Source organism: Vigna unguiculata, chromosome 9, assembly GCF_037176805.1.
Source record: "Vigna unguiculata cultivar grain cowpea cultivar isolate G323 ecotype 2 chromosome 9, ASM3717680v1, whole genome shotgun sequence".
NCBI lineage: Eukaryota > Viridiplantae > Streptophyta > Magnoliopsida > Fabales > Fabaceae > Vigna > Vigna unguiculata.
Window position 1 is genome coordinate 42,169,437 of NC_140800.1, and position 121,910 is coordinate 42,291,346.

Here is a 121,910-nt window from a genome sequence, read left to right on the forward strand (position 1 = left end):
GAATATATGATATATTCGATAAATCAAATACCAAATTTGATTAAATAACAACAAACCTTATTAATTGATAATATTAGTTGATAAAATAGACAAGTTTACTAATAACTTTAATAATAATTAAGGCTTCCATTTGATTCCAAACTACTGAAAAACTATAATTTTCAATAAAGAAGAAAATGTATACAGCAAAAAAGAATGTTAAAAATTATGTAAAAAAAAGACTTCTCTTAAGAACAAATAGAGTTAAATTTTTTTGTTATTATTAATTGATCAGAAAATATTTAAAGCATGATTTTTAAAAGGGTAATTAAAAAAATAATAAATGTAATAATAATAATAATAATAATTTATAATTAAATAATAATATAAAAAGCTGTATGATGTGAGTGCATACAGAGCAGGAAGTTGTGCACGCAGGGGATCCATTAGGGCCATGAAAACACATACACTGTCCACAGTGCCAAAGGTTGTAGACGTTTAATCCAATCTCAATCAAAGAAGAGGCGGTTCGTTCTGCAAAATTGGTGCCAACTGTCTAGTGCGGTGCTTACCTTACACCACACGTGGCAGTTTTCCTCAGCTTTCAGATTTGCGAGAAAGTCACACCGCTGCTACTCATCGATTCAAACCATGACTAATTGGTCGCACCTATGCATTTTCTCAAACACTTGGTGTTCAGCGTTTTCCCATGCTTTCCACTGAACTTCTTTCCCCTACATACCAATGACGAGGAATGCCTTCGCTGCTCTATACCGACACCGCGTTCCTATTCTTAAATCCGCTCGTACATTTCCTTTGATCACTACTCTCTGCAAACCATCCGATTTCTATTCGCTGTTTTATATTCAATTATTGTTAGAATTTAGTGGCCATTAGGTTATTGTTGCTATTATGGTACTGAGAGTTCTTTTTCTTGCAGATTTATATCACGACAGTTTCACTGAAATTATCTTGCGCAAATGCGTGCCGTTGGATTGCCGTTCCTCGTCATGCTTACTGCACCGAAATTCGTGAGTGTGTTTTTGTTTCCCGTGCTCAACCGATTACCTAAAATCGAGTTTTGTCCATTTCATGTTTTGTGACATTCGAATTTTTTGTTCGTCGTGGATGCTGCTGCAGATATTCAACTGGTTTCACCAGCGTGCATGGCGAAACGCCCTCTGCTGATTATGCGAGGATGCGGAGGGAATCGCTTGAAAGTAAATTTGGGCATGCTCTTGGAACTTATAGTTCTAAGAGTTTCAATGCTATCTACCGGTTTGGCCCCTTTTTGGCTTTGTACAGGGCAGCAATTATTTCATTTCATGTGTTAAGACTAGCGATGTGGCAATTATTCGTTCAAGACATGAAAAAACGTGCTGTTAAGGTAAACATGAACTTTTCTCAATGTTTTTCATATTGTTTTGCAGATACACTAGGGAATGAGCACACATTACGTTTGGGTTGCGGTAAAAGGTTTGGTCCGCTCGGTTTATTATGTATTTGAACCATTATCAATCTCTTAAGAAAAAAATTCAGTAAATTGCCTGATACTGGAGAGTATTACAACCAGTTAACTGGTTGAACAAAAATTCAAGGAAGCTTCTTTATTAGAAATCTCTTAGAAGTTGGGGGAACAAAAAGACAGTAAAATGGAGCCTTAAGAACAAAATAGACATAGAGACAAACAATACTGCTGCCACTTCTTTTGTCATTCAACTCCACTTACTTTACTACGAAGTTCTTCTGGCTACGCTTATCAATTACTTATTGTTAATGTCCCAACCATAAAGGTATTTTATCATTGAGCACTGTGTAATCCTTTATTGTGAGGTAAATGTTCTTTTGGATGATATCGTTCTACACCAAGAGAGAAAAGAGTAAATAAATAGGGAGTGATAGACGTGGAGATGAATTTTGGAATCTTAATTTTTATTAAGTAGAATTCAATTGAAGCTTATGGAAGGAATCATTGGAATGTAAGTTTAGCTGGAGGCAAGTTGATCATATCTTAGAGGTGAAACTCGGAGACTTGCCACAAGTTATACAAGTTAAAAGCTTAGAGGGGAACCTTGGACACAACACCTTACCACAAGTTGTACAAATTAAAATCAAACAGGTTCATCATACTAAATGGTGAAATACGTAATGATGTTGATCGCCAGATTTCAAGTGGGGTAGACAAGAAGAAATGCATTAATATTATATTTGGCAAAAATTTATCAAACTATGATAAGACTTCTGATGAAGTGTGGAGTTGAGTGTTTGTCAAGAAAAAGGATAACAAGAGAATGAACATAGCGTATAAGAAAATGAGAATGCCTTGTTGCACGAGTAGACATACTAGACAAAATATGATCAGGCAGAATGAGAAAGAGGTCTGGATATTTGTGGAGAAAATATGTACAGGCCCCAGTAAAGGGATTATATTAGATGGAGGGTAGCCGTGTATGTTTAAGATTGATGAAAACCAAGAAAAACTGTTGGAGAAACCATGAAGAAGGGTTTAGAGGTAAAATGTGAACAGTATATATATTTAATAATAAGCATTATAAGAAATTCAAAACCACTGATATTTCTTCAACTAACAATTCTTCCAGCAGTGGAGAATGTGAATTCATTATTTTTAATACTTATGGAGAACTGGCTTAAATGAACATTGATAATAAACATTTTTTTTTTGGCAGTTTCGTGAAACTCTAATACGCTTGGGTCCTTTCTATATCAAGGCAAGTTTTTCTAACAGGTTACTTTGTTTGGTTTCTGCTTTCATGAGCTGTTCATTCTTGCGTTACTCTTTCTATACTATACATGACCTATGCTGAGGTTAATTTAAGATATAGTATCATTTTCTCTCTCACTCAAATTTCTGCTCTTACTCTTAAATAAACTTGTATCCTGTTTCTCGTATGAAATAAATTGATCGTTTCAAGGCTTTATGATCCTGGATCAGAATCTCTATTTTTCCCATTATTTGTTTAAATTTGAGATCTTTAATTTTCTTTTTCCAATTTTTCTTTACCACAGAAATGCAATAGTCATGTGTCCAATTCTTATGATTTTACTCTAGATAACTAGTATCTTACGTTATTATATTTTTCTTTTACGTTGTAAAAACATTTGAATATATATAAGCTTTTCTTTTTGTTTTCCTTCTTTCCCGCATTGTCATATGACATATATATATTGAATGGAGCAAGAATTAATATGTAACATGTATTAAATATATCACATGTTCAGTTCTTATGTTTGACAATATCCATTTATGATTCCAGCTTGGGCAGGCATTGGGCACTCGGCCTGACATATTACCAACAATATATTGCCAAGAACTTGCCGAGTTACAGGTACAATGACATCTTCCATTGTACTTCAAGCATGTAATCAAATACTGCAGGTGCATCTATTGACTATGGCTAAGCTCTTGTCTTTTGTAACTTGTATTTTTATAAAGCCTTATAATTTTGTTATTGATACTACAGGATCAAATACCTCCGTTTCCAACTGATGTTGCAATCAAATCTATTGAGAGAGAGTTTGGTGTTCCTATTGATAAAATTTTTAATGACATCACCCCGTCACCTATTGCTGCAGCATCCTTGGGGCAAGTATATAAAGGTTAGTTAACAACAAAAGTTAGCTTAGAATTTATTCTGATTTTGAATATTTCATATTTGCTCATGTTCTGTTCTTAAAATTGATATTTTAGAATTATATTTATATGTTTGAGGAAGATTGAAGTGTTTACTTTTGTCACTTCAAGTGTTGCAGCTCACCTGCATTCCGGAGAGCTGGTTGCTGTAAAGGTACAGAGGCCTGGTATGTCTCTTTCATTGACTCTTGATGCTTTGCTATTCCATATGATTGGGGGCCAATTAAAACGGTTTGCCAAGGCTCGGAGAGATCTTTTTGTGGCAGTAAATGAAATGGTGAGTTCCTTTATAACAGAGCATTCTCATTTGCTTTGTATGACGTATTCTTTAACCTGGCATTTAAGAAATATAATATTTTCCTTCTGTGTATGATAACCACTATAGCAGCTGACTGTTATGGAGTGTTATTTTTAGTTTACATTGCAATTGCTTTATGTGTTAGTCATTGTAGATTAATGCAACAGGTCAGGCACATGTTTGATGAAATTGATTATGTCCTAGAGGGAAAAAATGCTGAGCGCTTTGCTACTCTCTACTGTTGGTCTTCTAGTAAGTTAAACATCTTCACCAAAAATACTATTTTCTTTGATATAGTTTTGGCATGTCCCTAAATCTACAATGTTTTTAAATCTCAAATTCTAATTTTATATAGTGCTAAATACTTTAATGTGTGATGATGTCAAAGGAGAGAAAGTGAGAGAAATATGTTACTATGTATAACGGCTAGGATAATTACACATTATAATCTGTTGTTACTCTACTGTTCCTCAAATGAGAGGGCAGTGTGCAATATATATTAGGTTATGAACATTTCTGCTCTTATGTTGATTAAATAATATTTAGCATGCAGTTTAGATCGTTAGTTGTTCTTAGAATCAGTTTTGGACTCAATTCAATCTCAAAACACAGGCTTATGAGGTGAGAATAGTCTCCCATTTATGTACTCTTTGTAGGCTCTTTTTTAATATGATTAGTGACTTCTAAATTGATTTAGAATAGAATTTGATATCATCATACTCAACTTAACAAAATCAGCTTCTACATCTTAAGCTAACAACAAACATCACCTTCTTTTAAGGATACCCTTTTCTTGAAGATATCCCTCATCATACAAGCTGATTTTCTGGAGTCGAATTAGTGTTGTCTGTCGTATTATTGATAGTGTAAAAAACCTGAGTCCCATATTGACTGAAGTAGAGACAGAGCCTAAAAAGAGTATACAAGTGGGGGGCAACCTTCACTTAACAAGCAAGTGTCGTGGGGTTGAATTAGGTCCATAGCCAAATTATAAGCTTTTATTTTCAAGAGGAGGTAATGAGCAGAGCAGCAAATTTGCAGATGGGATTAAACACAAGAAAACAAATGCTGTCAAAGCTCCAAAAATATATTGGGACTACACATGCTCCACTGTGCTGACTATGGAGTGGATAGATGGAATTAAGCTTACAGATGAAACAGGCTTGACTGAAGCTTCTTTGAACAGAAGGGAGCTCATTGACCAGGTATGAAGTACACAAGTTTTATTAGTCACATGTATGTGATGCATTTCTTATGCCATTGTGTCTGTCTATTTGCATTTCTTTTTGCTTACTATGATTGCAGGTTTTTGTATTAGTATTGAATGCTTGGTTTTAATATCTTTTGGCTTCATATTAATTGCATGATTACTCAAGATGGTAAGTACTGTCAATTGATACCCCCTTGCCTCGTCTTTATGTCTTTGTAGGGATTATACTGCTCTTTGAGGCAAATGCTTGAGGTTGGTTATTTCCATGCCGATCCTCATCCAGGAAACCTTGTTGCGATAAATGATGGATCACTTGCATATTTCGACTTTGGAATGATGGGGGATATTCCTAGGCATTATCGAATTGGACTTATTCAAATGGTGAGAAATGTCCACGTGTTAATCATTGTAATGGATGTAACTTTGACTAGTTATAGTCTCCACTACATTTTTGTGACATTTTTATTCCAAAAATATGTTTGAGAAGTTCAGATTAACCTAAATATGTTAAACTGATAGAAACTAAATTCTGGATAATATTCAGCAAAAGGATTGAGGCACGACTCATTACACCAAAGAGAAGATACTCTGATAAATTAGAAATATGACAGCCAAACAGAGAAAACTAGAAAAGGCTGGTAAAAAAAGATGAACGCTACATGATAGTGCTCACTCTTTCCCTGTCCAAGACTACCTTCACTACCTCAATTCTCACATACCCCCTCATGTTCCTGATCCTCCCGAGAATGATTTTCCTCATCACTACAGTTATTATTCTCCAATTATCACAGCTCCACTTGGAAGCTGTGCAGTCCGTTGGGCATTTCTCTCTCCCCATTGGCTCCTTCACTTCCTTTTATCAAATTTCCAATCCTGTGCCTTTCTATTTTCCTCGTGTCTTGCACCACCCAGATTTTTGCTTCTGTGGGCCCCTTTTTCTGCCGTTCCCTTTATCTCCTTTTATATCTATTAATGACATAATTGGCATTTAAATTATATTATTTTTTTTCTCTTTATAAGATTTATTACACTTATATTCTTGGGTGTACATCGAATAGCATGCTTAATGTGAGCTTGTTAGGTTTTAATTGCTTTTATTTGCAAATCATTTTGTTCATGTCTCTCATAAGATCCGACTTAACTCCAGAGTTTTGCTTTTCTTAATCTAAGGTATTCAAATAGTTATTGCATAGTTTTCAAGAAAAAGTATTGCATATTTCTGGGAACTTCTTTTATGATGCTAATATACATATTATCCTAACGTGTAAGGTATCCTTTTTTGTCTTTATCGGATCCATTCATCTTATATATCTCTCTTGGATGAAGTGTTCCTAGACATGAATTGCCTGTATACTTTTTTCCTTTTGAAGTTTCTCCTCTCCATTGTACTACACTTTTTGAGGATTGGAGATACATAATTTCCTTTGTTGTTGTGTCTAGTACTAAGCCTTTCTCTCTTTCAGATTGTGCACTTTGTTAATCGTGACTCTCTAAGCTTGGCAAATGACTTCCTTTCTTTGGGATTTATTCCTGAAGGGGTTGATGTACTTTCAGTTTCTGATGCCCTGAAAGCGTCATTCGCTGATCAGACTGGTGAATCTCAAGATTTTCAGGTTTGTTTTCATTCTATACTCCTTCAAAGGAACAATTTTTGCTCTGTAATAGCTGTAAGTGCTGCTCATATATATTTTGGTCATCAGACAGAAGTTTGAGCATTTTAAAATATGATGATTAGGGGGAGGGGGTGTGCCTACAGGAAATGCTGGCAGTATATAATTTACGCACCATTTTGGTGCTTATTTTCAGATAGGAATGCCTGAATGGTTTAAGGATAAATCTTTGCTGCAACCTCTCCTTTAGGATTAAGTGTCTCTTATGCCCTTTTCATCCCTTTCCTGGCTTGTTTCATACTTTCTGTTTTGGTTCTGGGTTTCAAAGTTCTAGTTATTTTCAAAGTAAATATTTCATAAATATGTTTCTGTTAATGTCTTCCACAACTAGGTCTAAGGCTTTTTATACCTGTCTGAAGCACAATTACCCGGTATAAACACTTTCTCTTGGATTTCAGGGAATTATGAACCAACTATATAACGTCATGTATGAATTTAATTTCTCCCTCCCGCCAGATTATGCTCTTGTGATAAGAGCATTGGGATCGCTAGAAGGCACAGCCAAAGTTCTGGATCCTGATTTTAAAGTCATTGAGAGTGCATATCCTTTTGTCATTGGGAGACTTATAGCAGACCCAAACCCTGATATGAGAAGAATTTTGAGGGAACTTCTCATTCGTAACAATGGATCCATAAGGTGGAACCGGCTAGAACGCTTGGTATGATCTGTTTTTATTTTCTACTCAGTCATACAATATATTTGTAATGTGAACATGTTCATCCCTGTATTCCTTAAAATAAATCAAAAAGTTATTCACAAGGTTATCCAACCTGTATCATTTGGAACATAACCTGTTATGAGTCCTACATGAGGGAGTCTCAACTAATAAATGAGGCTTATAAGTCTTACGGGATTTTTCCACCTGATTGACTAATCTTTTTGAGATGGACTCACCCTTTAGACTCATTCTCACATTATAACTTCTCCAAATAAACATAACATAATTGCTGCGTAACATTGACATAAATTTGTAGCCTACTTTATTTGTGTACTTACTCGTGAAAGTTGGAACCCTATATGGCACATATACATTATTTGTTTGAGAAATACTGGCAACACTCTAGTTTCAATACCCTTCAAAGGGTGAAATGCTAGTGGATCCCATTAAAAAGGGAATGGAAACTACTCAACAGGGAATGAGACTTAATGTAATTAATGTCATTTGTTTTTATCCAATAATAAAAATATCCTAAAACAGAATTAGGTATGTCACTAGCATTTTTCTAGTAAATTTTGAGTGGAATTATGTTGCTTTTCCATATAAGTAAATATGTTTTATTAGTTCAAACGTCTAACCCTTTTGATTAAATATTTTGGAATTGCAAAAGCAGATCCTTTTCATTTCTTCCCTCAAATTTGAATACTCGTGGATAAAATTATTCTAGAACTTTGGACTGTATGTAATATGGATGTCATTTTTGTTCAGGTAGCAGCCATATCTGAACAAGCTTCTGAGATAACTGGAGACCCTAGTTCTGAAAAGTTTTCAAGTTCTTCTATTTGGAAATTATTTGACATGCACGCTGTTGTTGATTCCACTGAAGATCTTTTATTATTCATATTATCAGACAAGGGTCTTAGAGTGCGCCTTTTCCTTCTTCGGGATATAATAGAAGCAGCTGATGTGTTTCTGCAAAACGAAGTGATTGATTGCGCATTAGATGAGAATCCTCAAGGGCAGAGGACATTACTATTTGAGGTATTTTCTTATGTTAAATATATTCAATCTGTCCTCTCATGGGCTAGCAGACAGCCCACATGGCCCACCTTGTATTGTCAGTCATCTTTATTTTTTCTCGAATTACATACTAAATATGTTGTTCGTTCCTTTTTGCCAATAGATTTTTAGTTGTTCCTTCTGCCAAATAAATGGGCTACATGTATGAGTTATTTCTATGTTGCAGGAGCGTGATATCCTGGGTAGGATTGGAAAAGGGTTTGAATACCTTTGTGAAGTAGTGAAGTTGGCGCCAGCGGAGTGGACAGCAATGCTTATTCGGATGTCCGTTAGACCCGAGGTTCACAAATTTGCTTTAGATATTATTTCAGCTATAGCTTTGCATTCTAGCCACAAATTACAGGTAGCTTCTTGGCTCTATTTGTCGAGACTTCTTCACAAAATGACAATTTGAGGTACCAATATCGTCGTTGACACTCATTAATTAGAAATAGGTGTGTTTTCCTCTCTGCATATTCTTAGCACAATAAACATTCCATTCTTTACATCTATACTCTTCATTCATACACACTTCCCAAATTTTACTTCTTTCATATTTTTCAGCAGTCGTTAAGAAGTTTTTGGATGTAATTTTTAAGTTGACGTTTCTTTCGCTACTCATTTTAACCGAGACTAAATCTCGTAAAATCGTAAGGTAAAGTGTGCACTTCCTTGTACTGTACTACCTGAAAAAATGACGTATTGATAAATTGCTTAGAGTTTTAATACAAAAGTAAGATTAATTTTTTTTCTTTTGAGAAAAAAAGAATTATTTTGTCTCAGGATCATGTCCGGTTGCTGCACAAGATCATATTTCTAAAATTCTGTTAAAGCAGTGAAGAAAGTCATTTATGGAATCTAGGAGATAAATTGTGACCAGCCTCATAATAATTTAATTGTTTTACTGTGAATAACTTTGTAAAGAACAATACAAAATAAAAAAATCTGGATAAAATTATGAAGTAACATGAAGAAAGTACATTACACATTTTATATGATAAACCATTATAGTAATAGTGGAATTCATCGTTGATAAAATGACAATTGAATATTTATGGAAAATATAATTTAATATTAATAAATGTAGTTTCAGAAAGAATGTAATGCAAATTTCTTATTAATACGAACTATAAAGATTTTGAAACAGAAGTAGTATGTTTTAACCGAAATATTCATTAAATTTTAGGATATGTGTTTATTGAAATTTCATGCAAAAATAAAAGGAAATATAATTACTTGAATAATTTGTTAAGGTTAACTAGATTGATTACTTGAACAATTCGTGCGGTTATGGTTTGGTGGAGCTACGATATACTTAAAAAAGTTTCCCTTTTACCGTGGGTTAAAATAGATTAGTGAGGTCAGTTTTCTGCAGCTTAAGACGGGGTGCTTCTTTCTGCATCTTCCTGTTCGTTTTTACTGATTTTAAGATGAAAAAAGAAAAATGAATGAAAAAAGAGAACATCCATTACGCATGTTTTTTACTGATTTTAAGAAAATTTATTCCTAAATTAATATAAATAATATATTAATATATGAATATAATTTTAAAATATTTATATATATATATATATAAATAATATAATTTAAAATATATATATATATATATATATATATATATATATATATATATATATATATATACACGTACCTGAGCATAGGCTAGAGAGAAGGGAGGTACGCAGGAAAAAAATAAGGTGCAGCAAGTAGGAGCCCTTAAAATGATGTAACATTTATAGAAAGAATAAAAAATGTTGTGGAAGAAATAATTTTTTTATATACATGCAGCAGGAATGGAAAGCCTTTTTGTTTTCAACAAATGAAAGCCCAATTAGACTACGTCACATAAGAGGGTGTTTCTTGCCGAAATTTTTGATCCAGAATAGAGGTAGGGTGGGACAGTTTAATATTTTCCGGAAAGTAAAATCCGGTGGATGAAATTTGATGGGTGCAGGAAAAAACAGCCCCACATAAGAATGGAATGACGGGTGGTAATGGATCTGTAGGCCCATTTGTCTATTCGCTATCTCTATTTGACTGCGGAGTTAAGGATATAAATCGAACTATGGAAAAGTAAGTTACAAAATTGTAGAAACTAGAAAATACATACTATGAATGAAAACGGTAAAAAACAGCCATATATAGAGGTGATGGCTCCTTAAGAATGGGTGAATTTACAAGAAATACAACATTTAACTAATTCGCACAACATTTAAGAAACATGGGTCAAATTCACTATTTAATCCAAAATTTGATGATAATAAATTTATTTTTATATTATTATATTTTTATATTATTATATTTTTATATTATTTTATTTTGTTCTAGGAAACATAAGAAAAAATGAAAGATTTATATAAAAACAAAGAATGCTTCAATGTTTCTTGTAAAACGTTTAAAAGTAAAAATTAAATTAAAAATAAACTTAACCTAAACAAGGATCAACGAGACATGGATTAACATGTGAGACACGTGTGAAGCTTTGCACGACAAAAAAAAAACATTGTTATATTTGGCATTGACTTGGTCCATCTCTAAGCTTAATCTATCGTTCAGTCAGGCACATGGCAACTTTAGTAAGCACTAATTTTAGCAGAGACTATGAATCATTAGAATGGATGACAAAGAAAATTTCATGAATCACCAAACAACCTTTGAACTTTGAAGGAATCGTCATCGTCAAAAATAAAAAGAAAATAATAGTAAACACTCTTCTATCTCCTTTTCTTCTTCTTCTAATAACCTTTTCATTCTCTCATTAATTCTCATCGACCATTTTTTCAAAGTAATTTGTCTAACTATTTTTCAACAAGATTATGATACCAAGGGTGCACATTTCTTTTCTCTTCTCTTTCTCAGGTACCCTTTCTCTCCTCTTTCTCTCTTGTAATACAATTCTTCCTATAATCCAGTAGTTTCCACCTCGGATTCACCATCTTTATGCCTTTAGCTGTATCAAAAGCAATATCTATCAACATTTAAACCATTTTTCTTGCGGTGTTCTATGTGCAGGTTAAAACTTGGAACTTGGTGACTGCAAAATGACCCAACTAATGTTATGATCACTTGGAATCATTGGCAAGAAAGAGGACACATATTGGTGTTGTTTGTTCATATATTGGTGAAAGAAATAATATCTGGGTAGTAAGAGTACATTGCAGTAGTAATATGAGCTTTCTCAATTCAATTTTATCTGCTCCAACCCAGGTTCAAAATTCCCAGGATGCAATTGTGAGCGGTGGGGGTCTAAGGTTAAATTCTTTCTCGCATTTTCTTTCAATTTAATCAACACCATTATTTGGTTTGATGGTCGTACTGTTATTTTAGATATTCATAATTTTGTTATGTCTATTTTTATGATGTTTTTTTTTTTCTGTTGTTGTTGTTACGATATGTTTTTGTAGTCATAATGGAAAATTCAGCTATGGGTATGCTAGCTCTCCCGGCAAGAGATCTTCAATGGAAGATTTCTACGACACAAGAATTGATGGTGTTAATGGTGAAATCGTTGGCCTTTTCGGAGTTTTTGATGGTATATTTATATCTCCATCTCATCTTCATCACCTAGTTTTACACTAACAGAAAAGTATGTTAATACATTGCAGATAGAACTTATGCTATGGGTTACTCCTATTAATATTCTCTTTTTTAATCAACATGCTTCTTTTATATATTTTCCATTTCTTAAAATATTGACAAACTAAGCTTTTACATTTAACTCCATATTTTAATATGAAGATGTTTGTGTACTTCTGCATTTGTATTATTCAACAGAGTACTAGTTTTGTACTTTGGCCCCTCATATTAATCTCTCTAATTTTTTAGCTCCTATTTTCTCAAATATGAACAAATACATAAGCAGAAATTGTTAGGTTTGTTTACAGTTGGAGTTTCATTTTACATTTTAAATGTCAATGTAAATGTGTGGACTATTTGATTAATCTATATGGTTGTAATGTTGTTTTCAACACACCATGATTTTCAACCTCTTTAACCCAAAATTCTCTTTATAGTAGTCTCATTTGACTTTAGAACCTTTATCTATTCCTCTTCATGAACAGTGATAAGCTAATAGTGTGTCTTTTGTTGGAGGATACATGTTTTTCCCTTTAAATTTTGTTCTCATTCCGTTGGTTAAATCTGTGCTTGATAAGTAGAAGTAGCTCCAACTTTTTATAATTATAATTCTTTCCAGGTCATGGTGGTGCTCGTGCTGCTGAGTACGTCAAGAAAAACTTGTTCAGTAATTTGATCAGTCACCCAAAATTCATTTCTGACACCAAATCAGCAATATGTATGTTATCTATCTATCTATCACTACTAGATGTTTGATATTCTCCAATTTGCCAAATCCATAGATTGACCTTTTTCCAAGCAATTTTTTCCCACAGCTGATGCATATAATCATACCGATTCTGAGTTTCTGAAGTCAGAAAATAACCAAAATAAAGATGCTGGTTCAACTGCTTCCACTGCGATTTTAGTTGGTGATCGCTTGCTTGTTGCAAATGTTGGGGATTCCAGAGCTGTCATATGCAGGGGTGGTAATGGTAAGGGAGTGATAGCTTTGGAGATACAACTTTGTATTGTTATTTAATTTGATTATTGACGTAGTATTACTGTTACATGATTTACAATTCACTTAACTGTGACTTCTATGATTCTACACATACTTATACAATCATAGTTTATAATATGATATTTTTTTTGTTAACTTTTCATACCATTATGGAGAATTTCGTCCATACATCTGAGTCTTTGGTGGTGACTGTCTTGACATCATTTATAATATGTAATGTTACTATGTTAGTATAAAAATGGCATGGGTTTATGCATAACATGTTCTTGTGCATCTACAATGACAGAGTCGTTTTAACTTCATATGTTAAATATTTATAAATATTATTCTTCGAATCGTGGTTTTTTTCTAGCTATTGCTGTTTCTCGAGATCACAAACCAGACCAAACTGATGAGAGGCAGAGGATTGAAGAGGCAGGAGGATTTGTTATGTGGGCTGGTAATGTAAACATGTAATCTCAGTTTTCTGTTAAATTTAAAAAATATATATTGTTTATCATTTTTGGTGATATCACATAAACAGGAACTTGGAGAGTTGGAGGTGTTCTTGCTGTTTCTCGAGCGTTTGGTGATAGACTCTTAAAGCAATATGTTGTTGCTGATCCAGAAATTCAGGTTGCTGACAATTCATTCTTAAACAAATATATAGTTTTCGATTCATCTCAACCTGTGCTTCTGTAGGACACATGAAGAAGTTTATGAGCAGTATAACAAAATTTAGAAGAGATGTTCCTTCTCCTGATATATCTTTATTCTTATTGTTGTAACCTTAAGTCTTATTTGTCTAGTCTCTTTCTTTGGTATATTTAAGCTACATGTTTGTCAATTTGTAGGAAGAAAAAGTTGATAAGTCCCTTGAGTTTCTTATCCTAGCTAGTGATGGACTATGGGATGTTGTCTCAAATGAGGTTTGCACTGATTTCTATTTCTTCTCATTGAGAACTAAAATCCATCTTCATCGATAAAACCAAATCCAAAACTCATGATAAATGCTCAGGTCACAAAACATGAAGTCAAATACTAAGACATCTCATTTTCCTACTCAGCTAAGATTTAAGTGTTTTCAGGAAGCAGTTACTATGATTAAACCAATTGAGGATGCTGAAGAATCAGCAAAGAGGTTGATGCAAGAAGCATATGGGAGAGGTAGTGCTGACAATATCACATGCGTTGTGGTTCGTTTCTTGACTCACCATGGCACTTCTACTCATAGTAGTTCTGGAGGTAACAATGGCACTGCTCATGGTACTTCTGGAGGTAACCATGGCCCTTCTCATGGTAATTCTGGAGGTAGCCATGGCCCTTCTCATGGTACTTCTGGAGGTAACCATGGCCCTTCTCATGGTACTTCTGGGGGTAACCATGGCACTTCTCATGGTAGTTCTGGAGGTAACCTTGGCCCTTCTCATGGTAGTTCTGGAGTTAGCCATGGCACTTCTCATGGTAGTTCTGGAGGAAACCTTGGACCTTCTCATGGTAGTTCTGGAGTTAGCCATGGCACTTCTCATGGTAATTCTGGAGGTATCCATGGCCCTTCTCATGGTAGTTCTGGAGGTAACCATGTCACTTCTTCTCATGGTAGTTCTGGAGGTAACCATGGCCCTTCTTCTCATGGTAGTTCTGGAGGTGGTAATAAGAACCTTCCGAATGCTGGTTATAAGTAATGGATCCAAAAATGAGAAGACTTGGTCAAAATTGGCTTATAGCTGGTTGTGGTTAGTAATATATAGCAGCTATGGTGTTTCAACAAAAATTAGAAATAAATTTCAAGTCATTATGGTCCTGTTGCATAACCAAATCATTATCTCACTTCCATGATTTAGCCTATATATATTTTGTATCTAGGAAATGTGTGTAAAGAGTGTGGTCAGAGTTGTGATGCACCTTCTGCATGTAAACACGATTCTTTTAGTCTGTCTATATTTCGTTCATGGTTAGTTATTTATGTTATATGCAGCAGTCCTTTACTACATTCGTTGTAGCTTGTATAATATATACATAAGAAAACATTGATTTCCCTCTGCTTGCAGTTATGTTTGTTGTTATGATTTACAATTTGAATCGTATTATGATTCTTGTTAATGATGTCTCCTTGTAAAATATAGTGTTTGTTAATACTACCACAAGTGCTCAAGATCATAATGATGAATGAGGGTAGAATCCTGAAATTGTTTAACTAATATATTTTTAAAGTTCTTCTGGCAAAACGTATTGTAGATTCAATGTGGTGCATTGACTATTCTGTCTTTCCCCTATTACACTATAATAATAACCATTGTAAGTTTTTTTTTTTTTTGGCAATTAAAGAGTAAGTTAATTAGACATTTATGAATAAGAATAAGACTCATTAATCATTAATAAAAATAGGGAGAGAGAGAAAACATAAAGCTACTAAAACATTGGTACAAGGATGTTCAAACTTAAACTACAATGTTCATTACTAATTTACAATTTTACATCACAAACCCCTCTTTTATTACTTGCTTTTTTGTGTATTTATTCATAAATCATGAATTAACTAATGTAGGTTCTCCATTGTTTTTCTTTAAACATGGTAATCACAAAAAGCTTAGAACCTGTCCAAGGATCAAATCCATTCTAAGCTCACTAGATTTTCACCAACAATTTTTTGTCCAACAAAGGTTTCGTTTATCCATAGAATAAGACAATCATTACTATCTGAATTTCTCTAAAAACTATTTTCATCTATAGACTAAAATATTCGCTCAATGAGTCTGTATAATTTTTAGATACAAATATGATATATTAGGTCACCAAGGAGGCTATCTGGACACACATGTTAAAATACTTACCTTTCTATTTAAAAACAACTCAAATGAAACCACTTCATGAAATTGATAGATCAAACCCATAATTTACCGGTTTACAAACAAATATGTACATAACTTACTTCAAAAGCAATACTTGAAATTCAACATTTCTAACATCCACAATATACCAATCTAATGATCAAAGCCATTATATTCTCATTCACACAATATAACCTCAACACATAATTCCACAATTTAAGTACTATTATAATTTAACAGCTTTCCTTACCTTAGATTCCTGTCATTGCAAGTGCTCCACACCGTGCAACTCTCACAAGTAGTTCTAAATACAAAGAAAACTCTTGAACACACAATCGTGACCACAAAAGAATATAGATTCACTTTAAGTTACCTAGAGTCACATGCAAGCAAATAGAGGTTACATGCAACTAGACCAAAGATTGACTTGAAAAAAGGCAAAAGAAGAACTTTCTTTGATTAAACTTTTGATGGGATGGTTGTGCTGTCCTTTACGTCAAGAGTCTTAAAGTGAGTTTAGATGAATGAACTCAAAAATTTATAAAGAGTACAGATAAAGAATATAGAATAAACGATTTAGAGAGTTGACCGATTTTATAAAAGGAAACTAGATTAATAGAAAATTTTATTTATAGTTTGACTTTTTAAAAATAAAACAATTGAGTATCATATATAAAATCATTACTACTCTTAAACTATTTTCTATATTTCCACATGAATAATAGTTGCATGTGAAACTGGATATGTATAACTTTAGCATTCAAGTGTAAAAATAATGTAAATAAATAAGCACAATAGATGAACTAACAACAAAAAAATAAATGAGAAATATGAATAAATATAATTAAATTTCACAACATAGTTGATTAATCACATCTAGCCTAATAATTTAATCACTTTTAATATTGATTAGACTAACTTTGTTGAAAATTTCACATTGACATAAGACCAATATATATATATTATCATATAATGATAAAAATTAAATAGAAAACAAAAAAAAATATTAACAAATATTTTAAAAAGAATTAAAACAATGAATATCATGCATAATAAATTCAGCAATAAAAACACTTATTTATTCTAAAAGCACTTCTCAATTGGTTAAAGGCAAAAATATATATAAAAAATTATTTAATTTTTAAAATAAATACTTATAAATTCCAAGAAAAAGTTCCAAAGGCACATGCATCACTTACACAGTCATCATCAAATAAGGTAAAGTACAAAATTATAATAGATGTATCATAGTAATATGCTTAAATTCAAATAAAGTGAGTGGAGATCAATTATGGACTCAGAAAACATTTATTCAACAAAGCAGCTTTTGCTCTTATGTACGAGAGAGAACCAAATAGTTATCTTCATTGTCCACATCTTCATAATTAATACACACAAGAAAACTAATGAAACAAAAGCAAAATGCACAAACTAGAAATAAAGAAAAATATATATAAATAACAATCTTTGGGTTCAAAGAAACATAATGGAAAAGAAAAGTGTGATGGATAAAGTTGATAGAATAGTAATTGCTAATACAGAGAAATAAAGGGTGAATGGAAAAATGAAAAACAAGTCAAATCTTTATATAGAGTTTTTTTTTTATTAATTTAGTACACTTAACTGTGATATGAATTTTAATTGGCATGTCAACTTGCATAAATACTATAAAATGTATCTTATATTCATTCTTGCTTAACAAGTGATGTACTAGCCAAGTTAGAGAATATTATATTAAGTTATGATTTTTCAAATTTCTGCGTAGTCTGAAAAACATTATAATATTTAAGTCAATTGAATGACCTAGGAAGCAATCATAAATTATGAACATTATCATTATTTATATCTCTGACTTTTCTATTAATACTATATACAAGCCAAGTATTACAAACCAACTTCAATTATTCTTTTGTGAAAATAAAAAAAGTTGAAAACACGCACATTTTAAAAAGCATAACAATTGTATAAAATATTTCTTTTAGCGTTTTGAATACTTAACTACTTATTAAACTATCTATCACGCATAAACCGTACTTTCTAAGTATTTTTAATTTTTGTTTTGCATTAACATTCAATAAATATCTCAGATGAAGAAAAACCCTCAAACCTGTATATTTTACTAGCTAGTTCTTAAAGCACAAGTGTAGCAGACGACAAAAAATAAATCAAAGGTAACTTTGAGTGTAATTAGCTAAAATAATGGTTAAAATCGATTAAAGTTTTGTCTCAATTTCTGTTGCAATGACATTTGTACTACCACAAATATTTATATATTAATTATGAATTAAAGTCACTTAACCTTATCGGTAGCAATTTATTATATGCTAATATTTTTTTTTCTATTTTATCTCTAATATAATATGAATTTGTAACATATTAAAAAAAATACAATGTAATAATAGTTAAATGTAAAACTTCATAATGAAAAAAAAAACAAAAACATCATATGCTACATATAATAAAGAATTAAATATGTTTTTTTTGTCTTTTATTTTAAAAAATTGTATATTATCTTAAAATTAAATTATATAATTTATTTCTTATATCTTATAAAAAATATGCAAAACTTCCTTTTATACTTGTTTCCTTTCTTACAAGGATTTAAAAATTAGATATAACATATATTCATACTCATTCAATTAATAGTGAATCCCGGGAGGTCTGCAGGACAGGCTATTAGCTCAGTGATAGAGTGCGTCCCTAATAATTGTCTCGTTGTTCCTGAATTGTGAGGACGCTTAGCCACATGGATAGTTTAATGTGCTCATGGCGCCTAACCCTGAGATGTGGATCATCCAAGGCTTATTAGCATGGTGTATTTCTCCTGTCTGAACTGGAATTTGAAACCAAATTTATCTGCAGGAGGATAGATGGGACGATTCAGGTGAGATCCAATGTAAATCCAACTTTCTCTTCACTTGTGGAATTCCGACGATTTGGAGGGGCTACTATGATTTCTCTCTTCTCAAGAATTCATACATCATGAAATTATATATCAAAATTTAAACGACTTCGTATAATATATGTCATTCATAAGTCAAAATGACATGAGAATGTGCTTCAACACTATGTTTGACATTTTATATATTTATATTTAGTAATTTATCATACTTTTATTTGAAAAATATATCAATAAATTAAAGAAGAACAATATTTATAAACTATTATAAGTTCAGTTTTTCAGTAATTTATGTATTGGAGCATGATATATTTTTTTTCACGAAGTGATACATATACTTTAAAATAACTATCAAAGTTAATGCACAGTTAAAATTTTAAAGTATATTACTTAAAAAAATCGTGTTGCTAACACATTTTACAATGTATAGCCACTTTCCTAAACTAGAATCTACCAACCAAACCAAATGTTGACCAGAAGAAACATAGACGTCACAGATTATTTTTGGCATTGGCATTATATATATTTGAGAGAATATTCATATAATTAAGTGTGGAACTCAGTAAGAGGATTAATTTAGAGAGATTAGAAACAAGAAATATGTTTGATTTATGATTAAGGAAAACCATTAAATGTTTCAATCAAAATGCCTAATGGCATTAGCATTCTAGATTTTAACATGTTAATTTGATGTCATAGGTTATTCCGTTTGACTATAGTAAAGAGACTAAAAACCATTCAGTCCGAATTAGATTTTACTCTTTATAATATACAATTTTTAATTAGTTTTTAGTATCAACAAATTACCATTTTTTTTTCATTTTAATATTGTGTGTCTGTTTCAGTTTCTACAAGATTATTATAAATTTTATATATAAGTTTCTTTTCTATTGAAAGATAGTTTATTTCACCATGACAGATAAAACACTACACATTAAGCAAAGAATTCTAGAATTAGGAGATTTCATAATTCTTTGGAAATAAGAAAAAATCCAATGAAGAAAGGATTTTAGTTTGAAAATGAAAAAGAGACATAATTGGGGAGTTAAATACAGCCAATATTTAATTTCAAGTTTGTAGTTCCGTGCGTAGTTAAACTTCAAATACAGATAACTTTTATGTGGTTGTTATTGTTAGGCAAACAAATGCTACTACTACACACAATTAAGAAATTTAATTAATGTAGTAAAATATTCAGTATTTTGTATTTTAAGCTATTGATATTTATTTTCTAATTTTTTAATTTGATTAATACATTTTTATACTTCAGAAAGTAATTTAGGGGGAAGCGTAAACTATGTGAGATATAATTTAGACAAAAGAAAACATATTAAAACCATAAGACATACAAATTTTATTAGATTCCTTTAAAATAGACCGTAAGAAATACTAGTAACTTTCAAAAACACTTTAGAAAATTCTTTGGTATATATTCCTGAAACAGGTTGAATGTAAAGTAAAAATTTATTGTTTTTTGGTTAAACTTTAGTTTAATGGTTAATTAAAGAAAAAAAAAAAGCCCATGCTAAACTAAGTAGTCATTTTTAATGGACAGAAAAGAAGAATAATCAATGTTCGTATAGATAGATTCATATTTAAAAATGTAGTTAGTGTTATCGTTAAAAGTGATTCTAGAAGCATCAAGGTTGTGCCAATTCAAACTAGTATTAATGTTCTTTAAACAAAAATGTTGGACAAATTTCTTCCTAATAATCCTTAGAAAATAAAATAAAGTAATTTAATGCATAAATTATTATTATTTAAATCATATCAGAAGTTTTTTATAAACTAACTTGTACATAATTAAATTTATTTGATTATTTATTAACAATTTTGATTGTAGAAGAATTTAACGGCATTCAAAGTCAAAATGAACACATTATTTTAAAATATTAGATTGATCAAAACTTGACCTACTTACCTATTTGGGGATAATGATTAAACCGATTTTGAATTTATGAATGGCCTTAGAAAGGTAAACCCATCCCGTGTTCAAACCTAGGGACCAGATTAAAAAGAATCCCAATATCTCGGAACGTGTGCTAAACATCTTACTTTAGTATTTATTATGTAAAAATAGTTAAAAGAATTCTTTACGTCATCACAGCATAAAGCACTACTCACGAATTAAAATAAAATAATCACCCACATGAAACACCTAGAGACTTCCAAGTGTTTTCTTTTTATTCATCAAAAGAAAGATATCACTAGCGTATTAAAATAGTATAAACTGATATGATGATAAAATATTACTCAAAAAAATCTTATCATGACGATTCAATCAAATATTAAAATCCAAAAATCTATTTATTCATTGATTCCAAACGTAGTTGGTGGGTACTATTAATGTAGTAAAGTTATTTTCTTAAACTAGATTGGTGCCAGTTGTTCTTTCTCTTTGAGGAGAAGGAATAAAATAAACTTAAAAGATACGATTAAATATAATTTGTGATTAAAGAAACCTCTTAATCACATGTTCATCACCAATGGTTTTCCAGAATTTGATTTGAGAAACTCTGCACAGCAGCTACAGCCGAAAAGGAAGTGCAATTGCCATCATCGTTTCTTTTTTCACCTTCTCACATAAGCAAAAGGTCCCAAAAAACAACCAACAAACTACAAAATCGATCCACAGTTTGCAACTTTACATTGCTTAATTCAAACAAAAAAGATCGTAGTATATACACAGCAAAACAAACATAAGAAGACAAAAAGTAAGTAGCAGTAGCATCATACATAATATATATTATAAAGCGAAATCAGCACGACGGAACGACGCCGTATCCAGACAGAGGGTCGGCATCAGAACGTTTAGCGAACCTGCCTTTGATCCTTGGTCTCGTTTCTGCATACGCTTTTCTCGAAGCGTAACGAATTGTCTTCTCGAACTTTCGGTTCTTCCTTTTCTCCCGGTACCTCAACACTCTCGCCTCTCTATCCGCCGCCGAAAACTGAGCCGTTACTGTCACCGCGGCCACCTTGCTGTAGCTGCAGTTCGATATCTCCGACATCGTGTTTCCGTCCGGCACAACTCCAACCTCCATCGACGACGACGATACCTGAAGAAATCAACAACCACAAGAACAAACAAACAAAATTAATCTCCAAGTTATCATATTCCACAAATCGAATTCGAAACAACTAAACATCACCGCGAGATAGTGCTTAGACTTACACTTTGGCTCATCTGAGATTGTGACTGCGAGAGAGTGGTGGAATTGTATTTGTAACCGTACGCGAACGGCTCGTAGTTGCTCTGCACCGGAACCACACCGTCGGCGGTAGCGGAGCCTTTCGGATCCGCTTTCGGATCCGCGACGGCATAGTCCAGATCTATGTAGGGAACGGGTTCGGATTCGGAGAACAAGTACTGAGAGGAATTTAGATCTGTTTTAGGAGTAGGTAACAACCAGGACGCGGCCTCGGCCTCCTCGGTGCTGACATCAGCGTCGGCGTCGGAGAAGAAGCGGTGGTCGTCGAGAAAGTTGATCGGCGAGGAGGCCTTGACGGAGTGTACGGACTCGTAGAAGGGCGCGACAGGGAGGCGCTCGTGGCGGCTTGCGAGGGGGTTGGCGGAGTGGATGTCGCGGTCGCAGGCGAGGCAGAGCGCGGCGGCGTCGGCCTTGCAGGTGACGTGCGCGGGCGCCTGCTCGCATACCTCGCAGAGCGCTACGCGTGGGTGGCGCGAGGCGAGCTTGTTGGCGGCGTGGACCTTGGAATCGCAGGCGCCGCATAGGAAGGCGGCGTCGGGGCGGCAGTACAAGGTGGCGGTGGCGGACTTGCATGAGTCGCAGAGCTTGGAAGCCATGACTGGTGGCTCCCTCTACGTCTCTCTCTCTGTGATCTGTGTTTTGTGTTTGTTTTGTTTGGGAATGGGGTGTGGTGTGGAAGTGAGGAAGCGTGATTATGTGAAAGTAGTCGAGTGAGTGTGTCCAAGTCTATCTGGTGGGCCCAGGGAGATCTGAAGAGGAACCAATGGAATAGTGCCACGTGTAGAAGCTTAGCCGAATACAGACCCTACAAAAAATTTAGGGGTGGGGAAGCACTGAATTGCAACTTCAATAGCGTCTGTAGGAGAAAGAGGGTTTTGGGTTCGGACCCTGTGGTGCCATATTCCAACTCTTCCTTTTCAACCTCCACCCCACTTTCTGTCCTCCAAAGCTTTTTGGCATCTTTATAAAATTATTATTGTTACCATTATTCTCTCGTACCTTTTATTCTATCAACACTCTCTCACATTATTATTTTTTTTTTTCGACCTAACGAAAATGAAATTCTATTATTTATTATTTATTCATTTATTTATTTTGACATTAATACGGGGTGGGAGTAGTGTCCCGCGTCTATTATTACGACTCTACCAAAATTAAAGTGTTTTTGTATTATGCGTCGTTTATGCCTTGATGTTGTTGTCATCTTTTAGGGCATGTTTAGAAAACATCTACCTTTTCCTGCCTATAAAATCAACATTAATCCTGCACATGTTTTGTGCTAAAATGTCTGTTAATTTTAAGCTAAATTCATTTTATATCAAAATTATGATTTTATAGTGAGAGAAGAAAAGAGTAATATAAATATTATAGATTAGGTAATGAGCATTTAATGTTTGAGACATATTTTTAATCGTGCTTCAATGTTCTTGTGTTCTCTCTCTCTACACATGGTTGAGAAAACCTTAAGGTTACGCTGTACTTATTTGATTTAATGTTTCGAATCACACACGTATTGACTTTATAGATTAAAAGAAATGAAAATTGTTATTTTAAGTAATTATTATATATAATATATTTTAAATAATTTTATTTTCTGTTATATAGACTTTTTTTTTTACTTGAGATTCATGTTCAACTGGAAGAAGCATCATATACTTACCCTTTTATCAAATAAGTTATTACTTTAGTGTTAAAAATAATTAGATATACTAATTAAATTCTTTTCAATAATTTAGTCAAATTTTATTAAATTATCTTTGCATATTACCATTGACAGTCAATTTTTATAATAGTCCATTAACAAAGATATAAAATTTGAATTCGTTCTTTCAAACTTTGATACATTTTATTTTTAAAATTTTAAAAATAAATAAATATAGTCATTTTAACCAAATAATGTTAAACAAATTTTATGTATTAAACAACTTTTATATTTGAGTTAAAATGTAACAAATGGTGTAAAAAACTTAAATTCCAACTTAAAACATTGTGTGACGCGTCAAAAATTTGAACATAATTTAGTTGTGATAACTATTTTTACTTTTTTATGTTTGAGAACCATATGTATAAAAGTTAGAGACAAAAACAAATTCAAATTTAACATAACTTTAAAAACTTAAAATATATTTAACTCTCTATAATATTATCTCCCTCTTGTAATATCACAAATATAATACATATAAAAAATAATATTTATAAACAAATCAAACCTATTAAAAGTTAATTTCAAAATATAAAAGATAGTCAATTTTAAGATAAAAATAAATGCATAACCTCTCACTCGAATATGATATATAAAATGATTAGAACAAAATATTAGGATCTTAAAAATATTTATGATTTAATTTAATTTTACAAAACCGATTTATAAATTAAAATTTATATTCATATATAAAAATTTTGTAAATCCATTTTATCCGAAGTCGAGATAGATCTAAAACAAATTTTGAACAATTTGAATAGTAAAGTGTTTGAATACTTCACGTCACCTTTATAAGTAGACAATGTCCAGAAGATAAGAGAAAAGAAATTACATGTTTGACGTTGTTTTTTTGTGTGGATAAGTAATGAAGTAGTTGAACTTCTAACTAGACTCCAAGTTTGGACTAAAGATGATGGTGACTCAATGCCATAGGGGCCTCTTTTTGTTTGATCCAGTTTCTCTCAACTTCGCAATCCATATGCATTCATAGTTTGTTTCACTTCCGTATGCAAAGTAAAATAAGAAAGTGAAAAGTTGTGGATATGGCTTCAATTCAATGATGTTACCCCAAGCGTACACTGTCAATAAAAGCTGGAGGGATGCAAATTTTGTGATTGATGTGTTATATTATTCACCCAATCCTATAAAAAGGGAAAATGGAAAGTGAGTTTTTTTTCTCCAAAAGGCTAAAATATCTTTTCACCATAACATATGAATAATGCAGATAATGGTCACTTTCATGGGTAAAAGGAAGAATGAAAGAACAAACAAACACATAAGGGAAATATATCCTATAGTTCAGAAAAGGGGCACTTGATGGAAAAAAAATGTAACAAATGTTCAAACGATAGAGGAATTAAATAATGTTAAAGCACAAAAAGTAGCATCATTAACAATGTTTTTTTTTTATAATTATTTTACAACTTCTTCAAATCAATGTTTGTGAATTCTACGATAACAAGAACAGGAAAAACATATCCAAATCTAAGAAAGTGCAAAATGTTGCTTTGTGATTTTTTATGTTTGGTTGATGTCACTATTAAATGAAGAAACAACAGTATGGGTCTCTTTGTGTGGTGTCTGTGTTTGGCCTGTAGCGGTGGTATAGGTTTCATATCTTACTCTTGTTATTATTGTGTTTTTCTGTAGTTTCTATTGAAAATTTACACGACTCATAAACTTGTTTCATTAATTTCTTAACATTGTGTAACTCCAAAAGGACCTGTATATATATATATATTATGTTTGGGATATTTGATGAATCAGATATTAGATAAAAACGAATTTTAGTTATAGTTTGAGAATTTGATTGCATGGATAAGGATGAAGAAGAGAGAGTATAGAGATAAGTAAAAATAAAAAATATCTGAAAAGATTTTGATGATTTGGTTTATAATAAATGGAGAATGGACCCACAAGTGACATGGTGATGTTGAAGAGGATTTTGTAAAGAAGCAGCATGGTGACATAATTGGTCTGGTGTGGGATCTGCAAACTTCATGTATTAAAGTTTCATGGAGGTGATGATGTGTTGCTTTGAATTTGATGTGCATAAAAGAAACCTGAATATCTTCTATCATCCAAATAGTATTTCAAGTCATGCTTATGATTTCCAAATTAGATACAGCCTCATGTTTGTTGCTATTTGCTTCTTCTTCATGACGATGTGTAATCGAATCCAAATTTTGTATTAGTTTTTTTTGTTGTTATTTTCTGTTAGGTATTAAAAATATATTATATTGGTATTTTAATTTTTTTTAATATATTTTAAAATATTTAAATTAATGATAATCAGTATACTGTGAAAACACAATAAAGAAACAACACAAAAAAATTAGAATGAAAAAACGATTTTCGAAAAAAAAAAAAACTTTCCATTTATTTATTAGGAGGCAGTTTCTTCAATACATGAAGAAATGCATGGTGATGCACCAAGGATATATGCCGTAATGACAAAATGGCCTGTATCATCTAATTGGCCCATTCGTCAAACTGTTTTTCTAATTAAAATTAAAATATTTTTATCTATATTATATTACTTAATATATATTTATATATATATATATATATATATATATATATATTATAATTTAAATTATTAATACTTATAAATTAATTTTTTTATTATTTATTATAATAAAGTAACTTATTATATAAAAATAATATATATTTAGTTTATTCAATTATATATGTTATTAATTAATTAAAAATATTTACCTAATTAAATTTATTTTTAATATATATAGAAAAAAAAAATTAAAATATAAGATTAGAAAACAATTAAAAAAAATTCCCACAAACTTGTCCAGTTCCATAAAACGAGCGAGTTAAAAATTTTAACTTATTTTACTAATACACATCGATCTGTCTGATCTGATCCCATTTTCAATAGATTAATTTATTTCATAACCCTATACCAATAAACAGTGTTTTATTCACCCAAGTACACTCTAATATACAAGATTAAACTATAGATGCCATTTAGAGAGAAAGTATATACATGTAAAGCATTTCTATAGAAATGGGCCAAGCCCATATGAATAGTATATCTAGGCACTTTTTTCTTGCACCTCTCCATAAATTCAACTTAAAATTTTATAAATTTTTATTTTATGAATTGTATAATACATAATTTTTTTTCAAATGATATGTTTTGAAATAAAAAATAAAAAATAAAAAATAAATTTTAGAATATATAAATTAAAATATAAATGTAATCTAAAATATAATTCTTATATTTTGGATAACATATTTTAAAATATAAAATAAAATATACATAATTCAAAATACAAAATAGAAAAAAAATTAACCATATATCTAAGAAGTGCTAACAAGAATGTAATGGAGATGTGACCTAATATTAATACGAAAAAATTAAGGAAAAAGAAAGTATAAAGTATTTAAATAAAATTCAAGGAAAGACTAAACACATGATAGAAGTACCGGAAAAAAGGGGCATACTGCATTGTACGAATCAAATTTATAGAGGGGGTGAGAAAATCTAAATTTGAAGATATTATTTAAATTTAAATATGTAATATTTGTTTTGGAAATCCAATTTTTTATTAGAAGGCTAAGATGCAAATTAAACAGAGTTTTGATGAGTCAAATCCTAAAGGGAGAAATGAGGGTTATGAAGTTTCATTAGAAAAATTGTAATGTATGAAGATGCTTCATGGATAACAAAAATGTTATGTGAAATGGATTTTCATTTGATTTTTTTAAAACATTTCCTCCCTTTAAAAACATTACATCATTTTAGATTAAAGTAAAAACAACTTTAACATTTTATGGTAATTATAAAGAATCTGTTGAAAAAAAAATGTACATGTGGCGAGAATTTTAAACCTTACATTGATAGTAGGTAGAGAATCTTTATTTTTTTAACAATGGTTATATAAAGAAGTGTAACTGTATGTTCCCAATAATTTCTCTATTTTCTTGTACTAGTTTGAATCCCAATTAGTTAGTTGCACATTAGTTTAGATATAGGCTTAGGAATTATTAGTGGTATTTGTTAATTATATTATTTATTGGTATTTTCACACTACACTTTTTTTACAATCATTTAATATTATATTTCATTACTATTCCCTCTTTCTTTCTTTTAAAAATATAAAAATTAATTTTTGTTAAAACTATTTTAACCTTCTAAAAATTATCAAATGGTGGCAAAGAATTTTTTTCAAAAAGGAAATATAAAAAATATAAATTAATTATATTCATTCAGGAGTTCTCTCATTTTCATGGTTTTGGTTCCCATTTCTCATGTTTCTAACTTTATGTGACCCTTTCCCATTTTCATGGTTCCCATTTCTCTGGTTTTCATGCTCGAATAGAGAAAAGCGTGAGAAAATATTATAATTTTTTAAGAGAATAGTGATTTTCTATAAAAGTAAATTTTAATTTGGTTTGAAAGGTGGATCAAAACATATTTTTCTCATAGTTTTGCATTTGGGGATTTGAATTTTGACCAAAGCCAGTAAAAATTTGCTATATATTTAAAGGTAAAAATCTGCATAAATAAACGTAGTAGCAGTGACATGCAAGGCTCTGCAAAATCTGGTTACCCCTGGATTTATATACAATCCCCTCAACTCTAATTCACCTCGCTTAATTAGATTTACAGTTTCCGAACAAAAATAGAATACAAGAAGATCGAGAAACAAGAAAAAGGAAAAAAAAGAAAAGAAGAAAAAAGAGAGTGAATGACGAGAAACATAGTATGATGTTCCAATGATATGTTATTACGGTGTCTGGGTCTGTTGTTGTTGTTGTAGCGTTTGTTGAGGTTGTTGAAGATGGGTTTCCACTTCTTTCTGTGATTTCTGAGAAGTGACGTGGTGTTGGAGGCTTTGCTCAAAATGGTTGGGGAGTGGACGAGAAACAGAGGAGGCTTTGGGGGTGGCCAAGAATGTGGGTTTCTCATCTCCAGCCATAATGACCAGAATCTTCTCCTCGTACACCGTAACAGATTCCTTGTTCTCAGAATCACCCTGTTTCTCCACGTTCCTTTCACCGTTTTCTTCGTTCTGCAACGCGCCAGAAATCTTCCAGTAGGAGCAAGCCAAGATCAAGAGAGCGAAGGCTATGAGACCAAGCATGGCGGCGAGTCCTCCGAACAAGTAGGGAACGGGAGAGTGCCACGTGGGATGCGGAGGAGACGCGGCGCCTGTCGGTGCGGTTGAAGTTGAGGTTGTCGTGCTGGGTATGCTCCTCATTTTGGTTAAACTTAGTTAAAGTTTGTTGTGTGTTGCGTAGAGATAAAGAAGGTTAGAAGGTTAGGTTGTAAGAGAAGATTGGGGTGTGAGTGGTATTTATAAAGAGAAAGTAAAGTGGTTCTGCTTTGGGTCACGGACTTCACCCTGTTTTGTTGGTGCAAGATAGATATAATAACTTGCAGGGCAAGGGTGGTACTGTTTTAGGGTACCCTTAAGACTTGCACCACCATTTTTTTAGTGTTATTTAACTCTTTATACCATTTTTTAGTCATTATTACTGATTATTATCTCTGCACAGAGGAAGAGCATGATGCATTACAAGAGATGTTTAGTTTGTGCTTGATGGTGATAGATACGATGCATGATGTCATATGGAGAGAACAATTTGGATTTTAAAAAGAAATAATTAGATATATTGCTTTTGAAGATTCTTAGTTAGTATTTTATTTAATATCCTCCTCCACTAGAACACAAATGATTATGTAACATTTTGAAGTTTTAGGAAAGATATTAGAATGAAAAAGAAAAGTGTTATCCAATGTAATTAAGGCAACAGTGAAAGCGCACTATGCGGTGTATGATTAGACCTTAGTACAATGAAAGTAGCCAGCATGATGAAGGAGGGATAAAAGAGAATAAACAATGTGGGCAAAGTGGAAACAAAGCTGCTGCGGTTTTCCTTTAGTATCATCATTTGCATTTTTGATTTGATATTTTGTGCGAAGAAATTAGGGTTTTTGTCACTGTTGATTATTCACTCTTGTTTCGGTGTAACTATGAAATTTAGGACTATAGGTGCAAGTGGTTGTCGTTTCCTTGCAGATTTCAATTGAGACAGATGCACCAGAATATATCAATGGCACAGTTGAAAATGATGTGTTTTATATGCACCTTACATAGTTTCTTCTGGCTACTTATAAAGAAATAAAGATAAATATTTTTTTTTCACTTTTTTTTTTTTTTTAAGGAATATGCTCCCCTTGTTCTGATTTTAAACGAAGTCAAACATGGGTGATTCGTTGCATTCAAATATTTGAAGTAGGTCAAAAGGTTTCCTTTGGAGGGTTCTCAGTCTTCACTCGTGATATTCAGTTGGTGATTAGTTGTTGAAGTTACCCACAATATCTTCCCATGCTCTCCATGAAAGGAGCGACGAGTTTGAAGTAATTAAATAAAATCAAATAATTTTAGTTTTAATTTTTTTTTTCTCTTAAACCCACTCATTTTCATTCTCTCTTATCTATTCTCTAATCTAAACACAAGATTACATCCATAAAAAAGGAAAAAGGTAAAATACTTTTCAACACTATTAGATCCTACGTCATTCTCAATCCAACAAAGTCTTCCCTTGTTTTGGATTTCTTAAATGGATTCCATCATTGGATATCACCCAATCTACATTTTATAGTTTGCATAAGTGACACATATCCAATTTTAAAATTTTATTAAACTGCTCTCACGAAAAACTTCAAATCTAGCACACTATAATATTTTTATTAATATAATGTCTTATGAGGATATGTGATAGATATTATGAAGATGACCACGGATATTTAACTTTTTGGGCTTCTAACAACTATTGTATAAGAAAAGTGCAATGAATAATATTAGTGGGAATATTTTCGGGTGCTGCATTCGTAATTGCAATCATGGGATAGAGATAACACGGTAGTGCTGCCATGCACCCAGATTTCATATTTTTCAGTATCTCTTGTCTGTCTCTGCATTTTTTTTACTAGCCATGATCGATAAAAACATCACCGGACAAAAACATCGAATAATTGAGGTTGTTTCTTTAGATCATGTGGGGACAAAAACTACTATACAATCACTAAAGTAGTTGCTATTTAGTAAATCTGTTGTCGGCTTATAAGCTCATAGTAAATTAAAAGTGTTTAATATTAAGCCTGCTCAATAGTTTTGATTTGTATAAAAGTGCAAAACTTTCACCTTCTTTTGACTCATGATTTTGGACATATGTAATTAGTAAGGGTTTTGAAATTAGCATATTCTTATTGTGGTGCGCCACTATTGGCACCAAAACTTGTTTGTGTTTGGCTCTACTTGAGCCCCTGGGAGTGATATTATGCAATTCTTATTATTATTGGTATGGAAGGTTTAGTGAAGATGTTGTTGTGAGTGAGGAAGTGGAAGTTGGTGATGTGAAATGGTTGGCTGGGATATCCCTGTCAACAAGCTAATTGCCCATGTATACGACTTCAACACTTTCATCACCCTCCAACAACGAATGTACGGATTCAAAGGACCATCGCATCACTTCCTTGTCCTTATTTGCTTCCAACACAACTTCATAGGTATTACGGTCAAGCACACTGAGGTATCATAAATTTTAGAACATCGATTCCGTAATAGTTTTATTTTGGTTAAATATTTTTTTTTTCTTTAATCGAAAATTGAAATTAGTTTTTTTTTTCGAAATTTTCGTTTAATTTAGTTCTTAAATTTTTAGTTACAGTAGATTTAGTCCTTTTAATTCAATTTTATTAAGTTTATTTGAAGTTTCATATGTATTTAATGATAGTATTTTATTTAATATTAAAGTGAAAATGTGTCAAACGATATAAATAACTCAAATATTATAATGAAATGTGTTTGAAACGTCAACTAAATTTAACAAAATTTGGTTAAAAGTATTAGATCCACATATTTTTAAAGATGATGGACTAAATTGGTCTAAAATTTTGAAGAGAGACTAATTCTAATTTTCAGTGAAAGTTAAAGAACCAAAAACATATTTTATCCTTTTATTTTTAAAATGTATTTTGATAGGTGAAAAAAAAAATATTAAAACCGTCTTGCATCTCATCTTAGATCTCAACTTCTAAATAATTAGATACTCATGGATATCTGGTCATAACAATTCCCAAACCATATAAAATGAATTAACACTAGTTTCAATAAAACATATTAAAACAATAAATATATTAGTCTTTTATTTTTATATAGTATTTAAATTTTTTATTTTAATCGACGTAAAACTTATACTCATATTTCCAAACACAGTTATTTCTTAAAATTATCTTATTTTCATTTGAAAAAAAAAACAGCTCAGAAAGCATTTTCAATATTACACAACCCTTTTTCGAAATACACGAGACAGAAGAAACACATAAGTGTGACAAAAAGAGGAATGGTGAGACAACTAATGACAAGTAAAGATGCTAGCGGATCCAAACATGTCCTACACTTACATTTTATTTTATACAAGAATCTAGGTAGATGCGAAGTAGAAAGGAAGTTTCAATTAGCACAAATTATTCGGTTCTTCCCTAAGGATGTGTTCCTTTGTAATGATGGATATGGGAGAGAGTGTGAAGATGGATTTGTGTAGATTTGTGTGGATGAATATTTGTGTTTTTTTGAGTGAATTTAGAGGGTTAAGTGAGTGGATTTGGAGATAATTTTTATGAAAGTTAGTGAAATATTTAATTGATGTGATAAATTAAAAAAAATAATAAATAAAATTTGAAATTTACTAAAATACCCTTCATAATAAAAAATTAATAAAATTACAATTGAATAAATTAAAAAAATTAAAATTTAAAAATATTTTAATTATATTTTTATATATTAATTATATATATATATAAATTAATAATAATAACTACATATATTATTAATTTTTAACAATATTACAAATATTATTAATTATTGTATACTTTTATTAATTAATAATAATCATTATATATATATATATATATATTATTAATTATTATATATTAATATATTAAATATTATATTTTAAATAATGTTTTATTTATTAATAATTATTATATATTATTAATTAAATATATATATATATATATACAAATATATATTATTTATTATTATAATTTATTATATATATAAAATAAATTATAATAATAAATAATATATATATATATATATATATATATTTATAACAATTAATAAAATAATAATAATAAATAAATAATTGAAATTATTAATAATTACTAATATATATAATAAAATATTAATTGTAAATAAATTATAGTAATAGTATAATGTAATTAATAATTATATTAATAGATTTTTTTGTATAAAATTTAAAGAGGGTATATTGGTAAAATGACTTTTCATCTTTTTAAATCTTTGCAAAAATAAAGGAATGAATTTTTAGAGATTAACCGCAAATCGTTACTCGCTTATCCTTTCAAATCATACAATGAGAACATGAGATTTTTCGAAATCCGTCTTCACAAATCCTTATCTACGGTATCATCTATGCAAACGAACAAGGCCTAAGTGATTATTGTTAATCAGTTTCCCATTAACAGAAGAAAAAAAAAAAAAAACATCTTTTCAGAAGACTTGAAGCATATGTGCTACACACAACTTGCTTTTATTTTATTTTTACATTAATGTACTTAATTAGCTTATATATTTCTCTATATTCCTTTTCGGGTAGAATATCCTAAAAAACAATTCTCTCTTTAATTTATAAAACAAATCCCATTGTGAGTGCTTTTGCTTTTCATATATTTATTTTCCTCTTCTCTATTTCATAGAATTCCTTACAATTTACTAACAATTCCAAACTTGCTGATTTTATATGTCACTTTCATAAAATTCTTTCCGGGATGAATAATTTTCTACTTCTTATTTCTAAAGAACAATTTGTTTGTAGTTTTCTCTCAACTCTTGATAAATTAGTTTTGACTTAGGAAAAATCAAGTTGATTTAAGTTCAGATCAGGTCGAGTTGATTTGAGAAAAATCAATTTGAATCGGTTCAAACCTAAATTCAGTCAAATTAACTTAGATCTAAGTCAAGTTAATTTTGCATGAACCTATGTCAATTCGAAATGATCTAGATTAAGGTTAAAATATGATTATTTGAGTTGAAGTTGATTTAAATATCCTTACAAATTAACATTCATTAAATTTGAATCGCCTTATCCAAATAAATCATTTAAAAAAATATTTTTAATTTAAATCAACTCAAATTTTAATGTTTTGAAAATCATGATTTTTTTTATGCAAATCCAAAATAAAAAATGTAACATAAGTAGTTCTTCCGATTCTACTGGAATTTACGAAGAACAACGATATAAAAAAATAGTAACAATTATTATAAAAGAAACATATTTTTAATGTGAAAAAGTTTTCTTAATACACCTCACCCAATCAAACTTTACTAAAATCATATATAGATGTAATAAAGAAGAAGATAAAATGCAAACAAAACCTACTTAACTATAACTCTTCAAATTTAAATAATAAAAAAGATAAATCTAAAATAGACCTTGTGGAACTAATTTCTTCATACCGCATACTTTTGATAAAATATTCCAACAATTAAAATAATGAACAATATAATATGAACCCAATATCAATTTTTCAGTCCGATCTATTGGTTTATCGGTAAAAGAAACACGAATCATAATTTGACTCAAACTATATAGTAACTATGTGAACCAATTTTTTTTTCTTTCTCTCTTATTTTTCTCTCCAAAAATCTGTCAGAACTAACACACTTGTACTTGTTTAAAAAGAAAATATTTCAATACTCAAATATAATCACAAACCCACAACTTTAATATTCTTTATGCTAATAAAACAGACTTTATTGTTTTTTATTTGATAATTGATTTCATATATTCTATTTACCTTGGCTGGTTGGTGCCATTTATATTGCAAGCAGAACATTTTTTTTGTTGGTATCATGCAATGTCTACTTTAAAGCGTATATTTTTATTTTTATTACATCAAATTATATTCTTACACATTCCCTAAAAGCTTCACCACTGAGTTGAAATTCTCTCTAACTTTGAATTTTTTAATTTCTGAGGATAACTTTAATTGTAGTGATTCATCAATATGCGGATAAGGATAAACCATCAAATGTGTTATATGTATTTTAAACATGTACTCAATCATTGTTATGCTCTTAATCAAACATTAACAACAAGTCCAATTAATTAGAAAAAGGTCATTATCACTGTGGCCGTTGTAAAAGAAATTCTCCACATTAACCACACAAAAGAAGAAAGGGAAAATTCACAGATGAAATTGGCATCTAGTTCTACAATCACTCTATCAATACCTAACCCAATTGAAAGTGGGAAGTTGATAAAAAATTATAAATATTTTCAAATATTCTACGGATAGTTTAACTTTGTAGGCATACACAATAACGAGAAAAAAAATAGTAAAAAGGTTCACAAATATTTAAAATTTCATATATATATATATATATATTTATGTTATTAATCTATAAAAATACACTTTGATGTCACGGCAGGTATTTTTAACGAAATATTTTAAAAAAATGTATTTTCCTTTGAATTGTGGTTGAGTTTTAGACGGTAAATGGGGGTGGTAATAGCAAGGCCCTGGGTCCTGTGTCCTGGGCCGAGGACCAAGTGCTGAATTTAAGTCACGTGTGGGTCGTAGAAAAAAAAAGTAAGCCGTGTGAGGAAGTTGAGGTGGGAATAGAGCCACACAGGGCGAAGAGGTGTCAGCAGGAAGAGGCGCCACGTGTATGCTGTTGCTTCTCGCCCTCAGCACTTTCCAGTTAGTTTAGTAGAGACTTGTCTCTCATGAACCTTCTCTCGCCGTTCCTAATTCTCCTACAAGCTTCCTTTCCTAAAGAACATTCGAAACCGAAAACTCAATTCAATTCAAGTATCATCAAATGAGGACATTGCTTTCGCGCTTGATCCATTCCACGCCTTCCATTTCCAGGCTCAAGTATGCTTTCTATTCTTTCCAATCGTTATGTTCAGTAGTCGTGTCGTTTTTTTTTGTATACTGAATTCGATTATCTGATTCTTCTTGATATTTTCTATTCTATATTCGTATAATTTTTAAGTTTCTGTAATTGCCTGATTGAAATGAAATTGAGCTCTACGAAATTAGCAATGCTGTTATGCCGTGGAGGATAGCCGCTACAATTTAAGTGCGTCATGAGTTTAATTTTTCTGTATGGAATTCACTGTGTTAGGTTTCGGTACAAATGTGATTTGAATTTTATGTTGATTGTCTTCGTCATTTGTAAATTACTGATTAAGCCATTTCACCGTGTTTTCCTTTTCTTCTTACATTGCAGTACAACGGCAGTGTCGGTCAGCGGAAGAAATCTCTGCACAGATTCTAATAAAGTTGATGAGCCATTCAAAGTTGAAGAAGCAGAGACTGTAAATGTGCCCCCACCCCCAACAGAAAAGGTATTCTGCCACGATAACTGTATGTGAAACATTTATTTTTCTACCATTATCTGGCTTCCTAACTTAAAACTTGCGTTCGGTTTTATTGAAGTTGCTTGTGTTGGGAGGCAATGGATTTGTCGGATCACACATTTGTAGAGAAGCCTTAGATCGTGGCTTATCTGTTGCTAGTCTTAGCAGGTTTGATGCTTTTTCTCATTGGACGAAACTTGGATGTAGTTATGTAGGTGTTTTAGGTACTGTTCTTCAATCAGAATTGAAATTTCATCTCGTTAATCTATTATAATGTTTGCATTAGAGGAATGAATTATTGAGGTGCAACATAAATTTTGATTGCAGAACAACGGCAAAAACATTTATAGAACCACATCTATGTTTTCTATTTTTTTTTCATATTTGTATTATTACCAATCTGTCATTCTTTCTGTATTGTCACTCTTAATTGTCATCTGCTTGTCATATTTATTATTAATTCCGCATTACCAATAACTCCATGTCTTACTTTCCAGGTCTGGTAGGTCATCCCTACATGATTCCTGGGCTGGCAATGTTACTTGGTATAAAGGTCTGGTTTTTTGTTTTTTTTTTTCCTTTTTGTTTTTAGCATTTCCTTGTAAACAAAATCTTAGTGGGACACTATAATAGTCTAACGTGTCTATATTGTCTTCTAATGATTAGGGAATATCCTTTCAACTGATTCATTGAAAGACGCTCTAAATGGGGTCACTGCTGTTGTAAGTTCCCCTTGTTTTGTTATAATGCATATTAAAAATTTAGTTGCGAGTCCTTTCCCCTTTAGTTTATTATAATTCCTGGTAAAAATATTTTTCAACTTAGAGGAAGCCCAAAAGCCTAGTTTGTTTTATTTATTTATTTTTTTGTTTCTTGTGCTATTACAAGATGTTGCATTACATTTTGAACAATTTGTATACTGACATGTTTTGATCAGTTTGTTGTGACTAAATATCTCACTTTTATGTCCCTTCTTGGGATAAGCTAGGTAAAGTGGTTGGTGCGTAGGCTCTATCAATTTTAGATAATTTTGATGGTAATGATTGTACAATTTGGTTGCAAATTGTGGTTCTAACAGATTGTTAGAAAAAAACAGAAGTGAGTGTTTGTGATTGATTACAAGATAATTTGGGTCGAGAGAATTATAGTAACCATCCTGCATGCATGGCACTAACTGGCCTAATGTGTCTAAATTTTGTTGGTTAGGATACAGAATTATTTTTGTTGGTTAGGATACAGAATTATGCGTGAATATATGTTCCTCTTTGATGATTGGCCTATTGTGCTAACTTGTGTTTCTTTTGTAAGATTTCGTGTGTTGGTGGTTTTGGCTCCAACTCATACATGTACAAAATTAATGGGACTGCTAACATCAATGCAATTAGAGCAGCTTCAGATCAAGGTAATTGAGGAATTCAAACATCTATTCTTAATAATTGCTTGTTCAATTCTTACCATCTCTTATGAAATGACAATCTACCTCAAGTGTTTGGTCGTCTCCTTAAAGACAGATTAGATGCAAAGTGTAATGTTACTTGATTGTCACATACAAGCCATAAGGAATTTTCTTCAAATTTAAACTCTTTGATAGTTGCTTCAGTGATATGAGTTCACAAATAACCAATGTCATTGTCCTGCATTCTATTTCTGCTCATGATCTTGGCTCAACAATTTGTTTCATAATTTTACATGATATTAAGTTACATCCAACATGAACATAGTTTCTTGAAGTGGAGGGTCTATCGCTTGGTGACCCTACCCAAAACGTTAGAATGTCTAATAATTTGAGTATTTCCCTAATCTTCACAATTTCCAGGAGAATTCTTAACATACTTTAGGAGTTGTATGACTGCATCCTGATGTTCTTAACAAAGGGAGTTTAAAAATTGACTTACCACTCTCACTACCAATGCCATGTCTGAATGAGTCATTATGAGGTAATTTAACTCACCAACTAACTATTTGTATATCACTGGGTCAAAATATGGCTCTCTTTGGTCGGGTATAAGTTTGACACTAGAACCCATTGGTGTTTATTAACATTTAACATCCCTGTTTATTCTAGAATGTCCATGGCATATTTTCTCTAACACATGACTAAATCATGTTGGGATCGTACAACTTTTATACCCAGAAATTACCTCAAAGTGTGCAAAATCTTTTGTCAGAAACCGTTAAGCAAGATATTGTTTTCATTGGACAATACCCACTTATCACCAGCTATGATAACAATGTTGTACACATAAACAACCAGATAGATAGATACATAGTTAGGGAGAATGATGATAAGTGATTTCTCGAGGCCATACAGGGACCTTCAAAGATGAAATACCATATCAAATGACTCCTCCTATGCAACAATTCCAGGAAGTTGTTCCATCTGTACTTCTTCATCAAAATCAGTGTAGAAAGACATTCTTGATGTCAAATTGAAATAGGGTCCAGTGATGGTGGTCACAATGGAGAAGAGAACTTGGATAAATATCATTTTGGCAATATGAGAAAGTGATTATAATATTATCATAGATTTGTGTGTATTCTTTGGCAACCATACAAATTTTATAGTGACCAATTTTACCATTAGGTCCTATTTCAAGAGTATTCGACATTGAAACAACACCCAATAATTGATTAGTTAGTTGGAAGAGGAACCACTTCCATGTACCACTACTTTGAAGGATACACATCTCATCAATCATTGCACAATCATTGCTTTGGCCACTCTAGATGAGATAAAACTTCACCTAGAGACTAAGGAACTCTAACTAAATACAGCAAGGACAAATAAGTATAAAAATGTATGGTGGAAAGTCGATGATAAAGTTAGTATAGTGAGGAGAATGGTAATTTGTTGCATTGAAGTCAATGTCAATTACCCATGTGTGACATCAAGGCAATGTTAATAGTTGACTAATGAGGCTAATCAGATGGTAATGTAGGAGCAACAGGTGACTTGACAATAGATGTCTAGACAATATTAGGTGAACAAGGGGGGTTTCTAGTGTAGCTTCCAACACGTATTAATGGTATGTCCAATGTGGTGACAACGTTCACATTTTAGACGAAGTTTAAAATTACTTGTGCATAAACATCCAAAACTGCTACTCTATGATACAAAACTAGTACTCTTTTGCCAACTATGTCATATTAATTAAAATTGATTTTAAATGTTAAAGCTAGTTTTTAAAGCCAAAACCAATTATTAGCTTAAGATGTATAACCATTTTTTAGTTATAACTGGTCATGTAACCAGTTTTTTCAGTTCTATAAAACCAAAATCAATTATGGAAACAAGTTATGGGTTGGTTATAATATTCACTTCTCATGTATGGTAAATATTTTTAACCAACTGATTATATATCTGATTTTAGTTATTCACTTCTCATTTTTAGGATATATATCTGATTATATAATCAGTTTTAGTTACAACTGGTTATATAATCAGTTTTGCACAAATTAAAACTACTTCTACCAAACCAAAATCAGTCATGGAAAATCATTTATGGTTTTGTTATAATAATATTCGCTTGTCGTGTATTGTTAATTTTTAAGATTTTAACCAACAGGTTATTATAAAACTGTTTAATCGGGGTTAAAGTGAGTTCTTTTAAACCAATTATTATGATAGCCCCTACACAGAAATAGGATATGTTAGACACTGTTGTTCCATTTGGATAGCATATGTTTGATGCATAACAATTATAAGCTCTTAGTGAAGAGTCTAGCCTTTGTTGTCATGTGTTTGAGCTTTCTGTTATAATTTATGTCTATCTTGCAAAAAAGTAGGGCATATGGACAAACTTTTCTTCTACTATTTATAGGAGAGAAAAAACAAAATGAGTTTGTCCATAAGCTAAAATTAGCTTATACATAAATTAATTTGTAGATATTCTTGTATAGCTTCTCTAATTATTATTTTTAACTTGAACATAAATTAGTTTTAACTTACCAAAAAACTCATTCGGTTATTTTGTCTCTGTACACATTTTCTTTGACAATTTGTTTATACATTTGTTTGTTGTGAAACATGGAATGAGCCAAATGATAGAAATTGGTTGGTATTTAGTTTAATTAATTCAAACCTCATTTAAATTATTAGGTGATATTTAGCAACATTCATTAGAAACTCTTTGCTATTTTCAAGTTTACTAGATTTAGAATAAAAAAGAAAACTGAAATTGGTTTTGTATTTTTGTTGTTTGACGAAGTATTGGTTATATTTCCTTTTGTGTAGTTATCTACCCGTTACTGGTTGATGATTTGTTCTTGGTCCTACAGGTGTTAAAAGATTTGTCTATATCTCTGCTGCTGACTTTGGTGTAGTAAATTACTTACTGCAGGGGTATTATCAAGGAAAGGTAATATGTCCTACTCTTTATCGTGAGGATGTTTTCAGGAAAGAATTATTAGTTGATGAATATTTCTAGGAAACATGTGATGGAGAAATATGCAAATATTTACATTCCATGGGTGCATTAACACTTGCTTCACAGTTTTGAGTTGTTAGTTTTTTGAAATTTACAGTTTAGGACAATCACCTAGAACATGATTTAGTAGATTTAATATTGTGATTCAAAAGTTTGGTATAATTTGGAGCAAAGCTGAGTGCTTTGTTTTCTATCATCGCTCACCTACTGATTGCATTTATCTAGTTCTTTGTGCTAATGACATTGCCATTATAGTAATGATCAACCAGGTAGCATGAAGGTGAAGCAAAATCTTTTCAAGCGTTTTTAAACAAAAGATCTTGGTAAACTAAAATATTTCGTGGGTGACTGGGTGGGCTCTCACTCTCCCATTGATAGAAGGTCCACCTCCAGTTTATGTATATTTGTTAGATATAACTAGAGGCAAAATGTTATAGTCAGTTCCAACGCAAAGGCAAAGTATCGAGCTATGGTTGTTGTCAGTCTGGAGCTTGCATTAATCAAACAGTTCCTTCAGGATTGAAAGTTTGAGGAGGTTGCATAGTTATCACTCATGTGATAATCATACCACTATGCATATTGCCTCAAATCCAGTATTCCATGAAAATGATGAAATATATTGATGTTGATTGTCACTTTTTAGAGAACAAATGTCGGGGAACTATATGCCAGTTTTGTCAATTCCCATAATCATCTAGCTTGGTGCATATGATCTATATCCTTTAATCTAAGGGGAGTGTTAAAATCTTCTACATATATTAGAATCTTATATTTATAGTGATTAATGATATAGGACCAATTAGATTGATTCTATATTTATGTTATTAACTTAAAATATGGTAACTGAGTATTATTTAATTTTGTTCTATTATCTTTAAATTGAATAGCTCCAACGTGGTTTAAACACAGAATTCAGCACGTGCCTTCTTAGTTTCTTTATTCTAAACATATATAATTCTTGCCACCATAAATGTACTATCTAAAAACTACCTTACCTTCCTAAATATGATTCCCCCTTTTTGCTCCCCTCTAATAGACTTATTATGTCCTTTGTGCATCCTCCTAATTCTGGAAGATTCACCTCCTGATGGTTTTACTGATTAATCTCCTGCAATACCCTTCTCTTTTTTTTTTCTTCAAGTGAGCAAGCCACTGACGTTGTCTTTCCTCAATCTGAGTGAGCTTGGATCTTCAGTGTTGGTCCAAGTCATCGTATGTAATAGATCATGTGAAGAGATACGTAATGATTTAAATAGTTGGCTAGTTCTAGTCGTCTATTTGTGATATTCTGAATTCTATTTGTGCTGCCATCTTTATCATGTATACAGTAAAGAAAAAAATGGTAAATTTGATGCTGAAACGTTTTCGAATTTTAATATAGTGTCTCTTAACTTATGCAGAAAGCTGCTGAAACAGAGCTCCTGAGCAAATTTCCATATGGAGGTATATATTTTCTTAAGATAGTATTAAAGACATTTATAGTTTATTCTAGTTTGTTGGACCTCATACACCTGCTATTGTTCATTCTCGCAGTTTTGTATTCTTTTTTAACAAATTATTGCAGATATTTCAAAGAAAGTATAAATCGTTACTCATGATGAGTCATGACTCTTGTTATTAGGGAGTATTATGCTCGTACATGATTGCCCTATTACATGCTTTTTTCAGGAGTAATTCTAAGGCCAGGATTTATTTACGGTACTCGAAGTGTTGGGAGTATGAAGTTACCCCTTGGTGTAATTGGATCTCCATTGGAGACGGTAAGTGCACGTGCTTCTCTAATACGGCAGATATTACTTCGCTCCTTCGATGATGATTTGACATTAATTTTAGAGTAAATTATAATAATCACTTTTTAAGGTTTGTGAAATTGTACAAACAATTCTCTACTTTTTCTATCCCTACATTTACCTTATTTAGTTGGTTAACCCCCTTTTTACATTACACTGATTCTTTTAAGTGTTTGGAATAACATTAGATCACGTACACTACTTTTAAGGGAGGTTGTCGTAAGTGTTAAAAATGTGGGGGCTTTTTGTGTATATGTATGTCTGCAGTGTACATTCATGGCGTAACACTTTTTCCTTTTTTCGGTTTTGATTGAATGTCTAGTCTAATTCCTAAAAACGATTAGTTTCTCCTGAATATTAGCTTAATAAATTTGTTCATATGTATTTTTACTTTAATTTTATAGGTTCTCCAAGTTGCTAAACCATTGAACCAGATCCCACTTATTGGGCCTCTATTGACACCTCCTGTCAATGTTACTGCGGTGGCAAAAGTTGCTGTTAAAGCTGCTACTGATCCTGTTTTCCCACCGGGGATCATAGATGTCTACGGAATACAACGTTACAGTCAGCATAAATCAAACTAAAAATTCTCTTTATCTTGTTCCCTGGGTCAATCTAATATGGAGCGATTTGCTTCTGAATATCTGTTTTCTGAACTGAGAATATTTCTCCATACCATTTCCATGGCAGAATAAAGTCTGAAAGTGCGTGGATGTAGCCGTATATCTATATTTTTAAAATTTTCAACACGCCATAAATCTTTGGTTTATTATAATTAAGCCACTTAGGCAGGTAGGTGGTCCGAATGTTTGATAAGTAGTTGATTAGTTTTGAAGACGACCGAGATGAACTGTGAAAAAAGGCTCCGTCAAATCACGTAATTTTCATAGGAAATAAAATAGTAGATTCTACTTTACGGTAGTCTTAGATGGAAAGAATGAAATTGTAGTCGTAATCATTTGGTCAGATTTTTTTTATTCTGTCACTTGACTAGAAGAAATATATTTGGAACTAGTCCAATCTATTTTTTATTTGTTTTGGGATCAAGCACTTCCTTCCAGTCAAATTTTATGAACAAGGAAACGCGGATCCACTTTTCCAACCAATTTAAAGGAAAGTAAGCCTTTTGGAAGACCGGAATTATGAGCCCTCAATACATATATGGCTGGAGCAAAATTAAGACTTTGGAGAAAATAAAATGAAATCATTGATGATTTATAAGAAAATTAAAGAATAGAACAGTCTTCACCAGACACAAAGAAAATTTAGATGAAAATGAAATAGGGACAGAGTGGTAAAAGAAAAATTCAACACCAATATTTTTTCAAACAATCATCAAATAGTTTGTTTTAATAATAAAATATTATATTAAGATGATAACAACACATATAATAAAATTTTAAAATTAAATAACGATATTCAATTATAAAAATATAAGAGTGCAAATTATGCCTTGTGTGCAATGGTTTGACAGCTGTTGAAGTCTAAAAATATTCATGTATATTTCAATTAAAAGTAATACTCTTAATTTCAATTTTTATATATTACTAAGTTTAGTATTTTTGACATAGTATTAATCGGACAAATAAAAACATTGAAAGATAGACCAAGAAGAAAGAATATTATGTTAATCTTGAAAATATTTCAAATTCTATTAATATTATAATATTGAAGATTTTGATTTTGCCTCTACAAAACATTTAGATTAAAAAAGAGTGTTTATACGATTATATAGAGCTTAAATATTTGAAACTATATATTTCTTTTCAACTTAAACATTGGAAAAAATTATCATCTACAATAAACTTAAATATAAACAAATCCAAATAACTTCACCTTATCTACTAACACCATTCTAAAATCAGTTTTCATTTAACACAGATAATTTCAAAGCACTCGTTTCTTATTTATAATATTAAATTGTAATAAATAGTCGTTATAAAATAGTTAGAAACAGTACCAACTAACTTTTCAACTAAAATAAAATCGGTCGCTATTACATGATTTAGAATGAGAAAAAGTGCACTTACAATAATAATCTCGAAAGAACAATGAACTTGAGAAACACGGTGAGAAGAAGTGATTTATTTATTTATGAAAAAGCAAGAAGCAACTTGATATGTGTTGACCGTATGGTCCACGGGATCACGGTGGCCACAAAATGCTATATAACAGCACCATTTAAACCCTTTAAACCCTGATTTTTCATTGTATGAACCCTGTTTTCCCTCATATATATATATCATCATGAACAACTTTCTGGTTGCAGCTGCACAAGATGGGGACGTAGACTTGCTCTACAAGCTGATTCAGATGCAACCCTATGTGCTGGAACACACCGACTTCATGCCATTTGTTGACACTCCTCTGCATGTTGCAGCTGCTGCAGGCCATGCCAGTTTTTGCACTGAGCTCATCAGACTCAAACCCTCCTTTTCATGGAAGCTCAACCAGTGTGGGCTCAGCCCCATGCATCTTGCGTTGCAGAAGAAGCATCACAGATTGGTGTGTCGCTTTGTGGAGATCAACAAGGACCTCGTGAGGATCAAAGGGAGAGAGGGTCTCACTCCTTTGCATCTTGCAACTCAAACTGGGACCATTGATCTTCTGCCCAAGTTCTTATCGGCTTGTCCTGATTCCATCGAAGATGTAACTGTTCGAAGTGAAACCTCGCTGCATATTGCTGTCAAATATAACCAGTTTCAGGCTTTGGAGGTCTTGGTTGGATGGCTTCAGAGAAACTGCCAGAGACACGCTCAGAACCGCGAGCGCAGGATTCTCAACTGGCGGGATGAAGCAGGCAACACCGTTCTCCACCTTTCCGTTCTCAAAGTCTTCCCTCAGGCATGCGTTCAATTCTTTCCTTTAAATACTTTTTTCGTCCTCATTTTCGTAGTGTTTGTTGTGGATGATCTTCATTTTGACAGAATGTTTTAAAATGGTCTTTATTTTTACAGAATGTTTAAAATGTTCTTCATTCTCACAGTTCGTATTTTATGTGGTCATTTTCTATCAAAATGAGGATCATCCGCATCGTTACTAATTTAAACGGCGTCACAACAAATGATCAAATAAAACACGAAAAATGATGACCATGTTAAACATTCTATAAAAATATGACCATTTTAAACATTTTGTCAAAATGAGGATCATCCACAACAAACCCTACGAAGATTGAGAACGAAAAAGTTATTTAAACATTTAAAAATCACATTCAGAACGGACAATAAGAGATGATCGGATAAGTTTTTAATGAGTGCATTTTGAATTCTTTGTGCAGGCAGTTAAGTTGTTGTTAGAAAGCAACATAGACATAAATGCAAAGAACTTCGAGGACTTAACAGCGTTGGACATAGTTGAGATTAACCAAACCGAGGCTCACAGTGCAGAGATCAGAGACATGTTAGTGAGGCGTGGAGCTTTACGTGGCTTTTCGATTGCTACCACAACACTGGTGGAAGAGCTACGAGCAAAAATCACATTCAACGAGAGAATAGCGATCTCGGTGACTCGTCTGAGAAAGAGAATATCAAACGACACACGCAACGCATTGTTGGTGGTGGCTATTCTTTTCGCGACAAACACTTACGAAGCAGTGCGTAGCCCTCCCGGTGGAGTTTACCAAGCAGAGGGTAGTTCTAATAACAAGATCAGCACATCGTTCCAGCACAGTGAGTATGCAGCAATGCAAGAAATTGCTGGGAAAGTGGTGATGAAAATGCAGATCTTCAACTGGTTCTGGTCCTTCAACACATTCTCCTGTTATCTTTCCATTTTGATGATATGTTTTCTGATGCCACGAGGGCGAATCAGTGTTTTCGTGACCTTTCCGCTTTCTATATTTTCTGGATGCTACGTCTTCTCCATGTTAGTGATATCACCCAGTTTCAGGTTAAACACTGCCACTGTGGTTCTGCCATGCGTGTTCACGCTGTTCTACGGTTGGGGGAGTTACGTATACATTAGATTAGCCAAAAAACTTAAAATGTACGCACATAAACAGAAAGACACGTTCAAGTTTGTGGGAGGAAATAGATGGTAATGATTTATGTTCTCATAAACAACACAAACTATTGATTAAAAGAAAGTAATTGCAGATTATGGGAACATGTTTTGGAATACAGAAACTTTTCTACCTTTCATTTTTTAAATGGTTAGAATCTGTTGGAAAATTATGTTGATTACTAAATTTTTTGACAAGTTTCTCTTTTGAGATATAGTTTTTTATTTTTTTATTTTTTCATTTTTAATATTCCAAAATTACTTAAAAAATAACATTTCATATTATAAAAAAAATTATTAAAATTTAATAATTAAAATATCATTGTCCAAATTTATTATGAAAAATGATTGTTCTATGTCATATACATAAAATAAGATATTAATTATATAACTTTCATTATAAGATGTTATTAATTATATAATTTTCATCGTTAATTACTAGTGACATTTATGATGATTAAATAGTGATTTCAAGTTTAGTTTTAGTTGTTGACCAAGGCTTCTCTGTGCTTGAATAGAAATGATTGTTGTTAGTGTGGTAATAGGAGAAATTATATATGGGAGGTTAGGGATGGTATTAATAAGATAGTAGTATTTAAGGCTAATCGAATTTTATTAAACTGTTTGAGAAAGGTGAAGTTTAGTTGTGTAGAATCTAGGTATAACTGATGTGAGATAGGATATAGAACGGATAATAACACTGTAATAATTAAATTTTAATATTTTTTTCTTACAATTTTGACTAAGTTTAGAATATAAGAAATGAGAAAATAAAAAAAATGATAAACTATTTAAAAAATGCTAACTTAAATTATAAATTTTTCATATAGAATGGAGAATTAGGAATAATTTGTGAAGTTCAAATAATTTTGATTGGAAGCACGTCACTATGAGGGTATGTGTATACAGGTAGATATAAGTGTCATTTCTCTTTCCAAAAAGTAATATTTATTTATTTATGAATTAATGTAAATATTTATTTATTTATGAATTTTAAGACCAGTATATATGAAGTTTGAAATATATATCAAATTCCATTTTTAATAGATTAAAAATATATATTTATCTTTTTTATAATTTTAAAATTTCTCATGTAAATTTCAACTCCAATTAATCAACTTCTGTTCAGTCAAGGAAAACCTAACTCTAGAAAAGTTAACCTGCATTGTTTTTGGTTGGACTCCAACCAAATTTATGAAATCCTACCTCCTTTTACTATTACTAACGGTTCTTCACTCGTGCACCTCAAATAAAATATTATTCCCAGTATTTATTTAAATATTATCGTGCTTTCGAATTTTAATATTTTTACAATGAAATCATTATTCATGTTACAAAATTTTAAATTCGAATTAAAACTTAAATTTTAAATTTTTGTTATCAAATATTTTTGTAATCAATAAAGAACTTACAATGTTATGAAATTTATATACCTACATCAATTAGTTATTACAAACAAGTTATTGCAATAAATTTAATTTTATAAATATGAATATATTAATTCCATACTATATAATTAAATTAATAAACATATTTAATTATAAATGCACTCAAATAATTAATTTAAATCAACATTTAAACTTGTAATTTTTATTATCAAATAATTTAATATTTTTGAACATATTAATATTAACTACATCTAATATATAATTTAGTTAAACTTAGTAGTCTTTTTATATATTATACAAGTTAAAAAAAATGAATAATGATTTCATAATATTATATTGGTTATGAAAATAAAAGTATTAATATATGTTGTAAATTTCATTTTTGAAGTTCGTTTGTAGTGCCAATATACCATTTCTGGAAATACTTATGGTTTCATTGCTACAACTAATCCTAGGCACGTAGTTAATACTAACTTATTATTCATGCATTTCCTTCAGAACACGATGCATTGATTACAAAACTTTCCTATGCTTTTATACATACATTCTTTTATACACTACCTGAAATTTACAAGGATTTCAGTGTATCACCTCAGGTACTGTTCAATACACTCTTTCAGTTTCTGGAAAGTTACAGGTTTTGACACAAACGAGTCCATTCCATTTGCATAACACTCTTCAGCACTCTCTGACAAAGCATTTGCTGTCATCTGCATCATTATGATGAATATTAACACAATGATCATTTACTTCTCAAAAATTACTACACTGGAAACTGTTCCAATATCAAATTAAAATCATCCTTAAGATTGTTTAGCATCACAGTCACACTAAAGGAACACAGAGAGTGATTGATTACTCACAGCAACAATAGGAATTCGCTTTCTAGAAGGTTCAGAACATTCATAATATGAATCTGAAAGACTTAGCTCGATTCCAGCATTTCTTGCAGCATCCCAATTGCCTGTTTCCTCAAAAGATCGAATCAGTTTTGTTGCTTGAAGACCATTCATAACTGGCATGCAGACATCCTATGAAATGCAAGTGCCAAAAGATTAGTAGAACTCATATCAAGTAAAGTTAATATTAAAAAATGAACAGAAAATTTTTTATGGTGAAATTGTCACAAGATTCCATTACAGATCCCAGAAATTACCATCAGAATCAAGTCAAAAGAGCAGCGCTGAACTGCACGTACAGCTTCCACGCCATTATTCACAACATGTATGCTATGGCCTAATTGCTTCATCATGGACTGTGTCACCATGATATTAATCTTGTTATCTTCAACAAGAAGGATCTTAGGCCTTGATGAGGATTTGGTTACTCCTGGTGTACAGTTACTTGATTGGATAGTTGTGCTTGTCTTTCCCTGACCCTGACATGTTTGTTGGGATTCACATGACTTTGTTGCTGCAGCCGTTTCTCCACTTGCTACAGTTGCTTCAGAGGAATCTGCATAACCATTCAAGGACCAGGTATGAGCCTTATCTTGCTGCAGTTTATCTCTGCTAACTAAACTTCTGTTCTTTGCTTCTGAGCTGTGACCAGATGAACTGGCCGATTCAGACATTTCTGGACCATCAACAACTGAAGATGAATCGTCAACTGAGCATGTCTCTTTTGACATGATATCATTAGAGAGGATTGCATATAAACTGTCAGAAAATCCACCAAGTTTATGGGAGCTTGTGTAGCCAATTTTGTTTGGTAATAACATCTGTGTCCTGCTACATCCATTAGAAGAGAACAGAGAGCCCAAAGTGCGTGGCTGGAATTGGAAGAAACTTTCTATTGTATCATCAGATGCAGCATCATTGTTCTCTACATCAGACAGCTCATCCTGGTCATCAGAATTATCACAAGCATTTGAAACCTTGTATGGGAGTATGAAAGTGAAGGTAGAACCGTAATGTTCTTTGCTAGACACGGTTAAACGACCCCCCATCAACTCAACCTATTACAAGTGCAAAGAAACATTTAGCAATTGAGTAAAGAGAGAAAACAAATGAAATATCACCTTTTTTGTTACGAAAACGAAACATCATTTTCAGTTTACCAGCTGTTTGCATATTGCTAATCCTAGCCCGGTGCCACCGTACTTTCGAGAATGATCTGCACTGACTTGCATGTACCTTTTAAACAAGGTTGGAATAGCATCTTCTGTCGCATTACAACATGGAAAAAATATTCATCTGATGAGTACTTTTTTTCTGTAAGAAAATTCAAACTAGTGAATACAAAGTAAAACTCTAAAACAAACAGAAGAAAAGAAATCAGGGTTGTGACTTGTGATGAATAAAAAGGTAATGCTCACTGCGTACCTGGTATTCCAATGCCTGTGTCATATACATCACAACGTATCCACACTGTTGTTCCAGCTGAATAAGGTTGCTCCTCAGTGTCTCCATTCATTGAGCATTCGCTTTTGACCGGTGATCTACATTCATCATTGAATGCATGGTTTTGGCTGGGACAATCATCACCAAGAGGTTTTCTGTTGCTGCCACTTTGAGGCGTTGATAGATATTTATCTTCTTTCAAACCATTCACTGAAATAGTTGAATGCTCTGAAGTCATCTTTTGCATGCATTCTGCCTTTGCAAAAGAAGGTTCTGGCACGACGTAAAGGTTTATTCCAATTTTGCCTTCATGGGTGAACTTGACGGCATTGCTGCAAAATAGTAGCAACAGTGAATATAAAGCAACCGACCACTCCCTCAAAACAACAAATGAAAATGAAAAATTGGATCATTTACGTGACAAACTAATTGAAACAAGACTACTAATGGCATGAAGCTTAGTACCTGATTAAATTTGTGAGAATTTGCCGCATCCTTAAAACATCACCAACGACCTGAAATTATTAGTGAACCATATGAACTGCAAACAGTTAGCACTAACAGACCTTATAGGAAAAATATGCTAAATATGCGACAATATTTATATTGAAGAAATCAAGCATTTAAGGACAATAGAAATGCAAAATATGTGAGAGCTAACGTTGTATTGTAACTATTACTAACTCCTCACCTCAATAGGTACATCATCAGTTACATGTCCTTCCAAGGTTAGTACTTTTTGCAACGAAACTGCAGCAGTCTGGAGTACATGTTTGACTACCTCTCTTGGCCGGAATTTAGTAGCTTCCAATTTCATGACTCCTACATAGAGCAGGGATTTTGAAGCATGATCAAATTTTAAAATATCAGTGCCTAAAGTAAAAACTCCAAAGCACTACTTGTCTTAACCATAAGCAAATTCCAAGTTGCTATCTGAATGATTAAAATCTATTTTACATAAATCAGATTTCTTTTAGTAAGAAATGGAACAAGGATAGATTTATAACCTGACTCAACCTTGGAAAGATCAAGGATGTCATTTATAAGTTGAAGAACCAAATCTCCAGAAGATAGCATGACATCCAAGAGTTGTCTTTGCTCCCAATCGAGTTTTGTGTTAGAAAGAACTTCAGCCATGCTAACAACCCCAGACAAAGGAGATCTTATCTCGTGAGACATTGTCGCCAGCATTTGTTTTGCTCGCATTGTTTCCTCTATTAAAAGGAGGAGGGGAACATAATAAACTTTCTTGCTGCAAGAACAAATTGAAGAAAATTTGATAAATGAGATTTGACTGAGTGATTGAACCTGTAATGTGAATGGTTTTATTTAGTTCTGTTTCCTTGGCTTTCTGAACAGCAATCTCTTCCCGAATCTTTGCCATCCTTTCCCTTTTTCTCACCTGAATTTTTTTAAGAAACATAATACTCTCTTTACAAGAACAAGAATACAAGTACGACAATAACAACAAAGTTTTATCCCACTGATTGAGATTTCGCTATATGGATCACACACCATTTGACTTGGTTAAAAAGAAAAAATGTAAGTAAAACTGAAGAAGACAACACCTACCTGATCTGTTATATCCATTCCCATGTAATTTATTCCAATTGTCTCCCCTGCTTTGCTAAACACGGGCTCTACGTATATCAAAAATGTCTTTGACCCAAACAGTTCTGTCTCAAAAGTGATTTCCCTTTTTGCAGGCAATCCTTTTTCCAAAACTTCTCTCTTAAACTCTTGAGATTCCTTAACACCAGCTCCCGTGAATATTTCAACATCCGTTTTTCCTATGATGTCCTGAAAAGGATGAGTAATGTAAAGAGCTAAGATATTTAAGCATACCTAAAAGTCCTTTGCAAAGAACTAAAAGAGAGGAAAATAAGCTTCTTCTCAGTTTTCAGCAGCTTTTCATAGAAAACAACTAGAACAAAGCAAACTCAAGCAACATTGATCATGACTAGAGTTTCAACAGGAATCATTACCTCTTCTTGTAAACTTGGAAAATGATTGTATATAAAGCAATAGCGCAAATCTTTGTCCTGGAACAAAAATATCAAGCAGATTAAAAGAGCCATCATCAAGCAGTGCCTACTGGCTTGTTAGTACTTAAAGAGTACTCAAAATCTCATAATCAATTTCAAGTCATAATATCCTATGATTATTCTACAAGTTATTCCAAATGAAGAAAAAAAAAAACTCAACACACTGATTTACCTGGTGGCCAATAACAACAGGTGCATTTTGCAGTATAAAATGCAAGAAATTGTCTGCTCTTTTCAGGATCTGGGACAGTTCTTCCACAGGTGAGGATTGCCTTTCAATGTTTGCTATACTTTCTTGCAGCTTTTCTTCAAGAATCTGTTCCCTTTGGATACTTGCCTCCAGCTGCTTCTCTAATTGCAAGGCTCGCTGTTTCCAGTACATGACGGTGTCATACTCAGCATCAATCTCGTTCTTCTTGTTTTGAACCACAGCATCACTTTTCCTGCAAGGTATATCATGCCATATACCATCATAAACGTCATCCAAAATAGAAACTGGGCGTTTATCACCCCCATATCTTTCTTCCTCAAATCGATGCTCTTCCAATATCTCTAATTTCCTGAGCTCAACATCCTGCCTTTGCTTGCTAAGGTTGTCGAGTTCTTCTCTGAGAAGACGCACAACATTGGCCTGTTTGTACTCCCAGTGTTTCATTAGGTACGCCAACTGAGAAGACCCTTTTTCTGTAAAATTTGTAAGCTCCATGAGTCGCTTGAAATCAACTATAGTTGGCTCCTCCATGATAGTAACCTCCTCTAACATGTCTTGGTCCCTTCCAGGCTTTTCTATAAACTGCTTTCCAACATCAGTTCCAATATCTTCAGGCCACATTGAAGGAAGGGCCTCAATGTCCATGTCCTCTATGCAATCATTCTCCATCTCGCAGACCATGAAAATTGTGCTAATCCAAGTTTAACTCTTTGGCCTTTTGCATTATAAGAGGCAGCGAACAGCACTCTCAGATAGAAGCCAAAGCAGTGGACCCTGCTCCAATAGTTAGGAGAAGATCAGTCCCGTCAAAGTTTGGAACTAAAATCTTGTTTGAATAAATTCCCCAGTAAGTTCTTATAATAGGCAAAAATAAGAAGAAAATAAATTGAATTTCCTCCACAAGCTGAAATCAACTTCTGCATTTAGCTTTATAAAAGTTATGTCATTTTACTTCTTCGAAAAAACTGAAATGCAAAGATGATTATAGAGTGTAAAAGAAGTTTGATTCGTTTTATCTTTTTATCCCATCTCCTGCAAGTACTTATCAATTATTGAATTGGGATACACATAAACTAGGTGCCAGGAAAGATGAAGTAAAATGAAATGAAAGGATAAAAAAACAACAAACTTCGAGCTTAAAAGATCATTAGCATCCTTTGCATCCCACCTCAACAGCCAAATGGAGAATTGCAACGTTCAAAAGGCTTTTTCCCTGCAAACCAGTCTCTGAGAAGAATCGTTTCCACTATGTATTCAAATGTATCACAAGAAACGCAGCAGGTTCCAGGAGAGCAGAAAGAAGCAATCAGCAAATAGAGAGGAAAGCGTGTGTTTATAAATATGTGAAGTACAAAGCAACAACCTTTAATAAAAAAACTGATGAAAAAGAATACCAACCCAGGTAGGTACGTGCATTAGGGGGGTCCTAATGATGGAGAAATGTTTGGCTTTCTTAACTGCTGTTGTGTTTCTTTCCTGTTTTTTTGTGACAAACAATGTTATGTTGTAACCTTCGAAAGTCCACAGTTTTCTTTCCTCAGCAAAAAGCAAAGCCTCAGGTGTTAATTAAACAAGCATATGGTATGCCTTATCTTATGATGTCGTTGTTCTTGTTCTTTTTCTTTCTCTCTCCCCAAAAAAATGGATTAAACCGTAGAGAGAGAAAATGGGTGTGTATGGGGACACTTTGGTTTTTAAATCCACAAGAAACCATTGCTGTTCCCCGCCTTTTCCCAAGTGCCACGGTGGTGCTGGTGCGGCGCGTGGAACCACGCGTCAGTGGGTTTACCGAATCAACTCACGTACTTTGAAGTTAATGACAATTGTCAGCAACAGTTTCTACTCCGCTTTTAACACACTTTTTCTTTTATTAAAAAAAAATATAATATATAAAATATAAATTTAATTCAATAAATTTTAGCCTAATCATAATTTTATATGTAACTTTTCTGGGTTTTGTTAACCATAGTTTAAGTCTTAGCATAATTATTTTAGAGTAAATATTTAGATAAAACCTCAATTTTAATTTAAAATAACCATAAAAAGAACACTCAAACGTTTTATAAACGAAAATTTCATAAATAACCACAAATAAAATTTTCCAGATTTTATATAAATATCCGTCAAGCAATGTGAAGTGGTGTTATCTATTCCACGATCGGGTGGTTGCTTTAGTTTGTAAACCAAGCTTCTTTGATTATTTGTAATAGGTTAGGGAAAGCAAGGGTAGATTGATTAAATAAACCAAACATTATATGTCATTGTCCATAAAAGGAAGATAATACTAGTTTAACATTTGGATTGTATAATATTAGCCTATGTTATTTAGAAGGCAAAGAAAATTAATCAACTTTAACCATATGATTGCACCTTTGTTTGAAAACCATTCCGACCAAATTCAACTAAAACTTTTTATAAGCCTTCGTACAAACTTAGAAAAAACTCCAAAAAAAAAATGGATTGAAAAACTAATTTCCAAACACATGTTTAAATTATATCTCCCATGTGTCCGTCTCCTAACGCCCCTGTTACGCATACATAATACAATTAATTAAACAAAAATAAATAAATCAATTAAAACATGAAAATAAACAAACAAAATAACGATCACATGCGAACAATTTAAAATATACAATTTTACTTTTAAAATTTAATTAAATGAGGAATTTATTCACAAATAAAGTAATTAATATGAAATTGAGCCACGGTGGCGCGTAGAAAACTCGCTGCTCACGTCATGCGATCGTGTCGTATCGTTAAGCGTTGTTTCCTTTTCAGTTTGGTCTTATTCACTCAAAAATCATTCATGCATATATTGGCTAAGCTTAAACACACCAATTTTTAAGGGTTAAATATGTTTTTGGTCCCTCAAGTTTGAGCGAAAGTTGGGTTTAGTCCCTCATCAAAACTTTTGACCAATTTAGTCCTTCATCTTCCAAAATGCGTGAATTTAGTCTTTTTAACCAAATTTTGTTAAGTTTATCTGACATTTCAAGCGCATTTCATGATAGTATTTAAATTATTTATACTGTTTGACACATTTTTGCTTCAATGTTAACTTAAATACTATCATGAAATGCGCTCGAAACGTCAGATAAACTTAACAAAATTTGGTTAAAAGGACTAAATTCACGTATTTTGAAAGATAAAAGACTAAATTGGTCAAAAGTTTTGATGAGGGACTAATTCCAAATTTCGCTGAAACTTGAGGGACCAAAACCATATTTAACCCAATTTTTAATCCCATGATAATCAACCTTCCACGTGACACAATCCTTTTCCTACGTAGTTTAATAACTTAAAACAGATATTCTCATATTATCACAGGTCTTAGGTAGTGTTAATTTCATCTTAATTAAATATAAATTCACACTCTAATAATTATTTGTATATGATTTTTTTTAGCTTAAACTGTCCATACATGATAGATTTATTCTATATGTGAGAATTATGTCAACGTCAGGAACATGCATTAGATAAGATTTAATTAAGGATTGAGTCTAAAAAGGTTAATCATGGGTTGATTTAATAAGTTAAACATGATTAAGGAATGGTTAGCATTTTTCAAATAGTTTGTTATTAACAACAGCTCCACCTGAAGTGATAGCTTTGGACAACATCCTTAATAAGCGGATTGTCTTAAAATATTTATGGTTCATGAGACGCCATTAGTCTCTTTCACTTGTTATTTTTTTTTTTTTTATAGTAATTTGTTTTAATGGTATAAAAAAATAATAGTAAAAAAAAATTAAAATATGTGTTTGGAATACAATCGTGAATCTAAGTCCTACATTGGTTAGAAATGAAAAAACAAAATATTATATAAGGATAAAGATCCATAAACACATTGTCTTAAACTTTTAGATTGAGAATGATGTCAATATCTTATGTGGTTGGACTCATGTTTCATTGGTGTTTGTTTTCTCCAATAAAACTTCTTCTATAAACCTAAAAAATATGTTACTATTTTTTATTATTAAAGTGATTGAATAACATAATTTTAACTGAGTTGACACAAGCAGAATGTTATAGAAACAGGGAAATGATGAAATGGGACCAAAGTATTGCCAAATTGAGGAAGCAGAATCCACAAATTCCGGAAATAAAGTTTGGAAGCATTTGCAGGTAACACCTTAGTCACAAAATAAAAAATATACACATAGCTCGGGCCCTTCTTTCTAAATTACTACAATTTCCTCTTAAATTTTACACTCAAAATAAATTCATATATCATTTCCCAGCAATATTTTTATGCATTTTCATTAAAACATATCATAAAAACACGATATGTGACTTAGCATGAATGTTAAAGACTCACTTAAAAAATACCAACTTTTATTCAATGTTGTCGTTTTAGTGACGTGAGCTCAAGGAGAAAAATAATTGTTGTGGTGATTTTCTTACCTAGTTTTAAATCTTTAATAAAAAAATGTTTCAGTTCAAACTTTTAAATAATAACTCTCTAGAGTCTCTACACTAAAGTTAAGTAGTGTTTGTTAAAATGTTGATGAAACGATAATATAAGTAAAATATGCAAAAATAATAAATTATTATAAATATTAAAAACACTTTTTCAAATCCATATTTTCCTATTTTATTTATTTCAATAAATGTACATTATACCACAATTTGAGTCTGCAACAACAATTATATGCCATCAATTCAAATTCAGAATAGTCAGTTTTATCTTGATTTCTATGTTTTAAAAATAATTGTTAAAAAACTTGCAAAATTTAGAAAAAGTTTTAATCAATAATTTTTTATTTTATCTATTTACATCTAATCTCACATATAATCACAAAATTCTTACGAAACAAGAGGAATGGAATTTGATATGTAAGGAAATAGTAAAATATATTTTGATTGAAATTCTGATCGGGCTGAAATGATCACTTAAATTATAAAATTAAAATAAAATTGAATCTATATTAATTTACATATTCAATTTAACTAAATAATTTTAATTAAATAGAAAACTAAATCTTACAATAAAAAAGAAAATTGAAAATAATAAGGACAGAGATTTTCTTTATAAGATTATAAAGGAATGATTGCTTACATTGATAATAATTTTTTTTTTTTGCATTATAACAAAAATATATTTAAAATCGAATTCGATTAAAAAACAAAGAAGTTTGTTTAGTTGCAAGGGGAGGTTAATTTAGGTAATGAATACAAAATATAGTGGAAAACAGCACTCCGGTTTTTGGTGCATAGTAAAATTTGGGTGTGTCCGCATATAATTGAACAAACTTGTATCTATCGTTGTCAACTTCTTCTTCCAACTAAACAATGCTCACATGCATTAACTTCACCATAATCTCAATTTAATAATACTAATCAAAATCCAATTAACTTTCTTTTCTCACCACTCATGCGCACTATATGCATCACACAATTTAATTCGCCCCAAAACTTAACCTTATGTTTCTTTTTCTTTCCAGTAAACAAATTCTGCAACTTGCGTTTTAAAAGTTTTTTTTTTCCTTTTATTTATATATAATTAATCCACCACTTACTTTATTATAATTGGGCTTAAATACAGTATTTTTCAGTAATAAATTATTTTATTTACTGCAACAGAATACAGTGTTATTTTTTTTTTCGAACAGTAGAATGCGCATTTATTGATCCATAGGTTGAAAAGCGACCGCATTTGGGCCCATAAGTACAATATATTTTTTTTGGTAACTTCGTTATTCTTTTTCTGGATTTTTGTCGCTCCCATGTTTTCCATCTGCACCTCCTTAAACATTAAAATTACCACTTTGTCCTTAAAAATTACTTTTGAATTATGCAATCTAGAAAATTTGTTTGAATTTGGACGGTATAATTTGAAAGTTATTTTTCACATCAACAAGTATTATCTATAATAATATATAAAGATATTTTTTTACAAATTTTTTTATAAAATCATCTATCTCTACTCTTTTCTTTTTCTCTACTTATCAACAATTATTCTCTTATCTTTCCTTATATATTTCACTTTATTTTTAATAAATATAATTTTATTTTATATATTAAATTAATGATATTATATTATCATCACCTATTAATATAATATCATGTATATTTAAAAAATGCATACACAAAGACATAACAACGTATATGTGTGTACACTAGTTTATAATAAAAGTTTCGCGTTATGTAATCTAGAGTGTCTCTTATAATCTAAAAATCACATTTTAACTTTCTTACCGTTTAATTCAAATTTTCATTCAGAATTATACAATAAAAAACATTTTCTATTAATTGATTACTCAATTTAAAATCATATTTTTGCATTCATAAATACGAACTCAAAATGTTGTTTTCAAAGAACAATTAAACCCACTTTTATTCGGAATTGTAATGCATTGGATTGTGTGTGAAGCTAATTCAATCAAAATTTAAATACCGAATGTGGCCATAATAAATAAAAAACATAGCTTGGCTAATAAACAATGGTAGACATTAGACATTAGATATTATGACAACTAATCCTATGTGAGATTTAGGTGGTAATTATATCTAAGTAGTTGGAGAGTAAGATGTGTTATAGTACACTATTAATTATTTTCATTTCTGTCCATACAAAACATAACACATTATTCCAATTTTCAAAACCACACCAACATTCATTTCAATCTTATTCTTTGCTTCAAAATTAACTTTATCTCACCACCTTTTTATTTCGGATAGAAAATTTCAACTAACTTTTTTTAGGGTTTTCTGGTCGTTTTTAAAGTTTTTTTTTTTCATACATTTTGCATTCAAAACTTTATGCATATAAGTGTGCATTTTTTTCTTGGTACATATTTTGCGATTTAAGTACATTATTTTGTGAAATTGATTACTTAAGTTATTTTCTCACGTATTTTATTACTATAATATACTTTATTATTAACAGTTGACAGTTAATTATTGTTAATAGACTTGTCACTTGACATAATAATTGATGACAAAATATTCTAACAGTGGTTGGCAAACAGGTAGAATTGACATGTTACCAGACATAAAATGTTGAAAAAATGAAATTAAGATGATAAAGTGGTAAATGTTAGAGTTTATACCTGTATACAAACAGAACCATTTTTTTTCCACAGTCATTTTTAATTTTATTCTTTTAATAACTATTTTTTAAAATTAATATATTATTTTATTAATAATTGTTTCTTTAAATTTAATTAGTTTTTTTTATTTGACCGTTTCTAAACTTAATTATTATTTTTATTATAAAATCATCCAACAAAATAAATATAAATTATTTGTAATAAAGTTACAACATTATTTTAATTTTATAATTACAACCAAATAATGATAATAATAATAATTTTATTATTTTTTACTCTCATAAAAATTGTAACGTTTTCACTAGTATTTAATAAAAAAGTAAATGATAAAAATATCACAAGGACAATATTGAAACACCTCTCTTGTTTAACGATTATAAACTATTTAAACATTTGATTTATTTAATTAATGGATAAGAAATGATTTATATTATTATTTCAATGTACTATCGTCGTGTTAAATAATTACAATGTGAAATAAATTAAAAGTATGTATATTAAATTAAATTAAATTAATATAAATATCAGTGTGTACGTCCAAATATATTTTGGCTATGACAACATAGAACCTGATCTCGGTCTATGAGGTCAACATGTATCTAACTTACACTTACTCAAATTCATACCAATTGAATTATTAGTCACGTCACATGTAAGAGTTAAACTAGAAGATCCACAATTATTTATGATAACTCAAGATTAGTAAGTAATATCTAAAACTAAAAGTGTTTATATAAGAATTTTTGCAGAATATAGTTGACTCTCCAAGAACATATTCATTTGGTTTCCAAAATATGATTATTATATGAAAAACATGTTAAAAGTTAATACGATAATTTTATTCGCTGACTAATTTTATTTTAACCTAAGAAGTTTGTATAATTTATAAACTATTGTATTGTCAGGTGTGTGACTTGTCACGGTTAAACTCGTGGCTATGGAATGAACTTCCAAACAGGTATGATTGTTACGTTATTCTTTAAATAATTATATCATAATTAAGGTTTAATAGCATTTTTAATTTTCATTAGAATTATTGAATGTGTTTTAATTTAATTTTATTTTAATTTAGCTCTTTTTGTTAAGAATAGTTAATATATTTTCATTCACTAAGTTGACATTTTTAATAAACAATGTGATACCAATGTTACGGGTTATTTAAATTGTTAAGTCCTTACTTTTTAAATAATATAAACATTAATTTAAATTAAGAGATTATATAAAATATGTGATAAAAAATTACATTATAATAGATAATCAAAATATATAAAAAAATTCTAAAAAAAAAGATAAAAAACTATTAAAACTATAATTAATTTGGTCAGTATTTTTAAGAGTTGAAATACATAATAATAAATACAGTAATAATATGTATAACATTTTTTACTGAGTAGCCTACTAAGTCGGATGATTTATTTTGTGATTTGGAAGTTGTATAGTGAAAAATATATATGGAAGTTGTTTTCTTAGTTTGAACTTTTTTTATCAGTATTTATTTATTTTGTATCTTTGACACCGATATAACACTCAAATAAATTAATCTTTTATTATAATATAATATTTTATCGAGAAAAAATAAGTGTTAGACAAGAGTTATTTGAACAGTAGTGTGATTTTTTTTTTTTCTTTTAAAAAATTCGTACCTTTTCTCATTTTGTATTTTTAAAATTTTACATATATTCTACCTCTAGTCGAATGTGAACACATTAATGTCACATTAATAGTTAATGCTAAAATCATATATGTTATCATTGAAATATCACATCACCATGACAGGTTATACACCGATCCTTAACTTTTTCATGTCAATAGTCAACTGCAATAGTTATCAATTAAGTAACAATAATAAATAATTGGATTAAATAGTTAAAATTTAAAATATATGTCATTAAATTTAAAAGTAATAACAATTAATTAAGGAAATGTACGATAAAATTAGGTTGGCAATAATTTTCAAGATGGCACAGTAAAATCGAAAATTTCAATTTTTTTTTCCGGTTCGTTTAGCTTATCTATTTCATGGGTAAAAATACGAATCAGTTCGATCGAATTAATTGATTACTTTTATCAATTAAAATGAAAATAACTTTAAAATATAATTTTTAAAAAATATAAATATAATAATATTGCGAGCTTAAATAATTAACTTTATAAATTAAATATAATTATTAATTATAATAAAATAATTTAATATTTAAATATAATAATTATTTTGATAATTTTATAAAAACATTATTTAATTAATCAATCAATACATATAAATAAAATTAAAAATTTGAAAAATAATTAAAAAACAATAAAATAAATAATTTAAAATGTGATGGACCGGTCCATATCTGACCTGTATTTTATGGATCTATAAAAGATAATACCAAATCAACTTACATCGTTCTGATAATTTTAATTAAGATAGATATTGAAGACATAGTAATTAAAATAATTAAAATATTTTATTTTTATTTAAAATGTTTGAAAAATTACACACAATTTAAACTCATGTATTTATTTTTTGTAAAAATTGGAGACCGTTTCTAATATTAGATAATAATTATATAAAGGTGTCCCACAAAATCGGATTGAAGAAGTGAAAATTGAAATTTCTCGAAGAAAAAAAAAATTTACTCCGAAAAAAATTATTATATGACTTTTATTAAATCATTCACGTTTTTGTTTGTTTTCACTAAATAGAAAAATAATTACAATATGGCTAATTTTTGTATTATATGTAACGTGTATTATATATTTCTTTTCTCCATTCCTTTCCATATATGAAAGAAAAAACATTTAGGTGCATTCCATATCCATGTTTTACCAGAAAAAAAAAAACTTTTAACTGTTATGATTTAATGATTGTCCATTGATTTGATACATTTACTCATATGATTCATTACCTTGTATGGTAAATATTTGTATTAATTAAGTTGATTTGTTTCCTTTCTGGATTACATATTGTATCTATAAATAGGACTCTTCCTATCAATAATAATACATAGATGAGTTGCTCTCTATTCTTTCATTCTCTATTCTCTCTTGTTCTTCTCTTCTCTATTATCTGTCGTCATCCTCTATGTTATTCGATTTATTTTATAACACGTTATCAGCACAATGCTCCAACCAATTGAGGACTAGTGGAAGCTTTTTCTCTATAACGACAATGTTATGCGTGTCTCAATCCAGACTCTTTCTAATCCTTTCTCAAATTATAATTATAATTTTACCTTATATTATTCCTCTTGTGATAAGAATTATTTAACTTTATCAATTTTTATCTTCGTCTTATTATTTTTATTTTGACGGTGATTATTATTATTAATATAATTATTTTATGTGCTAGTTCTAAACACACAAAATGCTGCAAAATTTGGATGTGACCCTTGATATTACAAGGAAGAATTCCTTATATTGGATTTTAAATGTTGAAATATATTTAGATGCAATGAATATTGTGATACAATTAAATATAGAAATAAAGCATCTAAGCAACATGACAAAAATATATATTGTGAAAAGAGATTTCACAAATATTGTGAATTTATTTCATGCCTATGTATGGCTGGCTGGACAAAGCAATAAAGCTTTTGATGAAAAATCATGAGATCCGCCTAATATGCTCCATTCCCAGAAGTGAATGCAGCAATCAATATTATGAATGAATTTATTTCATGCCTTTGTATGGCTGAACGAACAAAGCAATGAGCTTTTGACCTCAAGCAAATCATGAAACCTGTCCAAATTGGTTCTGCTTCATTCCCAGAAGTGAATGCAACAACATTTTATTTATATTTTCATGATCGTGATCATGATCTTGATTTTGGACATGGTTATAAAGAAAATTTCAAAGACACATTTTGTCATCAAAAGTGGCATAATAATGTGAAAAAAAAGGAAAAGGAAAATGTGAAAATATTGACAAAAAGATGAAAGTATTTATTACCATTACGATGGTAAAGGCCATTTGAGTTGTACTTATTGTACACCAAAACATCTTACAAATAATGAGAAGAACATAGAAACACACTTTGCTTATGAAGATGGTGATTCTGATTATGGCCATATGGATGCTACTCATCTTGATATTGTTATTTTCTTTGCTAAAGAAAATGGAAGCATTGATCACCTCATCGATTATGAGAGTGTTAAAAAAAATAAATCTCATATTGATATTTACGTTTATATGAAAAACGAATGTTTGCACTAGTACCAAAAAGATATGTGTCTTATTGATAGTGCAACAACTTATACAATTCTCAAGAGTAATAAATTTTTCTCTTGTTTGATAATGCGAGACATCAATGTTAGTATTATTTATAGTACTACAAATATATTTGAAGACTCTAGAAGAGCTATTATACTTCTACCAAGAAGTTGAATAGAAACTTATTAAGTTTCAATGACATTTGTCTAAATGGATATTATATTGAGACAAACAATGAAAAAGCTATGAAATATCTTTATATCTCTATGATTGAGTTGAAAAAGAAAGTGTGTTGGAGAAATTATCAACATTCTCTTATAGTTTGTACTACAAGTTTATTAGTACAATTAAAATGTATGTCATAGTAAACCAGAAGTTTACAAATCAAAATGATTGACATGATCAGTTATTATGATGCGAAAAAAAAAGGGTTGAAAAACTCATGTGGACATGTTTGAAGCGTGATAGACCTATTGGTTCCAAATATAAAAACTCTTGAATGAGAAAGGGAGCTAAAATGCAAAATGACCTAATCGAAAAGGTTAAAATCCCAAAAGATTCATTTGACATAATTAATGGTTCGGTTCCATAAGAACCTCAGGTACCTGAAATGGTTGAAAATGATGAGATCTCAATAAATTATATCATCAATCATATAATATGAAACCAAAATGAAGTTAACATTGTCAAAACTTTTACTTATAACATAGCGATGAATGCTATGAATGACAATGAGGATCAATAAGCAATGATCATTGAAGATTGTCGGCAAAGAAAAGATTGGCCAAAAATGAAAATATGCAAAGAAGCATAATTATATTTGTTTGCTAAACGAAAGGTTTTTGAACATATAGTTCGCACACCTAAAGTTATGAAACCCGTTGGGTACATATGGATTTTTGCGCAAAAATCAAATTAAAAATGATGAAATTATTAGATACAAAGCATAATTGGTTGCTCAAGGTTGTTCACAAAACCTTGTATTGATTAATGAAAAAACATGTTCACTAGTATTGGATGCAACAACATTGCAATATTCAATTATCCTAGTTGCACAACAAGGTTTGCATTTACATCTAATGGATGATGTTACAATCTATTCGTGCAGTTCTTTTGAGAATCATATTTATTTGAAAATCCCTGAAGGATTTTATTTGTCCAACAAGACAAACTCTAAAGAGGGTTATTCAATAAAATTGAACATGCTCTTTTAATGATTAAAGAAATCAAGACGTGTGTGGCATAACCGTCTTATTGAGTACTTATTAAAAGAAGGATATAAAAATGATCCTATTTGTTCTTGTATTTATATGAAAAGATCCAAATAATGAATTTGCCATAATTATTGTTTATGTAGATGACATAAACATCGTTGGAATTCCTAATGAGCTCACAAAGACAATTGATTACTCAAAGAAATAATTTGAGATGAATGATCTTTGAAGGGCAAAGTCTTATTTGAAATTAGAAATTGAGTATTTAAATAAAGGTGTTTTTATACGTCAAGAAACTTATATAATTAAGGTGCTTAAAATGTTCTAAATGGACAAGTCATGTCCATTATGCACTCCAATAGTTGTGAGGTCGTTAGATGTTGATAAAGACTCTTCTTAGACCTCAAGAAAATGATAAAGATCTTCTTGGTCTAGAAGCACCATATTTTAGTGTCATAGAAACACTAATGTATCTTGCGAATTATACTCGATCTAATATTGCATTTGCTATAAATTTGTTAAGCCAGATATAGTTCTTCAACTACAAGAAGAAAATGGTTTGGAGTAAAACATATACTTCGTTACTTTAAGGGTACTACAAATATGAGCTTATTCCATCCAAATGATTTAGATTCAGACCAATGGGTTATGGATATGCATGTTATTTTACATATTCTTACAATGTCACAATGGTTTATCACAAACAAGATGTTTGTACACATGTGGTAGCACAATGGTTTCATGAAGGTATATGAAACAAACCATAGTAGCAACATCGTCTAATCATACAAAATTACGAGGAAAGTTGTGAATATGTTTGGTTAAGGTTTATAATTCAACATGTGCAAGAAACTTGTGACTATCCCCGAGAAAGATGGAATCAACAACCATATATGAAGACAATAGTGTATTGTTCAATTGAAAGGATGATATAGATATCCAAAAATTCGTTCATCTAAAAATATGACAAGTCTATTTGTAAAGTTTTTGCCAAGAAAATTTTTTGAGTAAATGACTCACAAATTCGGACTCTGTCACCTTAATGATGTAAATTTACATGAGGGAGAGAAATAGAATATGTGATGAACAATATTGTATTAAAGAATACAGAATGTTGTACTCTTTTTCCTTCACTAGGTTTTTTATCCCAAAGGGTTTTTCCTAATAAAGTTTTAACAAGGCACATTCTTTATCAATGAACACTTAAGGGGGAGTGTTATGAATTAATGATTGTCCATTGATTTGATTTTGATTTGATACATTTACTCATATGATTCATTACTCTTTATGGTAAATATTTGTATTAACTAAGTTGATTTGTTTCCTCTATAGATTACATATTGTATCTATAAATAAGACTTTTTCTATCAATACATAGATGAGTGGCTCCCTATTCTCTCATTCTCTATTCTCTCTTGTTCTTCTCTTTTCTATTATCTGTTGTTATTCTCTATATTATTCGATTTATTTCATAACATTAACAACTTTTTTCGACATTATTCTCTTCTCCATTTCATTCATATTAAAACAGAATCCAAAGTAAAAAAAAAAAAAAATCAGGTGAACCGTTTTATCTTTTATTTAATGTTCAGACATGACAAAAATCAAATAAAGTATCCTTTTAAATACGTATCCAAACGCGCTTATCTTGACGGAAGGATATTTTTGTCAATGAAATCGAAAGTACTTTTAAGGTATAGCACCGCCTAATGTGTAGCGAATAACTTTGTGTTTGGAGAAAGAAAAAGAAAAGGGAAATACTGAGAGAGGGCAAACAAATCAGGAAACCGCATAAGCACGTCAGAACGAGATAAAAAGGCAAGAAAACTGAACTTACTAAACAAATCGCTCCAACCTTATTTTTATCGAAACTCTGTTCCTCAATCGCACTTGTTCTGTTTCACAAAATAAAACTAACTCACCAAGAAAAAGGGAAACCAAACCACACTGTTCTTACACAACACCATCACACCAAGAAGAAGAAGAAGAAAAAGAATCTGAAGCGAAAAGCCCCAATCCAATCGCGCGTTCCACATATGTAGGAAGAAGAGTTCAGTGATGGAGAGAAGAAAATGAAAAGGCGTGAGATCGCGGAAAGGGTGATCGTAGATGCTTGTCTCGGGAGTGTCCTCATCATCATGGGATCTCAAATGGCTTCTGCAATTCGTGTTCTCCGCGTTCGTCTTGGCGATGGGGTTGCACGCGCTCGTGAAGAACACCGCCTCCAAGTACTTCGAGGTTGACGCCACTTTCGAAGGGGAACAACACCAGCACCACCAGCACCACCGCCACGACGCCATGCCCGGACTTCTCATGGACGATTCTGTCTGCGCCGTTTGTCGCAACCCCGGCAGCAAGAAGTGTTCGCGATGCAAATCCGTTCGTTACTGGTTCGTATATTTCAACACGTTAAAAACGTTTGATTTGTTTTTGTTGTCGGTTTTTTCTGTGCTGCTGTGAATTTAAGGTTGACCTTTTTATATCGATTTTTATTTGTTTGATTGTGTGTTTGTGTTTCTCCGAGTTGAATGAAATTGAAAGGAGAATTTACTTTGGGTTGGTTTTTTCAGCTCACAAGCATGCCAACAGGCGCACTGGAAATCTGAGCATAAGATGAGATGCAAAGAGTTTCAGAAGCAAGGAGTTTCACAAAATGGATTAATTAATCGAGGGTTCAAAGCTTCTGCTGCTGTGAATAGAAGTACAACATCAATTGCTCTCATTCCCGAATGTGGTCGCGGAATTTCCAGGCCTATCAAGCAGCTTAAGGATGTAAGAGTGTCTTTGGTTTCTATTTTTAAAGTTTGTTTTTAGTTTTTAAAATGCGATTGGATGAGGTTGCTTAGACAGGAGGTGGAGGAACAAAGTGATTTGGTCATTTCTGTTTTTCTGGAAACAATTTTCAAAATAGATTCTTAACTAGAACTTTATTGCTGAGTAACGTTAAATTGGTTTAGGAAACAGTTTTTAAAACCAAAAATTAAGAAGGAAATCAAACATGTACCTAGTTTTCTCTCTGTTTTTCAAATTATGAGTATATTGGTAACATTACATGATACATTCCTTACCGAGTTGAATCGTTATGTTTTCTGCCCTTTGCACTCAAATAATCTGTTTTTGGGTTTACAGGTTCTTTTTCCTTATGATGATTTTGTCAATTTGTTTAACTGGGACAAACCAGGATTTCCTCCATGTGGACTGTTAAATTGTGGAAACAGGTTTACCTTCTTTACACGCTATACTACTGATACATTGGAATTAGAGGATTCGGTGGAATTTAACTTATAATGCAAATTTGTGCAGCTGCTTTGCCAATGTTGTTCTTCAATGTCTCTCTTTCACAAGGCCACTTATTGCTTACCTATTGGAGAAGGGACACCGGAGTGAATGTAATGTCACAAATTAGACCTTTCAATTTTTGGTGGATCTTGGTTATTCCTCATGCTTACTCGGTTGCATATGGCTTTATAGGCTGTCATAATGATTGGTGCTTTCTATGTGAATTTGAAACCCATGTTGAAAAAGTAAGGCTAAGTTCTAAAGCGTTTTCTACAATGAATATTCTGTCTCGTTTGCCTAATATTGGTGGTACACTGGGTTATGGAAGACAAGAAGATGCACACGAGTTCATGAGGTTCATATTGTTCTTTGAATCAGTGTTATTTGACTTTCAATAATAAATTGTGCTTTAACTATTTTGAAGGGTGTCTTATAGGTTTTCCCAATATGTTAATGATGTTTGTAGGTTTTCCATTGATGCCATGCAATCAGTTTGCCTTGATGAATTTGGTGGAGAAAAAGCTGTTCCTCCCAAGCTTCAGGAAACAACTCTTATCCAACACATTTTTGGTGGCCACCTTCAATCTGAGGTTAGATTCTAACTTGACCAAAATCTAAGTTTTCTGGTTTGAGTATTTTTTTTTATGTATTTTAGAGAAATGGCAGTTTTAAAGTAAATATGTTTCAAAATTTTGGGTATGTTTGCCAATGAAGGCGTAAACCTAGAAAAAATATTTTAGCCACTTTTGAAGCTTAAAATGGTGGGCGGATACACTGTATGGCACATTTCATTAAGGAGTAATAATGAGGTGCTCAATTTAACTCGTAACCTGGAATTGGTCTATTGTGGTGAGTGAGAAAAGCTGAACAGCAACTGAGTTCTAATCGTGAGTAAGATTCAACCTGTAATATGTTTTTCTTTCTCATGCACTCCATGTTTTAATCTCCACAGGGATTAGTCTTGTGGATATTGGATATTTGAAATGTTTAAGCCTTCCTTTTTCTTTGAGTGATTATCAATGCAGCTGACACTGCCATCTGTCATGTTTTTTGCTAAAAAACAGGTGATTTGTACCGAATGTGAGAAGAATTCTAATCAGTATGAAAATATGATGGATTTGACAGTTGAAATTCATGGAGATGCTGCTTCCCTGGAGGAATGTCTGGACCAGTTTACTGCCAAAGAGTGGCTTCATGGAGATAATATGTATAAATGTGACGGGTAAGGTTGCTTGGAAAAATATGTACAAGTATGATAAATTTCATTACCATGTATATAGAAATCCTGCTTCAAAAGTGACCATTGTTATAATATGAACGCCTGTATTAGAATAATACTAAATTATTGTTTGAATATTTGGTTGACCATCCATATGCTCATTAGATTAGAATAATCAATTACTGATTTATAAGCTTCAGAGTAGTTTTTAGCCTATTGGTATTATTCTATAACTGACTTCAGATCAATCAAACACTAACACAATTTCTCTCACTGCTTCATTTTTTCTAAATAACCATAATATGCTTTTGAATTGAAAAAAAGTCTGAAATTAATTTTACTTCTGTTTTTTCCTCGTTTATACTATAATTTTTAGTCAACTTGTTTCATATTTAAATGTGTCTTTTAACACATTTTCTCTCACTGCGCATAGTTCTTTTTGAATTGTAAAAAAGTAGGAAATTAATTTATTTCTGTATTTTTCCTGATTATATTGCAATTTTTTATCAACTAATTTCATTTTTAAAGGTCTTTGTTAATTATTTATCTTTGTTTTTTTAATTTTTGTGTATATATTCTGATATCTCAGCCGAGGCACTAATTTAGAGAGCGATTTGTAAATAGGGAATTTTTGTGGAAAAATCTGGTTATTTCATAAAATCTAGAATGCTGATGATAGTGTTTAATTCTTAGTAAATGGGTTTATGTTTAATTCAATTTTACGAAACCAACATGTAAGTTGAGGATTGCACCCGAGTTATATATTATAATATGGCTTATTCTTAGTTGATGTGAGATTTTCAACACATTTTCTCACGTCAGAATGAATATTTTGAGTGTCAGATCAAATATTTATGGGTGGTCTAACATAAGTACGATAATGGTGACATAATAGTCCTAGGTTGTAAATGATACCATCTTCGTAAGTGGGTTTATGTCTAACTCAATTCTACAAAACTAACTTGTAAGATGAGGATTGCATCTTACTTGTATATTATAATTTGACTTCATTCCTAATCAATTTGAGATCTCTAACATTAATGGTGTGCTTTTGGTTTTGGCAGGTAGATCTTGTCATTTTAACTGAGTTCTTTTTTTTTCCTGTTTGCAGGTGCAAGGGCTATGTCAAGGCATGGAAACGTCTCACAGTTAAACGAGCTCCAAATATTCTTACAATTGCCTTGAAAAGATTTCAGGTCTGACTAATTTTATCCATATAGTTGCTGAGTTGTTGATAGACGCTTTAAGCAATATAAATATCTGTTCATATGTTTAGTTATAATTTCCCCTTCTAAAAATGTGCCTCATGTGGGTGTAAATTGTCTAGATGTTCATACGTTCATACTTTGTCATCACATTAAGAGTTGAATATTTCTTGAAAATGACAATTTTTATCATCTTGTTTTTTCTGGGTTGTTGTTAACAAGCAGAGTGGGAGGTTTGGGAAACTTAACAAGAGAGTAGCTTTCCCGGAGACTTTAGACCTTAGCCCTTACATGAGTGAAGTTGGAGATGGATCTGATATTTATAAGCTATACGCAGTCGTGGTACATATTGATATGCTAAATGCTTCATTTTTTGGTCATTACATCTGCTACATCAAGGATTTCTGTGGGAACTGGTATAGAATAGATGATTGGAAGGTAACTTTCACTGTCTCTCCATGAAACTTTGAACATTTTCCTCTTTTGTTTACTGTAATCTGTGGTGTGTTTGAAGTTCAAGTACCCTTTTTTGAATTCGATTATGATGCTCAGGTCGTTGGAGTGGAGTTGGAAGAGGTGCTTTCTCAGAGCGCTTATATGCTGTTGTATAGCAGGTATGCTAGTGACCATGCCTAAAGGATGAGATGCTCTTTGAACTCAGGTTAACCTCATTTTCTTTCAATACAATGACAGGGTTCATGCTCGAGCTTCAGGACTTCAAAGTATAGTCTCGCCGGAGACGGCAGAGGTGCAGCCTAGCTCAACTGAACACGCCGAATGCCTCCCGGAATCGAAAACTGAGAATTACAGTAGTCCAGAAATGATTGAAGACATGCCTTTGGCTGAAACAAACTCCAGAGTTAAAAGAGAGCAGTCGAAGGATGTTGAAATTATTGATGTAAACGATAATGTCTCTGTCTGTAACGGTGTTGAATCATCATATATGCACGGTTCTGAAGCTGACAAAGACATGGGGGACGTAGAAGATTCAGATGGATCAAATACATGCTCATCTGTTTTAGAAGAGATTTCAGTCTGCATGGAAGAGCAAGATGAGAGTGATTTGGCTAAGTCGATTCCTACTTTGTCTGTGCCTAATAATGGCTCTTGTGTTTCAGTGGATTATGAAAACGCAAGAGAAGATTCAGATTCAAATCAGGCAGATGCGATTAAAAGCATAGTGACAGCAAATGGCTTTGCAGATCATAGCAACGGTTATGTCAGTGCAAACAGATACGATGATGTCCCAGTGGAAGACGGTGATGGTTCTTTTTTCAGTGAAACAACCTCGGCTGAAAAGCATGGGAAATTGGCCTCCGACAAATACGAATGTGAGAAAGGAAACAGAGTTAAGGAAGTGGAAATATGAGGGAATAAAAAAATTGATGATGTAGGTGCAGCTGTTTTTGTGATTTGTTAATATCAATTTGATTATCCCATCATCAGAAAGAGGAGGTGAGTTGGGAAATTTTTGTCTGGGGTTTCATTATTTGTTGGAACCTTGGATCTTATTGTAACACTTCTATGTGGATTCTCTAATTATATCATTTAGTGACAATATATGTAACTCCTTACTCCTTCTGTTTTTTCTCTACCTAGTACGTAAAAAAACCAAGTTCTCCCAAAATATATATAACTACTGCTACTACCTTTTCATTTTATAATCTACGTCTGAAGTTTATGAAAGTTATTTGGGTATAATAGCCTAATACTGAAAATGAAAATTTAAACTGAAAGGGTTTTAGAACATCAGAGGATTAACCCATTTAAAGTTGTAAAATAATAAATAATAATGACATGACTAATTATTAAATCATATTTTGGTATTAGGTAATTACATAATTTTATATTTTATATTTATTTCAAATTTTTAGATTCATTTTTTTGTAATAAAATAAATTTTAAGTAATTTATGTTAAAAATGATTTTTTATTATAACATAAAATCGTGATTATTTTTCAATAAAATTAATGAATGTTTTATTTAAAAGAAAAATAAATAATAGTGGATATTAATATTTTAATTTGAAAGATAAATGGTAAAATATAATTTCATCTCGATAACTATTTTGAAATAATCATATGAATAATTTATTGAATTCAATTAGAAAACCATGAAAAAAAGGTTATATTGCCAACAAACACATGAAATAATTTTATCAAAATATAAATAAAAGACATTTATTTAAATACCGAAAACTATCATATGAAAATAATAAATACCAGATTAGTTTCTATTAAATTTCATATTTTTTTTATTAAAATCAATAAATAATTTGAGAGTAAAAAACAGAGCACAAACTATTAATTTGGCTCCTTGATTAATGATATTTTTGCCTCAGAATTTTTAAAATGTAATTCTTGAAGTATTAAATATCAAATAAATCCTTTCAATTATCTGTTTTACTAGTGATTAGAGATTAATTTTAAGAGAGAAAAAAAACTTAAAAATGATTCAGTAGATTTTTTCTAAATTTAAGACGTTATTTTCATAGTGTTTACTTAAAATAAAATCTATTTAAGAGAAAAAAAATACTATTAGTGGTGGCTTATTCCAAAAACAAACATAAAGACATGCACTGTTATTTAAGTTTCTTTCGAAAAAGACAAATAATATAAATTCTGTAAGATTTTGAAAGGGACTAATAACTGAAACATCTTTCTTATTCTGCTTTCTTTTAGCATTTGCCTGGAATAGGGAGAAAAGTATGGCCAACCAAAAAAATTCGGACTTAATTAAGTTTAGCATACAGATCCTTTTAATTATTTTTATTGAGAATTTTTTTATTATTTCTAGAAGTTTATATCTTTTAATTGAATTTGTACAATTTTACTTTTAAATGAAATTTTCATGGTCATTAGTTATATATATTCACATCAGTAGAAAACGACCACACACCTATTTATTCGATGACAATGTTACATTACAGAAATCTAATTAAAAAACATAACATTATTGAATATTTAATATAATTTATTTTACTAGATTTTAATAATTATAAAGGTCTTATAAAATAGGTTAAATATGTTTTGAGTTATTGAATTTTGAGATAAAATTGAAATTGAGCTCTATTTAAAATTTTGATTCTCAAACTTTGATAATATTTTGGTTCAACTACGTTCAATTTTTTAACATCTCAAATCTATTTTTGAATGAAATTAAAATAGAAATGTTTTCAACAATATAAATTATAAAAATATATGAAAAGGTATAAATAAATTGAACTAAAATAACTATAAATTTTAATTTTAGTCAAAGTTATAATATATTTAGCCTTAAAACTTATTTAAATTGAAAGAATTAAAATAAAAATTTAATAAAAATTAATGAACTCTTAATACTCCCTCTTCATTTGTCAAGTACCTGAAAACAAACAGGGAAAAACAGCTTATAGAAGTGTTCTTTGGTTCTCTGTTAAAGTTAAACCGGGCCTTATCTCCGAAGCAACTATTTTATTTTTCACGACAGTAATGTTTTTACAGCAAAAAAAAACGTATAAAACTAACAAAAATAAAAGCAACCCCGCCGAATTTAAAGGCAACAATTTTTGAAAAGAATTAATGTCAACTGCATCTATCTTTGAGATGTTACTTTAGAGCCGTGAAAACTTTTTATTTATAATATTTATGAGGCGAAAAAGAGAGGAACAGAGATGAGAGAAATGAGGTTGCATTATGTGAAGAATGGAGTCAGGTGCAACAACATAGCACACACGAGGAGGTGCAAAAGAAAAAGAAAAAGATCTCAATATAAGATTTTTATATTTCAATATTTTACACCCACTAATTCAATTTAGTGTAATATAATCCAAAGCCGTGAATTTTATAGTATAAAAAGAAAGGGTTGGATCGTGAAGGGGGCATCGGAGAAAGAGCATTGACTTGTAGTTGTTGAGGTAGCATAGTAGGGTCCGTCTGATGAGGGGCAAAACAAGACAAAGATTCGTTTAACGAGGAGCCAAAGGAACCGCAAATACAGGGTTGCTAATTGCCACTTGATTTTTGCTTTGCTTTGGGTTTGGGAGTCAAAAAAATGAGACCAATGAGAGACAAAACACAGCACAACACAACAACACCCCTTTGACAATTTTCACTGCCTCGTTGTCCTTTCTCTTTCTTTTAGGCACCCTCTGTGTCTGTGTAGCGACGATTAAAGTGGGTACATGTGCCACCAGTTTTTTGTTTGTTTTTCATGTGTGTCATGTCATGTGTGAGTCTGTGTCTGCACTCTACTCACCAACTCTTTCCATTTTCCAACCCCCGAATCCAAGGCCTCATTAGATTCCTTTCAGAGTAGAGTCAACAACATATTGTTTCTTCTCCTGCACCACTTTCAATTTTCTTTCTCTATTACGAATAATAAAGAGTGTTGTGTTTTTGTGTTTTTCATTTTTCCTAAACAAAATAAAATGATGTTTTTGTTTTTTTCACGGTTTGTTTTGTAAGATTGAAAGGGAAAGGGTGTGTTAAGTGTCGAGCATCCAACTCCAACGAACGAAGCTTCCTACCATACTTCCTACTGTTTCAGCTCTCTTCACTTTTTCCCTATCCACCCATCACTCGTATTAATTCAAAACACCCTCCAATCCAACCCCATCTCCATCCCTATCTCTCTCTCTCTTTCTTTTGTCTTCTATTCTGCAACACGCTCCCTCTGTTTCTTTTCCTACCCACACCACTCTACCAAACACCACTTTCAACTTCTACCAGGTACCCTTTACTTCTTGCTTCGTCTTTTTTTCTCATCTGATTGAACCCTTTAGTATGTGTGTCGTAGTCACTTGTTTTACTTGCAGTCTTGCTGTGAACGTCTTTGATTTCACCTGAAGATTGTCTTTTTACTCTCTTTTTTGTTAATTTTTTGCTTTGAGTTCGAAAAACAGTGTGAAGGAGGGTGTACTGATAGAGGTGCGTTTTCAAACTTAAGGATTGATTTAATGGGCAGGCACCATTGTATGCAATGGGGGGTCTTTTAACTGTTTATTAACTCGGCAGTGTTGCAATTTTGGCCAGCACAGCTGAAGAATCGCGATGTTGAAGTTGAAATAATGTCACTGTAGGAGAGGGGTTGGGGAACAAAGGGTCATGATGTTCTTGATTTGTTGCGTTTTAGAATTCAAGGTCACTCTTTGTTATATGTATGTTTCAATTTGGAAATCTTCATTCCTTCCCTTTTTTTATGTCTGTGAGTAGTAATTAGCAGTGGAAAAGTTGATTGCTTGGTAACATTTTTGTTTCTTTGCTGTTTCTCCACAGATTGTTTGCCAATGGAATGTAATTATCAGTGTGGCCAGAGTGTTGCAAGCTTGAAGAGAAAGTCGCGAGAAGATGAAAACGATATACTCTTCAACACCTTTTCTCTGGATGACCTTAATGAGGATCTCTTTGAAAGGATACTTTCATGGCGTCCAACTTCCACATTCTTTCGCCTGAATTCTGTGTGCAAAAGATGGAAATCGGTTGCTGATTCTGCAAGTTTCAAGCTTGCCTGCTCTCACATTCCCTCGAGGGATCCTTGGTTTTTAATGGTTGCGCCCAACCTTAATCAATCTGTTATCTTTGATTCTGCTGAGAGCGCTTGGAAGAGACTAAACCACCCACCTCTTCTGCAAGAAGAATGTAACCAAAATTGCATGCCGGTTGCAGCCTCTGGTGGCTTGATTTGCCACCGGAAATTATCAGGAAACTTCATTGTGAGCAACCCCGTGACAGGATCTTGTACAGAACTTCCCCCAATTCGTGCCCCGCAGCATCAACCTCTCAATGCCATTGTGATGAGCACAGCTTGCAAAGACCAACTTTCCTTCAAAATTGTCTTAGTCTTTGGTGAACTTCCAAATCTCTTGTTCAAAGTCTACGATTCAAGATCTGGCTGTTGGGATGCTGAGATTGCTCTGAGGAGAAAGACAGAAGACAGTTCAATGGAACATGATTCTACTGATGACAACGTTGTGTACTTCCTCAGCAAAGCTGGAATTGTTGTGGCAAGCAACATGCAGAGAAGCCCCTCTAAGCAATATTCATCGGTTATTACCAACAAAGATGGCCAAGACATTGTGTACTTTGTTAGCTCCTCAGGGAACGTGGTAGCTTGCAATTTGACATGCAAGTGCTTCTCTGAGTATCCTAGGTTGTTACCTGTTTTTAGTGAGTATTCCATTGATGTTGTAGAGTGCAATGGGGAGATGGTAGTTGTTTTGTTATCAGAATTCTTGGAGAGTGCAACTCTTAGAGTGTGGAAATATGATGAGGCTAATAGAGGGTGGCATCAGATTGCGGCAATGCCTGCAGCAGATTCTCATGTGTGGTATGGAAAGAAAGCAGACATCAATTGTGTTGGAGCTGGAAACCAAATACTGATATGCTTGAACTCCTCTGATCTATGCACTTATATTCTGTGTGATTTGGAAACCAATAAATGGGTTGAATTGCCAAAATGTTGCATAAATGGAGAAGTCATAGACTTTATGTCTGCATTTTCATTCGAGCCTCGGATAGAGGCTTCTCTATGACAGCCAAGTTAACTTCTGTTTCTTCGTAGGATTGGATTTCAACTCAGATTTTCAACATATGAAGTTTTCAATGGATATGTTGATGACAGTGAATGAAGTTGACGGGTACCTGCTTCACATGGGAAAACGGCGAGTGTTCTAAACAAGCTACTCTTCCGTACATATGCTGCTCTATGTGTAGCATGGATTATTGGGAACTTTATGAGTTGATTCAAAATGATAAAGAAAGAAAAAACTGTAGTTGTAACCAGATTGAACGAAACTACCTAGGTTGAGTAAAATCTGTAAAGAAAAGTTAAATGATGACATGCAATGTGCTTCAACAGTTTATGACTGTACTGGAACAAGTTCTGTCATATTGCCATTGGCACAACACCGAAATCATTTTTTTTTCTGTCACGTAATACATTGTTAACTGGAATCCAATTTTCCACTGTTAAAATTACTTCAAAACCAGTTGTTCAGACTTAACTTGAAGCATAAATACTGTGCCATGCTGATTATGAACAGTATTTAGTGCTGAAATTTTCACATCAGCTAAAAAACATACCAATGGTGTGTAACTAGATTACAATCTTCTACTGTTACTCTTTGTGGGATTGAATAAATTTTAGTTTCTGCCATTCTAATGAATTCATTTCAGGTTAAATTTGTTGTTAAAAGAAACCAAAATTACTTTATATAGGTTGAACAAACACCTTTGAACAGATAAATTATGAAGAACAGAATATTTAGTACTGTAACGAGAATTATTCCACTTTCTTGGATGTATCATTCATGTTAATCCATCGTTGGAGGGTTGGTTACTAGATGGCGTTAATGACTTGGTATTAGTTGGTTTGTTTCAAAATAAAGCAAGAGAAAAATATTATAAAAAGATAAAGGTTTAAATCATCATGGTTCCGGTTTTTTACAAAAATCTTAAGTCTTCAGATTTTTATTCGTCTCAATTGTTTCTTCTTTTCGAAAATGTGTTCAAATAAATTATGTTTGGTGTTGATGAGTTGTAATTTTATACACAATATGTCATTTGGTTTTAAAATTCACTGTTGTTTAAGGAAGAGATTGTCTTCCGTGAAAGAAGAGGTTGTCTTTTCCATTATTCATTGTTCAACTAAGGTATGTCTCACACTCGTTCTTATTCGTCTTGCACATGGGAGATGCAAAATCCTAGCATGTCTTCTCATGGTGGTGGGGCAAGGAGGTTGGGTGTAAAACCCATTTGTTATTGTGGTAAGAATGCAATCTTAAGAACTACTACAACCTTTAAGGACAAGAGAAAATAATTTTGGAGTTGTCCTAGTTTAAGATCTATGAAACCGAAATTCACTATTTTTTTTTTGTTATGCAAGCAAATTTTGAAGGGAATTGTTGTTGTTTTGTTGAACAGGGTGGGCATGAAGAATTAGTTGGTTGCAATTATTTCCAATGGTGCATTGAACAAGGAATTGAAGAAAAACTTGGTCTGATGAATAAAGAAAAGGATGAATCTTTGGTGAAGATGGAAGAAAGGGATGGTGAAAGGGTGAAAACTGAGAAATTAGAGAAATTTGTTTTTATGTTGGAAAAATGGTTTAAGTTGTTAATATTGGATGATGTTTGTTTTGTGCGTAATTAATATAATTGTAATATCAATGTTGATAAAACTCCATGATGTCTTATAAAAAGTTGAAGTAGTTGATGTAATCTTTTTCAATTAATGAGACAGATTCATTGGTTGTTAAAACATTGTGTAACCAAAAGTTATAAATATATTGTTGTATATGAAGAAATTATACATATTAGTCCACCAAGTGAAATTTCATTGTTTCCCAAAAACTGGCACTCCAACAATTGTACTTAATGATTACATCAAAATAAAGGTGCTTTAATAGTTTAACAGATGCACAAATTAACACATCAAAATACATCCCCTCTTGATGCACCAAGGAAATACATGCTTAAATTAAATACATTTGTCAACACTCAATTTCGTCCGAATAAATAAAATTCATTTCCAAAAAAATATCCAAATATTCCAAAAGAATTTTTCAAACAGTTTTCAAAGAACTATGTAAACTTAATTCCTAATTTTCAGTGAGAATACGTAGAAATCGCCTTAATCCTTGTCGGAACTTAGTATTATTATCTTAATATTTTTGGGGGAAAATTAACCTTTTGAAAAATTCATCAATTTGCATATTTAATTAAAGGTGTCATCTTCGGGCGGACACCATAGGTGCAAACACCTTTCCTATAAGTAACTCACTCCCGGATACAAAATCAAATTTTTGCATATCTTTTCTTATGTTGCGGTTTTCCATAGTTTTTTCTTAGTAAACTACGGCGATGACTCTAAACTCTCTTTTTAAACTCATTTCTTTTTTGTTCGTCGTTCCATCGTGATTTCGGTTGTGATAAAGTATAAAGTCCTCCCTACGAGGAACTATAAAGTCCTCCCTGCAAGACACCATAAAAGCCCTTCCAACGAGACCACATTAAGTCCTCCTAGCGAAACACCACAAAGTCCTCCCTACGAGGAACTATAAAGTCCTCCCTGCAAGACACCATAAAAGCCCTTCCAACGAGACCACATTAAGTCCTCCTAGCGAAACACCACAAAGTCCTCCCCACGAGGCACCATTAAGTCCTCCCCACGAGGCACCACAAAAGCCCTCCTCGCGAGGCCACATTGAGTCCTCCTTACGAGACACCATAAAATCATCCATGCGAAGCACAATTAAATCCTCCCCGTGAGAACCATAAAACCCTCCACACGTGAGACACCATTAATCCCTTCCCATGAGACACACCATTAAGCCCTCTCCGGGAGGCACCATAAAGTTCTCTTCGCGAGGCACCATAAAATGTCTTCCCCGCGAGGCCAAATTAAGCTTTCCATGTGAGGTACCATTAAGCCATCCTTTTGAGGCACCATTAAGTCCTCCTTCTGAGGCATCATTAAGCTCTCCACGTGTTGCACCATAAAGCTCTTCCCACGAGGCACCATAAACTCTCCCTACGATACACTATTAAACCCTCTTCGCGAGACACCATAAACATCTTGTCGCGATGCACCATTAAGCTCTCCCCGTTAGGCATCATTAAATCCCTCACGCGATACCACATTAGACCCTCTCTACGTGGCACCATCAAGCCCTCCCCGTGAGACATCATAGAGTCCTTCTCGCAAGGTCACATTAAGTCCTCCGTGTAATGCACCATAAAGCCCACCTTGCGAGGCACATTGATCCCTCCTTAACACATGGTCCATACAGTCCATAGTGTGATGTTAAGAAAATGAAGAAAGAAGAGAGCTTTAATGTTCATATTTCTTTCTCACTCACTGCTTCTTACCTCTTGGTTTCCAACTCTATGAATATTTGTGTGTGATATTACTATTTGTTATGTTTTTTCTTTTCATTCAAAACTTAATGTTTTTTCAAAATGCAAATTTGCATTTTCCTCTGTCATTGTCTTTTTTTTTTCTTTCAAAACTTGCAATCCTGCTTCTTTGCATTTGTTTACGTTGTTGTACCTGAACTCCAAAACGTACATGTACGTGAACTCTAAAATGTGCATGTTGTACCATAGCTATTGCAAGTAGTAAGCATTTTGAAAAGGGAATTATAAGAATAGCTCGAAGACATTCTGCCTTTGCTATCTTATTCACCAGTAGATGGCGTATTTTCTTGTGCTGGAAGTTGGTGGGCTTCACTGAATTTTAGTGATGTGTTGTGAGCGTGAGTGGGTTTTAGCGTGTGTGGGGTGTATAAAGGAAAATTTACATAGCCCATCAAGAAAACAAGGTGTCGGAAATATGTTTCTACTATTTTTTAATTTTCAATTAATTTTTCTTTCAATTTTTTATTTTCCTTTTTATACAATTATTTCACTTATTTTTACTTTTTTTTTATTTACTATTTCAATTTTTTTAAAATTATTTTATTTGTCATAGTAATATTTATGCTAAGTTCTTAGTAAGTATAGCAGCATCCAAATTCGCTGGTTTTCTTCAAAAAATTCTTGTACATAAATTTATCCACACATTTGCAGAATATTAGTTAAGGAAGAAATAGTTTCCTTCATGCGTCCCATATTTTTTTTCCCATTTTGTCTTTTTCGATTATATAATTCTCTAGCCATTTATTCTTTAAAAAATACTTATAGAGTGCACAATCCAGAATAGAAAAAAAAATTAAAAAAAAAATTATGGTATTGCAAGAAGAAAGCCATGGAGGTGCAGGAAGAAACTACCCTTAGTTATAATAGGCTTACATTCAGCCGAATGGGTCTAAAACCCATAGGCCGAATTATGCCCAAATAAAGGATATTTTAAAGTGAGAAATAATTAAAAAAATTTATCCCTAAGCCATTGATCTCTTAAAGTTTATAGTGCTCTCAAAATTTAGGAGACATCAAATTACATCTAAATAAAGTTGTATTTGCAATAGCTATATAAGGCATAACGTATTCAGCAGAGTTAAGTGACCATGTTGGAATTGGAAAAAATGAAAAGAAAGATAAGAACAGTTTTTACTAGTATTTTATTTACAAAAAAAAACTAAAAATATTTTTTTCCGTTTAAATAAACTTCTTAAAGGCGAAAAGAAAAATTAATAATGTTCTCATACTTGTTAATTGGAATGGCAAACATTTTAACTGAGATGCTAGAAATATGCTCTAAGAATTTATAATAATAAAAAGTATTCCTTCACTGTATTCTCAGCTAATTATTTTGTAAGTTAAATTAAAATTTGAACTTGACAATTGACATAACAGGAGAGAAAAACAAAAACTCAGAACTTGACAAATTTTACCCTTGTTTAAAAAAATTGAAAACCAAGGAAATTAAAGTAAAGTTCAGAATGATGCATTACACATATCAATAATTATAAATGCTGTCTCTGAACATAACACAATCACTAACCCATACAAAATCATTAGACACAATTATTGAATGTTCAGACAATAACAACGCATCATTAACGAGATAAACAACATTGTAAACAGAAAAACAGTGGGAAAACAAACTAAACCCAACCACTGATAGCAACATCTTGCAGATTCATCTTCCTCACGAGACAACCCTTCAATCGTTGTCAAATCATCAATGGAGCATTCAGTAAAAACATCCTTAACATAACCAAACGGAGGGTTTGTGGTTGCAGCCAAATTCAGACAGAAAAACATTAGCTGAGATACTGTCGCAGCTAAAGGGTTCATGTTTGCACTGCACAAAGAACAAAGTGGACCTCATGCTATCTCAGCGTTTATGCCATCTTCCTCAAACTCACTATACAAGACAGTGACACATGAAAAAGTGAATAGAAAAAGTTACATAACATATCACACACCATATCTTTCTTGACAAGTTTAGGTGTAGATAACTATTTTGGTTGAGCGAGTTAAATACCCATCACCACCTTATGCATGCCATGGCACCCAAGACCAAGATACCTTATGCATGTATTTTGACCACCAACAGTCGTTAGCGTGAGGAACATTGTCCTGTTAGAAAATTATTCAATAACAACCCATTTTAAAGACAAAATATAATTCATAGTTAGTCATTATAATAATGAATTTACATATTAATTTATAACTAAAAAATATTAGTATTTCAATATTCTATTATAAATAAAAAATTATAGTTAATTTGTGAATTAAAGTCTAAGTTCATATTTCACATTAGTTGTCAATTTTCTTTATTATAATTTTCAATTTTTTTCATATTCTCTTATTTGGATGACATCATCTCATGCATGTCATATGGTGAAAAAATTGTATTAAGGTAATGCAAATATGTTTAATCAAGGACTAGGACATTTTAAATTTATCTAGAGTAAGTCAGGTCTATACAACATAGATTCAATAATTAATTAACAGGTCCATTAAAATAATATAGAAGAATCACGGATAACGAGGTATATATTGTTTATTAATTTATTATTTAGTATACATAGTTAAACATAAGAGTGTTATTACATACATCCTAACTCTTTAGACGAGACATTAATAACAAAGTATACATTCTTAATTAATTTATCATTTTTTACACAGAGTGTCATTATACACCCTAACCCTTCAAAGGGGACACCAATAACGATGTACACATTGTTCATTAATTTATCATTTATTACACATAATTGAGTGTCATTACAGACACCCTAATCCTTTAGACGAGATATTAATAACGAGGTATACATTGTTCTTTAATTTATATTTTTTACGCAGAGTATCGTTATAAACACCTAAACCCTTCCGGGGATACTAATAATAAGGCATACAATGTTCTTTAATCTATCCTTTATATACATTGTTCATTAATTTATCATTTATTACATGTAATTGAGCGTTAGAGTATTGTTACAGACACCCTAATTAACCCTTAAGAACATTAATAACGAGATATACATTATTCATTAATTTATCATCTTTTATGCATGTGTCATTAGAGACGCTCTAGCCCTCTTAAGGGGACACTAATAATGAGGTTACATTGTTCCTCAATTTATCCTTTATTAAACATAATTGAGCGTCAAAGTGTCATTACAGACACCCTAACCCATGGTTCGTTAATTTATCATTTTGTACGCAAAGTGTTACTACAAACACCTTAACCATTCAGACGAGACACTAATAACGAGATATATATTGTTCATTAATTTATCATTTATTACGCATAATTGAGTGTTAGAGTGTCATTACAAACACTCTAATTAACCTTCGCACGAGACAAAAATAACGAGGTATACATTATTCATTAATTTATCATTTTTTTACACAACATGTCATCACAAACACCCTAATCCTTCAGAGAGAACACTAATCACGATCTACGTTGTTCATTAATTTATCATTTATTGCACATAATTGAGCGTCAGAATATCATTATAGACACCCTAATTAAACCTCTAGAACATTAATAACAAGTTATACATTATTCATTAATTTATCATATTAATTTATCATTTTTTACGTAGAGTGTCATTACATACATTCTAAACCTTTAGAGGAACACTAATAACGAGGTATACATTGTTCATTAATTTTATATTTATTAAACATCATTGAGCCTTATAATGTCATTATAGACACCCTAACAATTGTTCATTAATTTATCATTTTGTACGCATAATTGAGCGTCATAGTGTCATTACAAACCTCCTAATTAATCCTTTGAACCGAACATTAATAACGAGGTATACATTATTTATTAATTTATCTTTTTTAGTCAACATATCATTACAGACACCCTAACATTTCAAATGAGACACTAATATCGAGGTATATATTATTAATTAATTTATCATTTATTACACGTAATTGAGTGTCATTACAAATGCCATAATTAACCCTTCAGACGAGACATTAATGACTAGGTATACATTATTCGTTAGTTATCATATTTTACCTAGAGTGTCATTACAGACACCCTAACCCTTTAGACTTCAGAAGGGATACTGATAAAGAGGTATAAATTATTCATTAGTTATCATTTATTATGCATATTGTCAATATAGATACCCTAAACCTTTAGATGTGACACTACTAACGATGTATTCATTATTCATTAATTATCATTTATTACGCATAATTGAGCGTCAGAGTATCATTAGATACACTCTAATTAACCCTCTAGACAAGGTATACATTGTTTATTAATTTATCATTTATTACGCATAATTGAGTGTCAGAGTGTCATTTCAAATACCATAATTAACCCTTCAGACGAGACATTAATAACGAGGTATACATTATGCATTAATTATCATTTTTTTACCAGAGCGTCATTAGAGACACCCTAACCCTCCAGACATGATACTGATAAAGGGGTATAAATTGTTCATTAGTTATCAATTTTCTTTATTATAATTTTCAATTTTCTTCATATTCTCTTATTTGGATGACATCATCTCATGCATGTCTTATGGTGAAAAAACTGTATTAAGGTAATGCAAATATGTTTAATCAAGGACTAAGACATTCTAAATTTATCTAGACTAAGTCAGGTCTATACAACATAGATTCAATAATTAATTAACAGGTCCATTAAAATAATATAGAAGAATCACGGATAACGAGGTATACATTGTTTATTAATTTATTATTTAGTATACATAGTTAAACATAAGAGTGTTATTACATACATCTTAACTCTTTAGACGAGACATTAATAACGAAGTATACATTCTTAATTAATTTATCATTTTTTACACAGAGTGTCATTATACACCCTAACCCTTCAAAGGGGACACCAATAACGATGTACACATTGTTCATTAATTTATCATTTATTACACATAATTGAGTGTCATTACAGACACCCTAATCCTTTAGACGAGATATTAATAACGAGGTATACATTGTTCTTTAATTTATATTTTTTACGCAGAGTATCGTTATAGACACCTAAACCCTTCCGGGGATACTAATAATAAGGCATACAATGTTCTTTAATCTATCCTTTATATACACTGTTCATTAATTTATCATTTATTACACGTAATTGAGCGTTAGAGTATTGTTACAGACACCCTAATTAACCCTTAAGGACATTAATAATGAGATATACATTATTCATTAATTTATCATCTTTTATGCATGTGTCATTAGAGATGCTCTAGCCCTCTTAAGGGGACACTAATAATGAGGTTACATTGTTCCTCAATTTATCCTTTATTAAACATAATTGAGCGTCAGAGTGTCATTACAGACACCCTAACCCATGGTTTGTTAATTTATCATTTTGTACGCAAAGTGTTATTACAAACACCTTAACCCTTCAGATGAGACACTAATAACGAGGTATATATTGTTCATTAATTTATCATTTATTACGCATAATTGAGTGTTAGAGTGTCATTACAAACACTCTAATTAACCTTCGCACGAGACAAAAATAACGAGGTATACATTATTCATTAATTTATCATTTTTTTACACAACGTGTCATCACAAATAGCTTAATCCTTCAGAGAGAACACTAATCACGATCTACGTTGTTCATTACTTTATCATTTATTGCACATAATTGAGCGTCATAATATCATTACAGACACCCTAATTAAACCTCTAGAACATTAATAACAAGTTATACATTATTCATTAATTTATCATATTAATTTATCATTTTTTACGTAGAGTGCCATTACAGACATCCTAAACCTTTAGAGGAACACTAATAACGAGGTATACATTGTTCATTAATTTTATATTTATTAAACATAATTGAGCCTTATAATGTCATTATAGACACCCTAACAATTGTTCATTAATTTATCATTTTGTACGCATAATTGAGCGTCATAGTGTCATTACAAACCTCCTAATTAATCCTTTGAACCGAACATTAATAACGAGGTATACATTATTTATTAATTTATCTTTTTTAGTCAACATATCATTACAGACACCCTAACATTTCAAATGAGACACTAATATCGAGGTATATATTATTAATTAATTTATCATTTATTACACGTAATTGAGTGTCATTACAAATGTCATAATTAACCCTTCAGACGAGACATTAATGACTAGGTATACATTATTCGTTAGTTATCATATTTTACCTAGAGTGTCATTACAGACACCCTAACCCTTTAGACTTCAGAAGGGATACTGATAAAGAGGTATAAATTATTCATTAGTTATCATTTATTATGCATATTGTCAATATAGATACCCTAACCCTTTAGACGTGACACTACTAACGATGTATTCATTATTTATTAATTATCATTTATTACGCATAATTGAGCGTCAAAGTATCATTAGATACACTCTAATTAACCCTCTAGACAAGGTATTCATTGTTTATTAATTTATCATTTATTACGCATAATTGAGTGTCAGAGTGTCATTTCAAATACCATAATTAACCCTTGAGACGAGACATTAATAACGAGGTATACATTATGCATTAATTATCATTTTTTTACCAGAGCGTCATTAGAGACACCCTAACCCTCCAGACATGATATTGATAAAAGGGTATAAATTGTTCATTAGTTATCATTTATTACACATATATAGTGTCATTATAAATACCTTAAACCTTTAGACGGGACAATAATAACGATGTATACATTATTCATTAATTGTTATTTATTACGCATAATTGAGTGTTAGAGTATCATTATATACCCCTAATTAACCCATTAGACAAGACACTAATAACTAAGTATACATTATTAATCCATTATCATTTATGTGTCATTAGAAACATCCTAACCTCAACCTTGGGAAATCTTGATGAAAAAGATACAATATGGAAGTAAACATATCAAAGTCTTTTGGGAGGACATCTCAACAATTGCAATAATAATATGTTTATTATATTTCTTAATTAATAAAAGCAAACCTTGTCAGGAAATATGTAAATTGGTTCTCGACTAAATTCATTTTGCTGGCATGGTTTGATGATTTATCTCTTTCTAATCCTAATATAGTGTGTATCTATTTTAGCCAACGGAATAGGAACATTTTAGGTGGGTTGTAATTTTCAGTTTGAATCTTCTGAAGGATAAAAATAACTAGAGCAAACTTAATTTGCTAATAGGATCACAATAATCAATAACCAACAATATTAAATTTATATTGCGTACCAAAAATAAAGTAATGATTAAATAACGCAGATTAAAGTTTAAGATACTTATTTAAAAAATAATAATGTTCGAAAAGAATTAAAATAAGAAAATATAAGAAAACTTATGTACACTTAAATCACTATATAGAACAATATTTATGTTACCTATTTGCACAGGAATATATACTTTATTTCTTTTCTTTTAGGTGTTGGAAACTGTAACAGAATTTGACAACAGATATTTCCATATTATTTCTGATAAACAGTTCTGCAATCTGAACACAAAACAAGTTTAAACACAATTATTTTGATCGTTTTAATATATCTGGTTTTTCAAAACCACACTCACCTTTTTGTTCCACAACATATAACTTATATGGTTATATTTGTCGGTACATGGAAGCAGAACACAGAACACACAAAGTCGGTTACATGAATCTATTCACAAGTTGTTGTTGTTATTGATGATGTACTTATGTGAAAAGTGTGAGGTACTTTTACGAGTGAGTTATGAACAAGTTTATTATAAAAGAGATTAGGAATTTTGACACAAAGGGTTTGGTTTGGTGTGTAGCGAAATAATTTGAAGAGGAAAGTGGAAGAATGAATGATAAGTGTGGTCCCATGCAGCGCCATGCCTAGTAATAGGTGAAAGTGACAGAACGTTTGGGCGGTTAAGTGAAGGAGACAGATGGTGTGAGCCTCTCTGCATTCGAATTCATGAATCACTGATGAATCTTGGTATCACACCCATTCATGCTAATTAATTGCTTTGCTTTCTCAACTCCTGTGGTCACCACTTTTTTTTTTCTCTTTCACTTACTCACTCCATCCATTCCCAAACATCTGTTTCGTCGATACTCTCAACTTCAATTTTCAACCACTTTTCTGCCATTGTTAACACCAAACCAATAACTCCTCACAATTCTACTTCTTCCTCGTAAATCTCTTCACAATTTTCACTTCTTACATACTTCTTCTATTAGAAATCCTATATCAACTAAAAATAAGACAATTTTATAATCTATAAATAAAGTACAAATCTCATCTAATAACAAATTAGTTTTACGAAATTAAATTAAGTTTGAAACCGATATCAATTCTATTAGTTATGTACAAAACTAATGTCTATGTATAAATCTAACTAGACATCCATGTATAGAATATTTTACTTGACTTTTAATTTAAAATTTGATAGACAATACATTTATATCTTTTCTTTTATACATTATTCATCACTTAATTAAAATTCTTTATTCTACGCTTTGTAAAAAGATGACTTTATAACATATTGTTATGAATTGGATATTATTTTCTTGCTTTTGTATTTTTTCTAGACTTATGAAACAATTTAAGTCAATGAACGGCTCGTTGAATATGAAAAATTATCATAGGATGTGGTTTTAGGAATAAAAGTGAGAATAAGGATAATCGGTGACTTCAAAAACCAAAAATTTAATCATACTAAAAACTTGAAGTATGTAATAAAAAAAAACTATTTGACTCCATCCAATAATTGCGAAACGTAAGTAAAAATGTAGTCTATTTAGGCTTTGAATAACTACTTCATTTTTTTTTTGTTATAATTTTATTCTTCTTTTAACTTTGTATGTCACGCATTTTAATTTAGTATTAATTTTATTCATGCAAACAAAACAAAAAAGAAAATAGGCTTAATGAAAGAAAAAAAAAAAGCTTATTGAGATCAAAATTCTAATTGACTTAAACCTTGACCTTCTTGATCGTGTGCTCTAAAAGTATAAGACAATAACGTAAAAAACTTAGAGAAAAATCAAAGTTTCTTAAATTTTTTTTTTTAAAAAGAGTACTTATTCTATTATATATATAACCTCATACTTAAAATAATTAAAATATTTACTTTTCCGCCTCTCTTAAACCTTCTAGCCATCCTTACAAATAACAGTTTTTTATGTACTTATATTAAGCTAGTTTTGCTTACGTGGCACGTGTAACAATAAATATTTGAATTAAATATTGCATTGTAACCAATAATTATGTATAGATAACATTATATTGCAATTAAAATGGTTTATTATAGAAAAAAAATATTTTTATAATTTTCGAAATTTTTATTAATTATCATTTATAAAAATATTTTTTTTGCAATATTCTTTAATATTTTAAAGTTATATTAGACTGTGATATAAACATTATCCGATTATTATTTTTAAATAAAAGGCCATATTCATAACACATTATTTATATTAGTCTAAACCTTAAATAAATGTGGAACAGGTGAAGTAAGTAAAAGTTGTTGGGGGTGATTATTTTACATCTTGAAAGAAGAAGAATGGTGTGATTTGATTGCAGAGTTTGAGAAGCAAGAAAATGAGGAAGAGAAGAGTAATTAGGGTTTATGTTGGGAGAGAAAGAGGGTTAACGCCAAAGGAAAAATTAAATGTGAATGGAATGGAAATGTTTGGAGAGAAGAGGGAAAGGAGAAGAGTTTCGAGAGAAAGCACGTAAAGTGGTAGCGTATGATTCGCGAAGAGGGTTTTTTATCTGAAGCTGCGTGCGTGTGCTGGGATTGGCGGAATTTGGCTACTTGCCTTTCCCTTGGTTTTATCTCTGATCACAACTGAAAAAGAAGAACGCACACAACAACCACGGCCATCCAATTTTGCTGTTATCCAAATGCCAATAGGTATCTTTCCCTTTCCCTTATCTACCCTTCTCTCTTTGCCATTATCCATTTCTTACCATTCTATTTTATATTGCACCATAATGCATTGAGTGTTAGAATTGGGAATTTTTGTGTATACGCTATTTTGGCTATGCAACAATTTCCTCTGTCACCAATTTATTATTATTATTTATTAGTATTATTATATACAATGTGAAGGTTATCGCGTGGGAGGGATGTATGGCGCCGTTAAACTTGTTGCAACTTGTATGATTGATTGTCTTTATGTCAAATGTCATGCAACCTCTTTGTGACGAGTTTAGCAGTGCATTATTAGGAATGACACTAGCATTTCTCAACTGGTCTCTCAGGTGTCTGGACCAATTTACTTTCTGCACAATCATTGATTTCTTAACTGTTAATGCGGAATGTGGTATAGTGTGTAGCACTATTTCATGTGTATGGTGCGGGAATAAAAATCTTTTTCGTAATCTAGCATCCCAAGTTGGTGCTTATGCTTATGTACATTAACAAAAATAACAATTTATGATTGGGGAGTTTTTTTACATGGTCAAAAACACTATCATGATTCTGAACGTCTGTGTGACACAACTGAGTTTTATTAATTATTTTTTCGTAAATTGAGAGACGGGATTGTATATTACGTGGAGATTAACTAGGATCATGAATACATGTCTAGGGTTTATTTTTACCGGATTGGTCCGTTTTAGGGTCTCTTTTGTTCGATGGAGGGAAGGTGAATGGAAGTGAAGGGAGAGATTTTAATCAGACATTATTTTTGGTCTAGAGGAGGGGAGCAATTTCAATGGAAAAGTGGAGAGGTAGCCCTTCTCTTATTTGGATCACAACAAGGGGATGAGAGGAGTTTTGAAAGTTAATGTATTTTCATATCCTTATAATTTTGGATTTCAAAAACTAAATAGGATGATTTTTTTCAATACACTTTAAATGTTTTAAATCTACTCCTCTCCAAATCCTTCAATGTTGAAGGAGAGTAAAAATGGGACTTGGAGGATTTCGCTCCCCTTCAAATTCCCAATATTGAAGGGGGGCAAAAATTGGATGAGGCGGGATTTTTCTCCCTTCCCTTCTCCTTTATTCCCTCTTAAAAATTGAACCAAAAAAAAAAAATTTAAAAATCTCTTCCACTCTTCTCATTTTCCTCCAACCAATGAACAAGGATAAAGTAAGTAATATTGTTTTTTGATGAAAAAAATTACGGATTATGATTTATGTAAGCCTACATAGAAATGTTAGTTGATTTTTTATTAAAAAATGAGATTATTTACTTTATCATTTAAAGAGAATTGTTGTCTTTATTTTTACTAGCCAAATGATATTATGAAAATATATACATAACTACTTATTGGTCATTTCTAGGTAAAATAATGAAACTGAAAATTCTTACTAGGAAAAAGGATGACGATAGCTAGAAGAGTACACACAGATACAGTTGAAAGTAGGAGAGGGAGATGGGGATGGAGTGTTTTTGTCTTTAATAACCTATGCGTTTGCCATAGTACTCTGTTCCCTGAATAAACAGATGGTGTTCAACTTGATTAAACAGAAAAATTGGAGTTTCTCTCCTTCTGTCATGCAATATGTAGAAAATATAAGACAAGGTTGCGGCAGTAATGAAGATTCTTCACTTATTCTGCATAGGCTCTTGCTGACGTTTTAGAAGCTTGGTCCCATAATACTTGCAGTTGCAGACAAGGCACCGAAATACCAATAATTTTTCAACGCCATAAGTACCCCTATGCCTTTGCCTATCCTCTACCATTTCACTTTTATGAAAAATGATAGCTTTAAGACAGTAACCGAATATGTCAAACTTGCATCCGTAGTTGATGCAGTAATTGATTACTCGTAACTGTATTTGTAATTTTCATTTATTTTTTTAACTTCTATATTGATATTGATGGGAATGCCACGATAATTAGATTGATGACAAAATTCTTACTAAAGTTGAAACTAGGATTCTCTCATTTGATTTTTAAAGTATTTTGGTTGGGTTGTTTTGTTTAATTGTGTGAGTGGATATTTTTTGTTTGAATGACAAGTGTAAGTGAAAAAGTCAAACATCAGGTAGAAAATATGCATGTTGAGCAACTTAAAAGGAGAGAGAGATCCTCGAGTATATAGTGTATAAATATTTTGGGTTAAATATTGATGTTAAATTCACTTGTTTCGTTTTGTTGTGGTCTATTGATGATGTTCCTTGTATTTATGAAACTTTGGAGGGACAACCACGTGTAAGAGGTTCACTTAAAGGGAACATGGTTGGAGTGACAGGTGTGAACAAATAAGTTTACATGGAGTAGTAATGAGCAAATTGAGAACTTATAAGCTAGAGGAATTCACAATCATAATGTCTTAAGGTTTTGGGTTTGATATAAAGTCAACTTCATTTGTGTGTTTTGCTTGTGACTTGTTGATGGAGATCTCTCTGGTGTTTGAGAAACTTTTCCTTGAGGGAGAACATATCCTGAAGAAGAGACTCACCTACGGGTCAAACTATTGAAGTGACCAGTGTTAGAGCAAAAGTCCTACATTGGGTGGAAATAAACACATTGAGCTTTTGTAAGTAAGAAGGACATGCAAACCTAATGTCTTAAGGTTTTGGATTGGATAAGGTCTCAATTTCACTTGTGACATGTCATGGAGATCTCTCACATTCCTTGACATTTTTTAGGGTACACATTGAATAATTCATGCCTATGACTATTGCGTTAATAATTCATAAATCCTACTTGTTCCATTCTGGTTCATGTATAGACTTTTCTTTCCTGCTTAAGTATGCTGTTTCTAATTCATATTAGAAACCATAAGTTAGAAGTAAATCATAAAGCTATTCTTGATTCTTCGCCAAACCATTTAAGCTTTTTAGAGGGTTGATCTTTAATACAATGTGATCAAGAGAGTTGATCTTTGTTGTAGAAATGTTTGATATTTGATGCTATGAAGGGTCTATTGGCCACACAAAGTTATATAATATCCTCTTACCCATATTGAATTTGTCCTTTTTGCAGTAAAATTGTGCAGTATTTTGGTCAGGAAAGTAGAACCGCAAGGAAGCTAGGTTTGGTATGCTTAAGGTGTGTATCATGAAATTATTTGTCCCTAATAAATCATTTACTATAGTAAATATTGCATATTTTATAGTAGGAGATCTAAACCCAGCCATTTATTATTTTAAATTTATTTAATAATTAGTGCAAAGTGAATGTGCTTCAAAAGAATTTTACTTACTAACATAAGCATTTAAAGAATTGGTGTTTTAAAGAATATATCTATTTTTTTCCTAACTTCGTGAGTTTTTTCCAATTTCTTACACAAAATGTTTGAGATTTCTTTTATATGTTTCAGTTTCTTTGAGTTTGCGAGATAAGGACTAAAACAAATCGAACTTTCTACACAGGACAATATAGGACAATATATAGAGAGGATGAATTATAATCGTGTATTCTTTTACTTTATATATTCATATGCCCTTTAATCATTTGGAGTCTTGATCTATGTTTTAGTGCTACTTTTTGTGTTCCATACACATTTTCCAAATTAAGGGATGTTCTTCTTGAAATCCTGTATGAAAATGTGAAGCCACTGTAGTCAAAGCTTTTGTTTGGACAATGATGTAGCTCCATAAGACTACTATCATCAACATATTGTTGATTCGTAAATGTAGCATAACTAGTGCTTCTTACTCGTGAGTTTTATTCAGGCACGTTCTAATGTAGGTTCTCATATTTGGGGTAAATTTCTCCATTTATTGTGTTTTATTTTAAGGATGCGTCTTATGTAATTTGTTGAAGTGATTAGTGAAATAACAGGTCATGGAAGGTGGTACCGTTATGGTACCATGTTGAGAAGAAAGACATTGAAAAGAAATTTTGTGTGTTGTGTACATATATAAGTATTCTTATTTATAATGAAGAAGAGGTACAATTAATAAGGAACAAAATCAATATCTAGTAAAGAGAAATATTTGGTGAGGTATCCCTATCAAATCACATCTATTTCCCTATTTTAACTTAATCAAATCATGTCTCTAATGCTTGCGCTCAAGCCAAATCATATGAAACAAGTTGTTACAAATGTCATTGATGCATGACCCCTTGAGAGACTTAGTGAACATGTTAGTTAGTTGGTAGTTGGAGCTGACGAAGTAAATAATGACAAAGCTAGTGGATATTCCCTAAACATGACTTTCCCTCCTTCAAAGTGACAATCAATTTTTAATATGCTTCGTCTTTTCAAAAGCATATTTTCAATACCCCATTCAAGTTGAAACATATGTACATTAGTCAAGCTTGTTAAAATGGTTAGAGAGCACACCAACTATTGAAGAGTAAAAATGGGTAAATAACATGACAGTTGCCAGAAAGCACAAAATGTTCAATGAGCGTGCGGGTTGCTGGAAAGCAAAATTGATCAAAGGACACAACAATTGCCCGAAAGCAAAAATGCTTAGACGACACAACAATCGCCGAAAAACAAAAATAGTGCTTAGAGAACAAGGCAACTATAGGAAGGTAAAAATGTTCATAAGACACAACAACTGCTGGTAAAAATGTTTATCAACAATGAATAGTACTCATGCTGAAAAAACGTAGATTACAACAATTAGTAATTAATATTTAACATGGCCTACTTATGATGAAGGAGTGTAACAAATGAGAATTCCTATTGTGAGCAATGTGAAATATAAATATAAACTACTAGATTGGATTTGGATGGCAAGATTAAAATAAAACTTCAATTGACTTTTAAAGTTTTTATATGACTGTTACTTTTATCTTTTATCATCCGTGTTTGAATATATGATCTGTGATCTGTACCATTCCGGTCGTCTGGGGTTTGACTTGAATTCGAGGATGGTTAAATTGCCCATGGACTAACCCAAACACATGTGATACCTACTTTGGACTTATTGGAGAGCTTTGAAGATACAACAAAGTTATTAGGCACAAGGCTCTTAGGAGGTGTTTATTTTATTAACAAATTCTTATGATTTAGAAGATATCTTATCTTATAGTTATTACATTTTTTGGGTAGTTATTAATTCTCTTTTGTTCTCCGGTTTCTAGCCCCAACTCTTGAGTTGAATATGATCCAATTTTATTTTCTTCTTTCACGGTAAGGAAATTTTTTGTATTCAAAATGAGAGTTTCATTTGAAATCTCCAATTTTTTTTATCATGTTTTGTTTTATCTTATGATTTTAGAAAATACTTGTGTATTTCCATTTTGAAAGTTTTTTATGGTATATTTTAGTTCTCTTGGAGAATATGAAGCTAAAACTGCAGTAATATTAGTTCATGTTCATCTTTAGTGCATGTGCTTAAAAGGAAAGGTTACATTGTTAAGAGCCTTTCTTTGGTCTTTTCTCTGTTTTTATCTTTCTTTTGTGCATGGTTGCTATTTCTCTGTTTTTATCTTTCTCGTGTCGTAATCTTCTAAATATCTTTTTCCTATGGAATGTGGAAACGTAAATATATGCTATTGTAAGCCATTAAAAAGACCTTTATTCGAGAAGAAAAAAGCTGTGGAGCTATTCACGGAGTTGAAACAAGTTAGAATTATTGTGGAAGATATGGATGGTGAGAGAGACCAACACTCTGGAAGAATTCATTTAAAATTTATTTAAAGCAGGCTATAAATTGGTAATAAACGTAGTTTGCCAAAACAAGGAAAAGTCCAACATTTTTTGGTAAATAAAGTCCAAAATATTTTAAAAGCCCTACTAGGCTGTCCCCAACTATTTATAACCCTCATGAGCCATCCAGGAGGACCAGGATTTCCTTCTGATCACTATCTGCAACTGCATTGCGTACTTTGTTTGCCCCTCACATTTGTAGGAGAAGACCCATATGATTCTTCCAATTTATTTCCTATCTGAAATCTTTTGAGCAAAGTTGATACCTAGCCACACATAGATAGGCCGTTCCTCTTTAAAGTAAGAAGAATGGAATTAGATAAGCTCAGTAAACTTGAACAACCTCCTCTCCCTAGCGCATACATCCGTAGCCTAGTTAAACAACTAACTACCTCTGGAACAAAAGGCTCCATGAATACGAAAGACCAAAGTTTTGTTGTGAACGGTGGTGTTTCCCATGGTCATAATTCAAAACATGGGAAAGTTGCACATGCTCGTCGGGCACAGCAATCCATGCAACCTCAACAACATAAAAAACAAGTTAGGAGGAGACTCCACACTAGTAGGCCTTATCAAGAAAGGCTTTTGAACATGGCAGAGGCTCGGAGGGAGATTGTCACTGCCTTGAAATTTCACAGGGCAGCTATGAAAGAAGCAAGTGAACAGAAGCAGCAACAACAGCAACAGACCCAAGAACAGCAGAGAAGGCCATCAGTATCCCTCCAGCCCTCCCAGTGTCTAACTTTTGACCAAGATGGAAAATTTAAGTCCAGGCGAAATCCCAGAATTTATCCTGCATGCACATCCTATTCATGCTTATCCCAACCTCCTTCTTCGGTTCCAAATTCTTACACCTGGCCTGCTGCTTCCCCAATCACTCCACCACACCTTTTGACTGAAAACCCCAATTTCATACTTCCAAATCAGACTTTGGGATTGAATCTCAACTTTCAAGATTTCAACAACTTAGATGCTACCTTTCTCTTCAATAACTCGTCATCATCCTCTAACTCATCTGCAACCTCGTCTTCTCCAGAGGAACTTCCTTCCCTTGGAATATCCCAGGCAGAGGGGTTATATTCAATGGGGGATACTGTTGAATCCAATGCTGCAACACAGGTAAATGGAGGCTTACACACAGCCATGGACGATGAGGGTATGGCAGAGATCAGATCGTTGGGAGAGCAATATCAAATGGAATGGAATGACACCATGAATTTGGTCAAATCAGCTTGTTGGTTCAAGTTCTTGAAAAACATAGAACATAGGGCACCTGAAGCCAAGAACGAAGATGATGCATACCATATTTTTGACCAACTTTTGGAGTTTCCAGCTTGGTTGAATGCAAACGAGAGCTGCTTAGAGCAGTGCTCGGTGGATTATTTTCAGGATTCTTCCTTGCCTCGGTAAGCTGAAGATAAGTTTCTTAATTTTTGAAAAATGAATTTTGTTTGAGGTGTTTTTTGTTTGTACCCCTCCTAATGAGGAAAAGGAACAGGGCAGTTTGTAGTTTGGTGTATTGTTTCTTATTACGGCAGGGGAAATTTGATTAGGTTTCACCTTGCTTTACGCACACAAGATTTGTTCTTTTCGACTCCTACAGAATTAGAGATCCATGTTACTGTTATTTTAATTCTTGGTGGGATAATTTTGTACATGAGTTCATTATACTTTTTCTTCTTTTGGATCTTACAGAGACATTTGTATGGTAATTCCTATTGTGATGTGATCTAGCTTGCTCAGGCTGAACTGTTGATTGAATTCCACTGGAATACAATTAAATAGTAATTATCCTGGTCGGTTTTGTGCTGAACTTGGTTATGGAGCACAAAGTCAAGAGTCAAAATTCTGATAGTTATATCTTCTTTTTCTGTCAATCCCCATATTCGATTTTGAGTCTTTTATTGATTCGTTTGAAACAGTTCTCTTCTCATCTTTAGCCAAACTCGAGTAGCTGGGAGGGCTTTACAGCCCTATGTGAAACCTTCAAATGATATAGAATTGTACCCCTTAAAGGCAATATTCTCTGTATCTTAGTGTACGATTTTCTCGGTCATGCAGACGCTATCAGGTTTATGGTATGTTCCCTTCTTTTGGGCTTCTGGTAGGCCTTGTACAACAGTCAATTTGTGAGGCATGGTCCAGTCGATTCTTGATGCACGTCGTAGTCCATGTTATACTATTTTACTATTGTTAATGTTAAAAGGTATTTTTTTAAGTTATTATAGTTTGATGTTAGTCTTTATGATGAACAGGGCTTTAGACATTATGATAGACTATATGTTGAAAACTCTGCATTAGTTTGATTTACCCACCACAATTAATTTTTCTGTTCTAGTTCTTATTTATGTGAGTTGTGGCGGCGACGATTCTAATAGGGCATACCTTTTTTGATTTGGACTTTCCAATCTATATATGCCTCATACTGATCTTTTTCTTTTTCTTCTTTCTTTCTTGACAATCATACAAACAGCATGGATATTGGAGATTTTGACACTATGGATGACGATTGGTTAGCGTGACACCCACAAGGATTAGTTGTTTTCATCGAGTGATTTTCTGTGATGCTCTCAATTTCATATTTCTTTCCTCGGTCCCATTTCACTGCTTTATTTTTGGATAGCAAATAAAACTTGCAAAATATCTGTTGAGGCAGGTACCATCAATAATTTTATTGATGAACATTTATACACCCCTTGCTATTATATCACTGTGTATTTTGATATTGAACAATATCATATCTGTTCGTGTGATTCTCTTTCTATTATTTAATTTGCGACTAAAAGAAAGTGAGAAAAAAAGAAAAAAGAGAACAGTAGTGATGGTAAACAAATACTTGGTTCTTAATTTTGTACAGTAGAAAGTGTAATTGTTTGCTACAGACTTGCATTAATGGTTTCCCTAGGACCACTCTGCCACATCTTCAAAAGCAAGTGAAAAGCAACCGAGACAAACGCGTAACAATTCTAGTTGTCTTCATGGTTACAAATGTGAAAGCATTGAAAGCATTTTTTTATTTTTTTTATTTTATATGATCTAATTTTAACTTACGGAAAGAATAATTGTATTTTTTTTTCTATTTTTTTCTGAAAGGTTTTTATGTAGAATACCAATATTACCATGAATACACAATGAGCTAAAGGAAATTTATGATTGAGAAATAAGAGAAGTAGACGTTATAAAGTCAAACATTAATTGCTTGGGGCGTTCCATTCACAGAACTTATTACAATAAGTTGAAAATAGCTTGTAGGTTTGTCCAAGATTGTTCTCAGTTTTTTTAAAAAAAATTATAAAAATGTTATGCTATGAGATAAATTTAAATCGAAATAAATAAATTTGATCAAATAGCTAAATTTCACATTGCATCTCATCCTCTTTAAACACAAAGCTAATAATATTCATAGTTAACCCAAATTAAAAAAAAAAATGTTAGATGGAAAAAAGAAAATTAAAAGAGGATTGATAAATGGCCGTTAAAGTCAGACCTTCGAGAAAGCATGGCTAACATAATAAATGAGGGAACTTTTTAATGAAATGACTATCCTACGCTACATCTCAAATTTATCCTTTTGTATTTTTAGCTCTAATAGATATTGCATCTTAGTTTTGTAATTTTTTTTTTCTCTTACCACAAATTACAAATTTGAAATTACTATTTTTAGCTTTTATAAAATAAATAAATTTTTGTTTTAGTACATATGCAAAACTCCTTGATTTTTATGTTCATAATATATGAAAGTTCTATTTTTGGTTTTTAAAGTTGATTTTTTTAAATAGATGAATGATATTTATTTTAAAAGATTAAAATATTTTAGAAATATTATATGCACTTGGTACCAGCAGTTAACAAGTTCACATATTAGGAAAACGAATTATGATCTGACTTTGTGAGTGAATACTTTAATGGTCTACTTGGTCATTAAAAATGTATGGCTCTTTATTAATTTAAATGAGTCGAAATAACTTTCTATTTTTATATTTGTATTTCAGACTAATTCTTACATATTATCAATAAAATATAATCTAGTTATTGTAGATTATTTTTAAAATGCGAGTTGCTCAATATATATGCTGATATCTATTTAAAACAATAAGTTAATGTATACGACAAGAATTATTTTTAGTTTTGCTTTAAACTTATTAATGTTAAGGAATTAACTTAAAATCACCTTATATTTTCAAAGACCAAGAGAATGATTGTGATATTTTTATCTTATAAGAATTAAAATAAAACTCACTTCTTTGATAACTACAAATGCATTTAAACTCTAATTAATTAATTTAGTCTCTTCTTTCTTAATAATTAATTAATAGTATTATATTTTTTTCTTGCCTGTCTGATTTCGGTGTCAGACTATCTAGCGCAAATATAAGGTGGATTAAGATATATGTCAGGCCTTTTATTTTTTAGTTAAATTATTTTCCATCACCGGTTATTCTTATAATAATTTATGACAACTAAATTATGTAATTAAATTAAATAAACTCGTACCAGATATCATTATCATCATGAGGATTTTATTAAAATAAAATAAAAAGTAAAAAAATTATAGAAATTACACCAAACTTATATAAAAAATTACATTTCATGACAAATAATATCTAGTATGAAAAAAAAAACTAAATAAAAATATAAATGAAAAATATTAAATTACTTTTTTGTTTTTTCATGAAAAACATTCCAAACTTTAAATTTTATATTTTTAGAAAAAATGCAAACCAAATAATTTGGGACTGACATTCATTAATCAAATTTCTCATCATATTAAAAGATTTATTATTAGTCAACTCTCAAACATTTTAAAAAAATCTCTACCTAGTGTTATTTTTTAGAGGACTTAAAATTAACTTTACTCTTACGCAATTTTCTTAGAATCTTTCCTTTTATCAAGTATTTTAATTTATTTATAAATTAATTTAAATTCTTGTACATGACAAGCTTACTGTATCATGTAATTAAATTAAGTAACTTAATTAACATGTAAACTAAATTATTGAATAAAAAAATAATAAAAGCAGCTGTAAGAGGGGAGTGTAAATTTTCGAGGTTATTGATTTGTCATTGTCCATTTTAGATTGAGTCCACATTCCATATCTAACAACCTAAAAAATAGACAATTTGTTTTTTGTTTTTTCACAATCCACGAAGGTGCAGAAAGAAATAGCCCATGACCAAGAATTGAAGCATAAATTTGGGCCAAATCCATTGAGATCCAAATATTTTTAGAAAGTCACTGATACACATGTTATTTTTTATTCACAATTGTACAGATTTTAATAAATTTTAAATAATATCAAAGAATACACAAATTTTAAACATATAAAGGAGGCATCTCTATGAATTTAGATTCTTCGTTGATTTTTTCATTATTTCTCTCTTATGTTATATTTTCAAAATACACTTATAATCACTATTTTTAAAGTTTTAAAATATATTAAAAAAAATTAAAGTAACAATATAATGTAATTTTAATGTTCAGGAAACGATAATTTAGAATAAATTTAATAGAAAATCTAGATTCGGTGAAGTTTTCTGTGTAACCTTGGCATCAAATTGAAGAACTTTGGCATCAAATTAAAGAACTTTCTCACCAGCTCTTCCTTTGCACATTTCCTGAGCTCTTAAATGTTTTAGATCAAACCCATTAAGACTTAATTTAGTATTAATAACCTCACCTATGCCTACATAATAATGGCATCTACATCAACTTGACCCTCTCTTGACAATAACAATTAATAATTAAAAAGTTAAGATATCATTTCGGATAATATCAGTACCACAAAAGGGTTTCGATTTTCAATTGATTATGATTCGTGTGAAAATGGAATTGAATTGGTGAAAGTCCAAACATCATTTATAACAGACCAACAAAGTCTCTTCTTTAAGAGATAAGAGGCACTCTCACTTTCAGTCTGCATCATCACAGTTTTTTGAGTATACGATAGGTTAATGGATAATGCTTTACTTATTATAAGAAGTAGACAACTTTAAACCGATATTTGCTTTACGAAGCGAAACCTACATGTAAGATGAGGTTTACACTTATTTATATATTCTAAACTCGTATTATTTTCATTAGAATCATTTAATTAAGATAGCGACAACCCTCAAACAATATCTATATATCCTCACATGGATACAAGCTTGCAAGTGGATCTTCTATAATTCATGATCTGTGTTGCATAGTGCCACCTAACTTGATACATGTTTTAGTGTCAGCATTTATATTTGATTCACAGTAACAATGCATAGCCATTGAACTTTTGAAAGGTATTACCAATCAGTTTTGATTTCAAATTTTGCTTAGCATTTGAGGCAGAGAAAGTAATTAAAAACATGGAACAATGTTGCATTGACTATAAGTAAAAGTCATCCATCAACTTTGATATCAATCATAATATGATCTTCATCATTCTATGAGGAGAAACAGAAATTAAGCAAGGAGGCAGCCATGTGCCCAATGAGGAATTAAAAGTATAGAATCTCAAGCCAGGTTTTGAAAGTCCTACATCGAACAATAATAAAAATGAGAGAAAGAAACCGAAAGCAGTTGTCAAATTTAAAGACCAACTTAGAAGAAGAACTACCCTTATTAATAATCCTAACCATAACCATAGCAAGACCTCACTGATATATAGATTGATAACAGCAGAAACATTTAGGTTCAGTTGAGAGTTGCAGGGTATCTGTTGATGCAGTCAAGCCAAGGGTTCCTTGAAGGGTTGGTGACCCTACGCATGGCACGCCACACCACACTGTTGCACTTGAAGCCTGACCCAAAAGCAAGTTGCCAAACACGGTCTCCTCTTCTCACACTCTCTTTTGCTTCCATGTAAGCCAACTCATACCAAATGCTGCTGCTAGAGGTGTTTCCAAAGCGGTGCAGTGTCATTCTAGAAGCTTCCATGTTCTTGTCGCTGAGCTCCAAGTTCCTCTGGAGCTCGTCAAGAATGGTCTTGCTTGCAGCATGCACACAGAAGTGCTCAAAAGCCAGTTTGTAGTCAGGAATGTATGGCTTCTTCATTGATGGTGAAGTTCCATCGGTTTTGCTCCCGAATAGGTGCCTCCACACAAGGGTCCCGAAGAACAGAAGCTGCTCAGAAAAGGGTAGCACCAAGGGTCCTAGTGTGGTGATGTTCGTCTTTAGAGCATCACCACCAATCTCAATCAAGTCTTTGCTGATCTTTAGTCCCTTCAGCTTCTGCTCATCTTCTTCTTGGTACACACACCTAATTATGTCAACACATATTTAATATCAGTCACCGAAAATGAAATGCTGCTTTTGGTTGATGAAGAATGATTATTCATTACCAACAATAGCACATAGGATGAGAAACTTGGCAAGTTCCATTTTCGTTAAAGTGGATTTTCCTTGTGGGACACTTTCTGTCAATGTGTCTCCTCAGTTATTAGCTTGACGGTTGGAGGATGGAACTAAAATGTCAACCCTCTTAAAGATTTTTGGAGATATTTTTGCTCAACCTTGTTCAAGATTTGCTTTAAGTAACAGCCACTAGTTTTGTCAAGTTGCAATCTGCTTTTTCAGTCAGAATTGGTGTACTGTGATGATGCTGTTGAACTTAATATGGGATGAAAAATACTTAAGTTTTCTAGAATTGGTCAACTTGAACAGAATATCTGATGACAAAGGAGGATTAAATCCACAAATTTGATGTGATGTTTGACTCATATATTTTTCACTATTGCATTGTTTTGACAACAGATTACGTATACAGGACCAAGTATACGTAAAGTATTAAAGAAGCTCTTAAAAGTCCAAATTTAGACAGAAGAGTCTTAATGATATATCCCAACAACCTTATGTGTCTCTGTAATTTTGGTTCAATGCATTTTCCATTCACGGGTCCACATCGAAAGTTAGATTATTTCCTAAACATTCAACTTAATAAAGTAAATTATCTTATTATCATGTTATGTGAAAAATATTCCACTCTCTTCAGTATAATTTGTTTAAACAGGTATTGATTTCTATATTTCAATTCACGCAAATTTTTCAATGGAAATGAGAAGAGTAAGAAGAAGGTGTGAAACCTGAAGCTACGGTCATCGGCACCCTTATGTGTTCGAACAATATGCTCGAGACGGTACTTGGCGCGGCTGTAGTCGCGGCGGCGGTTGGAGAGCAAGACGGCGGAGCAACCCATGCGGAAGAAACAGTTGGGGATGAGCATGGACCTGTCCTTTCCCTGGTACCAGTTGTAGCCGACCATCTCGGTGCTGACGACCACCGCGTAGTTATTAGGGTTTGCTTGCAGAATATCCTTAGCCAAGTCGACGGCTATGACCCCAGCACTGCACCCCATTCCTCCGAGGTTGTAGCTGAGGATGTTCCCCCGCATCTTGTAGTGGTTGATGATCATGGCAGACAGCGACGGCGTGGGGTTGAAGATGCTGCAGTTGACAACCAGAACGCCGACGTCCTTGGGGCGGACCCGGGTTTTCTCGAAGAGCTCGTCCAGGGCTCCGAACATCACCATGGAGGCCTCCGCACGACCCTCCTTCATGGTGGCGGTGTTCTCGGAGGAGGCCACGACGGCTTTGGGGATGTAGGTTTCATCTCCGATGCCTGAGGACATTAACATCCTCTTTTGAAACTGAAGACTCTCTTCGTCGAACTTCCCTGATTTTCTTGCTACTTCCATCAACTCCTCCCTTGACACCTGCCATCATGCCATGCAACGTATATAATCAATCATCTTTTTCACACCAAGAACATTACTAACATTTAAAAATCAACTTATTTATTATTAAGGTATTATCTTCAACTTGTACAAGATTCTCTTCCAATTATCTCTTACATTAATTGTTTTTCTTGAGCAAAGTACATTTGACCGTTTTGTAATTTTTAGAGTCAATAAGCAATAAATGTTTTAAGTTGTTATTGTTAAGATGATCTTATTAGTATTTTTGGAAATGACTAAAAAAAGTTAATTACTTGTTTTGCCACTTCAAACTTTTGATCTTTATCATTTTTATTTTTGTTTCAAAATATTGGTTGTTTTAGACTTTCAATGTATACACTTTTTAAATTGTACACCTGTACTTAGTTAAGTGATTACGACTTTTTTTTAGCTGAGTATGGGTACTTTGGGTTTCGAGGTACTTGTGTAGTATATAAAATTATTTCATGCAAAATTATTAAAAACATAAATTAAACCATTTTTAATTTATGTGAAAAATCTAAATTTTCAAATGGAAATGAGAAGGGTGACCTGGTCACCTATCATATTAAAGTTTCGTAATAAATTTGATGTTATTCAACTAACTTGTTAATTGCTTTTATTAGTTAATAAGAGAGGGAGAAAGTGGTAAATATTTTCCTTTGAAAACTACTTTTTGTAAAAAGAAAAAATTGAAAAAACAAAAAGTAATAAAGGTCGATTCAATTGGTAATTAAGAAGCTCATTTTCCATAAGAAGTTGAGTTCAACTCCTCTTAGTTATGTAAGTAGTTTGAATTTTGAAGTATTAATAAACCTCCAAGATCCAACTTATATAATTTTTTTCGTATACACAAATAAAGTAAAAATAACATTACTAGTCATTGGAATAGTAGAATATATATATATATATATATATATATATATATATATATATATATATATATATATATATATATATATATCATTTAAACAAGTCAAACGACCAACTACCAAAGTATTTAGATAAGCTTTGTTATTATTAAAAGGTATGATTAAAATCATAAGTATTCTTAAAAAAAGCTAAACAAACATTTCTGGAAATTTTAAAAGTCAAATTTAAAAACCATATGATAGTTTTGAAAACCTAAGACAATTAAAGGGGTAATTATTTCTTCACCTACCAAAAAAGGGTAATAATTTCTTCTCATTTTGGTTACATACTATAATTTTTTTCATAACGAACTATAATTAGACTCCTATAATTTTGTTTTTTAAGACCATCGAGTTTGAAAAAGAAAAGACTAATTATTTATTATTCTAAAAATCATTGTACTATATAAACTAATAAAATAAATATTTTTAAAACACACTATTTGGATTAATTTATTTGTAATTAAATAAATACAAAAGTGTGACAATCACAATACAATCGATCCAGAATAATTTAAGGTGGCCAATGAGAGCACTGTGTTTAGATAAACCAAAAGAAAGAGGGTACAACACAATCGATCCACCAATGATGCTGAAAATTCTTCTGGGTATAATCAAGCATTTATGAATGAAACAATCACAGTCTTTTTATATACATATATAAAAAAAAAAACACAATCATACAAACAAAACAAAAACATCATAAACGAAAGCAAAAAACATACCTTGAGTTCATCGTCTGGTTTAAAGCATGCAAAATCAATGAGGTAAATGGGTCGGGGGCGTGACATGAAGTAAACAGACAAAGTGAAGACGAAGACCCCAAAGGAAGCAAGAACCGTGGCAAGGTCGTAACGCGCATCTTCCCAAAGCTTCTTCCAAAGGTCTTCTTTGCTGAGGCTTCCAACCTCAGCACTGAACACCACCAGAAGAACGGGTATGGTCAAAAGGTATATGCCATGGTTTATCAGATAATGGTAACCTAATTTCACGTACTTCAGGTTCACCGACTGAAGAAAATCCGGTAAACGCCTCCGAACCCTAACGGAGAAGGTCAAGGACCCAGCGTTCGGCCCAGAAGACTCAATCCCACGGTTCACAATCTCCGCCGAGAACAGATCACGTTCATTCGCCATGATCAACGACGATCTATGATATGATGATGATGATGATGTATATTGTGAGTATATATATGAATATACTCACAATTTATTTGATGTGGGATTGTGATGGTGTAGATATGTATTTATATTTATAGTAGGGAAATTGATGATCCACGAGGTGGGTGAAAGTGAGTTAATGCTAGCACCTAATTGATGTTTGTGTAGTTGAGACTTTTCAACGGCCTTAATTTCTTCATTTAATGTAAGTGGGTGTCTGAGTTACGGTCCTAAACCAGAGGGGTCTGCGATGCCATTGTTTCTAACTTTCTTTCCATCTTCCTCTTCTGCAAGGAACAAAAACAAAATCAAAATGGAAAATTTCTAACATTTATATCAATCAACTTGTTTCTCTACTCTCTTCTCAACAATCAATGTTAGATCTAATTGCCCACACCAGCTGGCCCTCCACGTGTACACTTCCTGCACTTTACCCTACCTTCAAATTTATCGATTCTAAATCACAGAAATAACTCATCTTAGTAGTGTTAGTTCTAGGATTTTTCAGTCGTGTCATCACTTTTGAAACCATGTATGTATCTTGTTCATTTTGACTAGTTTTGTTTTGTTTTGTTGTTGGTCTCTGCTTATAAAGTACAAACAAATTTATAACAAGAGGTACCTGAGTTCTCGTTGACATTTTCTTTTATCCTCCTAATTTCTCATCTTCTTTGGAATATATTACTTTTTAAATTTATTATTACATTCAAAAAATAATAATAATAATAAGAGTGATTTGAAGTGTATGTATAAAAAAAAGTTGTGACAGAAATTTAAATGTGCCAGCGCTAACCCTAGCGTATGGTGGTGATGCAGGGGTCGTTAATGGCGCCAGCAAGGGAATGAAGTGAAAGTCACGGTTGAGATGGGAAGTTAATAACGTGTGTGATGGATTTATTGTCAGTTGGTATATACTATACTATACCATGAATAATTCAATGACAGAGGTTTATATTAAACATCCCATAAAAATAACTAAAGTATGAATGGAATACAAAAAAAATTATGATACTAAACAAAAATAACAAACTATAATAATTAATTAATTGAGTCTTATTCATTATCCTCTTGTATAGCATTTATTTACAAGTCATTCATCCACTTTATTATGTTTATTATATATAATTAACTTAAACTGTTTTCACATAAATCTTTACTAAAATAATTCTCATCATTCTAAATGTCTTCCAATACTCAAAATTTTTCACCTTTTTTATTTAGAATTTGAAAAAAAAAAACTTATTTAAGGTGTTTTTGAGTTTTTGTTACTCAAAATCTAATATTTTTTTCCAAAACTAGAATCCTTTCCACCCTTTTAGCCATTAAAAAATGGATAGGTTTATTGAATATTTTTACTCATAAAAAAATTATTGAAAAGTATTACTCTTGTTATTTTTTTTTACTTTATTGTTTCTATACAAATTTTCAATTTTTTTGGTCAGAAATTTTTTTACATATAATAATAAATTAAACACTTAAAATGCTTCAACTCATATATGATATTATAAGAGTGTTGCTTGCTAACTAAAACTGCATCCTATAAATTTTCTAATAGTTAAATTTTCAATTTATTAACCATAAATGAGTCTAGACCGTGTCGTTGAAGAGTCATCATGGTTTTTTACCACTAAAGGAAAATGTTCAAAAATTCAGCAAGCTAGAGTTTAATACGTGTATGAAAAGTAGATCAGAAAAAAATAATATATTTTCTTTTTCCTTTTAACAATCATGCATAATAACGTTAAATCAAGTTGATCAAAGTATTTTAAAGATTGAAAAGTCTTTAATTCTTTGGCTTTGTATGAATGTGTGTTTTATGCATTTAATTAAGCTAAAATTAGGTTATTATTTTATGTCAATCAAATTTAATATTTTTAAATAAGCTTTAAAAATATTTTAAGAATATAATGAATATATTAAAACTTAATCTTGTCGATTGTAAAAGTGATCAATTAGTAGATAATAAATGAGTGTGTGTACCCATAACATAATCAATTATATCACGTGTCTTAGTCTATTATAATGAAATAATTAATTATTTCAAATAGAATCATTTACATATAATAATTAATTATATTTATTAAGATATAGTTTTGTATAACAAGTTCTTTATATATTTAAAAAATAATCAATGATGGAGATGTTGGGTTATTTTTGAAAATTGATAAACTAGAAAAAATAATTATCAGGAAATCATGGGTGAAATTTATATAATGAATTATATGATTTTAAATGCAAAAATATTGAAGGAGAGAGTTTCTGAATATTTTGTTATGTTACTCTAGTTTTTTATTTGTATTTAATGTAACCAAGATAAATCATTGGTTTTGACATTACATTAGAATTTCTTTGAAAGAAAAATACATAAAAGATTCATCGTCAATGAGCCTCAAGCAAAACCCATATAAAATATTACCACATTATATTTAATCCAAAATCTTATAAAATAGTGAATTTATGGATCCTTTTCGTTATACATTGCTCCAGTTTCTTATTTCTATTTAATACAAACTCATACTTAATGCATAATGTAACATGTTTTTGCTAAAAATTTTGACTTGAAAATATTTGATAAAAAATATGGCATAATCTTTATAAAGAATATGTTAAAATACTCCATTGGTCCATGTTTTTGTTGAAAAATCTCAAATAGGTCCTAAGATTTTCTTTAGTCTCAATTAGGTCCATATTTTTGAAAATGTGTAACAATTAGGCTCATTCCATTAGTATGGTGTTAACGGTGTTAAGGATCACGTGTCAGCTTCTCATTTTTTTGAATTTTTTAATTTTTTTTAATTTTTTTTTTGAAAATTATTCATGTCACGTGTGACATCAATATTGTGCCACGTGTCAAGTCAGTAAGGTGACATGTGTCAAGTCATTGTTTGAATCTCAATTTGGTCCATATATTTGTTATTTTAATTATATTTCAGTCCATTTTTTTTTAATTTTTAGTTTCATCCTCTCCAAATTGAGATCAAATTTAACTTTTATATAAATTTTATAATGATATTTTTATTAAACATTTTAATAATATTAAGTTTATTTTATATTTTGTTTTAAAATTTTAAAATATTTATTTTAACTTGTTACAAAATTGTTTTAAATAATTTATATACAAATGTTAGAGTTGGTTTAAAATTAACAATTTTATAAATTTAAATATAAAATTTTAAAACAATTTTGTAAAAAGTTAAAATAAATATATTTAAAAAATTTTAAAAAAATGGACTGAAATGTAATAAAAATAACAAATATATGGACCAAATTGAGATTCAGACAATGATTTGACACGTGTCACCTTACTGACTTGACATGTGGCACATTACTGACGTGACACGTGGCATGAATAATTTAAAAAAAAAAATTCAAAAAAATTCAAAAAAAATTCAAAAATTTTTTAAAAAATTCAAAAAAATGTGGAATTGACACGTGGTAATGATTAAATGTATCACAACTGAAGTATAATATTGTAATCCAATACTCAAGATATTGGAATAATTCTATTAAGTTTGAGATCAAACTTAAATTTAAATAGAATCAAATCAATATATAAAGTTTGTTGTGTGAATATTTTCTTAACTTTTTATTTTATTTTTAATTTTTTATATTAATTTGATTTGTTTTTATTTAGACTAATAAAAATAATATATCTTAAAAAATCTTACATCGTTTATGATAACTAAGGAGTAGGTGTCAGTAATTATATAATAAATTTTAAATTTATAATATTATATTCGGAGTCAAAGTACATGAAAAAGTTATTTATATGTTTTCTTGTAATATTTTATTTTTTTATTAATAAAGTGATTTTCAGATATTCTTCCTAACACTTGTTATTATTTACTGTATATTAATTTGTTTAATTGAGGTATGTTAATCATATAAATAAATGATTTAAATGAAAATTTAGTGCACAACCTTTTAATCATATAAATATATTTGCTTAAAGTATCACGTGGAGATCAATTTTTAAATAAAAAAAGAAAGCACAGAAATAGATGGATGGATGAAAAACATAGAGGGCAAAAACAAGACACAGAAGATAACTGTATCGTGACAAGACAACATGAGAGACAGTTTTTGGAGTGATCTGTAACCTAAAATAATAACGCCTCTTTAAGAAGTGTGCAGAGCAGAAATTTATTGTGCTTTCTGCATCTCATCTAACTTCTCTTCTCCTCTCACGCCTATTTTATTTACTGCAATAATCACACGTTCATCATAAACTTTTTCGTCCAACAAAGATTTCACCATTAATTCATCCTTTTGCTTCAACCACAACCCATACAAGTTGCACCAACTTTTTTTCTTTAACAGTTGAAGGAACAGACGAATCGTGAATATAACAATCCATTGTCGACAACGGTGTTATTAACTGAAAAATTGGATAAATTCTATATCTAAAATAAACTTCTAAATAAGTATTTCAAAAATCAATATATCGATGACCCATTTAATAAGAACTCATCTAAGCCATCTAATTCATCTATGGTCCATGATTATGGATAAATGTATATATCCAACATACCCATTTACATATAATGCTATATTTAAAAAATAAATAAAAATGCTTACACATGTTTTTTGTCCTAATTAATACTGAAGCATTGAAGATATTTTTTTTTTAAAGATCTATGCAAAAATCAATTAAGTACACACATTATATTTTAATATGTATGTAATGGGATAAGCATGGACGTACCTACGCTAGGATCAAGGGGAGTCATGGCTCCCTAAGTTTTTAATTTTAAATTTTGTATATACATTTATATATTTTTTAAATTTAAATTTATATATTTATATATTATTTTTATTAAGTTATATATATATATATATATATATATATATATATATATATATATAATTTATGTATTAAGTTATGTATATATTTTTTAAAAATAAAATAAAAACTAATTTTATAAACCTTAGTTAATAAAGCAATTAAGGTTTTGTATCTGATCGTAAAATTTTTTTAGAACAAACCATTAATAAAATATAAAAATAAAGAGAGATTGAGAAAACGAGATTGGAGAGTAAAGAGATCGAATAACTCATACTCACAAGATCTCCTAATCAGTATCTTAGTATGATTTATGTATGTTAGATTTATGTATGTTAGATTTATGATTATCTCATTACTATATTTCTTCTAAATTAAGTTTTCCCTAGTATGAAAATTAATTTGATTTTAGGGACTTTTTTATGAAATTGGCATGAACCCTAATTATATCTTCCCAAATTAGTATTACCCTACATTATAAAATATTAAAATTTTATGTTTTCCACTTCATATAATAAATTAGTTGAATAATCTTGAATTGGACTAGAAATTAGAATACTTATTTTGCATGAATTCAATCTATTAGAAAAATTGAAAATTGAGAAGTGTGAATTGCGGTATAAGAATGGTTTAAGTAAAAAAAATAAAGAATTTTTTTAATTAAAAAATTATATATAAAAAATATAAATTGGCACCTTTAAATTTTTTGTTCAAATTCCGCTACTGGGGATAAGGGACAAAGGTAACGACAACACATATAAGTTCCTCCAAAATTGACTTTAATATAATAGCTAAGTATTGTTCACCATAAAGCTTTATGAATTATGTCTTATAAAAGACATTAAAAATAAGGATCATTAATATCTTCAATCATTTGGAAATAAGTAATCAAACACATACTGCCGAATGTAAAATGAGATTAGATGATGGAAGAAAATGATTAATGACACACAAGCATTACTAAGCACAATTAAGGGATGATTAAGGTATGATTGACCCTCACTAATATGTCAGCAATGCAAAACTCATGAGATAATATTATAAATAGAAGTGAGGGGTGAAATAAGATTTTTACCCTCTTTCATGATCGTAATTGATTATCTAATATCTACATAGAGTATTGATTTAAGTGTCAAAATATTTTCTACAATGACTTAATATTCTGTGTCAAAATCTGAATAAAAGACAAATCGACTCCACACTATCGATCGAAAAGTAGTAGTCAAACTCTAATGAGAGGAGGTGGAATAGTGATATTATAAGATTATTTAGATATGTAAAACAAATATATATATATATATATATATATATATATATATATATATATATATATATATATATATATATATATATATATATATATATCATATAACATTGGTGGAAAAATAAATAATATTAAACTTTATTAAGTTAAAACATTTTATTTTTATACAACTTTTCTTATCTAACTTTTCTGAAAAGGTGTATTACGTATATAATTTGAATTTGTAGATATAAAATATATTTACCTTAATCACTATAAGAAAATTGATATTTATATACGGATTTGAATATACGAATTTTACATACGTATAAATAAATAAGATTGAGTTACCTACATTTTTTTTCTGTAGGAAACATGGAAAAAAAAATTCATACTAAATTTTTTATTTAAAATTTGTTTGTAAGTCTTGCACGTTAAAGTGAAAATCTTACATACCAATTTTACATATACATTTTAAAATGATTAATTATAAGTTAAAAGCCAAAATATTTTGCTTTTGTATGACACACGCTACCTGGGATGTCATTCATTCACCCGGTAAGTTTTCCGTCCAAACTCTCTATTATAAGTATTTATGTGAGTAGACTTTAAATTCTTTATTTATTCCTTAAAGTTTCATGTTGTCTTTAATTCTTAATTTGTAAGATTTTTATTTCAGTGTAACATTACAAATATTATTCAATTATTATGTTTTATAAATTTCTATAAAAAATAAATAAAAATATATTTACTTTTACATAAAATAAATGTCAAAGTAAAATTTTATAAATTTTATTGAGAATCATAATCTTATATTAAAGTGTGAGTAAAATGATAAAATGCATCAATTTAATCCGTTTTGTCTCACTGTGTCATTCCTCTTTAAAATTGGGATGAGATGGATTAACTTATTATAACAACGAAATGAATTATAAATTTTAGTATGTTTGAGGCTATCAATTTATTTTTAATTCTACTTTTTAAAAATTTATATTTTGAATATATATATATATATATATATATATATATATATAGAAAAGTATGTTTAATTATATGTTTTTTTAAGTTATTAATTAATTAATGTTTTCAATCAAAAATTTAAATAATTATTTTAAAATAGAACTTAATTTATAAGTTATCAATTATTGAAGTCATAATATTATTATATACTTATATTTTTATAATAATAGAATACATAAGTATTAATTTTTAAATTATTTTTTATTTTAATTCTTTTATTTTTGAAATAAATAGATTTAACAACCAGTTGGTCTCAATTCACTTTTAACTGTTGCTTTAATAAATTAAACAAAATGAATTAAGAAATTAATATGAATCGTCATTTATGACCACTGCTAATCTTGGACTTATTCATTGAAAATTTTGTAACATTTTAAACAAGTGGTGACCAATCCAGCAAAAAATATGCATATTTGCGCTAATTATTTCTTGTCAAGTAATCAAATCAACGCAACAACTATATTTAATTAAGTACACTTAACCAGCTATTCATCCAACCAAGTCAAACACCAACTTGTTAAATTCATGTGCCATTCATTATCCTGTCCTTTTAATAATTTTCTTTAAAAATATTCCTTCCAACCTTTTTTAGATTGTTAGTGTACTTTTATTTATTTAGGATGTATTTTTTAGGTTAAATATATTTTTGTCATTTACTTTGAATGAAAATTAAAATTAACTTTTCTTTAAATTTTTAATTTTATCTAGTCTTTTAATTTTAAAAATGTGTGGATTTAATTCTTTTAATTATTATTTTTTTAAAATTTATTTAACATTTAAATATCGTGATAACATTTAAGTTGTTTATCTCATTTGATATATTTGTGTTTAAACGTTAGATAAAAAAATGCATTTGACACATCAAATAAATTTAAATAATTTAATTAAAATAACTAAATTCACGTATTTTTAGATATTGAAAATTAAATTAGACTAAATTTAAAAAAAAATTAATTTCAATTTTTACTTAAGAGACAAAAGCATATTTAATCATATTTTTGTTTCCATCAACCAATATGTGCAAATAAATGAGAAAGTTAAGATGAATAAAGTACATATTCTTTTAATCTAAACAAGTATAAATGTTATACTATGATATAAAACAAATCCATTTTTTCCTTTTTTTTTTAATATTTTTCTTAAAGAGCACAAAAGGTAAAGGGAAAACTAATTTAAAATTGAACTAATTTTAGTCAAACCTTAATTTATATAATTGAGAATGTTTGTTGTTGATTTTTTAATTTGAATTAAAATTATGTTTGTAAATACGATTTCAGTTAAAACAAACTAAATTTATGTATTTGAATGTATTTTTTTCATGATAATTATGATTTTAAGCACGGTTTATTGATATGATTTTTTTTTTTTTATAAATGACGCATTGCAATAATTTTTTTTTTAAAAAAAGTGACCAGTTTCACGAGGCATACACCACCTACTAGAAAAAACATAATCTTAACACAAATATATCATGGTTCGACTTGAAGCGTTGCTAACCGGTGGAGAAAGCCCAGTAATAACGTTGTTGGGCCTTAACCTTTACTTGTTGCATTGGGCCCCTTGTTCGTACTAATTTGTATAGATGTTGCTAATTTAAAATGATTTTGAAATTTTGGGTAAAATGTAAAAATTAATACAATAAGCTAAACTTATTAAGACTGTGATTTAAGTATTCAGAATATTGACTTTAGAGAAAAATTTCACGAAAAAAAAATGAATGAAACGTAAAAGTAAGTTTTAAAATAAACAATTAGTGAAAATTCAGAAAGACCCAGATAAGTTTTAAATAAGATTAAATTATATGTTATAAAAGAAAAGAAGTATAATATATATCTTTTGTTGAGAAATAAATGTTTAAATTTATATTAAATAATAATTTAATCTCAATTCTGATTAATGTCATTTTTTGAGTCGTGTCTTGTTAATTCAGCTAAAACTTAAAAAAATTTGTTAAACCTACAATAAAACATTTTTCTGATTTTGTTAGTGAAATATTGAATTTCTCCGAAAGAAGTAATAACTAATCATGATTGACCCTGTATTAAAATCTAAGTAATTACGACATTTTAAAATAAAATAATATTATTTTATCCTGTACCAGATTAATGTGTTAAGCAGGATAAAATATTAACATTAGACATTTGCAAAAGTCCTCTAACATCTTATTTTTTCTTCTTCTAGAATCAATATGATTCAATTTTTTACCATTTTTTTCATATAAGACTGCATCTCTTACATTAAGTAATAATATACTTTATTTACTTTATTGTTATTATTTCATTTGATGCTTTAACTTAGATAATATAATAATGTTATTACTATTAATTTATCGAGGATGTTAATAATGAAGATCGAGAAAGAACAAATGTCTCAACCGAAACAAAATATAAACATTTCATTAACTGAAAAATTCTTCCAAATAGGTAAGTCTTAATACCCATCTTTTTTAAAAAAATGAAAAGGTTAACTTTGTTTATTTTACATTTTTGAAATTTTATTTTAACACTCTTGAGATAAATAGGCACGACCTTTGACAAAGTCATTGACAAATTTTAATTAATTTTTATTTCAAAACTTACAATACAGTTTTTAAAAATTCATCCAACCAACTTTTCTTTCTTTTATGTTTATTGACGTTATTAACTAATTTAAAGTTTATTGCAGTTTCCAACCCCCATATAATCTATGGTAAAATTACTATAAAACACTAACATTTTGAAAAGATAAATACTTCGTTAAAAAATTCAACGTCTTTTGAGAAAGAAACAAATAGTAATATGGACATCTTTTAGGTATGAAACCATGTTTTGAGGTAGCATGTCTGAACAAGGTTTGTGTTGAAGATCTGAAGTAGTGTTATCGTGTCACTGCAGAAAGCATGATATGACGAAGGTTGGTAGAAATACCAGACATTCTTTTTCAATACTGTTAAAAACAACCCGTTTAATTTTTTGTTGAATATTTACTTGACAAATATTTGTAAATATAATATGTATTTACAGATATTTGTAAATGCTTTATATTTTCATGTTTTTAAAAAATATATATTTAAATAAAACTTAATCTTAACATTTAATCTAAATTAAATTTCATCGTATATGTAAATTTAGTTTAAAAAAATAAATTCAATTAATTTATAAAATAAATATAAGAGGTAAATATGTTTTTTTTTTTCATTAACTCTAAGTCAAAATTGGATAAGTCCATTTTCAAAATTTTTGTCCAATTTAATTTCTCAACTCTGAAAATGGGTGAATTTAGTCATTTAAATCAAATTTTGTTAAATTTATCTTGTATTTCAAATATGTTTCATAATAACATTCACACATTTATAAAATTGGGGGATTGATTCAAAATTTCGATGAGGGACTAATTGTAATTTTCGTTAAAAGTTAAGAGATCTAAAACATATTTAACTCATATATATAAATTTAAATAAAATTAATTTATTTAAAACTACAATTTTTTAAAATGAAAAAAATATAAATTTACAAAATAAAGATATAATAAATACTTTTTGTAATTATTAACGTTTTTCTCTTAAGTAATTTTACTTTAATTATTTTATCGTACAAGATCTTTAAATAAAATCACTAATATATAAGGTATTGTGTGTCTCATGACTTTAAATATTGTAAGATTTAAAAAATAATTAAAAGCAACAGTGGTTTTTGAATATAATACTATATTATTTAATTATTTAAAAATCAAAAATAGAATTAGAAATTCTATTAATCAAAATTTATTTTATAAAAATTATGTTTCTAGAACTTCATTTTAAATCAAATTTCCGTTTTTTTTAAATATTGACTCCATCCTTTTATATATGAAATTAGAAATCATAAAAAAAAAAATCTCTAAAAGCTCTCCACATCTAATCAATAATAATTCAAAATAGATTTAATTTATTATTTTTATATCGAGTCAGATTGACATTTTGAGTTGTATGAGGTTCTCTAGTTAATGCATGTGATTTAAAATTGTTCCAAGTGAATCTGTAGGTTTGGTTAGATCCTTGATCCGAGTTTTTTTGAGTACATTAACCAACATTTGATAACTAGAGCTATTAGAAGCAACTATTGAGTCATAAAGTTTTTATTCCATGTGAGGGAAGGTATTAATATTTTGATGCATACTTGTGTTTTTTATTGTGTGAAATGTTAGGTGTTGATGAATTTGTATGATTTGATTGTTTATGACATGGGCTAAATTAGATTGAGAATTGTGATGATTATATTATTTTTAATTGTTGAATTCCACATGTTGGTCTATAAGGCACTTTAAATTGATTATCTTCCTAGACTCCAGTTAATCACTCGTTGGGCGAACCACCTAGTCGCTGGTTGAAAAATGTCTTTTCGTCCAACAAGAGGATGAGTTTTTTTGATGAGTGGATCAATTTCTGAACAAATATCAGTTAATTGAATCTAGAATTTTTGTACGTTTTTCTATACTTGATTTGTAGTGATTATTGAATTGCACTGTCTGTGAGCATAGAATGTGACGTGATTATAAGAATTTCAAGGAGAAATTCTATGTGGAGGTTTTAGTGTATGCACTAGCATAAAGATTACTTATGGTGATATCATTTCTCTAATAACTGTTCACACTTAAATAGAGTAGAGTTATGTCGTGAAGAGATGGAGGAGGTCATAATTACTAGACTTGATCAGGTCCTAAGTGCGAATGAGGCTTATCTTGTGAGTGGTTGGGTAATAATCCCTTGAGGTCAAACTTTGCAAGGTTTGGAAACCACCACATGTGCATATCATCATGAGTCTGATGCTTAATGCATGTACCCAGATAATCGAGTTTAGTGTTAATTGCTTGTTTGATTATAGATCAGAATTATGTTTTATAACATGTTTGTTAGTATATGACATGATTTGTGATGATTACCTATTTAGTAAAAGCAAATGTGGTAGAGGATAAGGAACCATCTTTAGATTGAGGAGAAAATTTCAGTGAGAGTTGTAACAGTGGTTAGTTTATGTATAGAACTTATTAATTTAGTTTAAGTGTATAAATGATATATTTTTATAATCCTATATTTTATAACACTATATTAATATATATTGTACACTAAATTATCTGTTTTATTAATTTTAAACAGTTAATATTGAGATGTTACATTAATGACTTTATTAACCTTCCACTATTTATTGACTTTGTAATTAAAGATTATATTAGTAGCTTCTCGTTGGGAAGTTTTAGAACATTTTCTTTCATACTTTCTTATTGTTGTCATACAAAGAATTCATTTTCATTAAACAGGTTTTCAGAAATTAACCAACAGGTTTTGAAAAATATATATTTTATACAAATACAATTTGATTATAAAATTATAAATATATTTTCACAACATTTGAATTCAATAAATAATTTGAATTTGTAAAAAGGATATTTATAAATATTAAGAAAGCGTCATTTTTACAAAGTCAATGACATCATTAAGTGGCACTCAGTGAGAAGGTCGGTGAAGAGAAGTATGAAAAAAAGAAAACGCAGTTTGTATACATATAATAAGAAATGTATGTGTTGTATCATTGATCACTTCAAATCATATGATAATGGCACAAATATATACATGGGAACTCAAACTCTGTTTTGACACACTATTTACCTAATAATCTTCACTTATTGGAAGAGTCGCATGGTCGGATATATGAATGTCACACTCCTACAATTCAAAAGTCAATTCTTACCAGAAATATTCTCTTTCATGTCATCTCTATCCCAACATAAATTAAAATAATTATTTTAATAACTACTTTTTGCTTCAATTACGATAATTACAATTAAAAAAATTAAATTTGATCCAATGAAATTAAAAATTTTCCTTTAAAAGCAATCCAAATTTGAAATTCAATAAAATATAATAAGAATTTAGCATACATTATTTGTGATTTTTAATACAAAATAAAACTTAAGTTTGAACTCTTAAATTGAAAATCAAACATACACACACACACACTTAATCATCAAGTTTTCATTTCAAAATAAATTGTATCCTTTATTAAAAGTTTTGTCCAAAGAGAAAATGTATGAAGTGTTTACATCAGAAGAAAAACAGGTTATTAAATGGTAATGATTAAATTCATATTTTGCACTCTTATCCAACTATTTTTTATTTTTTTTTATATTTGGCAATTTTCTTCCCTGCCGAGTGAAACTTTTGAATTCATGTTTTCTCACCGCGTGCTTACCTTTTGACTTAGTTTTTCCCTATGCCATGCATAACTAGGGCAGAGAGCCACTTGGTCTGATTTTTAAAAACATTTCTTTATATAAGTTATATATATATATATATATATATATATATATATATATATATATATATATATATATATATATATATATATATATATATAAAAGTTTATTCGTACACAAGAAAATAACTTTGACTGGAGAAGTGGTTAACGGGTTAGGTGTGAAGAAGGATCAATAACTTTTTTCTTCATTCCAAAACAAAAATCTTAAATATATAAAGAGAATACCCTTAATTATTATTTATGTTCACATTTCATTTTTCCATTTTTATCCTTAATTATTATTTTAAAAATTAATTATTTTATAAATAATTTACTTTAATTATTATTTTAAAAATCTTTTCTTAACCGTTATTTTAAAAATCTCTTCTATCTTTAACCGTTATTTTAAAAAAAATTATGTATATATTTTCTTTTTCTAATTTTATATTTAAAAATTATTTTAAAAAATTAATTAATTATTTTTTATTAATCTTGACTCAATTTTTTATAAAAATTAAGAAATGCGAACACACTTGTAGTGTCGCACCTATGTATTCGTCGGTAAATATTAAATAACATTCTTTTCAAATATTTTTAAACATAAATTTGAAATTTTTATTATTATCATGACTAATATAATATTATAAATATTTAAAAGAAATACGTGTACATAAATAAGGTGTGTGTTTAGAATAATTCAAATACAATTAAATCTTAAAATATATACAAATTAAAATTTTGACCGGTAGAGCGTGGTGATATTTTTAATACAATTGAATTTTATTTTCATTATAATTAAAAATAAATCAAGAAGTGGTATGTTATTACGCGTCATAGTAAACTATTAAATTTTAAGAATTATTAAATTAAGTAAATCAAGAAGTGGTATGTTATTTAGAGATGGCAAATAAACCCGTGCCCGTGGGTATCACCCGAACCCGTCCCCGTTTTGACGGGGAATCCCCGCTTTGACTGGGTATGGGTATGGGTATGGGTAATACCCGAAATTTTCAACTGGGGATGGGGATGGGGATGGGGATATATATATACCCGCCCAAATACCCGTCCCCGCTTAAATTACTAAACTATTTATAATTTATTAAATAATCTAAAAAATATATATAAATAAATAATATATTTACACATAAAATATAATATAATATAATATAATATAATATAATATAATATATATACATATAAATAAAATATACTTATATATATATATATATATATATATATATATATATATATATATATTTACACATATACATGTAATATAATATAATATAATATAATATAATATATATACATAATAATATAATATAATATATATAATATATACATATAAAACAAATTAATCATTTAACTAGTGAGATCTTTTATAAACAAATTTATAACATGACAAATTTATAAAAATTTAAAAGAAATATATATATATATATATATATATATATATATATATATATAAATAAGCATAAAATATCTACGCATATACATATAATATATATACATAATAATATAATATATATTATTATATTTATATTATTATATAATATAATATAATATATACTTAAAATAAATATATATCTATAAAATATATATATATATATATATATATATATATATATATATATATATATATATATATATATATATATATATAAACATAAGATATCCACACATATAATATATATACATAGTAATAATAATATAATATATAATATAATATAATATATATAAATAATTATATATATATATATATATATATATAAACATAAGATATCCACACATATAATATATATATACATAGTAATATAAAATATAATATAATATAATATAATATATATATATATATATATATATATATATATATATATATATATATATATATATAACATATTTCTCATTTTCTTTGTTTTTTGTTATACAC

General features: G+C 30.6%; 11 protein-coding genes across 24 annotated transcripts; 7 read left to right on the forward strand and 4 right to left on the reverse strand.

Annotated features, from left to right (window-relative positions):
- Positions 1–405: 405 nt before the first annotated feature.
- On the forward strand, positions 406–9,052 carry LOC114163786 (Protein kinase superfamily protein). Its single transcript, XM_028048102.2, has 14 exons — positions 406–784; positions 920–1,010; positions 1,120–1,366; positions 2,667–2,708; positions 3,255–3,326; positions 3,462–3,597; positions 3,751–3,908; positions 4,097–4,181; positions 4,971–5,134; positions 5,359–5,520; positions 6,603–6,752; positions 7,208–7,468; positions 8,237–8,509; positions 8,715–9,052. The coding sequence occupies exons 1-14, from the start codon at positions 724–726 to the stop codon at positions 8,940–8,942; spliced, it is 2,130 nt and encodes a 709-aa protein (XP_027903903.1). The 5' UTR covers positions 406–723; the 3' UTR covers positions 8,943–9,052.
- Positions 9,053–11,235: 2,183 nt separating this feature from the next.
- LOC114163787 (putative protein phosphatase 2C 59) lies at positions 11,236–15,135 on the forward strand. Its single transcript, XM_028048104.2, has 9 exons — positions 11,236–11,386; positions 11,540–11,778; positions 11,932–12,059; positions 12,723–12,821; positions 12,919–13,077; positions 13,459–13,545; positions 13,630–13,721; positions 13,940–14,014; positions 14,174–15,135. The coding sequence occupies exons 2-9, from the start codon at positions 11,696–11,698 to the stop codon at positions 14,768–14,770; spliced, it is 1,320 nt and encodes a 439-aa protein (XP_027903905.1). The 5' UTR covers positions 11,236–11,386; positions 11,540–11,695; the 3' UTR covers positions 14,771–15,135.
- A 6,208-nt stretch (positions 15,136–21,343) lies between these two features.
- On the reverse strand, positions 21,344–22,711 carry LOC114164483 (zinc finger protein CONSTANS-LIKE 4-like). The gene is made up of 2 exons (XM_028049177.2): positions 21,991–22,711; positions 21,344–21,874 (listed from the first exon to the last, which is right to left on the reverse strand). The coding sequence occupies exons 1-2, from the start codon at positions 22,621–22,623 to the stop codon at positions 21,575–21,577; spliced, it is 933 nt and encodes a 310-aa protein (XP_027904978.1). The 5' UTR covers positions 22,624–22,711; the 3' UTR covers positions 21,344–21,574.
- Positions 22,712–28,282: 5,571 nt separating this feature from the next.
- Positions 28,283–29,082, reverse strand: LOC114164175 (protein GLUTAMINE DUMPER 5-like). Its single transcript, XM_028048737.2, has one exon. The coding sequence runs from the start codon at positions 28,949–28,951 to the stop codon at positions 28,478–28,480; it is 474 nt and encodes a 157-aa protein (XP_027904538.2). The 5' UTR covers positions 28,952–29,082; the 3' UTR covers positions 28,283–28,477.
- A 6,305-nt stretch (positions 29,083–35,387) lies between these two features.
- On the forward strand, positions 35,388–43,144 carry LOC114196015 (NAD(P)-binding Rossmann-fold superfamily protein). Its single transcript, XM_028086502.2, has 10 exons — positions 35,388–35,664; positions 36,023–36,140; positions 36,232–36,320; positions 36,650–36,705; positions 36,819–36,874; positions 37,461–37,554; positions 40,431–40,510; positions 41,980–42,022; positions 42,248–42,339; positions 42,774–43,144. Exons 1-10 carry the CDS (start codon positions 35,609–35,611, stop codon positions 42,951–42,953), a joined length of 864 nt encoding a protein of 287 aa, XP_027942303.1. The 5' UTR covers positions 35,388–35,608; the 3' UTR covers positions 42,954–43,144.
- A 1,282-nt stretch (positions 43,145–44,426) lies between these two features.
- On the forward strand, positions 44,427–46,465 carry LOC114164780 (ankyrin repeat-containing protein BDA1-like). Its single transcript, XM_028049542.2, has 2 exons — positions 44,427–45,213; positions 45,650–46,465. Exons 1-2 carry the CDS (start codon positions 44,617–44,619, stop codon positions 46,409–46,411), a joined length of 1,359 nt encoding a protein of 452 aa, XP_027905343.1. The 5' UTR covers positions 44,427–44,616; the 3' UTR covers positions 46,412–46,465.
- A 1,782-nt stretch (positions 46,466–48,247) lies between these two features.
- LOC114162337 (histidine kinase 5-like) lies at positions 48,248–53,768 on the reverse strand. Of its 2 annotated transcripts, none has more exons than XM_085666339.1 (13): positions 53,526–53,768; positions 52,319–53,131; positions 52,087–52,143; positions 51,674–51,901; positions 51,410–51,503; positions 51,109–51,315; positions 50,793–50,923; positions 50,567–50,616; positions 50,084–50,433; positions 49,819–49,919; positions 48,916–49,716; positions 48,623–48,790; positions 48,248–48,469 (listed from the first exon to the last, which is right to left on the reverse strand). In XM_085666339.1, exons 2-13 carry the CDS (start codon positions 53,036–53,038, stop codon positions 48,347–48,349), a joined length of 3,030 nt encoding a protein of 1,009 aa, XP_085522465.1. In that variant the 5' UTR covers positions 53,039–53,131; positions 53,526–53,768; the 3' UTR covers positions 48,248–48,346. The 2 variants fall into 2 exon arrangements, with proteins under 2 accessions (XP_085522465.1, XP_085522464.1); XM_085666338.1 differs by having other exon boundaries at positions 49,819–49,922.
- A 12,794-nt stretch (positions 53,769–66,562) lies between these two features.
- Positions 66,563–72,102, forward strand: LOC114163917 (ubiquitin carboxyl-terminal hydrolase 18-like). Its single transcript, XM_028048304.2, has 11 exons — positions 66,563–67,208; positions 67,389–67,590; positions 67,948–68,036; positions 68,122–68,207; positions 68,290–68,452; positions 68,564–68,687; positions 69,162–69,319; positions 70,428–70,512; positions 70,747–70,959; positions 71,074–71,135; positions 71,215–72,102. Exons 1-11 carry the CDS (start codon positions 66,928–66,930, stop codon positions 71,888–71,890), a joined length of 2,139 nt encoding a protein of 712 aa, XP_027904105.2. The 5' UTR covers positions 66,563–66,927; the 3' UTR covers positions 71,891–72,102.
- Positions 72,103–74,621: 2,519 nt separating this feature from the next.
- On the forward strand, positions 74,622–77,431 carry LOC114196134 (F-box only protein 13-like). Of its 12 annotated transcripts, none has more exons than XM_085666193.1 (4): positions 74,624–75,230; positions 75,404–75,428; positions 75,516–75,658; positions 75,777–77,431. In XM_085666193.1, the coding sequence occupies exon 4, from the start codon at positions 75,788–75,790 to the stop codon at positions 77,030–77,032; it is 1,245 nt and encodes a 414-aa protein (XP_085522319.1). In that variant the 5' UTR covers positions 74,624–75,230; positions 75,404–75,428; positions 75,516–75,658; positions 75,777–75,787; the 3' UTR covers positions 77,033–77,431. The 12 variants fall into 12 exon arrangements, with proteins under 12 accessions (XP_085522320.1, XP_027942472.2, XP_027942477.2 ...); XM_028086673.2 differs by having other exon boundaries at positions 75,534–75,658; XM_028086674.2 differs by having other exon boundaries at positions 75,539–75,658.
- Positions 77,432–89,862: 12,431 nt separating this feature from the next.
- Positions 89,863–98,681, forward strand: LOC114164435 (hydroxyproline-rich glycoprotein family protein). Of its 2 annotated transcripts, XM_085666836.1 has the most exons (4): positions 89,863–90,270; positions 93,303–93,368; positions 93,640–97,334; positions 97,851–98,202. In XM_085666836.1, exons 3-4 carry the CDS (start codon positions 96,238–96,240, stop codon positions 97,963–97,965), a joined length of 1,212 nt encoding a protein of 403 aa, XP_085522962.1. In that variant the 5' UTR covers positions 89,863–90,270; positions 93,303–93,368; positions 93,640–96,237; the 3' UTR covers positions 97,966–98,202. The 2 variants fall into 2 exon arrangements, with proteins under 2 accessions (XP_085522962.1, XP_027904907.1); XM_028049106.2 differs by lacking the exons at positions 89,863–90,270; positions 93,303–93,368; positions 97,851–98,202 and adding an exon at positions 98,402–98,681 and having other exon boundaries at positions 93,408–97,334.
- Positions 98,682–102,256: 3,575 nt separating this feature from the next.
- KCS10 (3-ketoacyl-CoA synthase 10) lies at positions 102,257–106,750 on the reverse strand. Its single transcript, XM_028086260.2, has 3 exons — positions 106,249–106,750; positions 103,984–104,612; positions 102,257–103,160 (listed from the first exon to the last, which is right to left on the reverse strand). The coding sequence occupies exons 1-3, from the start codon at positions 106,657–106,659 to the stop codon at positions 102,596–102,598; spliced, it is 1,605 nt and encodes a 534-aa protein (XP_027942061.1). The 5' UTR covers positions 106,660–106,750; the 3' UTR covers positions 102,257–102,595.
- Between the last annotated feature and the right edge of the window lie 15,160 nt (positions 106,751–121,910).

Coding starts and splice junctions, on each gene's coding strand:
- LOC114164435 (XM_085666836.1), top strand. CDS start 96,238: ATGGAATTAGATAAGCTCAGTAAACTTGAACAACCTCCTCTCCCTAGC. Junction 97,335..97,850: donor CAGGATTCTTCCTTGCCTCG/GTAAGCTGAAGA, acceptor CGTTTGAAACAG/TTCTCTTCTCATCTTTAGCC.
- LOC114163787 (XM_028048104.2), top strand. CDS start 11,696: ATGAGCTTTCTCAATTCAATTTTATCTGCTCCAACCCAGGTTCAAAAT. Junction 12,822..12,918: donor TGACACCAAATCAGCAATAT/GTATGTTATCTA, acceptor TTTTTCCCACAG/CTGATGCATATAATCATACC. Junction 13,722..13,939: donor TTGCTGATCCAGAAATTCAG/GTTGCTGACAAT, acceptor GTCAATTTGTAG/GAAGAAAAAGTTGATAAGTC.
- LOC114163917 (XM_028048304.2), top strand. CDS start 66,928: ATGCTTGTCTCGGGAGTGTCCTCATCATCATGGGATCTCAAATGGCTT. Junction 68,208..68,289: donor GAAGGGACACCGGAGTGAAT/GTAATGTCACAA, acceptor ATGGCTTTATAG/GCTGTCATAATGATTGGTGC. Junction 70,513..70,746: donor TTGCCTTGAAAAGATTTCAG/GTCTGACTAATT, acceptor GTTAACAAGCAG/AGTGGGAGGTTTGGGAAACT.
- LOC114164483 (XM_028049177.2), bottom strand. CDS start 22,623: ATGGCTTCCAAGCTCTGCGACTCATGCAAGTCCGCCACCGCCACCTTG. Junction 21,875..21,990: donor AATCTCAGATGAGCCAAAGT/GTAAGTCTAAGC, acceptor TGATTTCTTCAG/GTATCGTCGTCGTCGATGGA.
- LOC114196015 (XM_028086502.2), top strand. CDS start 35,609: ATGAGGACATTGCTTTCGCGCTTGATCCATTCCACGCCTTCCATTTCC. Junction 36,875..37,460: donor TAAATGGGGTCACTGCTGTT/GTAAGTTCCCCT, acceptor TTCTTTTGTAAG/ATTTCGTGTGTTGGTGGTTT. Junction 42,340..42,773: donor TTGGATCTCCATTGGAGACG/GTAAGTGCACGT, acceptor TTAATTTTATAG/GTTCTCCAAGTTGCTAAACC.
- KCS10 (XM_028086260.2), bottom strand. CDS start 106,659: ATGGCGAATGAACGTGATCTGTTCTCGGCGGAGATTGTGAACCGTGGG. Junction 104,613..106,248: donor AACCAGACGATGAACTCAAG/GTATGTTTTTTG, acceptor GCATGATGGCAG/GTGTCAAGGGAGGAGTTGAT. Junction 103,161..103,983: donor GCCGATGACCGTAGCTTCAG/GTTTCACACCTT, acceptor TGACATAATTAG/GTGTGTGTACCAAGAAGAAG.
- LOC114163786 (XM_028048102.2), top strand. CDS start 724: ATGACGAGGAATGCCTTCGCTGCTCTATACCGACACCGCGTTCCTATT. Junction 4,182..4,970: donor TCTCTACTGTTGGTCTTCTA/GTAAGTTAAACA, acceptor GCAAATTTGCAG/ATGGGATTAAACACAAGAAA. Junction 5,521..6,602: donor GAATTGGACTTATTCAAATG/GTGAGAAATGTC, acceptor TCTCTCTTTCAG/ATTGTGCACTTTGTTAATCG.
- LOC114164175 (XM_028048737.2), bottom strand. CDS start 28,951: ATGAGGAGCATACCCAGCACGACAACCTCAACTTCAACCGCACCGACA.
- LOC114164780 (XM_028049542.2), top strand. CDS start 44,617: ATGAACAACTTTCTGGTTGCAGCTGCACAAGATGGGGACGTAGACTTG. Junction 45,214..45,649: donor TTCTCAAAGTCTTCCCTCAG/GCATGCGTTCAA, acceptor TTCTTTGTGCAG/GCAGTTAAGTTGTTGTTAGA.
- LOC114162337 (XM_085666338.1), bottom strand. CDS start 53,038: ATGGTCTGCGAGATGGAGAATGATTGCATAGAGGACATGGACATTGAG. Junction 52,144..52,318: donor CTGTTGTTATTGGCCACCAG/GTAAATCAGTGT, acceptor TTTTTGTTCCAG/GACAAAGATTTGCGCTATTG. Junction 49,717..49,818: donor TAGCAATATGCAAACAGCTG/GTAAACTGAAAA, acceptor CACTTGTAATAG/GTTGAGTTGATGGGGGGTCG.
- LOC114196134 (XM_085666194.1), top strand. CDS start 75,788: ATGGAATGTAATTATCAGTGTGGCCAGAGTGTTGCAAGCTTGAAGAGA.